Here is a 119806-nt window from a genome sequence, read left to right on the forward strand (position 1 = left end):
AAGTTGTTTTTATGATGCCTAACAATGTGTCTTAACTCCTACCTCAAAAGGGACACCAATGCAATATTTCTGCTTACCATACCAGCCTCTCGAGAAAGATTGCAACTATAGTAAGACATCAGATTTATTTCATTAAGTAGCATGAGAAAAAGTTGCCCTCTCCATCTGGGCTGGATTTGAACCCAAGCCCCAGATCCTAAAGAGTAGTGCATTAATACCTGCCCTTTTTAATTCCTGGTCATATTAACACCTGATGGCTGTCAAATAGAGATAGAAAAAATGTCACCAAAATACCAAGTTTAGCACGGAAAAAGCTGTAATATGTTTCACATTTCAATAGTTAAAATATTTCCAAGAGGTACTTTCAGACCCTCAATTTTACAAGACCATCAGTGACTAAAGAGACCAAATAAAAACAAGACTATCTCTTTAACCTCCAATGAGGGCCAGCTGTCCCTAGACATTTATAAACAGCCGTTTGTTTGGATGGACAGGATGAAAGCATTGCTCGTGTTTTTTTAATCCTCCAGTCTATATAAAGCCCAGCATGTTTGACATTTAGAAATAAAGTGATACATCTCGTAGGCAAGTAAAATCATACCGCTCAAGTTCATTCAAGTGGTCTGGAACCTTGCCACACAGAACAATTTCTTCCTCCCCATAGATGAGAACACAGGTAAGGCACTGAGATGTGATTTTGTGCATTTGCTTATTATGAATCTTTAAAAAAAATACCATCAACACCTGGAAACAGATACAAAGATAGAGATGAAAATCAGGAAAGGAAAATTTAAAGTTAGCAAAAGATAAGGGAAAAAAGGAAATAAATGGGGAAAAACTGAGGAAAGGAAAGGGAAGGAAACAATCAAGGGAAGAAGTCTTTTTAATTATCTTCAAGAAATATAATTTAAAAAGAGGATCGGACAGAAATCAGAACAGCAGCAGAAATGTAATTGTAGACCCAAAGAGCAGCAAAGAAAGCAGGGATGGAAAGAAAGTGAGAGACTGTCAGATGAAAATAAGAGTCAGAAAAAAAGACAACAGCACAGGGAGAGAGAGACTGGGAGATACACATAAGGAAGAAGGAAATATGTTGGTGTGATGACTTAATGAGTTGGGAGGATATCTCAGAGAAACTTGGGGAGTGATAGACACGGGATTGTAAAGGAAAGGTAAGAAATGTAGAATAACGCGAAATGCTCAAAGGAGTAGTGGGAGAGACTAATGTCTGATTTGTTGGAGAAGTTTTACTGGGGCAGGTGGTGGAAAGTATACCCAGGCAAGGAGGTTTCATTAAGGGGCATGTGCCACTGACTACTTCCTGGGGCATGGTTCAAAAGGCACCAGTTACCCCATAGGAATTCAAGTAGCCAGCCTTTATGTGAGAGCCTAGATAGTGACTGCCAATACTCACAGTGATACATTTCAAGCAGGGAAAGTATGGGTCACTGCAGAGCAATCAGCAATGCTCTTACCACCACCAAATCGTCTAATTTAACATCGTCCAGAAATGTAAATTAGGACCTCTCTGATCTGTATGCTTTAGCTACTCTATACCTAAGCCATCAGGGACCATGTGTATTTCTAATATGTATTTTCTTTCCTACTTATATTCCTGAGCAATGCATATAAATAAGAGGACAAGTTCAGATCTTGCAAATGTCACACTGCTTCACTAGTTTGGAATGTGTAAGTACAACTAGGTAGAGTGATTTCTCCCCCTCTTGCTGGTGAGAAGCCATGCCTGAACTCTATGATACCCCATGACTTTGCCAAAATCATCAACTTGCAGTTAGAGATTATAGGTATTATCAGTCAAGGTTGGTAATCAAACTTGTGTTCCCCAGTCAGTGCCCTGTACACCAATCATCTCACTATTTAGTTGAATTTTATCTTTGATCAACCCTTTAGTTACATGGAAAATTAAACATTTTTTTTAAAATAGGTTCAAGCTTCAAGAAAAAAATCTTTTGAAAAATCTGACAGCTGGAGTCAATTGGAACAATTAAGGACAACTTTATAAATAACACTGACAGAAATAACAAGAACGTTTGTTTTCTTAATATGAGCCAACTACGATCCCAAATATATCACAGTAGCTCCGAGGAGGACTGGAGAGCTGAGAGCTTTATTCATGATGATCTTTGGAAAGGAGAGTCTACTTTCCCAAAAGTCACCGATCGCAAGGGAGTTAAAGTGAAAAAAGTTGATTGGAAAAGATGCAAGAATCCTCTGCGCTCACTTTTCGATCAATCTGCCGTGAAGCCTTCTGAAACCACTCAACCCCAACTTTCTTCAGCTGAGGTGCTTCAAAATGAGAGGAGCCCAATGTTGAGCCTGAAACGATGTGCACTGAAAGTCAGATCTCTAGGCACCATAAACCCCATAGGAATGATTGGCATTTCAGAAAGAAAAATTCTTAACAGAGGTACTGAGAGTAAGGGAAGAATCAGACTTTTGGGAGAAGATCTTCAACAAAGACAAGTTATAAACATCCAAGCTTCAAAGCAACAGTTATGGACACACAAGGAAGGATTTGGACCCAATGTAAATAGACTCAGACACAGCAGTGACTGCATACCTCAAGGAAATGTGAAATCTTCTTTGCTACCTTGGAGTGATGTCAAATCTTTCGAGTCTGAGAAACTTTACAGAAAAATGGACGACTTATCCTTGAGAGATGGGTACAACAGAGAAAATGTTGCACATGATCTGAGTTTTAGGGGTACAGACATGAATGGCTCACAGATAAAACTTTTCAGAACGGATGAAATTGAAAAATCTGGGTGGGACTTCCCTTTAACTCTTAATAAAAAAAGCAACAATGGTCTGATGTTAGAAAACCAATCACACTTTACACATCTACAAAAAAAAATCAAGCGTTCCAGTGAACAAAATCAACTGACTTCTTCGCACAGGGTTTTCTTTAGAACCACATTGGATAATGTATCGGAAAGGCACCTCGAGCCCAGGATAGCAGGGACTCCATTACTTCATCACCCACAGAACCGCCCCTTACACATGGAGCAGCAAGCACGCCCCCATTTCCTGCCAGCTATCCCTCATAAATGGTCCAGGCTGACTGTACCAATAGTTATACCTGAAAACACCCCTCCACCATCTCCTCTTAAAAAGAATGCATTCAATGTCCCAGAAAATCTGACCATCACTGTTCCTTCACTAAAATCGAAGAAGCCAAGCAGCTTGAAATGAAACTCAGAATTAAATAATTCAGAAATTATTAGAAGAACACGTTATTTATACGCTAAAATACACAATGCACTTCACACAATGATTTACTTTCTGAAGTGTGGTTACTGTTATTATGTAGGCAAACACAGCAGCTATTTTGCACCAGCAACATCTCGCCACAATGAGATAAATGTGTCTAACTTTTTTTTGGTGGTGTTGACTAAAGGACAAATGTTGACCAGGACACTGGGAGTAGACCCTGCTTTTCTTCCAATAGCATGAGATCTTTATAGTAATCACCTGAGCACTGGATCGGAAGGCAGAGCCTTGGTTTCCTCTGTTATCTGGAAAGAATTTAAGAGATTCTAGCATGTAAACAAGCTAGGCATCATAACAAGAAAGGATTCAACATGTTTGTGACTGCAAAGATGGAGTAACGGGACTAAACTCTTTTAAAATCTTATTTCAAAGATAAATCTCAAATATATAAAAAGCAGACAAAATTCTCTATTATGCAGTGATCCATTTGCCAGGGTAATTAATGGAATTAAGTTTTATAGAACCATCGGGCTGCAGTGACAAATGATACAGGTCTGGTTATGTTAAATCTCTGCTATTTCCAGGCATTTGCACATTGACTTCTAAGGATGGAACATCCATCCATCCTTTACAGCGTTGGATTTTGCAAGGCAGCAGTTCCTGCTTCTGAGCCTGGAAGCGATCCAGTGTATTAGTGAAGCTCACAATGCCCAGTGGAGACAAACTGGCCTCCAAAAGGACGCAAGTTAGCCCCAACAGTGGGGTCCAGGCTTGGTAGCAATCGGGATCCACAAAAAGAAAGCAGTTTAAGAAAAATGGATGTGCCCCCTTCACTCAGGGTCAATCAGAGCACTACCAGACTCCGAGAGAGCAAGGCTGCAGTTTTCATTGACACAAGATGTGTCTGAAGTGATGCTTGTACACATCTGCCCCATCCAAATGAGGTAACCTCCCAGTGACCCCGCATATTCCAGCATAACTCCTGGGATTGGGACACAAGCAAATTTGGAGCCTCTACATCTAAATGTTTTAATATATTTGATGCAATCACCGTAACATAAAAAACTTAATTGCAAGGAATGTGTTTTTAAAAGAATACATGACACACCATGCATGTCTTCGTCAGCTCTGCATATCCTATTTCAGGACAAAACACTTGCATTTATCCCAGAAGGCAAGCTCCTTGGATTCTCTCCCATCAGGATCGATAGCTTCCAGAAATGGATGTCCTAGGTCTTTTGCCATACCTTCAAGTGCTGCTTACTCCATGGAACGCTCACTAAACTTTGATTGTTTCCATTACACATCTCCACTGAATGTTTTACATTGCCTCACTTTGCAATTTTTTCATTAAAATGTGGTTTTGCTCCTGAAATAGTGGTTTTCATCAAATCAATTTGTTCATAAACTTCAAAGAAAAAATGCTCGCTGTTTTCTTTTATTCTTTTTGTCAGCACTGGCAAAGCAATGAACTCCAGAAAAAACTTCACTTAGAATTTCAACTGCTGTGCATCACTTGTGGTGAGTGTATCTGGTGACCTTCAGGTCAACAATTTTTGTGTGGGGCAACCCTCTGCAAAGATTGGCACTTTTCCAGGGATCCCTGTGTGATGACCCGGAAAAAACTTGTCTTGCTTCAATTACTAGAGATTTTGTAGCCCAGATCTTCTGCTTCTGTGGGTTTGAAGCGTCTTCAGCAGAGTGGGATTCTGCCCTGACCCCAACTAATCTTAAGGCTTTGGGATCTGCCATGGAGTTAGTCAGTAGTGGGGAACGGACGCCGAGAGAGATTTGCCTGCTGCAGTGCAGTGTTGGTTGTGGTCTCTGAGCTGCCAGTAAAACGTTAATTGTTAAATTTACATTATGATAGTCTGTGTTGTTATGGGTCAAATGACAAATACATTGGATGCCATATGTCTATTATTTGAACATTATTTCAATAAGCCTCTCCCCGTCTCTCCCCCCTGCCTTATATATTCACAGATGTATTGGATAGCTGCAAAGTTCAAGCAGGTGTCAAAGTTATTGATCACTGAGTTATGTCTATCCATGGGCTTTGTGATTACCCCATCGGAGGAAAGCTATTACTTTCTGAGCAAGAGTTGCTTTGTTTCTTAAATGTAAACATATTAGCAAAATCTTCAGATTGTGCTTTTCAACCTTATTTGTGATTGAGTTTTAATTGTGAAAGATACCCTTTTAATCATCCTTTGTTCCAGCTCAGACTTCAAAGTAAAGCTTGTGCCCCAACTCTTTTACTCTAGAAAACCTTTTCAAAACCGATCTAACAAAGCATTTGGTTATCCCCTCCTGTTTTCTCCCTTCTGTTTTCTTTGTACCCAATTGAAATGCCATGGATTTTTCAATGTTAAAGGTGTTCTAAGTTAGTGGTTGCTGCCATTGTTGTAGACAGGAATTTTCCAACTAAAACAGGCTTTTCAAGATTAATAACTAATCATAATTGTACTGCATTGGGTCAAACCTGAGAAATAAGGAACTTACATTTATATGGCACCTTCCACATCCTCTAGAAATCTCAAAATATTTCATAGACAATTTTGAAGCATAGGGACTGTTGTTTTCTAAGGTTGAATATAACTGGGTACGATAATACTAGTTCTTTAGTTCCCTTTTCCCTATACTGCCACATGAGCAGATGCAAACAGAATGCTGAGTTTGCATTTCTCATATACAATTGTTTCATCAAGAACATAAGTTGTTTGAAGTACCACAGTTAATTATACAAATTAAGGTATTATAAACTAGTGAAATTAATGTTTGTCCTTATTTCTGTTTAATTTTACTTCTAATTAAACCTGATTTGTTAGACTGTACATCAGGCTACAAGCGGTTAGTGTTACTTACCTGTCAATCATAAATCAAAACAGAGGGAGGAATCTTTCATCCCATTTGAGTCAGGTTTGGACCCAGGTCCCAGTATCTATCCCGACTGGACCCAGGTCCCAGTATCTAACCCCACTGGACCCAGTATCTAACCCCACTGGACCCAGTATCTAACCCCACTGGACCCAGTATCTAACCCCACTGGACCCAGTATCTATCCCCACTGGACCCAGTATCTAACCCCACTGGACCCAGTATCTAACCCCACTGGACCCAGTATCTAACCCCACTGGACCCAGTATCTAACCCCACTGGACCCAGGTCCCAGTATCTAAAACCCCACTGGACCCAGGTCCCAGTATCTAAAACCCCACTGGACCCAGGTCCCAGTATCTATCCCCAGGTCCAAGTATCTATCGCCACTGGACCCAGGTCCCAGTCTCTAACCCCACTGGACCCAGGTCCCAGTATCTAACCCCACTGGACCCAGTATCTAACCCCACTGGACCCAGTATCTAACCCCACAGAACTATCAAGCCCCCATGGACACAGATTAAAATTACACTTTGTACACTTTGAAACTGAAATTTATTGAAGAAAATAACAAATATTCATTAAAAGGTTCGAGCACAGTTCACATCTGTTCATTATTTATAAAGCAGTTTTATTTTCAGCCTACAAAAAGGACACAAGTTTTTTTTTTGTTTAAACAGCCACAATGGGAAGAATTAACATTTTCTTCGGAGTAATATGAAGGAGGCTCTATCTATAAACCAAAGGAAATAGGTACACAATACTGTACTATGCACTGTCCGCATACCATCTTCACAGTGATTCCCGCTCAAGGGATATGGGGCCAGAGTTCAAAATAGGCTCTAGAAACAGCTCCAAATACGAGCAACCATCAAATCACCTCCCAGTTTCATGAACAGATTTTTAAAATCAAAATATCAGCCCACATGTAAGGATATTCAATGGTTATTGCTGCCACCTTAATGCCAGTGTTTTTGTTGAATGGGGAGTGGGTGGATTTCTGCATAACCGCTTTCTATAGTGTTTAAAAATAAATTAAATCCTAAAGCATGTCCTTTGATAAATGCAGCTTCTTGGGTAAGGGTATTATCAGAACACAAATTGCTAGAACTGGGTTCTACGCAGGTTTTCACTGATGTGTTAACTAACTTTTATTCTTTCAGATGTTGACAACATGCTGTGTATTTCCAGCATTTTGTTATTTTCATTTCAGAGTTTTAACAATCAACTTTGCTTTCTTTTTCCAATAAAGGACATGCATGTAGGACCGACTTTAACGGGTGGACTATGTAAATTTGAGTTCTGAAATCAAACCATGCTAAACCAACTCCCATTCTCCACCCTCTTAAAAAAAAAATGGCAGGGCTCAAAATAACATTTAACATTGATTTGCATCAATGCAATGCAGAAATTCATTAACATTACTACAATGCATAAGTAAGACCCATTAGACAGCTAACGGATTTTGATTTTTTAAATCTGTATAATTGGCCATCACCACTTTCAGGTATTCATTGTCGGTTGCACAGCACCGTCAGTGGTCCAAGCCAAAGTGCAATGGGAAGCCACAATGGGAAGAATTAACATTTTCTTCCAAGCAATATGAATGTATTACTTGGCGGGGGGGGGGGTGGGGGGGGTGGAGCGTGTATGCCCATTCTACAGTGCAATTTTGCCATGTTATGCCAGTTATTTTGAGCTCTGTAATTATGCTGTCATTTTAAAGCATGCTAAGTGACAGTTATAACCACTCACTGCTGTTCTTCACACATACTTTGACACTGTTTGGTGCTCGGTAACGCGAATCTCACCAATAGAAGTTCCTTAAGAATCCCGGGGATGCTCTCAAAAAGAAAATGCAGAAGGTATTTTGTAGAATTTTCCAACAGCTGTCCCAGATCTCCCATGCTCATGTTCATAGTGGCAAAAGGTGAAATGCCAATGCATGAGTGTTGGGCAGAGTCTGCAGTCCCCAACTATAGTGCTGCATGTCTGCAAATATCTCTCAATTCATTTACACTTTTTACGTATAAAGTTGTTGGTTGACACTGAGGAATGGAATTATTTTCCATTTTAAGCATTCAGTACCACCAGGTACTCCTAGGTCAGATATAGCACAGGTTAAATTAAAAGTAAAGCTACTTCGACACTGTCCTAACAATGTGCCTTAACCTTAATTTCAGAAAAATACCCCCTACTGCATTGCATTTTTTCATTTCCCACACCATACCACCTCAGTGAGATTGTCAACTTGGCTTGGTGACTGTGGATCCACAGCATAAAACAGCAATAAGAACTGGCTTCAGACTAGCTTAAATTCAATTCTGGTATGACAATTACAGCCGAGAGAGGAATCTTCAATGTGAACTGGAGTCAAACCCAAGTCCCAGCAGTGAAAAGTCAGTGTCTGTAAATAAAACTAGAAGATCCTACTGCGTCCCTGCAGGAACTACCTTCACACTTTTTATCACAAAGTTTAAAAGGACAGTCACTGGGAGCATAGCAGACTCTTAAAATAAGTTTTTTTCACTGAGCACTTTGCTCAGGACTAAAGCTGAGTGGCCATTGACTTGGTGTCCAACAGACCCACTTGGCATTTCTGCCTATTCCATTGCTCCAAAAACTATAATACGTCACATGGGATGACGGTTGGCAAATTAATAAAATAACATCTTCTGTAGGTAATTTAACATTTAATTTTTAGCCTTGTGTAGTGGCAGACACTAGGGGAAATGTAATTTTTGTCAGCCTTCCCTGGAGTTCCCTTCCATATGAACAAAGATGTCCTATCTCAGCAGCTCTGGACAGAGTGATGAAACACAGCTATGAGTGAAGAGGCTTTACTTCCCAGGCATTATTGGTTCATTTCATGGATGCTCTGTAGCTGTTTTTATTGTTTACAAAGGATTCACTCCAATAATACCAGCATTGTCACTGATAAATTCACGGCACAGCCCCAGCGCTCAGCTAATGTATTCTGGTCAACTCCTCAACTATTTTTATCAGATCATCTACAGTTGCTTCTCTTTTCATCCCACTTCCGTCATCAATCTGAAAATAAAAGCAGCCATGTAAGACTCCATTCCCAACACACCATGAACCACAATACTAAAGCAAAATACTGCAGATGATGAAATACTGAGCAGGTCAGACAGCATCAGTGGAGAAGCAGAGTTAACGTTTCAGTTCGACGACCCTTCATCAGAACTGGAAAAAGTTACTTTACTTTAAAGTTAATCCGGTCGCCTGTCACCCTCCGCTCCACTCCCATTCTGACCTCTCCGTCCTCGGTCTCCTACACTGTTCCAATGAAGCTCAACGCAAGCTCGAGGAACAGCACCTCATCTTTCGTTTAGGCACTTTATAGCCTTCTGGACTCAACATCGAGTTCAACAATTTCAGACCATAACCTCTGCCCCTGTTTTTTTTCCTCTTTCCCACGGCAGCTGTTGTTGATTCTGCCATTTACACCTTATCTAGACTCATCTTTTGTTTTGTTTTTAAAACTTGCCCCATTACCATCTCCTTTTGCCGTGCACCATCATCCCTTTTGTCTCTTCTGCATTCCATCCTATGACAGACCTTCCCTTTTGTTCTTTCCTCCCCTCCCCCCAACACTTGCTTAAAAAACTGTTACCACTCTAAGTTTTTCCAGTTCTGACGAAGGGTCATCAACCTGAAACGTTAACTCCGTTTCTCTTGCCACAGATGCTGCCTGACCTAGAGTATTTCCAGCATTTTCTGTTTTTATACCCCATGAACTATCCAAGCTTCACCCATGGTAAAAACTATAGAATAATCAAGAAAGTGCCAATTGCGGGGCAGAAGACCTGCCTGCTAGTTGCCAACTCTCAAAGTCACAAGCTCCTAATCAGCAAAAGACTCGAAACAGGTCCGCAGCAAACACAACAATGTCATGTTGCTGAAACTCCTTCAAAAAGGAATTAGCTAAATATTTGGCTGGGGATGGGATTGCTGGTTGGACACATAGGTACAGAATGAGAGTCAAATAATATACAGATATATTGGTTTCTGTACTATTGAGGATAGTTGTGTTATCTATGGAGGGAATTGTTGGTGCAAAGGAGGAGACACGGGGTTATTAATGGAAATAAGGGGACAGAGAATATTCTGAAGTTTTGCCTTATTATCTTTGGGAGTCAGGGAGTAACTGCAGTACCTTCGCTCGGGAAATTTAAAGGATGAGGCAAAAACCGTGATAAGTTTGACAATACATAGTCTGTTGAAAGAACAATCCCGATAAGCTAAATATCTTTTTCTTCTTCCCGGTTTATGCTCCCAATTTTCAGTTTATCATCAGACCATGATATTTCCACAGATGGTTTGCAGAGGAATATATGTGATGTGTTGCTCTTTGGGGTTCAGGATAAAATTACAAACTACAAGATCAAAGTCTAATCATTTTATAATTGTAGTCGAAACCATTAAATTGGTTGTCAGATTTTAAGTCACTGTCTAACATAAATTATTGCTTATAAAAGCCACGATTTCAATTCTATCTGTGGATAGATTGATGTGTCTATTCTTTCTTTGGTCAAATCTTATGACTATAACTGTCAATGTGCAATGTGCCCACGAAAAATCTATGTATTAATACATTAAATATCTTAAATCTGTGTGCACTTCCTGTCAACATTTTCTCATTATAAATTCTTATATTCACATTTGTAATTCAAACTGCCGATGTAAACTGGTCATGTTGTAATTACGCCCACCAACCAATGGAGGCGCTAAAGCACTACTGGTGCCAGGGAGGGTGTTATTACAGCACAAGAAGTTTACATAGATAATTTCCATTATAAATATGCAATAAATAATAAAGGATGAGCACCTTTTCCATTCTGGGAAAATGGAAGATGAACAGGTCATTCTGGAGACAGCCAGAATCAGTCTGCTACCCTCAGCAACCTGGTATAGAACAAGCATGTCCCATTATTACAATTTCTCTTGGCGTATTATGTTGCAGTTGTGTTTGTGCCATCACCCAGTAAATGGTACTCCTAGTGTATCCCGCATAGCTCCCTGCATGTTAATGTGCTGTGGGATAGTGCAGTAGTGATGTCTCCTCAGGCTAGGTGTGAGGAATTTCACATTACAGGCAGGTAGGTACTTTTGAAGATTAGATTTGAGAGAACTTTTCTATTTGGTTTTTGGAGTGAAGCTGGGTCTGAAGCACACGAGGAAGTGACAGCATGTTTTGGCCAATCGAGCAATTAAGAATGGGAGTATTAAAGCTGCTTTAAAAAAATTACCTCATCTGCAAAGACCTCATGTTTAATTAGTTACACAGTCACACATTACCTGTAAGCCTGCAGCCACCTCCTGCATTTTAGGTCGGCTGAGATCCAAGAAGCTCTCAATAAGGTCTCCATCTATGAATCCTGCAGCAGGTTCAGTCTTCCTCTCGGAGTGAAATGATCTCCAGGTAGAGAAAAGTCAAGGAAGAATTCTGTTGAACAGCAGTTAGCATAAAACAGCAAAGACAGGCCACATTAGATCTGCTTTACACAGAGAACATATAGGAGAAGGAAAACGAACAATCCCCACCTATCTCTAGTCACCGCATCCTTTAATCCTGACAACTTCTGGTGTACAATTTCACAGAGGCTCAGAGTATAGAGTAGTGAAAGTGCAAGAACCAAGACACTTTAAGTTACTGAGGTGACATTACCTTATATGGACGTCACAGGACAGTTCACGTTTTTCATAGGAAACTCATGTTTTATGAAGTGTTCACAGCCCGACAGCACTGTAACAAATCTGAAGTGGCCCCTCATGCTCAGAGTTTATGTGGAGCAAACTGTGGAATTTATATTCCAACTCTGTCCAAAAAGGTTTGAAGAAAAGCAGAAAGACCTTAGAGAGATTGCATTTAGAAAAACAATCGAAGTATTGCAATTTGTGCTAGTGCCCAATGGACTTTTCAAACAAGGCTTTCCAGTTAACAGTTAAGTCCTCGACCATACAGATGGTTAGGGCTGCACCCATACTTAATGACGTTACAATAACTTCCTTCAGCCTTTAAAAAAACTCAAGGAACAAGGAAAATATTTTTTCAAGCTACTCTCCTCGCCTACTGAAAAATATAACAATCTCAAAGTCTTGAAAGCTTTCTTTAACAAGGTTAAATTTTTACCTCTAACAGATTTGTGTCAGGTCAGGTCTTCTTACCGTTCAGCCACTATGGTGGTGACACCAGTAGTGAAGTGTCCTGTGTATCCTGAAGCAGATCCACAAAAACCTTACAGGTTCTATGATTTGAGAGCACCCTGTGAGTGAATCCAGAGCTGCTGACTGCCTGCCAGATTCTAGGAAGGAATGGGTAGCAGCTGGGTATGCATTACTTCCCCTTTAATAAAACCATCAATCCCATGTAAAGGGATGACTTCACAGAAAGGATATAATGAATGTTCAATCTTGCCCACGCTTTTGATAACTTTATTCAGTCGATTTTGGACTTCCAAAAGGAAGTTATACCAACTCTCAGACAATGAGGTAACCAAACCTGTAAAACAAAAGTCAATGAGATAACCAAACCTGTGAAACAATACTGAGTATATTAAGAGTTTTTCTAAAAAGCAATGAGGTTGCAGTATTGACCCTGTTGAGACGGAGAGGCATTATTCTTCACTGTCTTCTGATTTTTTTTTTGTCTGCTCCCTATTAGATTTTTAGGAGACTTTGTGCCGATTGTTTTGAAAATGCTTTTTTGCCCCTGCAGCTCTTATCGTAGAACAATGACTTTTCCATAGCCAAGTTTTTTGGAGAATACTTGCCAGCTTATTTTTTTTTTCGGTACACAAGGACTGTGCCTCCGAGCCATCCCATCAACAGCGGCAGAGGCTCACAAGTATGGGTCAGCTCCGTCACCTCCTTTCCAAAGAGCACAACCTTTCCCACACCCACTTAGACAGTATGATGTCCATTTTGTCAACCATGAAGGGTGCTGAACCACTCAAACCCTGAATGCATATTATGCCTCCATATTGGGTTGACTTACCAAAGGTCGTCATTAAAATCTGCCACCAAGCTCATGGTCTACAGGGCTGTAGTGATACCCGCCCTCCTATATGGCTCAGAGATGTGGACCATGTACAGTAGACATAGAAAATAAGTGCAGGAGTAGGCCATTTGGTCCTTCGAGCCTGCACCACCATTCAACATGATCATGGCTGATCATGCACTTCAGTACCCCATTCCTGCTTCAAAGTGATGTCTCCGCAAGATCCTGCAAATCCCCTGGGAGGACAGATGCACTAACGTTAGCGTCCTCGACCAGGCCAACATCCCCAGCATTGAAGCACTGACCACACTCGACCAGCTCCGCTGGGCAGGCCACACTGTCTGCATGCCTGACACAAGACTCCCAAAGCAAGCGCTCTACTCCGAACTCCTACACGGCAAGCGAGCCCAAGGTGGGCAGAGGAAACGTTTCAAGCCTCCTCTGTAAGCTCCTCCAGCACCACAACCCTGCAATTCTGGTCACTTGTGCTTCCCCTATTTTAATAGCTCCACCATTGGCTGCTGTGCTTTCAGCTGTCTTGGCCATAAACTCTGGAATTTCCTCCCTAAACCTCTCTGCCTCGCTACCTCTCTCTCCTCCTTTAAGACACTCCTTAAGACCTACCTCTTTTGGAAATCTGTCATATTTCCTTTTGTGGCTCGGTGTCAAATTTTGTTTGATTACGCTCTTGTGAAGCGCCTAGGGACATTTTAGTATGTTAAAAGGTGCTATGAATACAAGCGGTTATTGTTGTTGCAGGAATAAACATTCTATGGCAGCTTTTGTGCTGCTCACCTGACCTTCAACCTTCCTGTACAAACTCACCAATCATGCCGTTGACTGTGCCAAACAGCACCGAACCCAGTGTTGGTGTGGAGGTCTCACCAAGATTCTGCATCACCAGAGATCCATGACAGAACACATTGACGAACTCGCCGAGGTGGAACAGCCCCACTTCTTGGAGATGCTGCCTTTCCTCATCTGTAGTAGCCGCACTGAAAATAAAAAAGGACTGTTGCTGCAAATTCAATTTAAACGTGTTTGTTTCATTTTATGGGCAGAGGTGGTAGAGCTCACTGCAGATCCAGTATAAAACTTGCATTTCTACTGTGCTCCTCACAGAGACAGACATCTCAGAACACTTTACATGGTTAGGAAAACATTCAACACTCAGCAGAACACAAAAATTGAAAAGTTAAGGGAGGTGCCTAAAGCATGGTCGATGAGTATTTTTAGGTTTCTAGAAGAAGAGAGGAATGAAATTAGAGGAATTTATTGAAGGCTTGGATATAGTGGCAGAAGGAATAGTGACTGATGGTGGAATGGAGTGTAGGAGGAACAGAGGATCAATAGAAAAGGTCACAGAAATTTGGAAGCCAATTCACTGGGATATGGAAAGCCATAATGACAGGGGCAAGGGGATTCTAAATGAGCTGTAATTTGAGGAAGGTGAAGGTGGGAAGGTTGGTTGGGAAAATGTTTGAGAAGTTGCGTCACAAGATGATACAAGCACATATTACTGCAGAAGATAAAGGTACGCGGAGTCAGAGGAAATGTATTAGCATGGATAGAGAATTGGCTGGCGAACAGAAAGCAGAGAGTCGGAATAAATGGGTCCTTTTCCGGTTGGAAATCAGTGGTTAGTGGTGTGCCACAGGGATCAGTGCTGGGACCACAACTGTTTACAATATACATAGATGACCGAGAGGAGGGGACAGAGTGTAGTGCAACAAAATTTGCAGATGACGCCAAGATTAGTGGGAAAGCGGGTTGTGTAGAGGACTCAGAGAGGCTACAAGGAGATTTGGATAGGTTAAGCGAATGGGCTAAGGTTTGGCAGATGGAATACAATGTCGGAAAGTGTGAGGTCATCCACCTTGGGGAAAAAAAAAACAGTAAAAGGGAATATTATTTGAATGGGGAGAAATTATACATGCTGTGGTGCAGAGGAACCTGGGGGTCCTTGTGCATGAATCCCAACAGGTTAGTTTGCAGGTGGAGCAGGTAATCAGGAAGGCAAATGGAATGTTGGCCTTCATTGCGAAAGGGATGGAGTACAAAAGCAGGGAGGTGTTGCTGCAACTGTATAAGGTATTGGTAAGGCCGCACCTGGAGTACTGTGTGCAGTTTTGGTCACCTTACTTAAGGAAGGATATACTAGCTTTGGAAAGGGTACAGAGACGATTCACTAGGCTGATTCGAGAAATGAGGGGGTTACCTTATGATGATAGATTGAGTAGACTGGGTCTTTACTCGTTGGAGTTCAGAAGGATGAGGGGTGATCTTATAGAAACATTTAAAATCATGAAAGGGATAGACAAGATAGAGGCAGAGAGGTTGTTTCCATTGGTAGGGGAGACTAGAACTAGGGGGCACAGCCTCAAAATACGGAGGAGCCAATTTAAAACCGAGTTGAGAAAGAATTTCTTCTCCCAGAGGGTTGTGAATCTGTGGAATTCTCTGCCCAAGGAAGTAGTTGAGGCTGGCTCATTGAATGTTTTCAAGTCAAAGATAGATAGATTTTTAAGCAATAAGGGAATTAAAGGTTACGGGGAGAGGGCGGGTAAGTGGAGCTGAGTCCACGACCAGATCAGCCATGATCTTGTTGAATGGCGGAGCAGGCTCGAGGGGCTAGATGGCCTACTCCTGTTCCTAATTCTTATGTTCTTATAGTAAAGAGTTTTATCAGCATTGTGGGGAAACGGTGCAAATGGTGATCAGCGATGTTTGAAGTGGAATAACTGATCTTGGTAGCCAAATGGATGCGGCCGAGGAAGCTCACCTTGAAATTAAGCAGCACACCAAGTTTGTGCATCGCTAGTTTAGTGCCACCTGGGGGGAGGGACAGGGCAGATGTTCCTTCCACAGAATGATAGAATGTGAATTTGTATCTATAATCTCTCAAATAAAATCTTCATTCCCTGTGTAGAGGTACTGACAGCAGGCAAGAGGGTGAAAATACAAAAAGATATTGCAAAAACAAGAACAAAAATATGTAATTCAGAATAAAATGTATGAAATAAAAAATGCAGCCCATACTGATAGGATTTCAGCCCAGTGGCTAATCTTCTGGTTCCAAAGATAACTAGCAGAGCTTGTAGGTTCTACTAGCGACTGATTATCAAAACAACTATTTAATCTGCTGGATCCAGAACCCAGGTATTTTCTTTTAGAAACAGAATCAGAATGATGCTGGAGACAGGTAGACAGAGCTCAATGGTGGTGGAGGTGAGGAAGTGATCAGTAATGGCCTTGCTTATGTTATCCTTTGAAGTGGCAGGGTACCACTTGATGATAAGTCCGAGGATGAGTGAGGGCTGGAGAGTGGAAAATTGACAAGCATCGGTAGAATTCAAGCGTTGGTGTATTTAAGATATCATTGTGCACATTTGCAAAGTGTTCAGCTCCTGCATCCTGAACGTAAAATAAATCAGATCAACCATTTTTTAAATGAAGCAACTGGAACTGCATTTTTAGATTTGACTTTCAATTTTCAAAGTTGCCTGACATCGACACCCCAAAACTGGTCTGTCTGGTTCAAAACTAGCTGGGTATTCACTCTGCAAGAACATTCTTCCATATTTCATCTGATGACCCCAGGTCCAAGGCCAAAGTATACTTGCCATACAATGGGTTGAAAGCTTTAAAGGCGACACACAGAATACATACGGATGTCAGAACCTGCTCACCTGTCTTTCTGACAAACAAATAAGTTGAAGGAGTTTTCCGCACCCAGAAAATTATCGTCATCTAGTATCTCGACAGCACTCATCCAATTAGGGTTGAAGTCTCGGGCAATCTTGTGTAAAAATAAAGGAACAAAATCAGTTTTAAAGTCTCTATTTCATTAATATACCAGTACAAATATCAGACATATGTGTTTCTAGTACCATCAATGAGACATTACACCGAGGCACTACCCACTTGATGGCAATGCTTCCAATCTCCTGATCAACATTTATCTCTAAAGCACCAGCACAAAATCAGACATTAACTGGTCATTTACCTCAGTGCTATTTGTGGGACTTTCCTGTGCACAAATTGGCTGTCGCGTTTGCCGACAAAATAAATGTGACTACACTTCAAAAGTATTTCAAATTAACTGAAGTGTGTTGGGATATCTTGACGACATGAAAGGGGATATAAAATGTTTTTTTTGCAATGGTGAAGACAGGTTAGGGAGATTTCTTCTGGTTGAAAAAAGTGACAGGACTCTTAAAACAACCCTCTAACCACGATTTCGGCGCACTCTGGCCCAATGCTTACTTCATATGTCTCTGCTTTTAAGAGCAACATTTTGTTGTACAGCTGGAGTGTGGAGATGAAGGGATACGAACCACATACTTCTACACAGACACAAAGTGCTTGTTTGATCTTAGCCAAAGCATCATGATCATGAAGATTCAGTCAGTCATAGATTTTAGTGGAGTAATTGTGGGCGTGAAAATTCAAACAATCCACCATAATGGAGGGGACCCAACTACAGCAGACATTTGAAACTGGCAGAAAAGCAAGTGTACTCAAAATTTCCAGAATTACTCTGCCTTTTGTCACCCTGCTCAGCAACACTCATCTGTAATTCTACAAGCGCAATCAGCTGGCACTGCAACACCAGGCCTTACTGGCAACTCCAGTAGCCAAATCAAGCTGGCCAACTACAGTCCTTAGCTATCGGAGTGTATACTATAGACAGTCTGTACTCACCTATAAGCAATTACACCCTCTTTAAAATTAACCCAGAGTCTGCCTGAAGGATGCCAATGAAATCAGTGGAAGTTAGTACAAATTGACTATAGTGGAGGTGGGAGTAGGGGGGGGAGAAGAGAACTTTTGGCCAGCTCTTTCCAATCCCACCACGGCAACTAGGGGAATTTAAGTTCAGTTAATTAAATACATTTGGAATTAAAAAGCAAGCATCAGTAAAGGTCTCCATGAAACTACCGAATTGTTGGGATAAACCCAACTGGTTCACCAATGTCCTTTAGGGAAGGAAATCTGCTGTCCTTACCTGGTCTGGCCTATATGTGAATCCAGACTCTCAGCAATGTGGTTGATTCTTAACTGTCCTCTGAAGTGGCCTAGTACACCACTCAGTTGTAACAAACCGTTACCACAAGGACTGCAGCAGTTCAAGGCAGCAGCTCACCACCACCTTGTCAAGAGCAATTAGGGATGGGCAATAAATGCCGGCCTTGCAACGCCCACATCCCATGAACGAATAAATACAAACATTTTTTAAAAATCTGATCCACATCTGGGAGGGAAGTTGTGAGCCAAGAGAGCAGCTAATTAATCAGCTGTTGTAGCAGCGCTGTTCCCGCTGGCAGGAAGACCATGTTCTAAAACACAAAAAACACTTGCAGCCTGAAATTCCATGGGTCGCCCATTACCTACAATTATTTTTATGGATAGTTAAGAACACAGGTAATGCAAGTGTGAACACCTTTCCACTGTATATCCTCCTAAACTTTGAAAAAAATGCAGCTGTGCAATTAAATGTTCTGTCCTTCCAAACATGGGCTGTGCCTGGAGAGAGCATTTTGAGCTATATAACACCAAGGTGAATCAAAGATGGTTACAGGTTTGTTACTGGGAATATAAGTAGAGGGAGAAACATCAGATGATGAATTGAGAGCATCACCAGTTGTATTGGAAATAAAAACAGAAAATGCTGGAAATACTCAGCAGGACAGGCATCATGTGTGGAGAGAGAAAGAGTTAACGTTTCAGCTCGATGCACTTTCGAAAGGTTATCGCCCTGAAACATTAACTCTGCTCCTGTCTCCACAGATGCTGCCTGACTGCGGAGTATTTCCAGCATTTACTATTTTTATTTGAGATTTCCAGCATCCACAGTATTTTGCTTTTGTACCAATTGTATTGGTACCAATATGCTAATTAAGTTTTAGTAAAGATACTGTCTATCCACGAATTCATGCGCTCTGCTACGCAATCCCTAAATCCTTTTAACTCTGATGCTTTCCCGGCTAGCTATCTTGGGACTGAAAGACGACAGGAATGAAGAGAGCGCTAAAATGATTGGATGTCCCAACTCTCAAACCTCCATTTCAATGACGTAATATCAAAGCTGTGATCCCTCCCACCCTGCTGCCTGAAAAACAGCATCAAAGCACATATTCAAGACAGAAACATAGAAAATAGGTGCAGGAGTAGGTCATTCGGTCCTTCGAGCCTGCACCACCATTCAATATGATCACGGCTGATCATTCACCTCAGTACCCCTTTTCTGCTTTCTCTCCATACCCCTTGATCCCTTTAACCGTAAGGGCCACATCTAACTCCCTTTTGAATATATCTAATGAACTGGCCTCAACAACTCTGGTAGAGAATTCCACAGGTTCACAATTCTCTGAGTGAAGAAGTTTCTCCTCATCTCGGTCCTAAATGGCTTACCCCTTACCCCTTAGACTGTGACCCCTCGTTCTGGACTTCCCCAACATCGGGAACATTCTTCCTGCTTCTAACCTGTCCAGTCCCGACAGAATTTTATACGTTTCTATGAGATCCCCTCTCATTCTTCTAAATTCCAGTGAATATAAGCCTAGTCGATCCAGTCTTTCTTGATATGTCAGTACTGCCATCCCGGGAATCAGTCTGGTGAACCTTCGCTGCACTCCCTCAATAGCAAGAATGACTTCCTCAGATTAGGAGACCAAAACTGTACAGAATATTCAAGGTGTGGCCTCACCAAGGCCCTGTACAACTGCAGTAAGACCTCCCTGCTCCAATACTCAAATCCTCTCGCTATGAAGGCCAACATGCCATTTGCTTTCTTCACCGCCTGCTGTACCTCATTCATGCCAACTTTCAATGACTGATGTACCATGACACACAGGTCTCGTTGCACCTCCCCTTTTCCTAATCTGCCGCCATTCAGATAATATTCTGCCTTCGTGTTTTTGCCACCAAAGTGGATAACCTCACATTTATCTACATTATACTGCAACTGCCATGCATTTGCCCACTCACCTAACCTGTCCAAGTCACCCTGCAGCCTCTTGGCATCCTCCTCACAGCTCACACCGCCACCCAGCTTAGTGTCATCTGCAAACTTGGAGATATTACATTCAATTCCTTCGTCTAAATCATTAATGTATATTGTAAATAGTGCACGTCTGTGCAGACAATTTCTGTAAGGGTCGGCCCGAGTCAGATGTGCATACTTTGAGTGTTTCGCAGTAATGAGCAGTTTCAGTTTGAGATAAAGTAGACCAGATCTGAGACGACTGGGATCTCTGAAGCAAAAGTTTAAAAAAGTACATATCTCTGTTAGTGGCCAACATTACATGAAGCTGCCAGGTTTGACCTGCGAGGAGATCAGTTAGCTGGTCCAGATCAAGGCAACAGTTCGGGTGTCAAAACTGGTCTCAGCATCCCCAGGTTAGGGAAAGTGGGGGAAAATAAAGCAACCACGGTTCTCACCCCTCATCAGTGATCCTCGACTCAGAAATGTGCATGTAGACTTTGGGTGAGGATAGAACCAAACTCTGCTGTGATGTCCTCCATGGATGAACATCCTCCCGACACATATTTCTAGGCCCAACATGATGGACTAACAGGAGTTAGCTCTTTCAGAGCAGCAGGGAAAACGCAAAGAAAAATATGATGTAAACTCAAGTTGAATTATACCTCTTCAAAATTCCCTTCCATTGGTTTATATGCAAGCAGCAGCACTGAGCGCATCAAGTCTCCCACCAGGATAAAGTCTCCCTTTGTTTTCAGGTAGAGGGCCATGATATTATTATAATGGTTGCATTCTGTGCGTAGCTCTTTCTCAGCAGTCCATTCATATAATCGCACCTAGAGTGAAAATCATACTGTTACTTCATCATATCTAGTATAGATCAGAGTAAATATGCTGATGCACCTGATCAAAATAAACTCAAAGTGATGAGACAAATGAATAAGCAAGCTGCTATTAGGATTTCAGTTAAGTGTAATGTTAGATGTGTGAATTTTCATTCTATGAAGAACACACAGTGGTATAATTATATATTACATCTTTCCAAAATTGTAGTGTGTCTGGAGTGAACATTTTTGAACTGTATGATACTAGAGTGAAGTAATGGCGATTAAAAGTCTGCCACAGACTTGTGTGAAGTGATTCAAGATGTTTCAATGCGATAACGCGTTATAGAAACATAGAAAATAGGTGCAGGAGTAGGCCATTCGGCCCTTCTAGCCTGCACCGCCATTCAATGAGTTCATGGCTGAACATTCAACTTCAGTACCCCATTCCTGCTTTCTCGCCATACGCCTTGATCCCCCTAGTAGTAAGGACCTCATCTAACTCCTTTTTGAATATATTATATAAATGCAAGTATTATTTATTTGTATCACTCAAGGGAACGGAACTGTGTAATTCTCAATCTATATATCTGCAAGTATCATGTGCTTTTTAAGATACCGCCACAGAAAAAGCACACACATTTTATTTAACTAATTTTGAATAGTTGCAGCCCTAGATTTAACTGGTTAAATTAGTAATTGCATTCTCGTATTGTGAAATTTAACTGGAGACAAAACCTCGCGGAGTGGCGGAGCTGGTTTTGACTGCATAGCTCGCAGTCTGAAACCAAGTGGAACTGAGGTTTTAATTCTTCTTCCTCCACCCCAGGAAAGAAAACAAAAAAAATTAAAAATACACACAAGGTAACCCAAGCCACAGTTACACACCCTCTCGTGTCAAGTGAAAGCTTAGTGAGGGATTTTGTGCAGCAATAAGAGACCCATTAGAAGGGGAAGAGCAAAGTTAAATATATTAAACCACAAAACATGTCAATTTCTAATATTAATAGGGGGAAAAACTTCCACTCAGCCCAATTTTCATACAGAAACACAATAGCCAACACCACAGAATAATTTCCGCTCACCAAAAGACCATTCTAAACATGCAGACTCCCTGCCACTCCAGCAAAAAAAGATTATGAGGAATCTTAGACTTATGTACCGTGCTATTGATGCTTGCCAACAACTTGCCATTAAACTCTACCATGGAATATACGGCACCTTTTACTTCTTTTTCTGCTACTGTCTGAAGTTTACCTGTTGAATGAAACAATATGGTAGTTAATAGAATATAATTTCTGGTGTTTTAAAAACAGAATCCATTGATTCGGGTGTGATCCGGTGTACACAAAAACAGGTCTGAATCCTGTAACTGTATCTACACTTCTCTACTGGTACCAGATCTACTCCAACGATATTGCAGGAGAGGGAAGGACAAAGTCTATCTAAAATCTACTGCTATGTCTGGAACAGGGAACAACAAAGATGCAGTTCCAGACTGATTCTGGATCTATTCCCAAATCTGCAGTTGGAAGCATGGGTCATTACTTCGCATCAATAGGACAGAAATAACTCTACAAATCAGGGAACTCTTATGGGTCTGCACTACACAGCCATAGTACAGATGAAATTTGATGGTTCATTAACGCTCGGTAATTGTACAGGAGGAACTCTATGCATCAGGGGTGGTCAATGATGGTGCAGGAAGAACTTTGTGGGTTAGTACCAGTAGCATTGCATCTCAGGAGTAAGAGATCAACACCAGAGTCTGTATTTGTGGGCGGAATTGGGTTTGGGGACTGGAGGAAAACCAAACAAAAATGGATCAGTGTCTGGACTAGTCAGAAATGAGTTGACAATAAATATAAGCTGAACACTTGACCTACCGTCAGAATACTGGAACACAATAATTCGTCCTTGTTTTGGTTCTGCTTCTTCAGGATAAACCATTGCTGTGCCAACAATAAAATAAGTATTGGGATCTTTGCCCAACTTGCAGGACACAATACTTAGTGCATACTCATTCTGAAGGAACTGGTGAGCATGAAGAACTGAAAACGAAGATAAAGCCATTGTTAAAATCATAGGGCATCTGAACATATAACCTGGTTAAATAACAAGTCTGTACAGAATGAAATACCAAGAGATCCATAAAGGTGTTTGATCTCAACAAGGGCAGGAATCATGGTGCTACAATTGGCATTATTGCCACTGGAGACAGAAAACAAAAATCAGTTAACACTCATGCTCTTCTTGATCATATAGAAACATAGAAAATAGGTGCAGGAGTAGGCCATTCGGCCCTTCGAGCCTGCACCACCATTCAATAAGATCATGGCTGATCATTCCCTCAGTACCCCTTTCCTGCTTTCTCTCCATACCCCTTGATCCCTTTAGCTGTAAGGGCCATATCTAACTCCCTCCTGAATATATCCAATGAACTGGCATCAACAACTCTCTGCGGTAGGAAATTCCACAGGTTAACAACTCTGAGTGAAGAAGTTTCTCCTCATCTCAGTCCTAAATGGTTTACCCCTTATCCTAAGACTGTGTCCCCTGGTTCTGGACTTCCCCAACATCGGGAATATTCTTCCTGCATCTAACCTGTCCAGTCCTGTCAGAATCTTATACGTTTCTATGAGATCCCCTCTCATCCTTCTAAACTCCAGTGGATAAAGGCCCAGTTGATCCAGTCTCTCCTCATATCAGTCCAGCCATTCCTGGAATCAGTCTGGTGAACCTTCGCTGCACTCCCTCAATAGCAAGTATTCCATTGATTCCTGCTGGAAAGTATAAATGTAGATGAGGACAGAATCAGGCTCTGTTGTGCTAATCCTCATGATCATATAGCTCGTCAATGCTAACTGTCTCACTTCCAACATTTTTTTATTCATTCATGGGATGTAAGCATTACTGGCATACTGCCAATCCCAAATTGCCCGCGAGGTGGTGGTGGTGATGATGAGTCAACTTCTTGAACCACTGCAGTCCGGAGGTGAAAGCACTCCCATAGTGCGGTTAGGGAGGGAGTTCCAGGATTTTGACCCAGCGGTGATAAAGGAATGGCAATATATTTCCAAGTTAGGATGGTGTGTGACTTCGGGGGGGGGGGAGGGGGGGGGGGGGGGGGGAAAGAGAAGAGTGAACTTGCAAGTGCTGGTGTTCCCATGCGTCTGCTGCATTGTTCTTCTAGGTGGTAGAGTGTTCCCATGCGTCTGCTGCATTGTTCTTCTAGGTGGTAGAGGTCGCAGGTTTGGGAGCACTGTCGATGAAGCCTTGGTACGTTGCTGCAGTGCATCTTGTAGATGGTACATACTGCAGCCACGTGCGCCGGTGATGGAGGGAGTGAATGGGGTGCCAATCAAGTGGGCTGCTTTGTCCTGGATAGTGTCGAGCTTCTTGAGTGTTATTGGAGCTGCACTCATCCAGGCAAGTGGAAAGTATTCCATCACACTCCTGACATGCCTTGTAGATGGTGGAAAGTCTTCGGGGAGCAAGGAGGTGAGTCACTCGCTGCAGAATACCCAGCCTCTGACCTGCTCTTGTAGCTACAGTATTTATGTGGCTGGTCCAGTTAAGTTTCTGGTCAATGGTGACCCCCCCCAGGATGTTGATGGTGGGGGATTCAGCGATGGTAATCCCACTGAATGTCATGGGAGGTGGCTAGAATCTCTTTTGTTGGAGATGGCCATTGCTTGCCACTTGTGTAGCGTAAATATTACTTGCAACTTATCAGCCCAAGCCTGAATGCTGCCCAGGTCTTGCTGCATGCGGGCATGGCCTGCTTCATTATCTGAGGAGTTGCTAATGGAACTGAACACTGCAATCATCAGCGAACATCCCCACTTCTGACCTTATGATGGAGAGGAGGTCATTGATAAAGCAGCTGAAGATGGTTGGGCCTAGGACACTGTCCTGAGGAACTCCTGCAGCGATGTCCTGGGACTGGGATTTTTGTCTATCTCACCCTCACCCTCGATTCCCATTGACTTCAGTTTTACTGGGGCTTCTTGATGCCACACTCGGTCAATGTCAAGGGCAGTGACTATCACCTCACCTCTAGAATGCAGCTCTTTTGTCCATGTTTGGACCAAGACTGTAATGAGGTCTGGAACCGAGTGGCCCTGGCAAAAATCAAACAGCATTGGTGAGCAGTTAGTGGTGATTGAGTGCCATTTAATAACACTGTCAACAATGCCTTCCAGCACTTTTCTGATGATTGAGAGTAGGCTGATGGGGCGGTAGTTGGCCAGATTGGATTTGTCCTGCTTTTTGTGGACAGGACATACCTGGGCAATTTTCCACTTTGTCGGGTAGATGCCAGTGTTTTAGCTGTACTGGAACAACTTGGCTAGAGGCAGCTAGTTCTGGAACACAAGTCTTCAGTACTACAGTCGGGATGTTGTCGGGTGCATAGCCAGTGCAGTCAGCCATTTCTTGATATCACGAGAAGTGAATCGAATTGGCTGAAGACTGGCATTTGTGATGGTGGGTGCCTCAGGAGGTGGTCGAAATATCATCAGCTCGGCACTTTGGGCTGAAGATGGTTGTTAACGCTTCAGTCTTGTCTTTTGCACTCAAGTGCTGGGCTCCGTCATTATTGAGGATTGGGGATGTTCATGGAGCCTCCTCCTTCCATTAATTGTTTAACTGTCCACGACCATTCACTACTGGATGTGGCAGGACTGCAGCCTTTTGATCTGATCCATTGGTAGTGGGATCGCTTAGCTCTGTCTATAGCATGCTGCTTCCGCTGTTTAGGATGCATGTAGTACTGTGTTGTGGCTTCGCCAGGTTGGTACCTCAGTTTAAGGTATGCCTGGTGCTGCTCCTGGCATGCTCTTCTACACTCCTTATTGAACCAGGGTTGGCCCCCTGGCTTGATGGTAATGGTAGAGGGAGGGATCTGCCAGGCTATGAGCTGCTAGATCTGTTCTGAATCTATCCCAGTTAGCACAGTGGTAGTGGCACACTACGTCTCCACAAGGACTGTGCGGTGGTCACGACCACCAGTATGGCATGGGCAGATGCATCTGCGACAGGTAGATTGGTGAGGACGAGGTGTTAGTTCTCTCACCACCTGCCACAGGTCCAGTCTGGCAGCTATGTCCTTCAGGACTCGGCCAGCTCAGTCAGTAGTGGTGCTACCGAGCCACTCTTGGTGACTGACATTGAAGTCCCCACCCAGAGTACATTCTGTGCCCTTGCTACCCTCAGTGCTTCTTCCAAGTGATGTTCAACATGAAGGAGTACTGATTCATCAGCTGAGGGAGGGCAGAAGGTGGTAGTCAGCAGGAGGTTTCCTTGCCCATGTTTGACCTAATGCCATGAGGCTTCATGGGGTTCAGAGTCCATGTTGAGGCCACAATGGTGAAGGACCAGAGGTTGGCCAGCATCCCTGGAACCAATTCCTGCAAGAGTCAGCACATTCAGAAGGGGACAAAAAAGTACACACAATTCTCATTTTATTGTCCTCAGCCCCCAAAATAGAGTAGAACATTGCTTCGACAGTGGATTATTCAACCAGTGTAAATATATTAGAAAGGTGAATAGATGCAAGGGACTGTATAAAATTCCAACTAACAGTATCTGAAATTAATGAACAGATAATTGCACAGGGTGAATGAGAACATTTTCTCCACATGAAAAATTAGTTTGATCTCCTCACATCCGTCTATTTTTTTTCCATTCTCCTTTGGCCCTCCTGATTCATACACCATCTTGGTTAGAAGACAGGAAGGTGAGTTTCTATCTATTGCTCTAGCAATGACAAGGTGTACAGTGCAGCTTTCCTGATATCCTCTGCTTATTCAAGAAAGAAGCGATTCTTTGCTGCGTTTCCCAAAGGGTTGGTCAAAGTGAAGATTTTTTAAATTAAAAACAGGACCAATCACACCCTTTCAGATATTAGGGGAGAAAACTGGATGGATAACTAGGTTAAAAAAAACTACATTCAGTAGAGGGAACATTGAAAGGTATTCTTCTGATTGAGGTCACTCCAGAATGCCTGCTAAACACTAACTCCCTGAAATCATTATAGGGTTTCACTACAGAGCTAGTAGACAAAGAAATTTACAAAACATGAACAGCAAAACAAAAGATTCCAGCGAGGAACTCTGTGGATGAAGCCCCAGAGATGGTAGAGAGACAAGCTTTTCACACAAGTATGTAATGGTGATGGAATGGAGAGGGACAATGTATAAAAATACAAAATTAATTGGAGGAATTTTACAGCTTGGTAAATACTTACACCTAAATCATTTTTGAGAGGTGTAACTTACATGGCTGGAGCCCTGTAGCATTACAACACCGACTATACTTGAAAAGTTCTTTATTGGCTGTAAAGTGCTTTGGGACGACCTGATGTTGTGAAAAGTAGTAAACAAACAAACAGCAGAGTAACAGAAGACCAATAGGATTATCCTGAATCATATCTGGTCCTTCTCACCATGTTCATATGATCAGTCAGTTCAGTCAAATCATGGGTGCCTCTTGTTTCTCCTGACAAATACTACATGTTGCAAAGAGCGGAGGCGTGTAACACACGTAATAATTAGTTCTGTAAAATTTTATAATATGGCTAATAAAGAAAAATAATCCAGAACAAGGTCCTAAAATAGCTATATTCTCAAGTATTTGACAAACAACTATGCTTCTGTAAACAACTTTGAGAAAAACAAAATACAACAAGAGTGCTGACAGCACTGAATGGTTGGCTGAAATGGGAACATGCTGAAAGTTTGTTGAGATTGGTGAAACTGCAGACAAACTGCTGACTCTACACGAGAGATAACCTTTACCTTCAAATGTATGCTGATCAATGATTAGTAGATTGTGGACTTCCACTTCGTCCCCAAATGAGCTCTCATGCTGTGAAGTACTACTTGGGAAGAGTTTACTGGAGCTGACACTGGCAGAAAGAGCCTGAGGAGGAAACAAAGAATAGTTCAGTAAATCACGAATGAAGCAGCAACATGGGGCATTCCTAGCTAGCGACCTTTGCTAGCTTTAAGATATTATCAATGTTATATTGAATATTTTTGAACAGTGGTATTCATTACAGCCATGGCCCCTGGGACCATTGCAGATTGCCTCCCCAGCATCTGTGACCTTTGTCAGACTTGCTGCTAAACATGCCTCTGAACTCCATTCATGGCCAGCTGCAGGATTCTGAATGAGCTGCAATTCAGTGCCATTTCTTCACTTTTACTTGTCCTACAGTTAACGGCAGTAAGAAAACACTATTAAGAGATTATAGTTATCTGAGCTTCTATTAAGTGACAGAAAGTACCCTATTTAAATATAAATACATAATGCAACTATTGGTCCTATGTTTTTGTAACCCTGCTCCTTCAGGGAAGTAATGGTCTCCACTTGACAATGGTCACATGATTGAAATTAGGTGCTCTGAGTTTGGAGAACTATAGGAACACACCAGTGCCCCGTCACTCCTTGATGCAGCATTCCCAAAGTGGTCTTCGAACAAGATATTGATCGGGTTAGAGGCCTTGGGGAAAAAATATTAACGAGTATCAAAAAGTCACTTTGCATCCTTCACGAAAAGCGTGTAGCATTGCAGCACAGGCTCAAGTAATTATTTTTGTGAGAGCATGAGTACCGACAATTCAATCATATCCAGAGAATTTTTTTAAATTTTTTTTAATTGGTTTGTTTTAACGATGTTAAGAGGTTGAACACAAACCGCTCCATCTAGTTGGAAGCACACTGGCAGCTCATTGAAGCACCAAAATGTTCACAGAATCATAGAAACTTACAGCACTAAAGACCATTCGTCCCGTTGTTGCTGGTGCTGGCTCTATGAAAGAGTGCTCGTGTTTAGTCCCACACACTTGCTTTTTGTCTGTAACCCTAAGTTCCTCATCCTCAAGAACCTGTTCAACTCCCTTTTAAATTTATTTAGGGAATTGGCTTCCACCACCTTTTCAGGTAGAGTGTTTCAAATCCCGACCACTCAGTGAAAAACATTCTCATTTCCCCTCGAGCTCTTTCGTTAATGATTTTAAATCTATGACCTCTGGTTATTGACCCACTCGTCAGAGGGAACAGTCTTTCTCCATCGACTCTATCAAAACCTTTCATCATCTTGAAAACCTGTAATAGGTCACCTCAACCATCTCTGTTTCAAGGAGAACAGTCCTGATCTTTCCAACCTCTCATAACTGAAGTCCCTTATCCCTGGTAACATCCTGGTAAATGTCCTCTGCACCCCTTCTAACTAAGGCCTTTACATCTTTACTGAAGTCTGGAGCACAGAATTGTCCACAATACTCCAGCTGCGGCCTAACCATAGAATTACATAGAATATACAGCATAGAAACAGGCCATCTGGTCCAGTCAGTCCATGCCAGCATTAATGCATCACTTAAGCCTCCCCTTATCTGTCCTTTTCGAACTCTGTCAGCATAACCCTCGATTCCCTTCTCCCTCATATACTTATCTAGTTTCCCCTTAAACACATCGATACTATTCGCCTCAACTACACCCTGTGTTAGCAAGTTCCACATTCTCACCACTCTCTGGATAAAGAAGTTTCTTCTGAATTCCCTATTGGATTTCTTGGTGACTATCTTGTATTGATGGCCTCTAGTTTTGCTCTTCCCCACAAGTGGAAACACTCCCTCTGTCTACTCTATCAAAATCTTTCATCATTTTAAAGACCTCTATTAGATCACCCCTTTCAAGAGAAGAGACACACAACCGGTTTATCCTTTCCTGACAGCTATAACCTCGCAGTTCTGGTATCATCCTTGTAAATCTTTGTGACACCCTCTCCAGGCCTCTATATCCTTTTTGAAATATGGCAACAGGAACTGTACACAGTACTCCAGGTGTGGTCTAACCAAGGTTCAATATAAAAGTTTAGTATAATGTCTCTGCTCAATTCTATCCCTCTAGAAATAAGCCCCCGTGCTTGGGTTACATGTGTTACGGACTTATTGACCTGCGTCAGTGATTTGTGTATTTGTACTCCCAGAACCTTTTGCTCCTCTACCCCAGTTAGATTCTTATTTTCTAAGTAAAATATGACCTTATTCTTCTTAGCAAAATATAGTATCACACTTAACGATGTTGAAATGCAATTGCCAATTATATGCCCATTCTGTAAGTTTATTAATGCCTTCTTGTAATTTGTTGCAGTCCTCCTCAGTGTTGACCATCCTTCCCAATTTGGTGTCGTCTGCAAATTTAGAAATTTTGTTTCCAAAGTCTAAACTATTAATATAAATTGTGAACAACGGTGGTCCTAGCACTGATCCTGGGACGCCACTTCCCACTTTCTGCCACTCTGAATAATTACCCTTTATCCCTACTCTCTACTTTCTGTCTTGCAGACAGCTAGCGATCCATTCTGCTATTTGTCCCCTGACTCTGCAAGCTCTGACTTTATTTGTTAGTCTATTATGTGATATCTTATATAAGGCCTTTTGGAAATCTTGATATATTACATCTACTGCGTTACCCTTGTCTAATCTGTCCGTTACTTCATCAAAGAATTCAATGAGGTTGGTCAAGCAAGACTTTCCCTTTTGAAATTTTTGGTTTCTAGATTTTTTCTATTTTCTCCTTTAGTAGGGATTCCATTAATTTTCCTGCGACCAATGTTAAGCTGACTGGTCTACAGTTTCCTGGACATGTTCTATCTTCCTTGTTAACTATAGATATTATGTTAGCTATCCAACAGTCCTCTAGCACTACATCTATTTCGAACGACCAATTAAATATGCGTAATAGTGCCTCTACTATCTCTTCCCTAGATTCTTTTAAAAAGCGCAATTTATGAAGTTCTAGCATGATCACTTTGCTTTTATATTCTATGCCTCTATTTATAAACCCAAGTAACCCATATGCTTTTTTAAAGCCGTCTTATCAACTTGCCCTGCCACCTTTAAGGATCTATGTACATGGACACCAAGGTCTCTCTGCTGAAGGGAAAATGTGTTTTAAAAATCCCTAACAAGAACTATAACAATAGCTAAACCACATTCATCATCATAGGCAACCCCTCAAAATCGAGGAAGACTTGAGTCCACTCTAAAAGTGAGTTCTCAGGTGACTAAACAGTCCAATGCGGGAATTACAGTCTCTGTCACAGGTGGGGCAGACAGTGGTTGAAGGAAAGGGTGGGTGGGGAGCCTGGTTTGCCGCACGCTCCTTCCGCTGTCTGCGCTTGATTTCTGCATGCTCTCGGCGACGAGACTCGAGGTGCTCAGCGCCCTCCCGGATACTCTTCCTCCATTTTGGAGGACTTAGGCCAGGGACTCCCAGGTGCCGATGGGGATGTTGCACTTTATCAAAGAAGCTTTGAGGGCACATTGTCCGCATGCCCGACTCGGGACTCCCTAAGCAAGCGCTCCACACGGAACTCCTATACGGCAAGCGAGCCCCAGGTGGGCAGAGGAAACGTTTCAAACCACATTAACTGCAAGCTGAGAAACAGGCATATAGAGGAACATTAACAGACATTGTGTGTCAGATAAAGGAAGCTAGTAACAAAGGAGAAATCTTGGATTGCTGTGGAATCAGAAGAACTGACTGGTACAGTTTTGAGATAAGAAACCAAACACCATGCATTATGAGGTAACCCCACTAAAGTGTGAACCAATCATGAATAATAAGTGGTATAGGGATCCCTAAAGGAATCAATCATTGAGATGTGCATGTGAAAATCTCGAAGGAAGTGTGGATACAAAGAATATAAGAACTTGACATCTAACTACTGCACTTCAGTTGGCTGTGACAGATGGGTCCAAATCTAATGGAAACGGCATAGGTAGAAGTAGGAATGAGGTCCTGCTGAGAGAGTCTGAGGAGTTGGAGTCCAAATTAAAAAGCAAAACCTCAAAAGGTAATAATCTCAAGATTGTTACCTGAGCCACACGCCAATTGGCAAAGGGATAAGCAGATTAGAAGGTTAAATGCACGGCTCACAGAGTGGTGTGGGAGGCAGAGGTTTTGCTTCATGGGACACTGGCATCAGTACTGGGGAAAGAGGGAGCTGTTCCATTGGGACGGGCTACACTTGAACCGGGCTGCAACCAGTGTCCTGGCGATTGAATAACTAGAGTAGACAGGGCTTTAAACTAATGAAGAGGGATGGGGGAAGGATTCAGAAAAGAGTAAATTTAAAAGCAGCAAGATAAATGTCAATGCTCTCGAGCAGAGCAGAGTTTTGGGTGAAAATAAGGGAGGGACACAGAGAGAGTAACAAAAGGTAATAGGATATCAGTGACATAAGTACAAAAATAGCAGGAGTAGGCCATATGGCCCCTCGAGCCTGCCCCACCATAGCTGATCTGATCTTGGCCTCAAATCCACTTTCCTGCCTGTTCCCCATAACCCTTGACTCCCTATATTTCAAGAATCTGTCTATCTCAGCCTTTGAATATATTCAAAGACCCAGCCTCTAGGGTAGAGAATTCCAAAGATTCACAACCGTCTGGGAGAAGAAATTTCTCCTCATCTCCGTCTTAACTGGGCGACCCCTTATTCTGAAACTATGTCCCTTAGGTCGAGATTACCCCACGAGGTGAAACAGCCTCTCACGCATCTGTCAAGTCTCCTCAGAATCTTGCATGTTTCAATAAGATCACCTCTCATTCTTCTAACCTCCAATTTGCCCAACCTGCTCAACCCTTCCTCATAAGACAACCCCTTCATTCCAGGAATCAACCGAGTGAACCTTCTCTGAAATTCCTTCAATGCAAGTATATCCCTCCTTAAATAAGGAGACCAAAACTGTATGCAGCACTCCAGGTGTGGCCTCACCAATGCTCTATACAGTTTGCTACTTTTATACTCTATCCCTTTGCAATAAAGGCCAACATTCCATTTCCTTTCCTAATTGCTTGCTGTACCTGCATGCTAACCTTTTGTGTTTCATGTACAAGGACCCCCCAGATCCCTCTGCACCACAGCATTCTATAGTCTCTCCATTTAAATATTATGCTTTTCTATTCTTCCTCCCAAAGTGGATAACATCCCATTTTCCCACATTATATGCTCCATCTGCCAAATACTTGCCCACTCATTTAACATATCTATATCCCTTTGCAGACTCTGTGTCCTCCTCCCACCTATCTTTGTACCGTCAGAAAATTTGGCTACAGTACACTCGGTCCCTTCATCCAAATCATTAATATTGATCGCCAATAGTAGAAGCCCCAGTACTGATCCCTGTGGCACCCCACTAGTTACAGTTTGCCAACCTGAAAAAGACCCATTTATCCCGACCCTCTGTTTTCTGTTAGTTAGCCAATCCTCTATCCATGCTAACATATTACCCCCCATGAGCTCTTATCTTGTGTAGTAGCTTTTATGCAGCACCTTATCGAATGCCTTTTGGAAATCCAAATAAATACATCTACTGGTTCCCCTTTATCCACACTGCTCGATACATCCTCAAAGAACTCTAATAAATTGTCAAACACTATTTCCCATTCATAAAACCATGCTGACTCTGCTTAACTGTATTATGATTTTCTAAATGTCCTGCTACTACCACTACTTCTAAATGTCCTGCTACTCATGTGGACATCAAGGAAAATAGAAAAAAAGTCAAAGCTAAAGGCACTATATCTGAATGCGCAAAGCATTCACAGCAAAATAGATGAATTAATAGCGCAGATAGAAATTAATAGGTTTGATCAATTAGCCATTACAGAGATGGGGTTGCAAAGTGGCCAAGATTGGGAACTAAATATTCCAGGATACTTAACTTTTAGAAGAGATAGGAAAAATGGAAAAGAGGTTAGCCCTGATAATAAAGAATGGGATTAAAACAGTAGAAAGAAAGGATCTTCGTTCCGAAAAACAAATAGTAGATTCAGTTTGGGTGGAGCTAAGAAGCTGCAAGGATCAGAAAACATTGGTGGGAGTTGTTTATCGGCCCCCAAACTGTAGTTGTAATGTAGGGCACAATACAAATCAGGAAATTGGAGGTACATGTAACAAGGGTATTACAGTAATCATGGGGACGTTAATCTACATATAGACTGTGCAAACCAAATTTGCAGTAATAGTGTGGAGGAAAAATTTGTGGAATGTATACAAGATGTTTTTCCAGATCAGTATGTTGAGGAACCAACCAGGGAACGGGCTATTTTAGATCTAGTATTGTGCAATGAGAAAGGGTTAATTAAAAACCTTGCAGTAAAGAGGTCTTTAGGGAAGAGTAATCATAATATGATAGAATTTTATATTAAGTTTGAAAGTGATGTAGTTCAATACGAAACTAGGGTCTTAAATCTAAACAAAGCAAACCATGTAGGTATGAGGGGCGAGTTGGCTATGGTAGATTGGGAAACTACATTAAAAGGTATGACGGTAGATGAGCAATGGCTAGCATTTAAAGAATGAATACATCATTTATAACGAACATACATTCCTTTAAAGGCACAAAATCCCCACAGGAAAAGTGATCCAACCGTGGCTAAAAGACTAGTATTTATATAGCACCTTTCACGACCACCGGACATCTCAAAGCGCTTTACAGGTAAGGTGTGGTGTCTTAGGATTTTCAAAAGGCATTCCATAAGGTGATCACAAGAGGTTATTAAACAAAATTAGGGCTCACGGGATTGGGGGCAATATACGAGCATGGATTGAGGATTAGTTAACGGACAGAAAACAGACTAAGTGAGTGGGCAAGAACATAGCAAATAGAATATGTGGAGAATTGTGAAGTTATCAACTTTGGTAGAAATAATAGAAAAGCAGAGTATTTTTTAAATGGTGAGAGATTGGGAAATGTTGGTGTTCAGAGGGACCTGGGTGTCCTTGTACACGAATCACAAAGTTAACGTGCAGGTACAGCAAGCAATTACGAAAGCAAATGGTATGTTGGCCTTTATTACAAGAGGATTTGAGTATAAGAGTAAAGATGTCTTACTGCAATTATATAGGGCCCTGGTGAGACCACACCTGGAGTATTGTGTACAGTTTTAACATAAGAAATAGGAGCAGGAGTAGGCCATTAGGCCCCTCGAGCCTGCTCTGTCATTCAATAAGATCATGGCTGATCTGATCATGGACTCAACTCCACTTCCCTACCCGTTCCCCATAACTCTTGATTCCCTTGTCATTCAAAAATCTTCCATCTCCGCCTTAAATATTTTCAATGACCCAGCCTCCACAGCTCTCTGGGGAAGAGTTTTGGTCTCTTTACCCAAAGAAGGATATACTTGCCATAGAGTGCAACAAAGGTTCACCGGACTGATTTCTGGGATTGGGGGATTGTCCTATGAGGGGAGATTGAGTAGACTAAGCCTATATTCTCTAGAGTTTAGGAGATCGCATTGAAACATACAAAATTCTTACAGGGCTCGACAGGGTAGATGCATGGAGAACACTTCTAGCTGGGGTCACAGTCTCAGAATAAGAGGTCAGCCATTTAGGATTGAGGAGGAGAAATTTCTTCACTCAAAGGATGGTGAATCTTTGGAATTCTCTATCCCAGAGGGCTGTGGAGGTTCAGTCTTTTGAGTATATTCCAGACAGAGATTTAGGATATTAAGGGAATCAAGGGATATGGGGATAGTGCAGGAAAGGGGAGTGAGGTAGAAGATCAGCCATAATCTTACTGAATGGCAGAGCAGGCTTGAGGGGCCGAATGGCCTACTCCTGCTCCTATTTCTTATGTTCTTATGTGTTCTTATGTTCAAAACATCTTCACAGCACTGCTCCAATCAATGTCCTTGTCCCCACCAAGTCACTCACCACCTTCCAACCCTTGGTCGCCCTGGTACAGCTTTCACCTTTCCACACTTATATCAAAGGGTCATAGACCTAAGCCTATCTGGTGCACAAGTAGTCTAGCTGACCATTGCAAAATGTGGCTGTACCATGTATTAGCGCAATTCTGTTTCCATAGTCAAATCTGCTTCGTACTCCAGGATCACAGCGATGTACAAGGACAATACAATCATAGAATGGTGACAGCACAGGAGGCTGCTATTTGGCTCGTCGAGCCCGTGCCGGCTCTCTGCAAGAGCACTTCAGCTCGTCCCACTCCCGAACCCTTTCCCCGTAGCCCTCCACAATTTTTTCCTTTGGGTACTTATACAATTCCCTTTTGAAAGCCATCATCGAGTCTGCCTCCACCACTCTTTCAGGCAGTGCATTCCAGTTCCTAACCACTCACGTAAAAAAGTTTTTCTTCATGTCGCCTTTTGTTGTTTTGCCAATCACCTTAAATCTATGTCCTCTGGTTCTCGACCCTTCCGCCAATGGGAACAGTTTCTCTATCTACTCTGTCTCGACCCCTGATTTTGAACACCTCTCAACTCTTTTTTTTCTCTATAATCACCCACCTCCTGAAACTCTCTTCCAAGTGCAAACAGTTCAGATTTCTTTAACTCAAAGATTGAGACCATCTGTGCAGCTGCTTCAGATACCATCTCCCTCTCTTCCTGTCAACTACCTTTCCAACCCCAACCATCCATGACTTTGGAGCTTTTCATCCCGTCGCCTCCTGCTCTCTCTAAGCTGCTCTCTTTTTAAGACTCTCCTCTTGGCCCTTTGACCCCCTCCCCATCCTGGAAACTCAATTACCTTTCCTGGCCCCAGTGCTCACCGACATTGTAAATGTTCACTCGGTCTAGGGACCATCGCTCTTCCTTTCCAATCAACGCCACTCCTGCCACCAAAAGCTGCTTAAACATACCATCATCTCGAAGCTGTGTGATCACCTCTCCCACAACTCCCTTCAGCCTGATTTCGATTGCGCCCAAAGCACTGAGAACCGTTCTGATCAAATGCACCAATAAAATCCTTTGACTGTGACCATGATTCTTTAACCTTCATTGAACACTTCGCAACATTAATTCACTCGGTCGAATGCACTGTCCAACTCCACCTTTCCCCCATGGTCCACTGCAGTGAAATCCTTGTGGTCCCACTCCTACCCGTCACAACACTGCTAGTGCATTTCCAGCAATGGTTTCCCCTTGGTCACCTCCAGATCCATGATTGGTCCCTTCCTCCTTCTCAACTACATGCGGCTCTTCAGTGACACATCCATAGACTAAAGACCCATGGACCACCTCTCCCATGGACCACCTCCATGCTGTTGGACTGCCTCTCTGACACCAAGTTGTGGATCCTGCATAATTTCTAAATTGTGAACACTGGGAAGCCCAAAGTTTGTGTCAAAAAACTCCAAACCCTTGCCATTGCCTCTATCATCCTTCCTGGCTTGCATGCTCTGGCTGAATCAGATGCACATAAACTCAGCATTCCCTTTGACCTAGAGTTGAGCTTCAAACCCTATATCCTAGCCACTGCCAGCCCTGCAACATTATATAGCCCCAACCCCATCTCATCTTCATTACCACAGAAACCCTAATCTATACATTTTTCACCTCTAGACTTGATTTCTCCAATGTTTTTCCAATCTCCACAAACTACAAATCAGCCAAACTCTGCTGCCTGTAGTCTGTCCTGCACGAAGCCACAGTCATCCATCTTCCTAATCCTCGTTGACCGACATTAGCTCCCTGACCCCCAACAGATTAAACTTAAAATCTTGACCTTGTCCAAAAAAACCCTCTGTGGCCCCATTTCTGCAACTGCGCACTTTATGTCCCCCTCATAACTAAAGTCAGTGGACAGCTTCAAGTACCTTGGCAGCACCATATCAAGTGATGGGTCCTTGGACAAGAAGATTGATGCAAGGGTCTGTAAAGCCAGCCAGGCACTTGGTCGCTTGTGCACTAAGGTGTTGAGTCACCACCACATCCGACTGTCAACTAAACTGTTGGTGCATAGAGCAGTCGTTCTCTCATCTCTCCTTTATGGATGTGAGACCTGAACACCCTACAGGCATCACATCAAAAAGTTGGAAGCTTTCCATATGCGCAGTCTCAGATCTATACTCCACATACGCTGGCAAGTCCGGGTGTCAAACTTTTCAGGTTCTGGAGAGAGCACAATCAACTAACATCGAGGTGATGATCATGCAAGCCCAGTTCCGATGGGCTGGATATGTCATCCGCATGGATGAGTCAAGGATCCCTCGTCAGCTTCTTCACGGCGAGCTCTGTGAAGGTCAAAGACACCAGGGGCGCCCCCGCAAGCGCTACAAAGATTGCATCAAGGCTAACCTCCAGTACTGTGGCATCCGACCAAAGGATCTCGAGAATACAGCAGCTAATAAAATCCAGTGGCGAACCCTCACGAGGACTGCCTGCCAGACCTTCGAAGAAAGCCAATGTCAACGCCTGCGGGACACTAGAGATAGACTACATCAGGTGGCAGTAATGTCAGCATCAGGCACATCAAACTTCCCTTGTCCGCGTGCAAGAGACTATGTGCATCCAGAATTGACCTATCCAGCCACTTGAAGGCACATGCCATTGATGATTAGCACATCAACGTCTTTGTTGGATTCGACAGACTACCAAGAGAGATATCTTCCGGTCCACTGTGACTGGCTCCTTGTTCATCCTCCCCTCCACTTATGGTCAAAGCAGTTGAAGGCTCTTCCACCACATTATTTGGAACCCCCTCTCCCTACTCTCCCTCTCTACCTCCATCCCCACCTTTAGACTGTTACAAAGCTCATCTCTGCAATCAAGCTCTTGGTCACGTCTCCAGAATCTCTCACAAAGGCTTGATACTTGCTCCTTTTCTCCTGTGAACCACCTTGAGACATTTTTCGACATTAAAGATAATATAAAAATGCACAACATCTTTGTTTTAAAAAGGACTTTGGTGTATAAAAGCTTAAAGCATGCTTTTACCTGTGTGCTTGCACTTGGTCTCAGGACAGTGGTTCCTCCACTGGGATCCAACACTTCCACTCTGCTGCTTACCAGGCCAAAGCACTGCGATGCCTCTTGATAACAGATTCTCCTGCACAAGATTAGGAAAAGCTAAGACAAAGCACGAACTAAGGTAAAGCAAATGATACTGCAATCCTTATAAACAGTACATCATGCATAAGACATTGCCCTAAATTCAGTAAACAAAATATACTAGCAATGTGATGTCATTTTCATTGACTTTTTCTGTCAATCCTACCTTTACTATCCTTTGTTCAATATCACATTCTCCCCACTACACCCAATGCAGAATTAAAATTAAATTCAGTTCACTTTTTTTTAAAATAAATCAAAGGAACTAAAGATTAGACACCATGAAGCGTGGGCAATCTAAATGTAGTTGCCATTGGCAGCATAAATCTGCCCCGATTTAATATTAAAATGGTAATATGATTTAGAGACCACAGGTTGAACAAGCACATTGTTGGATTCGAGTAGAGGGAGTTTAATAAGTTGTACCTAACCTAGGAGTGCTTGATGTTAAGACTGTGCCTGAAATTGAAAGCATTCTATTCCATAGCACTAAAAACCCTCATGATGATGAGCACAAAAATTCACACTTAAGTCATTAAAACAAATTTTAAATTAAGTCCAGCAATGAGTTTACGATAGAAATGAAGCCTCACACTTATGGTTGCATTCATAACACACTTAAGTTTTGTTCTCATACATTATATAAGCGCTCAACTGAATTACTGCCTTGCAACTTGTTGCTAGCTACCCATTATCCTGTATCAACTCAAGCATCAAAACCTAGGAGCCACTGGATAGCGAACAGGAAATTGAACCCAGACTGAATTTTTTATCTTCCTAATCCAAGATGCTGAGGCCAACTGCAGCACGCTGAGGCTAACTGTAGTATCCCAAGTGCTGCTCAGCTGCAATCAGTTAACTTACCACAAACTTGGAATCTTAAGCTAAGACCTGCTGATCTGTATGGGTTAGCAACGAACAATGTGTTTGCACATTAAACTGTTATTTTAACGACTGCTTTCCTGGAAACACCTGGTGGAAACTCAGGTGCAGGTGGGTCTGATGAAAGGGTTAACCTTCGCTGAAAGAACTGCAGTCACCATCAAGTACTGGGTGAGATTTGTCATGCTAAATATTTTGTTATACTTCAATATGTATTTTATTTCTGAAAAGGAAAGTATTGACTTCTACAATGACGTGCTGATTTGCTGCTACGTGAAAGGCTTTTAATCTCTTCAAACCTGGGCCCATCTATTGAAGTAGCTGATTCAAAGTAAAGATCATCTTTGGTCCAACCATGGAATACACAGATAAAATAAAGGTCAGTTTCAAATACACTTTGATGACAGATTTGTGCATCTAAATGGTTTCAATATATAACTTCTGTCAAAAAAATACAGATCATATAATCTAAAATGGTTACACTTAGTGACAGATTGAATCGAAACACTTCAGGGTCTACTATGGGCATCATCTTATAACTAAATAACCAGTGCTTACTCTGGAGAGCAGGAGAATACCTTTTTAACAGATTGACAATAATAAGTAAGAGAACCATGTTCCCATATTTCTTTGGAAACCCAATGTGGCAATATGCATTCGTCACACTGCTGTCCAGATGCAAGCAAAGCTTCATTAGGAACATCCTAGATTAGCTTCCTGAGTGCAACCAGAGTAGACTAAATGAAATGTCAACTGCAATTAACCAACTAAATATTTAATTGGAACTGTCTGCAACCTTTAGATTTGTGCATTAAATGTGTAGCAAGGTCACTGGCAGTTTTGCATCAATACTCCGAGTCTCAAAAACAAATAGCTGAACAGAAAGGTATACTGCAAACAAGTATTTTACATGAATTTCATCCTTTTATTCACAATGTCCTGATGATACCATTGTGGGGATCTCAAAGCAGCAGGGAAATTTTGAATTAGTGGATGATCCTGTTAAAAACAGTATCTAGCCTCATCAACAAAGTTGCTGTGCACCATGAACTGCCACAGATATCATTACGCCCCAAACTCATAATCCATATTTTGATTAAAAAGCTACAAATGCTGGAAATCCAGTTTAACTTTGTTTTAAATGTTCACTTCCAAACCACAAATCATAGAATCAAAACGTCAAACTAGCTCTATAGAAAAAAAATAGTACATTTGGGGATTGTACTTTACTGCCTCATCTCTAATTAAACTATTCTCAAAGGTAGGGATTTTCAAAATGTGAAAAGTCACCATTTGAGAGCGAGAAGCTCCTCAAGCAGTTATGAGTACTCTGCATCGTCTAAATGGACCCATGATTAAAAGGGAACAATTTGTTTTTAAAAACAGTCTTCCACATGGTGCCACAAGCTGGCTAGCTCAAACAGGATTTATAGAGTTGCTACCTCCAATGCAGTCTGTACGGCAAGTCCCGTACATCTGCATAAGAGAAAATGAAAGCTTGGTGTACTTAAGCAGTTACAATATTTAATACTGTACACAAAGTCAACATCTTGAAACAATTTAATACTTGCTTCTAGTGATGAGGAATACTTACTTTGGAGACTCATTGAGGGGCACCGTCCGGATGTGCAGTTTCTGAATCTCATCAATGGTTCCTATGGTTAAAGTGCTGTTGTTGGCCAAGGCCAAGCTGTGAGACAGAGCAACAAGGCACAATCAGAAAGCAATCAGAGTGCTTAAAATAATGCTTAGGAGATGAACAGCAAGACTGCAGAGACTTTGGTTTCTTAGAATCACCTCTAACAAAGATTTCCTAATTTATTTATTGGGGTCTCATTATCTTCCTGAATTTCTGAGACACAAAACCTTGCGAGAAACATATTTTACTAACACTGATCAACCCCAAGAAAGTTTAACTTCAGTTTGTTATTTGTGCTGCAAATGTCTTTATTGCCACGTCAAGGTTATTGTTGTACCATGCATTTTTAAGACCAAAATAATAAAAGTATGGCTGTGATCTAGAATGCACAGCCTAAAAGGGTAGTGGAAGCAGATTCAATACTAACATTCAAAAAAGAATTGGATAAATACTTAAAGGGAAAAAAGGCATGATGGGCCAAATGGCCTCCTGTGCTGTATTTTATGAATGTATTATTCTAAAGCAAAGCGAAATTAGCAAGGTTAAGAGGAAGTATGAAATAAGACTGGCTGTCAACATAAAGGGAACTAGGAAGAGCTTTTATATGTTCAAGAGCAAAAGGATAGTCAAAGAAGAAACGTGGTCACTGAAGAGATGAAGGGGAGGGGCAGAACCTTGAGAGTGAAGAATTGGCAGACACACAAGTATTTTGCCTCAGTTTTCACATAGCAATGTGAAATTGGGACTGCAGGACTACCTAGATCTGGAAGAGCTACGACTGGAGATAAATATTCAGAAGGAATCTATTAAAAAGTCAATTAGCAGGCCCAGAAACGTAGGGGTAAATGGGTGCTTTTTAGATCGACAGGTTTTGGGTAGTGATGTGCCACAGGGACCTGGGCTTGGATCTCGTTAACATTTACATAAATGATTTGATCACAAGTGCAAATGAAATTATATTAAAGATTTGTGATAATACCAAAGGGGCAGAGCAAACTGAGAAAGCAAAAGATCACAGGTAGATTAGCAGATAGGTAGCAGATGCAAGAGTGTTTAACATACCATGAAATACTGAGATGTAGTGACGGTTATGAAGGGAAATAACAATTTGTGCACAGCACTTTTTTTTTTTAAGTGATGTTGACAAAGGGGAACGTTGGCCAGGACATCAGGAGAACGCCACTCTCTTTTTCAAATAGCATCATGGAATCTTTAACACCCACCTGGAATACTAACACCTCAGACAATAGAACTGAGCCTCAATGCTGCACTGAAGTGTCGTTCTGGATTATGTGCTCAGGCCCTTGAACCCACAACCTTCTCAGTTCAAATGGACAAAACTGATTAGCTGTGAAACCAACAAATAAGAATATTGAGCAGACCTGAAACTTAAAAACCTGCACCCGAGACATCCAACTAGAGTTGTGTGGTTGCATCTACTGGGAACAGAGTTAAGACTGACCCAATTCATTTCTTTTAAGTGTTGCAGTCATTGAGATTGATGATGATTTTTTTTCCCAATCAGTCGGGTTGGATTTGAGTCGAGGCTCCAGAACAGGTAAAGCACTCTTCAACTCCGTGTGGCACAAAATCCCAATTTATTTACAAGATCTGCACTCACTTAGCACCTTAAATTACTACTATATCCCAAGGAGCTTCACAAGGGGTAAGGGAAGGTGATTAACCACTTGGCTGGAAAGATAGGTCTTCAGAAGATTCAAGCTGTAGGGCTTTGGGAAGACAATTTCATGGTGTAATTTTTTGGAGGTGTGCAAGGCCCCTTTAAAACTGGCTGCGTGGCCCATTCAGATTTCCGCGCATACGAGTTTTTTTTACCATTTAAAAGCCACTGAGCGTACTGCACAGGACCTCCAGACTACTGCACGGCCATGCAGCTTAATGGGAACATTGGTGTAATGCCAGTAATAAAGCAGAGGGAGAAATGGGATGCAGAGTAAGCCAGAGGAACAGATGCTGTGGGCCAAGATATAGAACTGAAGGAGATCACGGAGTTAGGGTGAAATGAGGCTATGAAAAATGTTGCAAATGACAATGAGGATTTTGATGCCAATCTGTTCGAGGATGGGGAACCAATGGAGGTCAGTAAGGACAGGTGTTAAAGTGATCAGGGTATGATTCAGGCAATGGAGCTTTGGACAAGTTTGCGTTTGTGGAGTCTGTGCAGTGTGAAGTTGGGGAAGCTAGCGAGAAGAATATTGCAGAAGTCAAGATTGGAGGGGATAGAGCATGGATGAATTTTAGCAAGTACAAAATCAAGCCCAAATATAATACATAGAAATCCCCATGTACAATAATTAGGTTCAATGAAATCAGAAAATTGGCTTCAATAAAGGAATCAATTGTTTGAGTGTCTCCACCCTCCGGAGACCACTAACCTATCAGGGTATCCCTCGGAGTTAAGAGGACACATGTAGTTTACTTCTTTGAGGTTAACATTCGAGAAAACCAGCTTGTGATTGCTGCTGTAAATGACAGTGGGGCGGTCAGAACAGGCAAAGACATTTGTGGTGGACAAAGATCTGAAAGTTCGCAGCACTGTTGGCTGGGTTCCCAGTGTGACTTTCTTACGGTCTCTCAGCAAACCTAATTTAAAAAAAAACATAAAAACATTACTTTATTGCCACGAGCAACATATATAATTAGAATTAATTTCACTATTATTTCCCTGTTGCAATTTTCCCTCCTCTCCTGAAGGGCACGGCTCACGTTAGGGTACAGTTCCAAAGGTATCTGCTACCTTCTGGTGTCTTACACAAATGACAGGTGAACCAAGACAGCAAATGCCAGTAGACTGTTGACCAGGTGGGATAATGGCTGAGCTTGATCATGACCACATTTGAGCACTTTTCAGCAGAGGTTCCTGGATAGTGATCACAAGCAGGAAACCTGGGCAATTTTTCTCCACGGACACAAACAAATTTTAGCATCTTTTTAATGTTACCCCAACTCAGTTCAGCTAATTCAGCAGTGATCAGAAATAAAACCTTCCGATATGTATCGGTCAGTTCCACACAGTGCATTCAACCATTGAGTCCTTTACTATTTTTTTACTATAAGTTTATTTGTTTTAATAGTTCTAATGTTTAGACTCAAGGGAAAGGGAGGTCACTGCTCAGAATAGATCAGTTCAACTTTTGGCATGCAAAGTCAGCATCAAGCATTTCTGAGTTAGATCTCCCAACAGCCTCAACAATGTATCTTAACTGCCAATTACAAGAGCGTCCTTCTTTGGCTTGGTGTCAATTTTGTCTGATTATGCTTTTGTGATGCACCTTAGGACATTTTACTGCGTTGGGCACTATATAACTTCAAGTTGTTATAAAATTCCTTCACCTGTAAGGCATTTTTATCACTATGATGGGACAAAGAATCTGTGAGCTATCTTTTGTCGAGCAGCATTTTGAGTGTTTTCAATATATTACTAGTGGATTTTCCATGGCATGGCTTGCTGTAAGTCATGTGATATTGTGTTTGATGAGGCCGAGTGTTTTACTATGTAATGCAGAATATAAAGGAGCTGTGTCCCTTTGAAGCAACCAACTCTTTACTGTTAAGTAAACAGAAACTCAGGTTATTCAGAGTTTATTTCTTGGTCAGTCAGGGACCTTACAAATTAAGAGTTTTGGCTCCAGATTACTATCACCTAGCATTAAATAACCAACTTACAAAGCTTGTTTTGCATCTGCAATAAAGTGTGACATTTAGAGTGTGATATCAGACATGCTGACACACTTTTGTTTTAATAGATTTCCAGCAACACTATTCATGGTGACTCAAAGAATACATTGTTGTACAATAGAGGTATGTCATGTAGGACATATCAGGAACACTGACTTACAGTAATGACATAGCTCAATTTCACTTTTTATTATCTAGTATTCTAGGATTTTTGCCAGTGCCTAGGGGACAGGATTCCATATTAACCGATCTTCAATGGTGTATCACACACCATGAGTCGTCTCCAGTTGAAAGAGGACTAGAGACTAGAGGACAGTTGGACCAGCGCGCACAGACGTTATTCAGTCCCCAATTTAAAGTCATACAGGCTGTCCTTACTTTTATAATTCCATTAAAAATTCCTATGTCCTCATTTCTAATTGAAACTGTGAACTTGCCACACTCCAATTCTAACCGCCCACCAGTTAAGGGAGATCATGGGGCTTTACGTGGTGGGGGGGGGAGGGGGTGGAAAAGAGAGGAGAACCCAGATGGCTAGATACTGCTCAGTACTTCCAAAGGAATGCTGTATGGGGGCATGCAAGGGAAGCAACTCATGTGTTTAGGGGTGAGAGGTGGGAAGAGGAGAGCTGTGTGACTGGGGAAGAGTGGGGAGTGTGGACCCAGATGTACTACAGCGTGCCCAGGAACACACCCAATTATGCTGATGATTACTGCTGTTGATGTGGGAGAGTTGTGTTGTAGCTGTTGTATTACAAAAGCCACGTGCTTAGAAAGGGGTTAAAACAGAAGGCCATACACACAGGCCTTCATTGTTAGTGCTCTGGTGGAAAACTGGTACAATAGGTGAGTGGCTGGAAAACAGATTTGCAATCACGGGCCTTGCCTGGCAAATGGGCGGTAGCACTTGGGAGAGGTGATCACAGGGGCTAGCTGTGAGAGAAGCAACCAGAGTCAAGTGACGGGACTACTGACGGGTCCACCATGCCCACTGGATACCATTCAGGAAGAGAAGCTGAGTGTGTCATATCACAGAGTTGGGATTTAACTTGGAGTCAGTCATAGGGAGGCTGAAGGGCAACAAAAAATTCTAAAAAGCTCAATTTTTACTTACAAACTACTAAACAAACAGGGTACACCTACGTAGACCAACATGGCTGTGGTGATTAGTAATGAGATAAGTACATTTAAAATTTAAAAAGGAGATATATTAAATAAACTAATCAAACTCAAAGAGGATAAAACCCCTGGTCTGGATGGATTGCATCCATGTATTTTAAAAGAATCTAGGGAAGAGATAGCAGAGGCATTACTACACATATTTAATAATTTGTTAGAAAAAGGTGTAGTGCCAGAGGACTAGCATTGGGGGAATAGAACATGTCCAGGGAATGATAGACCAGTCAGCTTAACATCAGTGGTAGGAAAAATAATGGAATCCCTACTAAAGGAGAAAATAGAACATCTAGAAACCAAAAATAAAGTAATAAATAGTCAGCATGGATTTCATAAGAACATAAGAAATAGGAGCAGGAGTAGGCCATTTGGCTCCTCGAGCCTGCTCCGCCATTCAATAAGATCCTGGCTGATCTGATCATGGCCTCAGTTCCACTTCCCCACCCGCTCCCCATAACCCTTTACTCCCTTATCGCTCAAAAATCTGTCTATCTCCGCCTTAAATATTTTCAAAGACCCAGCCTCCACAGCTCTCTGAGGCAGAGAATTCCAGAGATTTACAACTCTTAGAGAAGAAATTCCTCCTCATCTCAATTTTAAATTTCAACAGGGAAAGTCTTGCTTGACTAACCTCATTGAATTTTTTGAACAGGTAACAGAGAGCAGACAATGGTAATGCAGTAATGTAATTTATCTAGATTTTCAAAAGGCCTTCATAATGGACTGATGAACAAAGTCAGAGAATGCAGAGTCGTGGGACAAGTAGCAGAATGGATCACGAGCTGGCTTCAAGACAGAAAGCAGAGAGTAGGGGCAAAAGGTAACTATTCACAGTAGCAGGTGGGTCGTGGTGTTCCACATGGATCAGTGCTGGGACCACTGTTGTTCACAATTCATATCAATAATTTAGACTTTGGAATCAAAAACACAATTTCTAAATTTGCAGATGACATCAAATTGGGGGGATAGTCAATACTGAGGACTGTGACAAATGAGGACATTAATAAACTTGCAGAATGGGCATATAATTGGCAGGTGAGGTTTAACACACATAAATGTGAGGTATTACATTTTGGTTGGAAGAACAGGGAGGTCACTTATTACTTGGAGGGTGTGTGTCTAGGTGTGGTAGAGGAACAAAGGGATCTCGGAGTACACATACACATCACAAAGTTGCGACACAGGTTAGCAAGGCCATAGAAAAAAGCAAACCAAGCACTCGGATTTATTTCCAGAGATATAGAATTGAAAAGTAGGGAAGTTATGCTAAACCTGTATCGAATCTTGGTTAGACCACACTTGGAGCACTGCGTACAGTTCTGGTCACCATATTATAAAAAGGACAAATAGGCACTGGAGAGGGTGCAAAGAAGATTTACAAGGATGATACGAGAAATGCGAGAATATATATATCAGGAAAGGATGGTCAGGCTGGGTCTCTTTTCTCTTGAAAAAAGGCTGAGGGGTGACCTAATAGAGGTCTTTAAAATGATGAAAGGTTTTGATAGAGTGGATACAGAGAGAATGTTTCCACTTGTGGGGAAGAGTATAACTAGAGGTCATCAATATAAGAAATCCACGAGAGAATTCAGAAGAAACGTCTTTATCCAAAGAGTGGTGAGAATGTGGAATTCACGAACACAGAGTGGTTGAAACGAATAGTATAGATGCTTTTAAGGGGAGGCTAGACAAGCATATGAGGGAGAAGGGAATAGAGGGTTATGCTGGGAGATTTAGATGAGGAAAGATGGCAGGAGGCTCGAGTGGAGCATAAATGCTGGCACTGGTTGGGCCGAATGGTTCTGTGTAAAGAGCTATCCAAATAACTCCCCCACTCATCCCCACCCCCGCTCTTTCCCCCAATGCCCTGAAAATGTCTATGCCCTCCTGAAGAATGTTACTATCCTCCTCACTGTTTACTACATTTCTGAGTTTCGTGTCATCTGGAAACTTTGAAGTTATGCCCTGTATACCCAAGTCCAGGCCATTCAGATACATCAAAAAGAGCAGTGGTCCCAATACTGACCCCTGGGGAACACCATTCCCTGCAGTCCGAACTGTTCATCACCAACTCTCTGCTTTCTGTCCCATAGCCAATTTCATATCCATGCAGCCACTGCCTCTTTAATCCCATGGGCTTCAACTTTTCTGCCAAGTCTTACAAGTTAAAAAAAAAAGCTCCTCAAGCCTGCATAATATTTCACTCCTTGCTGCCCGAGATCAGGATCCCACCATATAACGAAACCATAAATATTAACTTAAATCCTTTCTGAAATGACAAATATATTTATTTTTATAGCAATTTTATGCAGAATGACTATCTATAAAGGCAATGTCACTATGACGTTATATCCTGATGTAAAGATGTCAAATCCTATCCAGTAAATAATCAGCTTAAGGTGATGACATTAACTGATGCCTTGTACTGTTACTAGATAACATTTGCCTATGTATGGAGCTATTATTACTATACCTGTTTCTATTTCAAGTCCAAAGTAAAAGAGAGCACCATCACCCAGAGCGCACAGCAGGTAATGGCTGCCTTCAAATGTTGTCATCAAGATGGACCGTGGAATGATCTCTGCAAAAATAGGAACAGCACAAAATTGGGTAGGGAGGAAGTCACACTTCAGAGACAACCAACAGTATACTCGGACTATTTATAATTACACCAAACAGAAAAAGTGCATATTGACATTAAACCATGCTAAAACGTGGAGTGTTTTTTTTAAAAAAACAGATCTCAGACCTCCTCCAAAGTCTGCACTTTGTTAGCTGCTTATTTTTGACTCATTTCAATTTTGCAACAGCGGCATTCTGTGCATATGTGAAGGCTTTGTGTCTTAATGCAAGGAGTATCCGCAATAAGGTGGATGAATTAACTGTGCAAATAGATGTTAACAAATTTGATGTGATTGGGATTACGGAGACGTGGCTCCAGGATGATCAGGACTGGGAACTCAACATCCAGGGGTATTCAACATTCAGGAAGGATAGAATAAAAGGAAAAGGAGGTGGGGTAGCATTGCTGGTTAAGGAGGAGATTAAGGCAATAGTTAGGAAGGACATTAGCTTGGATGATGTGGAATCTATATGGGTAGAGCTGCAGAACACCAAAGGGCAAAAAACGTTAGTGGGAGTTGTGTACAGACCTCCAAACAGTAGTAGTGATGTTGGGGAGGGCATCAAACAGGAAATTAGGGGTGCATGCAATAAAGGTGCAGCAGTTATAATGGGTGACTTTAATATGCACATAGATTGGGCTAACCAAACTGGAAGCAATACGGTGGAGGAGGAGGATTTCCTGGAGTGCATAAGGGATGGTTTTTTAGACCAATATGTCGAGGAACCAACTAGGGGGGGGAGGCCATCTTAGACTGGGTGTTATGTAATGAGAGAGGATTAATTAGCAATCTCGTTGTGCGAGGCCCCTTGGGGAAGAGTGACCATAATATGGTGGAATTCTGCGTTAGGATGGAGAATGAAACAGTTAATTCAGAGACCATGGTCCAGAACTTAAAGGAGGCTAACTTTGAAGGTATGAGGCGTGAATTGGCTGGGATGGATTGGCGAATGATACTTAAGGGGTTGACTGTGGATGGGCAATGGCAGACATTTAGAGACCGTATGGATGAACTACAACAATTGTACATTCCTGTCTGGCATAAAAATAAAAAAGGGAAGGTGGCTCAACCGTGGCTATCAAGGGAAATCAGGGATAGTATTAAAGCCAAGCAAGTGGCATACAAATTGGCCAGAAATAGCAGCGAACCTGGGGACTGGGAGAAATTTAGAACTCAGCAGAGGAGGACAAAGGGTTTGAATAGGGCAGGGAAAATGGAGTATGAGAAGAAGCTTGCAGGGAACATTAAGACGGATTGCAAAAGTTTCTATAGATATGTAAAGAGAAAAAGGTTAGTAAAGACAAACGTAGGTCCCCTGCAGTCAGAATCAGGGGAAGTCATAACGGGGAACAAAGAAATGGCGGACCAATTGAACAAGTACTTTGGTTCGGTATTCACGAAGGAGGACACAAACAACCTTCCGGTTATAAAAGGGGTCGGGGGGTCTAGGAAGGAGGAGGAACTGAGGGAAATCCTTATTAGCCGGGAAATTGTGTTGGGGAAATTGATGGGATTGAAGGCCGATAAATTCCCAGGGCCTGATGGACTGCATCCCAGAGTACTTAAGGAGGTGGCCTTGGAAATAGTGGACGCATTGACAGTCATTTTCCAACATTCCATTGACTCTGGATCAGTTCCTATAGAGTGGAGGGTAGCCAATGTAACCCCACTTTTTAAAAAAGGAGGGAGAGAGAAAACAGGGAATTATAGACCGGTCAGCCTGACATCGGTAGTGGGTAAAATGATGGAATCAATTATTAAGGATGTCATAGCAGTGCATTTGGAAAGAGGTGACATGATAGGTCCAAGTCAGCATGGATTTGTGAAAGGGAAATCATGCTCGACAAATCTTCTGGAATTTTTTGAGGATGTTTCCAGTAGAGTGGACAAGGGAGAACCAGTTGATGTGGTATATTTGGACTTTCAGAAGGCGTTCGACAAGGTCCCACACAAGAGATTGATGTGCAAAGTTAGAGCACATGGGATTGGGGGTAGTGTGCTGACATGGATTGAGAACTGGTTGTCAGACAGGAAGCAAAGAGTAGGAGTAAATGGGTACTTTTCAGAATGGCAGGCAGTGACTAGTGGGGTACCGCAAGGTTCTGTGCTGGGGCCCCAGCTGTTTACACTGTACATTAATGATTTAGATGAGGGGATTAAATGTAGTATCTCCAAATTTGCGATGACACTAAGTTGGGTGGCAGTGTGAGCTGCGAGGAGGATGCTGTGAGGCTGCAGAGCGACTTGGATAGGTTAGGTGAGTGGGCAAATGCATGGCAGATGAAGTATAATGTGGATAAATGTGAGGTTATCCACTTTGGTGGTAAAAAGAGAGAGACAGACTATTATCTGAATGGTGACAGATTAGGAAAAGGGGAGCTGCAAAGAGATCTGGGTGTCATGGTACATCAGTCATTGAAGGTTGGCATGCAGGTGCAGCAGGCGGTTAAGAAAGCAAATGGCATGTTGGCCTTCATAGCGAGGGGATTTGAGTACAGGGGCAGGGAGGTGTTGCTACAGTTGTACAGGGCATTGGTGAGGCCACACCTGGAGTATTGTGTACAGTTTTGGTCTCCTAACCTGAGGAAGGACATTCTTGCTATTGAGGGAGTGCAGCGAAGGTTCACCAGACTGATTCCCGGGATGGCGGGACTGACCTATCAAGAAAGACTGGATCAACTGGGCTTGTATTCACTGGAGTTCAGAAGAACGAGAGGGGACCTCATAGAAACATTTAAAATTCTGACGGGGTTAGACAGGTTAGATGCAGGAAGAATGTTCCCAATGTTGGGGAAGTCCAGAACCAGAGGTCACAGTCTAAGGATAAGGGGTAAGCCATTTAGGACCGAGATGCGGAGGAACTTCTTCACCCAGAGAGTGGTGAACCTGTGGAATTCTCTACCACAGAAAGTTGTTGAGGCCAATTCACTAAATATATTCAAAAAGGAGTTAGATGAGGTCCTTACTACTAGGGGGTTCAAGGGGTATGGCGAGAAAGCAGGAATGGGGTACTGAAGTTGAATGTTCAGCCATGAACTCATTGAATGGCGGTGCAGGCTAGAAGGGCCGAATGGCCTACTCCTGCACCTATTTTCTATGTTTCTAACATGAAAGAATGCCGATTAACAGTATAGTGGAGTAATTATTGCCAGAGTTCTGGAATAGAAAGTGTGTTCTCATTCAATCCATCATCCCCAGTATATTTCTCTCACCTTATGTGCAAAGGTCAAGCCAAAAATACAAAATGTTATTTTGACTGCTCTCAAAGTCAGAAATCAAAGAATAAAACATCACTCGTGAACTAACATATTAGAAGATTTATCCACAGTGAAGATACTTTATTGCTCCAATTAATCTAAAACACAGGCACTTTAGCTCTCACAGGAAACCTTGTACTTCTCTTAAGCATGAAACTATGGTCATCATGCGCTCAGTAAAACGTAATGATGGGTGCTTGAAATTCTCTGAACAGTAGCAGATCTCTTGTGGCTTTGTTCATGGTGAGTGAGAAGTTATGCTGTTGTCTCCCAAGCTCTCACACTCTCATAATTAGGCACATGAATCAGCACTCTAATCGGAACTCCTTCACGGCAAACGAGCCAAAGGTGGGCAGAGGAAACGTTACAAGGATACCTTCAAAGCCTCCCCGATAAAGTGCAACATTCGCACTGACACCTGGGAGTCCCTGGCCAAAGACCGCCCTAAGTGAAGGAAGTGCATTTGGGAGGGTGTTGAGCACCTCGAGTCTCGTCGCCGAGAGCATGCAGAAATCAAGCGCAGGCAGCGGAAGGAGTGTGCGGCAAACCAGTCCCTTCCCTCAACGACTATCTGTCCCACCTGTGACAGGGACTGTAATTCCCGTATTGGACTGTTCAGCCACCTAAGGACTCATTTTAAGAGAGGAAGCAAGTTTTCCTCGATTCCGAGGGACTGCCTATGATGATGATGAAAACAAATACTTTTACTCAGCCAGAGATGGTTTCATCAAGACTAGCCCATTGTTGCCAAGTACAATACTATGTTGACAAAAAGTCAGGTATAATATAAAATTACATTTATCTGACTTGTAATGCACAAAAGATACGATTACTCATCTTTATTTTAAACAAGAGTTTTTCAAACCATAACTTTAAATATTAATATAAAATATTTAAAAAACCAAAGTAAAAGTTCAATCAATTCAACAATGCTGAAAGTTACACTGCCTCTCTCTTACCTCCCCCGAGCATCTCTTTGTGCAGGGTTTCAAATGATGGTAGTTTGAGGATCCGAGCTGAAATATCTGTCCATAGCCCCACAGAGCACAGGGGTGACATATTACTGCCCTCAGCCAATGGAGTGATATCTAGGCAGGCCACTTCATGCTCCATTTCTATAAAGCTGGTGGAATTTTAAAAAGGTAGTTGGTCAGTTTCCACTGATGCTCGTAAAAGACTGCTCGGAACTCATGATATATAGTCAGAAATATTATAAAGGGTTTTTTTTTTAATTTGAAAAGAAATGTTATGGTCGTAGGCTTTTTTTTGTCGTTAAGAATTCCCCTCCCACATCAGGAATTCATTTAGTTTGCCTCTCAGTAAATCTACCTTCTCTGACACTACCAGTCATCTGTGAAACAGCAAATTAGAATGTAAATCAGACCACCCAGCTTGCCCATATGCGCAACAATGGCCTTGGAGGGTAATGAATGCTACACCACTCAAACTTCCCTTTTAAATTATTAAAAAAATGTTATTTGCAACAGTTAACCCACATATATTTTGTTAAATCATATTATAAAGTTCTGCTTTCTTCTTTGAAGCCGTATGTTTAAGGTCATTGCAATTGTTCCTCTGATGTTATGAAGTGAAAAGTCATGTTACTGGGTTTGGCGGATGGGGGTGGAATTGGGCTGTGCAGAGGGAAACTGGCTTTCAAGCCGAGATGTGGATTGAAATACATCTTAGAATAATAGAATGCAATTCTGTGTTTATTGCAAGTGATCTATAGAAGAAACAAGTTTGCCCACTTCCCCTTTAGTCACTAAGTCTATGTACTTGGTCAGAAAGTCACGGGTTCAAGCTCCACTCAAAGCCTTGAGCACATAATTTAAGCCAACGTTTCAGTACAGTACTGAGGAAATGCTGTATTGTCACAGTGCTGACTTTCGGATGAGATATTTATCCAGGGTCCCGTCTGCCTGTTCAGGTAGATATAGAAGATCCGATAACACTACTTGGAGGAAGGGAGTCTCCAAGATCTCCTGGACAATATTTATCCCTCAATCAACTCCAAATCAGATTAAATTGGTCATTTTTTCTCCTTGTGTTTGTGGAACCTTGCTGTGTGAAAATTGGCTGCCATCTTTGCCTACTGTGACTAAACTTCACAAGTAATTAATTGGCTGCAAAGTGCTTTAGGATGTCCGGAGACCATGAAAGGTGCTACATAAATGCAAATTCTTTCTTTCTTTAATGTGTATAGGCCATAGCACAAAACTGCCCCCACCCTCTCCAATTTGGCACCAATTGGCAATTTTAAATTGAGGGCTCACAGGATGGCTGGTGTGAAATGGAGAAGGAAGTCAATGGTCACCATTACAATGGGTTGATTACCTGATCTGTTTCAGTTCTTTCGGGTGGATCTCCAGGTAATACAACACACGACCCACTGCCACCACCACCTGGCTGTTATTACAGGATGCGACACTGATATTCTTTCCATTTGGTTCCTTCCACTCACTAACCAGTGACTTGGGCTCTTGGCTGACCAGTCGCACCGAACCAGACGTTATCTGCATAGTGTAACAGTTATTAGCACATGGAGGGCACTAAACTCTACATAAATGTTACAACTGACTCTTGACATTGAACAATGGATTGTACATAGGGGATGCAAGCTGATTACTCAGTCTCACATTAAAACTAAGAATTTTTGGGAGGAGGGAAAGGCCAAAAGGCACAAATTTGGACACAAATTACTGAAGCATTGGAGTTGAGTAACATTTACATCATGCAAGATTTTAACTTCCCACGAGTTCAATGGTCCAATGGTGAACCCTCTAGTATTAAAGGTGTATCAGCTGAAAGATTTGTAGTCATTATAAATTACTGTTTTCTAACACTGCATTAAAATTAGGAGATTGAAGTAATTGCATACTTGATTTAATCTTTAGTAATGACCCCAATATCAAACCTCCATGTGAGAAAATACCTGGGCAACAGTGACCACAACATTAGATTCAACCTGATCAGTCGTACAAAATTGCCAAAAATGTAATGCTTTCACAAGGGCTAAATTTGCAAAAATGACAGGATTTAAATCAAGCCAATTGGACAACCCTATTAGGCGAGGTTAGTGATAATACCAATGGAAAATTAAATATCTTTCAAACCAATCGAATGCAAAAGGAAGCTACCTTAATCAGGCCTTGCAGCATGCGGGCACTGCTTCTTTAGGAGTGCATCCGAATGGAGCTGAACACTGTACAATTATCAGTAAATAGCTGCACTCCTAAACCTTATGATAGAGGAGTCATTGATGAAGCAGCTGCAGATAATTGGGCTTGAGGAACTCCTGCAGCGATGTCCTGGGACTGAGATGATTGGTCTCCAACAATCGCAACCATTTTCCCTTGTGCTAGGTATGACTCTAGCCATTGGAAAAGCTTTCCCCCTGATCACTATTGACTTCAGTTTTACTAGGGCGCCTTGGTACCACACATTGGTCAAATGTTGCCTTGATGTCAAGGGCAGTCACTCCTGCTTCATTGCTGGAATTCAGGTCCTATGTCCATTTTTGCACCAAGGCTGTAATGAAGTGTATAGCCGAGTAATCTTGGCGGAAAACAAACTGAGCATCAGTGAGCATATTATTGGTGACTAAGTGCATTTGATAGTGTTGTTGACGGTTCCTTCCATCACTTTGCTGATCATTGGGAGCAGGACAGTCACTTGCCAGTTTAGATTTGTCCTGCTTTTTCGGACAGGGCATACCTGGACAATTTTCCACATCATTGCATGTTCAGCCATTGAATGGCGGTGCAGGCTCGAAGGGCTTAATGGCCTACTCCTGCACCTATTTTCTATGTTTCTATTTCCCCTTTTTTTAGGAGGCAAACATATTCAGAGAAGGTTTTATACAAATAGCATTAAATAAATTAGAATAAGGAAGATAGGTGTTATGGAATGGTCATTATGCAGTGCTTTCTGCTTACAGAGAACCTTCAGGCATAGGGTTTCAAATTGGGCTCTTATGGGATCAAGTGGCATAGATTTCTATGTTTAACTGTATTTGTTTACTTATCACATTCTGCTGCTATATACTAATAAAAAAAAAAAAAATTTCTGCAATGATAGTACGGTTTCCTTTGGGTAACTGATACTGCCCATCAGAAGTTAGGAGAGGGGCCCCTAGATTTATAGGATCCTGGACAAAAACATGTTTGCACATGACAAATAAATGTTATACCCAGAGCCTCCCTTACCTGAATAAGCTGCTGATGGGCCACATTCCCACAGTAGAAGGTCTGTTGGTCGTCAACAAATCCTGGCATTTCAGTCTCCTCCACCTCCTCCCCATTAAGCATCAGCACACTGCAATGACAACACACATCAGTTAGCAAAAATTCATTCAGCTTCCAGTTAAATTCCCCCCTCCAAGTTCTCTCCTTTTAGACTACTCTACTACACTCAGACTCCTGGGTAGACTAGAGCCCATTTACTTAAGTGGAGTCCTCTGTTCAAGAAAACTACTCGATCTGCAAGTTATGGTTGGGGAGGATGGTAATGAGGGTGAGGAAGATGGAGATCCACCCGCCTAGTTAAAAAACAAAAATTTGATCACTGATCACACAAATGTAATGAGAATGCAAGGCATCAATAGAAAAAATTAACTTATTTGTATCAAACATGGTCCAAATCATTCACTGCCTAGCTCTGTGCTTATACAGTTAAGTTTCTGATCTCATCTGTATTGTCACAAGAAATTACTTGCACAGAGGAAGCTAGGCGAAGGGAAATAGGACAAAAAAGGAGTTAATCTGTTCTAGTCTTGCGTGCCTGTAACAACCAGTTAAAGTTTGCCTTCTGCAGAAGACTGCAAGACAGGTAAATTGCCTTTTTAACCACAGATCAAGAATGGTAAAAAAATAAGAAAATGGACAAAAGGAGGAATTAAATAACACAGTAATTATATATTCGACAACGCATGAAAATAAAGGCATGTCACGACAGAAAAACTTATTTGACTGTTCTCATCAATCTACCTACCGCAGATGCATCTGTCCCTGACAGTTGTGGTAGGAGTTACCACCGCAGTCTTTGTGGAGACGAAGTCCCGTCTTTACGCTGAGGCCACTCTCTATCGTGTTGTGTGACACTACCGTGCCAAATGGAATAGATTCAGATCCAGCAGCTCAAAACTGGGTATCCATGAGGCGCTGTGGGCCATCAGCAGCAGAATTGTATTCCACCACAATGTGTAACCTCATCGCCTGGTATATCGCTCACTATACCGTTGCCATCAAGCCAAGGGACCAACCATGGTTCAATGAAAAGTGTAGAAGAGCATGTCAGGACCAGTACCAGGCTTACCTAAAAATGAACCTGATGAAGCTACAACATAGGACTAACACCATACAAGCTAAGCAGCAGGAACAGCATGCTATTGACGAACCTAAGCAATTCCACAATCAACAGATCAGATCAAAGCTCTGCAGTCCTGCTACATTCAGTCATGAATGGTGGTGGACAATTAATCAGCTAATGGGAACTGGAGGCTCCATCAATATCCCTATCCTCAATGATGGCGGAGCTCAGCACGAGTGCAAAAGACAAGGCTGAAGCGTTTGCAACCATCTTCAGCCAGAAGTGCCAAGTGGATGATCCATATCGGCCTCCTCCTGAGGTCCCCATCACTGAAGCCAGTCTTCAGCCAATTCGATTCGCTCTACAGGATATCAAGAAACGGTTGAGCACACTGGATACAGCAAAGGCTATGGGTCCTGACAACATCCCAGCTGTCGTGCTGAAGACTTGTGCTCCAGAACTAGCCGTGCCTGTAGCCTAGCTGTTCCAGTATCGTTACAACACTGCCATCGACCTGACAATGTGGAAAATTGGCCAGACCACATTACAGCCTTGACTGCCCGACAAAAAGACAGCATTTGCCAGAGTGTGGCATCAAGAAGCCCTAGTAAAATTGAAGTCAATGGGAATCAAGGGAAAAACTCTCCACTGGCTGGGGTCATACCTAGCGCAAAGGAAGATGGTTGTGGTTGTTGGAGGCCAATCATCTCAGCCCCAAGACATCACTGCAGAGTTCCTCAGGGCATTGTCCTCGGCCCAACCATCTCAGTTGCTTCATCAATGACCATCCCTCCAACGTGGGGTCAGAAGTAGGGATGTTCGCTGATGATTGCAGTGCTCAGTTCCATTCGCAACTCCTCAGATAATGGAGCAGTCCATGCACGCATGCAACATGACCTGGACAACATTCAGGCTTGTACTGATAAGTGGCAAGTAACATTCATACCACTTAAGTATCGGGCAATGACTATCTCCAACAAAAGAGAGTCAAACCACCGCCACTTGAAATTAAACGGAATTACCATCGCCGAATCCCCCACCATGAACATCCTGGGGTTTACCATTGACCAGAAACTTAACTAAACCAGCCAGATAAATATTGTGGTTACAAGAGCGGGTCAGAGACCAGGTATTCTGAGGCGAGTGTCTCACCTCCAGACTCCCCAAAATCTTTCCACCATCTACAAGGCACAAGTCAGGAGTGTGATGTAATACTCTCCACTTGCCTGGACTGGTTGGGCCGAATGGTCCACGTACCAGCTCCAACAACACTCAAAAAGCTCAACACCATCCAGGACAAATCAGCCCGCTCATCCACCACCTTAAACATTCACTCCTTCCACCACCAGCGCTGCAGTGTGTACCATCCAAAAGAGGCACGGCAGCAACTTGCCAACTTCTTAGACAGTACTTCCCAAACCTGCGCCCTCTACCACCTAGAAGGACAATAGCAGCAGGTGCGTGGGAACACCACCTCCAAGTTACACACTGTCCTGACTTGGAAATATATTGCTGTTCCTTCATCGTCGCTGGATCAAAATCTTGGAACTCCCTCCCTAATAGCACTGTGAGAATACCTTCCCCACACGGACTGCAGTAGTTCAATAAGACAGCTCACCACCACCTTCTCAAGGGCAATTAGAGATGGGCAATAAATGTCAGCAATGCCCACATCCCATGAACGAATAAAAAAAATATCTGATTTGTTGGTGGAATTGTATCCATTTAATGGGTTCAATTTTTTCCCTCTCCTTCCCCCTCCCGTGGAACTGGATCTTCTGCCCTGATTCTCTTATCTGCGCTGATTTTGTTAACTGGTCAGAAGGTTTTTCCGAGGGATCACATACGGTGTCTTAAAAAAAAATCGCTTAAATGACCAAACTTGCTTAAATGGCCCGAGACCGTTCTGGATTCCAGGCTTTTCCGGACTTTCGATCGCCTTTCTGACGTCACGAATCCAGAAACACCCGAGCCCAGGTTCGGGTATTTCCTGATTTCGGAATGTCAGCAAAAGGCACGGGGGGGGGGGGGGAGGGAGAGGGTATTTGCCGAGGAGCCATCCAGGGCCGGCTGGCCTGGTCCCCGCCAAGGAAGAGGCCCCGAGGTGAGGTCAGGGCAGTGGCTGTGAGGCGATGCGAGCAGCGGCAAGGCCAGAGGTCGGCAGGGTCGTCGGGTCCAGATTCCGGAACATTTTATGAATTTCGGACAACCCTGCCACCGATCGTCCCGGATTCCGGAACTCCAGATTTTCAACGCTGCACCTGTATTATTCTAACTCTACATTTTAGTCTTGTTTTTTTTGCCATATCTATGGTGACTACATAAGAAAAACTCCAATAATCTTATGCTATCAAACTACCAAGAATGTCCATGCAAGGTGATGCTCTAATTAAAACTGGTGCCTGATTAATGTTCTTGGTGGTTGTCGCAAAGGGGAGGTGCTAAGTTTTAGATAGGATAGACAACACAGAAACAGGCCATTCGGCCCAACCAGTCCAACCAGTTGAGCCTCCTCCAGTCTTTCCTCATCTAAACCTATCGACATAACCCTCTATTCCCTTTTCTCTCATATACTTCTCTAGCCGCCCCTTAAATGCATCTATACTATTTGCTTCAACCACTCCGTGGTAGCAAGTTCCATATTCTCACCATTAGAAACATCGAAAATAGGTGCAGGAGTAGGCCACTGGGCCCATTGAGCCTGCACCACCATTCAATATGATCATGGCTGATCATGCATTTCAGTACCCCATTCCTGCTTTCTCTCCATACCCCTTGATCCCTTTAGCCATGAGGGCCACCTCTAACTCCCTTTTGAATATATCTAACGAACTGGCCTCAACAACTTTCTGTGGTAGAGAATTCCACATGCCCACATGAGTGAAGAAGTTTCTCCTCATCTCGGTCCTAAATGGCGTACTCCTTATCCTTAGACTGTGACCCCTGGTTCTAGACTTCCCCAACATCAGGAACATTCTTCCTGCATCTAACCTGTCCAATCCCGTCAGAATTTTATATGTTTCTATGAGATCCCCTAAATTCTTCTAAATTCCATTGAATACAAGCCTAGTCGATCCAGTCTTTCTTCATGTCAGTCCTGTCATCCCAGGAATCAGGCTGGTGAACCTTTGCTGCACTCCCTCAATAGCAAGAATGTCCTTCCTCAGATTAGGAGACCAAAACTGCACACAATACTCAAGGTGTGGTCTCATCAAGGTCCTGTACAACTGCAGTAAGACCTCCCTGCTCCGATACTCAAATTTCCTCGCTATGAAGGCCAGCATGCCATTAGCTTTCTTTATTGTCTGCTGTACCTGCATGCCTACCTTCAATGACTGATGTACCATGACACCCAGGTCTCGTTGTACCTCCCCCTTTACCAATCTGTCACCATTCAGATAATAATCAGCCCTCCTGTTTTTACCACCAAAGTGGATAACCTCACATTTATCCACATTATACCGCATCTGCCATGTATTTGCGCACTCACATAACCTGTCCAAGTCACCCTGCAGCTTCTTAGCATCCTCCTCACACTGCTTAGTGTCATCTGCAAACTTGGAGATATTACATTCAATTCCTTTGTCTAAATCATTAATGTATATTGTAAATAGCTGGGGTCCCAGCACTGAACCTTGCGGTACCCGACTAGTCACTGCCTGCCATTCTGAAAAGGACCCGTTTATTCCTACTCTCTGCTTCCTGTCTGTCAACCAGTTCTCTATTCTTTGGGTAAATAATTTTCTTCTGAATTCCCTATTGGATTTCTTGGTGACCATCTTATATTGATGGCCTCCAGTTATGCTCTTCCCCACAATGGAAATATTCTCTCTGTATACACTCTATCAAAGCCTTTCATAATTTTAAAGACCTCTATTAGTTCACCCTTAGCCTTTTTTCAAGGGAAAAAGGGAAAGAGACCCAGCCTGTCCATCCTTTCCACGTATATATATCATCTCATTTCTGGTATCATCCTTGTAAATCTTCTCTGCACCCTCTCCACTGCCTCTATATCCTTCTTATAATATAGCGACCAGAACTGTATGCAGTACTGTGTGGGGTCTAACCAAGCTTCGATACAGGTTCAGCATAACTTCCCTACTTTTCAATTCGATACCTCTGGAAATAAACACTCGTGCTTAGTTTGCTTTTTTAATGGCCTTGCTAACCCTATTCTTCCTGCAGTAAAAGTAGGCTATATATAGTATCATGTCATCATCATCATCATCATCATAGGCAGTCCCTCGAAACGAGGATGACTTACTTCCACACCAAAAATAAAGGATGAGTTCACAGGTGTTTCGAATGAAGAACCCGAACTACATCCTCAAGGGTGGAAGATGCCTGTGCACGGATTTTTTTTAACGTGTGGTGGCCATTGCACACCAGCCACCACACGGGCTCGACAGAGCTAGGTCTTGGTCCAGTGGCAAGGATTACCCAAAACAATTGGAGACCTGCTCTGCTGCACGGACCTAGTGCGCACACAGTGTGGGCTGGCCCGTGCTGCCCCTGGCCCCGAACTCACGCCTCTCCTGGGCCCCGATCACATCCCTCCACAGTCTCTCTCAGCTCCTTCGCCCCGACCTCGCAGCTCCTGCTGCATCTGTCCACGCTCCAATCACCGACCTGGAGCTTGCTGACGTCACATTCTTCGCTGCCGTTGTCCTCATGCACCAGCTTGCGCTGTACCTTGTAGTGGCATACCTCCACGCTGCTCCCAGGCTGCCGCTCGCCGCTCCTTTCATTGCCCCGACCTGCTGCTGATGGTTTCTCGCAGGTCGGGGCCTCCACGTTGCTCCCGGGCCACACGCGACTCCTTTTATGGCCCCGACCTGCCGCTGATGGGCATCATGTAACTATCCTCTCACTCACTACATTTTGCTGGAGAAATAACCTGTTTTTAATCAGGAGACACTGCTGTAGTTCGTAGAGACTTTTTAAATAGACTCATGAAATCGACTTTGTTCACTGTAAGATAGACTGTTTGCTGTAAGCCCTGCCCTGCCTCTGGCTCAATGGCTGACACAGTGCAACTTACTGGCTGACACAATGGTATCAATAGACTCTCTGTTAAAAGTATTCTGCCACGAGAAGGTGCAAGTGCCTTGGAAAATACAGTGACCATTTCTCATTTGTAACTGCCTGCTTGGAAGCCACAAAAGTGATAGTAACAGTTCAACTCCACTGTGGCACGACTTTCCTCACAAAACATTCAAAATGAAACCTCTTGTTCTACACTCATTACGAAATAAACTACAGGTTGGACCTCTCTGGTCCGGCACCCTTGGGACCTGACCGGTGACAGATCAGAGAATTTCCCATGGGAGGTCAACTGCTGACAACGACCCGGACACGTTCTGCACATGTGCTGCGCAGAAGCCCACTGTGCAGTGTTTAGTCGGCCAGAATCACTCCGTTTTTTTAAAATCCTCAGACCCAGCTTCGGCACCTCAGTCAGCCGCCTGCCCTTCCCTTCCCTTCCCTTCCTTTGTCCGCTTACCTCAATGAACACCAACACCTTAAAAAACCACATACATACAAAAAAAACTAGAGATCGGAGACAAAGTGGAGGATAAAGTCAAGGAGAGACACCGAACCTTACCCACGATCCTACTCCCGGCGCCAGTCCGTGTGTAAGCCGCGAGCAGAACCTGACTGGTGGAAGCGGCAGCCTCCTCGCACCGAGACACATACACAACAACCCCCACCCCACCCCATCACCCCCCCTCTCGAGACCGTGGCGACCCACGCACACACAACCCCCCGCCCGCCAGCAGAGCCCACACTGACTGATAGCCGCTCCAGCCAATCGCTGCACACACACACACCGCAGCAGCACCCCACAACAGCCCAGCCCGCTGCAACACTGCTTAAATGGGCAGTCCACGCCGGGCTGATGCCGGATCAGGGATGTTTCTGGACTAAAGAGTCCCGGACTGGAGAGGTACAACCTGTAGTCATTTTTCCAACTAACCATTGCCACAAGTTTGATAATGCTAGAAATATGAAAGCAGAAAATGTCCAAAGATAAGAAAATAAAACACAGATATAGTTATGAAACAACTCCTTACCGAGTCTGTCCAACAAATGAGAGTACCAACATATCATCTGTATCACGAGTGGAATCGGAACGCAGTGGCCACAGACCTGAGAAGGGACAGAACAATCAGGAGGTTAAAGATTTACATTATAAAGTACCGTATCATGTGTTTCATAAATGTCTCAAAGCGCTTCACAAATAATGAAGGCAAACAGAGAAGCTATTGTGCACGCAGCAAAATCCCACAAGCAGCAGAGAGATAAATTACTACTTAATCTGTTTTTTGGTGCTTTTGGTTCAGAGGAATGTTGACCAAGACATGAGGAGAGCTCCCTTCTCATCTTGAAAGAGTACAGGGTGAATCTCTCAAATCCAGCACCCTTGGGACCTGGCCTGTGCCGGATGAGAGAATTTGCCGGACGACGGAAGGTCATGCCGACCCTCGACTTACCGGGTCCTGATGACAGCAATCGTGCCCCTGACCGCCTCCGTCACGCTCAGACTCCAAAACTCCCGCCACACTCCTCCGCGCTGCTTTATTGAACGCTGCCTCACAAGATTGCGTCCCGACCCCGAAGCTGGTTTTATGCATGCGCTGTGCAGAAGGCTACTGCGCAGCATTTCAGGCCCAGCAACAGTTGGGGGGGGGGGGGGAGCACCGGAGAGAGGAGGAAAGATTTAAAGAACACAAAGCAGTTGCAGTATTAAACACATCAACAAATTAGAAATTCTGACCAGGTAATGCTGACTACGCGGAGGTCAACGACCTGGCCGTGTTCTGCGCATGCGCGCCCCCGCGCCCGGGAATTATGCCGGATAAATAGTGCCGGTTTTAAGAGGTTCCACCTGTACCACCGGATCTTTAATGTCCACCTGAATAACCAAAACAAGCAGACTAGGCTGCTATTCAACACCCAATCTGAAGGACAGCACCTCCAATAATGCAGCACTCCCTCAGTGATCCCTGGCACCATCAAAAAAAGTACCATTGTGCAGTATCAACTAATAGCATCTCACAGGACAAAAGTCGTTAAATCGACCTCTCGGTGACAGCAGCAAACCAAGCAATTTGAATGGTTCTCTCCAGGCAACAAGGCATCAAAGGCTGCACCGAATTCAAACATACCAGTATTGCCACCATTTTCACTACAGCAATATGCGTAGGAGAGTAAACAATCTCCAATGTCGACAAACCACTTGTAAAGTGGCCTGACCCACCGCTCCTTCCTAGTCAACATCCATCCATTCATCTCGGAGACTTTAATAGCCACCACACAATGTGGGGCTGTGCAAATGCCAGCTATAATGGAGAAGCAATTATACAGTGGGCTTCACTGGAGAATAAATTCTTCCTTTTTGATGCCAAAGATCAAGTTTTATTTCATTCGGTAGCTAAAAGAATATAACCCAGACCTACATTTCCTCTCTAATGACAGCAAAGGAAACCCAATCATCGCCTCCAGAACCATTCTTGACGACTTCCCCAACAGTCAACAGAGGGCCTCAATCATCAACGTCGGCATCGAAATTCTTGTCATGACATCAATACCGGAACCGCGATGGAACTTCAAAAAAGCACACTGGGAAACCTTCCAAAGGTCGGTTGACCCGAATATCAGGTGGATTCCACCAACGCCTTCAACAGATTTATAGGAATCATTAAAGTTGCTGCAAAACGCAGTATACCTCGGGGGTTTAGAACGACATATATTCCTTGTTGGATGGAAGAAAGAGAGGCTCTCCAATAGGAATATTCTCTGAACAAGAACCCAGCCACAACCACCGCAATACTAGAGTCCTTGAACTCGGTGAGATGTGAAAGGTGGAGGAGCTTTGTGGAGAAGACTAACTTCACTCACTCCAGCAGGAAAGCACGGGCGCTGCTCCGTCAACTGGGCGGGGCAAACCCCGTCTATAGACCCAGGACAACCTTCAGAGCAGCACCATTGCATCCCACTTGATACAAACGTAAAGGCCCCGGTGAACAAAGAATTTCAACGCCAGGTGAATGAAACGGCAGCTTTGACAAACTTGATGGCAGCACCAAGACAGTCAACTGTATCTGATCCATTCACTTTGGGCGAACTAAACACAGCCCTGTCTGGAAAAGCTGTTGGTCCAGATGGTGTTTATTCAGAATTCTTAAAAGCACTGGGACCCAAAGCAAAGAGATGGTTGACCTTCTTCTGAGGTACTGGCAACTGGTAAAATTCCAGGCAACTGGAGGGAGACTAAAATAATTGCCCTCCTGAAGCAGGGGAAGAATGCTTGTGAAGCCTCCAGCTACCACCCGATCTCCTTACTTTGCACTTGTAAAAACTGTACACCTTTTATTCAGTGATATTTATTTTTGGAATACATACCCTTAATACCAGGAAGATCAATGCTAGCATGTTCATGGATTCCAATTCCATTCCGGATTATTCTCAGTGAGCCTTCTTTAAAAGCTCCTGAACAAGTAACCAGCTGCATTAACAGAGAAAGATTACATGATCAGTCAAATGCACATACAACCTCCCCGCAAAGCCCAGAGTTGTTATGACCATGCTAACCAAAAAGGCCGGAACACCGTGTTTCAGGTGCATTCTCACTGCTTGAAGTCGGCAAGACTTTATGTCTTTCCTTTTACGAATTAAGAGCGAGCGATACATTTTTAAAACGAACAGTTTCAGTAATTTTCTCCCTTCTCGACTCTTGCTGCAGTGTAGTCCCAGAGGCACTTGCTGCATTCTTCATCAAAATGGCCGTTCTTTGAGTTTGAGCCTGGACAGTGAGCGCTGGTAAGCTATTTAATCATGGACTTCTTCACAAGCAAACCCAATCTCATCTTCATTCAACGTCCACCCACACATTTGCTTGCATGGGTAGTAAATATTGGCTGATTGTCTTTCAAACATTTAACTATATTTATTTATGCGTGTAACGAGCATCTTGCAAGTAACTTATTCTGAATGATCATTGTAGAAGCACGCCTCCCTTTGTAGTTTTCTTGAAGACTTAACTTTTTCTCTCCCTAGCCCAGGGATAATGAGGCCAATTGTTACTGCCTCCAACACCCCACTGGTTACCTTTCTCAATTGAGATCAGCGAGCTCACTGATAATATCTAACAGCAGCACACTCAGCCTCCAGCTGCAGGGATCAAATTATAACAACACTGAGTTGCACAGCAAAGGTTCTTCTCAGAACTCATTGTGTTCCAACACCATCAGGTCTTGAGCAGTAAATGAGTGAAACCAAACTCACAACACACTCCTGCAAAGGGAAGACAGACGAATCCAAGGAAGAAGACAGAAACATAGAAAATAGGTGCAAGAGTGGGCCATTCGGCCCTTCGAGCCTGCATCGCCATTCAATAAGTTCATGGCTGAACATGCAACTTCAGTACCCCATTCCTGCTTTCTCGCAAGAGCCCTTGATCCCCCGAGTAGTAAGGACTACATCTAACTCCTTTTTGAATATATTTAGTGAATTGGCCTCAACAACTTTCTGTGGTAGAGAATTCCACAGGTTCACCACTCTCTGGGTGAAGAAGTTTCTCCTCATCTCGGTCCTAAATGGCTTACCCCTTATCCTTAGACTGTGACCCCTGGTTCTGGACTTCCCCAACATAGGGAACATTCTTCCTGCATCTAACCTGTCTAAACCCGTCAGAATTTTAAACGTTTCCATTCTCCTCTCATTCTCCTGAACTCCAGTGAATACAAGCCCAGTTGATCCAATCTTTCTTGATATTTCAGTCCCGCCATCCCGGAAATCAGTCTGGTGGACCTTTGCTGCACTCCCTCAATAGTAAGAATGTCCTTCCTCAAGTTAGGAGACCAAAACTGTACACAATACTCCAGGTGTGTCCTCACCAAGGCCCTGTACAACTGTAGTAACACCTCCCTGCCCCTGTACTCAAATCCCCTCGCTATGAAGGCCAACATGCCATTTGCTTTCTTAATCGCCTGCTAACCTTCAATGAGTGATCTACTATGACACCCAGGTCTCGTTGCACCTCCCCTTTTCCTAATCTGTCACCATTCAGATAATAGTCTGTCTCTCTCTTTTTACCACCAAAGTGGATAACCTCACATTTGTCCACATTACACTTCATCTGCCAAGCATTTGCCCACTCACCTAACCTATCCAAGTCACTCTGCAGCCTCATAGCATCCTCCTCGCAGCTCACACTGCCACCCAACTTAGTGTCATCTGCAAATTTGGAGATACTACATTTAATCCCCTCGTCTAAATCATTAATGTACGATGTAAACAGCTGGGGCCCCAGAACAGAACCTTGCGGTACCCCACTAGTCACTGCCTGCCATTGTGAAAAGTACCCATTTACTCCTACTCTTTGCTTCTTGTCTGCCAACCAGTTCTCAATCCATGTCAGCACACTACCCCCAATCCCATGTGCTTTAACTTTGCACATTAATCTCTTGTGTGGGACCTTGTCTCAAGCCTTCTGAAAGTCCAAATACACCACATCAACTGGTTCTCCCTTGTCCACTCTACTGGAAACATCCTCAAAAAATTCCAGAAGATTTGTCAAGCATGATTTCCCTTTCACAAATCCATGCTGACTTGGACCTATCATGTCACCTCTTTCCAAATGCGCTGCTATGACATCCTTAATAATTGATTCCATCATTTTACCCACTACCGATGTCAGGCTGACCGGTCTGTAATTCCCTGTTTTCTCTCTCCCTCCTTTTTTAAAAAGTGGGGTTACATTGGCTACCCTCCACTCCATAGGAACTGTCCTGAGTCTATGGAATGTTGGAAAATGACTGTCAATGCAGCCGCTATTTCCAAGGCCACCTCCTTAAGTACCAACAGGCCCTGGGGATTTATCGGCCTTCAATCCCATCAATTTCCCCAACACAATTTCCCGACTAATAAGGATTTCCCTCAGTTCCTCCTTCTTACTAGACCCTCTGACCCTTTTTATGTCCGGAAGGTTGTTTGTGTCCTCCTTAGTGAATACCAAACCAAAGTACTTGTTCAATTGGTCTGCCATTTCTTTGTTCCCAGTTATTACTTCCCCTGATTCTGACTGCAGGGGACCTATGTTTGTCTTTATTAACCTTTTTCTCTTTACATATCTATCAAAGCTTTTGCAGTCCATTTTAATGTTCCCTGCAAGCTTCCTCTCATACTCTATTTTCCCTGCCCTAATCAAACTCTTTGTCCTCCTCTGCTGAGATCTAAATTTCTCCCAGTCCCCGGGTTCGCTGCTATTTCTGGCCAATTTGTATGCCACTTCCTTGGCTTTAATACTATCCCCGATTTCCCTTGATAGCCATGGTTCAGCCACCTTCCCTTTTTTATTTTTACGCCAGACAGGGATGTACAATTGTTGTAGTTCATCCATGCAGTCTCTAAATGTCTGCCATTGCCCATCCACTATTAACCCCTTAAGTATCATTCGCCAATCTATCCTAGCCAATTCACGCCTCATACCTTCAAAGTTACCCTTCTTTAAGTTCTGGACCATGGTCTCTGAATTAACTGTTTCATTCTCCATCCTAATGTAGAATTCCACCATATTATGGTCACTCTTCCCCAAGGGGCCTCGCACGAGATTGCTAATTAATCCTCTCTCATTACACAACATCCAGTCTAAGATGGCCTCCCCCCTAGTTGGTTCCTCGACATATTGGTCTAGAAAACCATCCGTTATGCACTCCAGGAAATCCTCCTCCATCGTATTGTTTCCAGTTTGGTTAGCCCAATCTATATGCATATTAAAGTCACCCATGATAACTGCTGCACCTTTATTGCATGCATCCCTAATTTCCTGTTTGATGCCCTCCCCAACATCACTACTACTGTTGAGGTCTGTACACAACTCCCACTAGCTTTTTCTGCCCTTTGGTATTCCGCAGCTCCACCCATACCGATTCCACATCATCCAAGCTAATGTCTTTCCTTACAATTGCATTAATTTCCTCTTTAACCAGCAATACCACCCCGCCTCCTTTTCCTTTCTGTCTATCCTTCCTAAATGTTGAATACCCTTGGATGTTGAGTTCCCAACCTTGGTCACCCTGGAGCCATGTCTCTGTGATGCCAACCAGATCGTATCCGTTAACTGCTATCTGCACAGCTAATTCGTCCACCTTATTCCGAATACTCCTCGCATTGAGGCACACAGCCTTCAAGCTTGCCTTTTTAACACACTTTGACCCTTTAGAATTTTGCTGCAAAGTGGCCCTTTTTGTTTTTTGCCTTGGGTTTCTCTGCCCTCCACTTTTCCTCATCTCCTTTCTGTCTTTTGCTTCTGTCTCCATTTTGTTTCCCTCTGTCTCCCTGCATTGGGTCCCATCCCCCTGCCATATTAGTTTAACTCCTCCCCACCAGCACTGGCAAACACTCCCCCTAGGACATTGGTTCCGGTCCTGCCCAGGTGCAGACCGTCCGGTTTGTACTGGTCCCACCTCCCCAAGAACCGGTTCCAATGTCCCAGGAATTTGAATCCCTTCCTGCTGCACCACTGCTCAAGCCACATATTCATCTGAGCTATTCTGCGATTCCTACTCTGACTAGCACGTGGCACTGGTAGCAATCCAGAGATTACTACTTTTGAGGTCCTACTTTTTAAATTTAGCTCCTAGCTCCTTAAATTCGTCTCATAGGACCTCATCCCGTTTTTTACCTATATCGTTGGTACCAATGTGCACCACGAAAAACATCACCACTTGCCTGTGGGTACAACTATAGGGATCCCATCAAACAGCCACCCCAGAAAAATTAGGATAATCTTCGGCACCTCTGACCAACTACTCCTCCATATCCCATGCCGATCCTGATCCTCAAGCTTGTAAAATTACCATACCAATACGCATAATCATACTGACAGACTCTTTGCATCAATGTACACGCCAGGTAAATGCCATGCAAAAAGCTTTACAACTGCACCACACTGTGAAAAAGTGTTTAATAATGAACAGAAAATCAGCTCACCCCACCCTCAAATCACAAAACAGTCAACCACAGACCTAAGAGCAGTAATGAATGGTAGACAGAAACGCTCCATCTTACCTGGCCCTGTCCTTGTCTTTCCAGATCCACTACACACATGTCCACAATAGGGCCTAAATTAGTGAAGGTTTCCATGCCAGCAACATAGGACCCCTGCTCATTGCTATCCACATTTAGCTGCAACAAAGACACCACAGATTTAAAACTGAACATTTTTTTGTTAAGCTGTTGTATGCCACTTTAATTTGTACGTTCAATATACTGAGCAAGTAAACTTAACATTGGCTTGTGGTTGTATTTCTGAAACTCTCTAGTTAAGGTGGAACAAATGAATTTTGTACAATCTCAAAAACCCCACTTACTCTTGTTTTAGTATCTGTTGAAGCTTCCCACATGGTCGGTCCACAACCACAAATCAGTTTAAAAGACTTCAATCCATTGCACCCTTGAAGCCATAGTGCTCCATAAACCAGGTGCGAAGCATTCCATAGCACTAAACTTAATGCTAAGAATTCTTGGATTCAGGTCTATGCCCAACATTTTCCACATAATGATGTCCCAATTTCAACTATCCGGCAGCAGGTACCAAAAACCCACCTAGTCATAAGGGGAAATGTTAAAATCAGAGGGCCAGTCATCCTGGGTCAATATCATGCATCTCTCAATAGCAGAGACCTGGGAGCCAGTGCTCTCAGCAGGGAGACTCAAAAGTGGACAGACATTTTTTTTAATTCTCATCAGGGAAACAAAATGCTGCACAGGAAAACTTAAGATGTCGAAAAATAACTCAAAATATATGCAACAAAACAACATATTGGTGTAATGTTGTAATTGAGTAATTGAGTAATGTTGCTGGTTGTGTGATTTTTTTTTTCCTCTTTCTATGTCACATCATTCCCAGAGAGTGGAGAGAAGCAACCTCACCCCAGGCCTCTTCCAATGTTTTACTTTTGGACTAGCTGCAGGGGAGATATGCAAATAGCAGCTCCTACTTCACCCCTACATCAGAGATGCAAGACCACAAACTCGCTACAATGGGGCATCCGCTCAATGCCAGTTATTAAAAAAAGGTAAGAAAAATGGAAAAGGTGGTGAGGTAACCCTGGAAATAAAGAGATAAAAGCAGCAGAGAGAAAGTATCTTAGCCCAGAAAAATCAGAATGTAGAATCAGTGGCCCCAAGTTTCCACACGCGGCAAAACAGGCGTCCCTCCGAGCTGGGCGCCCGTTTTTCGCGTCGAAAACGGCGCCTGAAAAAGAACGGGCTATTCTCGAGCGCTTTACAGCTCGATGTCTGCTTGGCGCGGCGCACAGGAGGCGGAGCCTACCACTCGCGCCGATTTTGTAAGTAGGAGGGGGCGGGTACAATTTAAATGATTTTTTTTTTGTGCCGGCAACTCTGCGCATGCGGTCGGGCCCGATGGCAAACGGCTGCCTAAAGTACTGAGGCTTCTTGCAGCTTTTTCCCTCCCTCCACCCTCCTGCTGTCGGTCGGTCCCGACGGCAAACTGCTGCCTGAAAGGCCTGCGTGAAGCACTTTCACACAGGTAGGAACATGGTTTATTTAATCTTTTCTTTGCTTATAAATTTTTATTCAGGTTGGATTTATTTGTATAATATTTGTATAAGTATAACTAAGGATTTATTGTAGAATTTAATGACTTCCATTCCCCCCCCTCCCACCTCGTTCCGGATGCCTAATTTGTAACCTGCGCCTGATTTTTTAATGTGTAGACAAGGTATTTTCAAGCCTACAAAAATCTTCACTTGCTCCATTCTAAGTTAGTTTGGAGTACGTTTTCACTGTGGAAACTTTCAAATCAGGTGTCAGTGGCCGGACACGCCGCCTTTTGAAAAAAAAATTCTGTTCAAAAGTGAAACTGTTCTACCGGACGAGAACTGCAGAACACTTAAATGTGGAGAATTCCGATTTCTAAGATACTCCGTTCTCCACCAGTTGCTCCTAAAAATCAGGAGCAAATCAATTGGAAACTTGGGGCCAGAATGAGTAGAGCTATGAAATAACAACAGGCAGAAAACACTGGTGGGAGTAGTTTATAAGCCCCTAACAATAATCATAATGTTGGAGTATAAATCAGGAAATTACAGGAGCATGTAACAAGGGTAATGCAATAATCCTGGGGATTTTAATCTTCATACAGGCTGCGCAAACCAAATTGGCAAAAGTAGCTTGGAGGATGAGTTCATGGAATGCATTCAAGACAGTTTTCTCGAACAATATGACGAGGAACTAGGGAACAGACTATTTTAGATTTAGTATTGTGCAATGACACAGAGTTAATTAGCAATCTTATAGGAAAGGGTCCTCTGGGGAAAGAGTGATAATATAATAGAATTTCATGTTAAGTTTGAGGGTGATATTGTTAAGTCGGGTCTTAAATTTAAACAAAGCCAATTACAGAGGTATGAGGGGCGAGTTGGCTGAGGTAGATTGGGACATTAGATTAAAAGATGTGACAGTAGATTAAAAGATGTGACAGTAGATAAGCAATGACAAACATTTAAAGGAATAATTCATAATTCTCAACGAATATACATTCCCTTGAGGAATAAAAATTCTACTGGAAAAGTGGTACAGCCATGGGTAACTAGGGAAGTTAATGAAAGTATTAGATTAAAAGCTTAATGTTGTCAAAAAGAATAGTAAGCCCGAGGTTTGGAATGTTTTTTTTTAAATCAGCAAAGGATGACCAAGAATTTGCTAAAGGGGGAGAAAATAGAATGAGAGAGTAAACTAGCAAGAAATATAACAGATTGTATAAGGAAGAGATTAGTGAAAATAAACATGGGTCCCTTAGAGGCAAAGTTAGGAGGAATTATAATGGTAAATAAGGAAATATCAGAGACTTTAAACAAATATTTTGTATCTGTCCTCACAGTAGAAGACACAAAGAACATACAAATTGTAGGGAACCAAGGGTATACAGAGAGTGAGGAATTTAAAATAATTATTAAGAAAAAGCACTGGAAAAATTAATGGGACTAATAGCTAACAAATCCCTGGTCCTGATTGCCTATACCCAAGGGTTTTCAAAGAGATGACTGCAGAGATAGTGGATGTTGTGGTTTTGATCTTCCAGAACGGTCCCCCATGGAAGGTAGCAAATGTAACCCCACTTTTCAAGAATGGAGGGAGAGATAAAACAGCTAACTATAGCCTAGTTAGCCTGAAATCAGTAGTAGGGAAAATTCTAGAATCTATTATTAAAGACGTGGTAACAGGGTATTTGGAAAATCACTATGATTAGGCAGAGTTTTTTTTTGAGGGTGTAACTAGCAGGGTAGATAACTAGTGGATGTAGTATATTTGAATTTTCAGAAGGCATCTGATAAGGTGCCTCACAAGAGGTTGTTACACAAGTTTAGGGCACTTGGATAGGGGTTAATATATTAGCATGGATTGAGGATTGGTTGACTTGACAGAAAACAGAGTCATTTTCAGGATGGCACGGTGTATAACTAGTGGGATGCCACAAGGATCAGTGCTTGGGCCTCAGCTATTTACAATCTATATTAATGATTTAAATGAGGTGACTGAGTGGAATATATTCAAGTTTTCTGATGATACAAAGTCAGGTGGAAAAGCAAGCTGTGAGGAGGATGCAAAGAGGCTGCAAAGGGATATAGACCAGTTAAGTGATTGGGCAAGGTGGCAGATGGAATATAATGCAGGGAAGTGTGAAATTATCCACTTTAGTAAGTAGAATGGAAAAGCAGGTTATTTTTTAAAAAGGTGTGAGACTAATAAATGGAGGTATTCAGAGGCATTTGGGTGTTGTACACAAATCACAGAAAGTTAACATGCAGGTATAAGCAAGCAATTAGGAAGGTACATTGCCTTTACTGCAAGGGGGTTGCAGTACAAGAGTAAGGATGTCTTGCTGCAATTATATAGGGCTTTGGCAAGACCACACCTAGAGTACTGTGTACAGTTTTGGTCTAAGGAAGAATATACTTGACTTCGAGGGGGTGCAACAAAGGCTCACGAGATTGATTCTTGGGATAAGGGGGCTGTCCTACGAGGAGAGATTGAGTAGAATGGGCCTATATTCCCTGGAGAAGAATCAGAGGTGATCTCATTGAAACATATAAAATTCTTCGAGGGCTTGACAGGGTAGATGGTGAGAGGCTGTTTCCTGTGACTGGAGAGTCTAGAACTAGAGGTATTGGTCTCAAGATAAGGGCTCAGACACTTAGGACTGAGATGAGGAGAAATTTTTTCACTCAGAGGGTTGTGAATCTTTGGACTTCTCTACCCCAGTGGGCTATGAATGCTCAGTCGATGAGTATATTCAAGACTGAGATTGATAGATTTTTGGGCACAAAGAGAATCAAGGGATATGGGTTAGGGCAGGAAAGTGGAATTGATATAGAAGTTTAGCCATGATCTTATCGAATGGTGGAGAAGGTCGATGGGCTGTATGGCCTACTCATGCGCCCAGAAGCATGTTGTGCCATCCCGCTGCAGTAAGATCTCTTATGTGTAAAATAAATGCAACTGTGACAGGCTATAGTGATTAAATTACTTACTTTGACAAGTTGCGAATCTCCAAGACGAGCCCCAACAAATACGACTCCATTATCCAAGTATGTCAAACATTCTGCAATAGACGTCTGTGAAGGACAGGTGAGATTTAGGACATTAGAACGAGGTTAAAATCAAACAGTGAACTTAAGCTATTCATTCTAAATTCATGTAGTGCTCCCGAGAATAGAACTACCCAGAAGGATAAAAAGCTTTGTATGTTGCAGCCTAACAAACCCATAAAGTTATTGGTGGGTGTGATGGCCATCAGATCTGGATTCATAGATACCTATAGCTGCAGTCAATTAAAAAAAAACTTTGTTGTAACAGTATGATTAGCATAAGGACTAGGATCTACTGATTTCCCAGAAAATATTTAAGCCTATAAATTACTGTTGGCAAGTATTAGTAGATGAATGCTCAATATGTTCATTCGACATTTTGTCATCAGATATTTTAATGCAGGTACTAACCCATTTATTTTAATGCTGTTAGTCTTTGCTAAAATAACAGTAATTTCATATGAGCATGTTAAATTGCAAATAGCACCAACAGCAATTTATAGGCTTTTGTATTGGACAAATAGTCACACGCCTACACAAGTTTATTAAAGTTGTAGTGCTACGGTGCTGACCTCTCCTAGTAGTTCTACACGGAGGTCTTTGACAGTGATGTTCCCATCCATTTGTTCCTCCCTCTCCAGTAACAGCATAAACAGACGTCCCTCCATATCTCCCAGCAGGTACCGCGAACCATTGGGATCCACGCGGTTGTGGCAAACAATTGTGCTTTGCTGACAGGATGTGGGGAAAAAAATGACCATTAGAATCTATTCACATTCAAAATAACAAACACAACACTTTATCGGCTAGACCCTTCCTAAACAAACCAGAGATTTGTCAGCAACAATTCATTTCCACTTATATCTCACCAGCCAGCTACTTCAGTGAATGGGAATTAGTGAGGAACTATGATATTGTTCTCAGTGTATGGGTTAATTAAAACATCAAATTCACAGTATAGTTCGCTACTTATATACCTTTTTCTTATTACATGACAATCAACAAGTCTTTAATTACATGGTTATACCAAAAGTTAAAAACAACTCCCCAAGAATAAACTAATATCTTTTCAATAACTGTCAATGAGCTGAATTTCTCACTAACAAGGTCCTTTTCTTTTGCAAACAAAATCAGTATCCCTGTACTTCCTTATTTTTGTTTTCTTTCATGCATTTCTTTCCTGTTGCATTTAATTGCTATTCAACCGTGTGAATCTGTTAACCATAGCATGTCTTTGATTCTGCACCCCTCAGCACTGACCTCACTACATACACTTAAATGTTTTACACAGATGGTCTCTTCTGCAGGACTAAATAGCATCCTTGTAATCCATATCAATGATTACAGTTTCCTCACACTTGGGAATAGCACACATTGGCATGTCTTCAAGTAACTTACCCCATTAAGACACATTCTCGATGAGGTGATTACTTCACACAAGCATATTAAAGCTGTGGGTGCAAGACTGAGGGACTGCTGCACTGTCTGAGGTGCCATCGTTCATTTGAGATGTTAAACTGAGATTCTCTGCCCTCAGGTGAACGTAAAAGATTCCACGGCACTATTCGAAGAAGAGCGGCGAAGTTCTCCCAGTGTTCTGGCCAATAATTAGCCCTCATCCAACATCACTAAAACAGATTATCTGGTCATTTATCTCATTGCTGTTTGTGGGACCTTGCTGTGTGCAAATAACAACAGTGACTACACTTCACACTCAACTGGCTGTAAAGCACTTTGGGAAGTCTCGAGGTTGTGAAATGTGCGATATAAATACAATGCATTCTTTATTTCTTTAAGTAATACATTTTTGCTTCCAATTTTCTCTCCTTCACCTGATCTATGGTGGGGTACTGGCTCCATCAGACTTCCAATACAACACTCAAGTGGCCATTTTTATGAGTAACTTGGTGAGTGCTGACAGGCAGGGTAACACCACAGTGATCAGAAAATGGAACTGCAGCTGATTTTTTTCCTTCATACATCAGAGCAATGAGATCAACTGTCACGGCCTTAGCCTAGATCAGTTACATCATTACAAAATCTGGAGCCCTCTCGTCTCTATGGCTTAGTTCTGCATACCATGCAATGCCTTTATCCAGTAAATATCAGGAGAGCAAAGTAACACGTTGATCAGCAAACTTAGCACATTGATAAAATTGGTTTCACAAAGTAATTATTAAATGCAAGGTTTAGAATCAAATAAAGAGCCAAGTTCCATGAGGAAAATATTTTACGTTCCTACGTGATTTGCCTAATCCAGCCCATTGCCATTACCATCAAGCCAGGGGACCCAACCCTGGTTCAATGAGGAGTGCAGAAGAGCATGCCAAGAACAGCACCAGGCATACCTAAAAATTAAGTTCCAACCTGGGGAAGCTGCAACACAGGACTACATGCATGCTAAGCAGCAGACGCAGCATGCTATAGACAGGGCTAAGCGATCCACAATCTATGGATCAGATCAAAGCTCTGCAGTCCTGCCACATCCAGTCATGAATGATGGTGGACAATTAAACAACGAACAGAAGGAAGAGGCTCCATGAATATCCCCATCCTCAATGATTGCGGAGCCCAGCACGTGAGTGCAAAAGACAAGGCTGAAACATTTGTAACCATCTATATCCAGAAGTACCAAGTGGATGATCTGTATCGGCCTCCTCCTGAGATCCCCACCATCACAGAAGCCAGTCTTCAGCCAATTCAATTCACTTCACATGAGATCAAGAAACGGCTGAGCGTACTGGATACAGAAAAGGCTACGGGGCCCCGACAACATCTCGGCTGTCGTGTTGAAGACTTGTGCTCCAGAACTAGCCGTGCCTCTAGCCAAGCTATTCCAGTACTGATACAACACTGGCATCTATCCGACAATGTGGAAAACTGCCCAGGTATGTCCTCTCCACGAAAAACCGGACAAATCCAATACGGCCAATTACCGCCCCATCGGTCTACTCTCAATCATCAGCAAAGTAATGGAAGATGTCGCCGACTGTGCTATCAAGCGGCACTTGACCGGGTGTGGTATCAAGGAGCCCGAGTAAAACTGAAGTCAATGGGAATCAGTGGGAAAACTCTCCACTAGCTGGAGTCAAACCTTGCACAAAGGAAGATGATTTGTGGTGGCTGGAGGTCAATTATCACAGTCCCAGGACATCGCTGCAGGAGTTCCTCAGGGCAGTGTCCTCGGCCTAACCATCTTCAGCTGCTTCATCAATGACCTTCCCTCCATCATAAGGTCAGAAGTGGGACTTTTCGTTGATGACTGCTCAGTGTTCAGTGCCATTCGCAACTCCTCAGATAATGAAGCAGTCCATGCCCACATGCAGCAAGACCTGGATGACATTCAGACTTGGGCTGATAAGTGGCAAGTAACATTCGCGCCAAACAAGCTCCAGGCAATGACCATCTCGAACAAGCGAGAGTCAAACTACCGCCACTTGACATTCAACGCCAAATCCCCTACCATCAACATCCTGGGAGTCATCATTGACGAGAAACTTAACTGGACCAGCCACATGAATACTGTGGCTACAAGAGCAGGTCAGAGACTGGGTATTCTGCAGTGAGTGTCTCACCTCCTGACTCTCCAAAGCCTTTCCACCATCTATAAGGCACAAGTCAAGAGTGCAATGGAATCGTCTCCAGTTGCCTGGATGAGTGCAGCTCCAATAACACTCAAGAAGCTCGGCACCATCCAGGACAAAGCAGCCCACTTGATTGGCACCCCATCCATTACCTTAAACATTCACTCCCTCCACCACCGGCGCAACGTGGCTGCAGTGCGTACCATCTACAAGATGCACTGCAGCAGCTCACCAAGGCTTCTTCGGCAGCACCTCCCAAACCCGCGACCTCTATCACCGAGAAGGACAAGTACAACAGGCACAAGGGAACACCACCATCGCCTCATTCCCCTCCAAGTCACACACCATCCTGACTTAAAAGTATATCGTTGTTCCTTCATCGTTGCTGGGTCAAATTCCTGGAACTCCTTCCCTAATAGCACTGTGGGAGTACCTTCAGCACATGGACTGCAGCAGTTCAAGAAAGCGGGTCACCAGCATCTTCTCAAAGGCAATTAGGGATGGGCAATAAATGCTGGCCTTGCCAGTGACGCCCACATCCCATGAACAAATTTAAGAAGTTCCCTCAGTAATAACTAGAAATAAGGGGCCATTCGAGTATGCAACTTATTCAACTGTGGTCTAAGGAGCAATATATAGGGCTCCATTTATTCCCACCAGCACTCTTGTCATTAGTGAAAGTTAGTATATTGGTCCCAATACAATATAGATAGATCAAGTGTAAACCAATACATTTTAATATTGTGAATTTTGCTTTTTCTGTCGACCCAACACCTCAAATCGCTCTTAACACTACCATCAGTGACATTCCTGTAGCCAACAGTACTTCACCCTAGTATTAGAGTTCAAAATGCTCTCTCCTACATAAGAACGTAAGAAATAGGAGCAGGTATAGGCCACCTGGCCCTTTGAGCCTGCTCCGTCATTTAATAAGATCATGGCTGATCTGATCATGGACTCAGCTCCACTTCCCTGCCCTCTCCCCATAACCCTTTATTCCCTTATTGCTCAAAATTCTGTCTATCTCCGCCTTAAATATATTCAAAGATCCAGCCTCCACAACTCTCTGAGGCAGACAATTCCATATTTACAACCCTCAGAAAAGAAATTCCTCCTCATCTCAGTTTTAAATGGGCGGCCCCTTATTCTAAGACTACGTCCCCTAGTTTTAGTTTCCCCTATGAATGGAAATATTCTCTCTGCATCCACCCTAGTCAAGCCCCCTCATTATCTTGTATGTTTCGATAAGATCACGTCTCATTCTTCTGAACTCCAATGAGTATAGGCCCAACCTATCTTCATAAGTCAACCCCCTCATCTCCGGAATCAACCTAGTGAACCTTCTCTGAATAGCCTCCAATGCAATTATATCATTCCTTAAATACGGAAACCAAAACTGTACTCTAGGTGTGGCCTCACCAATACCCTGTACAGTTGAAGCAGGACTTCTCTGTTTTTATACTCTATCCCCCTTTGCAATAAAGGCCAACATTCCATTTGACTTCCTGATCACTTGCTGTACCTGCATGCTAACTTTTTGTGTTTCATGCACAAGGACCCCCAGATTCCTCTGTACTGCAGCACTTTGCAATTTTTCTCCATTTAAATTATAATTTGCTTTTTTATTTTTTCTGCCAAACCACATTTGGAAAGGCAGAATCTCAAACTGTACCACTGGGGGCTTTCCACAGTTCAAACAGACTTGGTAAAAGAATTTTACACACCACTGTGAGAACTTATTGCACCTGCATGTATCTTAAGTATTTTTTTCCCCAAAGGACAAACATTCAGCTAACATCCAACAATGACAGCACAGTATTATGGCTCACAGTTTTTAAAACCTTGCAAGTTGTGGGGTCTGTAAGTGACACCCACTCTGCTAGATGCAATGAAACAGTTAGAAAATACAAATGCACAGGGTACTTGAGCTATGTTTAGACCATGCTCCTAATCCCACATTATATACTGACTCAGGCAGTAATGCTCAAATACCCAGTCTCCACTACAGCTGAAGGTGGCACAAGGCTACTGTGTGAAGTCCCTTGACACCTTGACAAAGTGCTTAATAATGTTTTTTAATAACGGCCTTTGCTATCAACTGGATTTCCATTTTAGCCAAAAACCAACTGCTATTCCCAAAACTCGATTCCACGTAGCAAGAACAGAACTTGCATTTATATAGCACCTTTCTTATCCTCAGAACGTCCCAGTGTTTCACAGTCAATGAATACCTTTTATAGTGTGGTCAGTTATTATGTAGGCAAGTGTGGCAGCCAATTTGTGCACAGAAGTTTCATAAACACAATGAGATAAATGATGGGTTAATCGGTTTCAGTGGTGCTGGTGAAGCATAAATGGCGACCAGGACATGGAGAACATCCTGTTCTTCTCCGAATATCATGGGTTCTTCTATGTCCACCTGAACAGACAAGAGTCTCGGCTTAACATTTCATCTAAAAGATGGCACCTCGAACAATGCAGAACACCCTTAATACTGCACGAAAATATTAGCCCAGATTATGTGCTCAAATTTTGTCTATGGGGCATGAACCCACAACCTTCTGACTCAGAGGCAACAGTGCTACCATTGAACTAAAATGATAGTTTAACTTGAGAGGCAATGAAGAGTGACAAAGCCTTGAAAAGCTCCTCATCAGCAAGTGTATGCAGTATCACCAAGCCAGGGTTTTTTTTTGTGGGGTGGCAGGAGAAAGAGAGAATGAGCGAGGGGTAAGAGAAGTCCGGTGCTTTTGGATCACCTTCCCCCTCAGTTCAACTCCTGGAAGCATTTGGTCTTTCTCCATTATATGGGCCATGGAAGGGCTGAATTTAGAGGTGAAGATACAACATGGCAGATCTCTGCAAGACTGTTGTGAGGATGTATTCTGACAGGTAACAAACAAATATTGCTGCTGTACTTTTCGAAGTATAGGGCAGTACTTTTGTCTACATTGCCACAATAAAAAGTCAGCCAGAAACATTGCCCTACTTCCTGTTGTCAACTGTTTTTATATGAAGAGACCTAAATGAATGGCGAAGGTCCATAGTGCAGTGCACAACTAAGACTGAAAACAAGAGAGTAAACAAGATAAATCAAGTCATGCTCAAGTGACTGAGGAATCTGAACACATTACCAACTAAATTTTCAAAAGGTTTTCCATTATTTCGCACTAAACCCTGCTGATGTTGCCTACCTTGATAGCCGGCGGTGCAATTGCCAGGTACTTGTCGCCATTGTGGTACGTAATAGACTCTTGGCCTATGATTAGTGCTCCTCCAAATGGTTCTGGAACTGAACAGAAAACGAATTTACATCAACTATTACTGCAATACAACTATTAACAAGGTTAATCAACTATTAAAGAAAATTAAACAGCACGGTGGTAATATTTTGTTACCTTGTCAGCACAGTGACTATACAAAGGAGTATTAGGTACCAACTAGTGAAATACAGAGAAGCTCTATGATAAAAGAGTCAGAAAACTTTATGAATACTGTACTTAAGCAGTTGGTCAAAAGAGCTACCAGAGGCCTCGTGGTTAAATGCAATGTCTGATTTGATACTTAGCCAAATGGACCTGGACGATCTCATGTTCGATTCCTGATCTCAAGTGAGTTAGCTGATCTCAGCCTGGCAATAAGAGGGGTGCTTCAACTGGCTAATGAAGGGAAAATGAAAATCAACCAGGATTGCCATTCCTGATTGCTATTTGGGGACCCGTGCAAAAAAGTGCAGGAGCATGCACATCAGTTGAGATGAGGATCAGGCTTTGTTGTGATGCCTTTCATGGTTGACTGGGCTCACAAAACTATTTGTTGAGACTCCGACATGAAGAATGGTCACTTGCCTTAGATATCTGATAACTGCCTGCACCTTGGAACCAAACACCAGAATAAGTCAGTCTTCACAAAAAGAGATCAAGAGGTAGGAACATAACTAACGTTTTAGTAATGGAAGTGTTAAGTTGGGCAGTGCATCCTTTTAACATTTTGTCCTCTATTATTGTAATTTGGGAGAAAGGACTAGTACCTCAGCCACATTGCTTTTTACTTCACAAACCTGTTGGGCATAAATGATTGAAGTAGAATATTCCTGAGCACTTTTTAAAAAAAATACAAAAGGAGATACACCAACCTGCAATGACCATTGATGCCTCGGCCTCCACATTTTCCTGCTTCCAGGGTCCCTTGTTGAATTCTTTCTCTCTCAAAGACACTTCGTAGGTCTTTACATGACGGCCCTGGGGATCCTAAAAGGGAGAGAGTGTCGAAAGCTTAAAAAGGAAGTTTAAAGTGGATTAATAAGTTGGCAAGTCCCCTTGAAACAAATTCCTGACCTTGGTCATACTGTCAGGGGAGGAGCCAAGCGAAAGCAAAGCACCTATCCAGCTCCAGAAAGGGATAGAAAGAAAAAACAAGGATCCACTGCTTTTCTGCACATTCTTGCAGTGAGTTCTGGAGCACCACAGCCTTAGGATGAGGTCCCCTACTTGCCTCACCACTGTTGCATGGCAATCTTAAAAAGTGTGTGCAGGGAGGAAGGAAACTCAGTAAATAAAACAGAACTTAAAGGGCTAGGGTACCATTAGGACCAAATGGATGAGAATGTTATGTGTTTTCCAACTTACGATAGGATGCTGGACCAAAAACAGTCAGTAAAATTTTTTAAATTACAATAATGTGAAAAACAAGTTATTGCAAACCTCACCATTTTATAATTTTTTTTTTAGTAAATATCATGCTCATCAAGGTGTCTATTTCAGCAAAGTATTCTTAATGTCACAATCTAGACACAAAAGACATCAAGGGATATGGGGAAAAAGCGGGAATATGGTGTTGAGATGGAGGATCAACCATGATCATACTGAATGGCGGTGCAGGTTCGAAGGGCCGAATGGCCTACTACTGCTCCTATTTTCTATGTTCATATGTCATGTACAGCACAGGTTAGATGCAAAGCAAAGTTCCGTTTCCTCTGCTACAACAACTTGCTTTACCCCAACCTCGGGACAGTATCTCCAGCTGCACTAATTCATTTCCCAACCAATGCATCTCTGAGTAATACTGCCAACTAGTGTTGAATTAAGGTCAGTCCTATGCAAGGTTCCTTCTAATTTTCTTTTTGGGTGCTCGGTCCCTGTAAATTAGCTGCGTTGTATCTTTTCCAGTGGCACCAGCTGGCGAGCAGCTTGCGCGGGACCGCCTAATTGATGCGCAGCTTAGGGGGAAAATTGATCCTGCGCTGTGGCCCCTACCTGACTATCCTCTTACTATAGGGTGACCATATTTTCCAAACCAAATCCGGAGACACAGGCAATGTTCCCCCGCAATCTTTTTTCCGGGTGCGCAGCCCATTCAAAGTTTCGGGCATGCACGAAATGTCACATTGGAAAAGCCGGTCCTGGGTTGTGCAGGACCGGTAGACAGTTGCGGGATTGCGCCGCTTAGATACACCGAGTCACGAATCTTGCATGTGTTCTGGCAATAGTGCTGTACCATCTACTTGTCCCCGAAAAACTTAGTTTAATTTCTCAATTTTAAATCTGTTCCCAACAGACTGAGATTTTCCATGACTTTGTCTCAGAAGGTTTCAAATTAATATAGAATTTAGAGCTTTCCTTCTCTTACTCAATTAAAAAAAAAACAAGATGTACCATACAAATAAACTGGTAAAATAAATCAAATCCATTCACCCACCCACCAGCTCTCACCACTCCCTTGGCTTCTCTTGTGCATTTGAAAGTCCTTCCCTCCGGCCAATCACCACTGGATGAAATACTGATCAGTTGGCTCAAACTGCAGCCAGAGCTATGGACAGGGCCTTTTCTCATCTGCACTGCATTGTAAGAAGGCGGGGTCATGATTGATGCCTCCATTCAGCCCGTTCCAGGACTCAAACAGGCCGGGAATCTCTGAGAAACAGGTTTCTATGCATTAGCATTGAAACAAATCAAAGACTCAATATCAGGGACAAGATTTCTAAACTAGGGACTCTTCCAGGGACATTGTTTGCTCAGGGACACATTCCCAAATCCGGGGACTGCCCTGAAAAACGGGGACGTCTGGTCAGTTTATCTTATTACTCATGTGCCTATAGAAAGCCTTTTATTGCACTTGATTTTTCTTGCTAATTCCTTTTTGTAGCTTTCCTATATCTTGTATATTAAAATTTTTACATCTACATGTGATCCTGTTATGTTACACTTGCTTTCTGGAATAGAGGCAAAAGGCTAAACGCCTAACCCACAGCATTTCCTAGTCCTCTCCAAACTTGGACTTCTTACCTGATAGACAAAGCAAATGGTTGGGACCTGACAGCCATACAGAAATTTCACATCAATGACATGCAGCTCTTCCAGACGGATGTTGAACGCCTTCAACTCTTTATTGTCTCTGTCCAGTGGGATCACTTTAAAGAGACCATCATACAGCCTGAGACCTATCATGCGACACTCAGGGTCCACAATACCTATGATTCCAGTCTCAGAGGGACGGCCAATACGATCCTGAAAGGAACATCAAAGGGATATTAGCATAATTTGTAGAATGACAACCAAGTGTTAGAGAATGTACAGGAAGCTGAAGAGGATGACCATTATTAAAATGTCTCGCATAGATGATACAGTAAGTTCTGATGAAAGGTCATCGACCTGAAACGTTTACTCTGTTTCTCTATCCACAGATGCTCTCTGATCTGCTGAGTGTTTTCCAATTTTCATTTGTAGTATTTATGAGAGAGAAGAACATTACATAGGATAGCCTTTTACAAGGGCATAGGTGGAAGTCTATGACGTATACTCACGTGATCTTCCTTTATTTTAAAAGGCAGTGGAATATACACGTCACTTGATTGTGGGTTAGGTTATAACTGCCAAACAAATTTATTGAAGAATAAATGGATAAGTGAACAGCAGCAATAACTTACTGTGAATTGTACAGTAGTTTTATGCTTAGTTCTCCTTGAGCTGTTAAAAAAAAATCATGTCTGCGGTGCCAAACTGCAAATATTAACTTTGCATGGCAGTTAATTTTGCTGACTGTCCACTGAATGTTTCTGGCCTATTTATCTCTAATAGCTTCAAACTGACTACTTAATTTTACAATATAGGCTGAGAAATACTTTTCAATAAAGCACATTTGAATATGTGGGTTGGAAACTCAGCTCAGGGTTGAACAGTATCCCAAGGTTATGTACCACTGATTCAGTATGAGCAAATAGGCAGGGATATTGATCGAATCAGCACCAGATGCATGCGGGTATCAGAAAATCCAAACAGGATGGCCTCAGTTTTGCTGGCATTCAGCTGTAAGAAATGTTAACTCATCCAGAACTTCTTATCAGACAGGCAGTCAAATAGTATAAGCACAGCCCCGGAATCAATGGCAGTTGATAAGACACAGTTGGGTGTCATTACATGTAGAAGCTGACCTGTACTTGCAGATGATGTTACAGAAGGGTAACATATCGAGGAAGAATAAAGGGGAACAAAGATGGAGGACTGGGATAAACAAGAATTAAATTTGTACTCTTTTGAAAACTACAGACATGAACCCTCACCCAACCACTCCATGATACATCCACTGGACCTGCTGTGCTGATCCTGCATTAACTTTAAATGCCAAAACAAATCCCAATCCCACCAAGGGGCATTTAAGAAGTTTTTTTTTTAAATTATTCCAGTACACCCAAGTTCATCTTGTCCTTTAAAGATATAGAAATAAACGCTTATTTTACCTGTACATTTCCATGGGCCCGTGTGATGATATCGATGTTTTCTCCATTCTGTTTATACTCCAGAATGCAGGCATTGTATTTTGCAGTCAGAATGAAAAGCAGGTCCTTACCTTCCCCCTGTTTGAATACAGATACAAAATGGATAAAACTTGTCAACCCCCGTCCCAGAAACAACGGTCCATTTTTAGTTCTTTTGAAATTATGTACCATTAAACTCAACACAGCACAGGAAGACCTATTTGCCGTCCCTCCATTAACCATCAAACACAATAGAGATCCATGCTGTGCCATGAAGAAGGGAGCAGAACATTTGTTAAAGCATAGCTCAGATGTCACCTAAACTTTTGTACTTGAAGTACCAAGTACTAGGACACATAGTAAGGAGGAAGAAACTGCACACATAAACAAAAACTTATATAATACAACCGACTCCATCCATTTAACAGCGCGCAAGGGTCTGGAGTTGTGCCCATGGACTGGAGTGAGACACACACTGCGCTAACATCTTACAATTACTTAATAGTTCATTTTGCTTCCAATAAGTTTGTCAAACTGATTTGAGAATCTTTTTTTCTACTCTGCACATCCCCCCAGTTTACCAAGTGGCTCTGTGTAGTCAAGACAATACAGAACATACTGACTCCGCAAATAAACTATTTCATAGATTTACACTTTGCTCACTGTTTCCAATCAAGACCAACTTAATTTGCATTCCACAGATTTGGCTTCCTTAGTTACCCTCAAAGTGGGAGCTGGTTGATCTTCAGAGTCTGGTCACCTTATTTTTTTTTTCAGACTTGCTCACCAGTCCATTGGAAAAAAATTATATTCACATTTTCTCTCCTCTTGTAAAGGTACTGACTCTTGCTGGGGTATGGTTCCACAGGCACTGGCCACAATACAGGACAAAGTACAAGAGAGTGAATACTCCTGGAAGTCAGGAAAAAAATTACAACAATTGAAAAAGATAAAAAATGAATACACCACCTGGTGTCACGCATGTATGAAAGGCACATGCTCCAATCAAACTGAACATTATGTCTGATACGCGATGAAATATTTTCCTACACCCTCTTCCCTCAGCTCAAACAAAAATCTGACTTAAAAGAACTGGGACTCCCCTTTAACTCATACAGATCAGAGATCAATTCCATGCCTGTGCCGAATTAGTTGAACAGGGGAATTAATGGGGCACTGCAAGTAGCTGTAGTAGCGCAAGCTTGTGGAGATGGGGAGGAAGGAAAATCAGCCAGTGCTTCCCAGCCCTGATCACTATTCACTGACTCTAGCTAGAGGTGTGCATATAGTATCAGTGCATATCAGTAAGGATAGGATTGGACTGGGTTGTGATGTCCACCAACCTTCACTGTCCAGTCCAGATTCTCATGAAAAATGCTGAATTGAGCAAGATACCAGAGGGTGACCAGCGCTTTCAGAAAGGAAGGGGCAGAAGGGGAAAGAATATATAGGAAAAAAACTTGTTTCACACATCTCAGCAAATGACTGCTGAAGCCTTACACATCATTCATTGCACATCTTACCTTCGGTCGGAAGAGCTCCATTACAGCTATCTTGCCATACATGCCCACTTCCTTGACAGGACGCAAACCCTCCGGAGTCACCACATAAATCTCCAACCTGGTGTTCTTGGCAATCAGCAGATTCAGATCATCTGCTGAGGTGAAGTGACCTAGGGCAAAAAGGCACAAATTTAAACCAATTTATTCAGTCATGGCATCACACCCTGTGAACCCGATAATGGGAAAGCCACGGCAGGTACCAATATAATTTATTTTCAGATGGAATGATGAGCAAGACCGAAAATAATTAAGGTGACCAGACCAATCATACTTTTTTTTTTAAATCTTCCCCATTTATAATCCATGCAAAAATAAAATGAAAAAAAGCATTAGAAAAAATAATTATTTCCTTTGTATCATATTTATCAGATTTGAAGTATAAATTGAACTCAGAAGGAAGGTTATGAAGATAAGAGTTGATTCAGTGAGTGGACCTACATAACTAAAAAAGCACTGGGGATGGTAAAGACCGAACAAAAAATCAACCAGTGAAATTTTCAAAACCACGAGAAGAACCTCCACAACAAAAATGCTGCTCATCACAAATTCCAGGAGACTTGCTGGCTTAATGAGTAAATGCACTGTCCAGTGTGCATGAGCCACAGTTTCTCTACAAAAGAGAAGACAGAGATCTTTAAAACTATGAAGGGGTTTGATTGGATATATGTAGAGATGTTTCCACTTGTGGGGAGTCTAAAACTAGGGGCCATAAAGATAGTCACTAATAAATCCAATAAGGAACTCATGAGAAACTTCTGAGTGCAGAACTCACTACTACATGGAATTGTTGAGGCGATTACATCGAGTCTGCAGCACAGAAACAGACCATTCGGCCCAACTGGTCTATGCCGGCATTTATGCTCCACTCGCGCCTCCTCCCACCCTTCAAGCATACCCTTCTATTCCTTTCTCCCTCATGTACTTATCTAACTTACCATTAAATACATCTATGCTATCTGCTTCAACTACTCCTTGTGATAGCGATTTCACATTCTTACCACTCTGGATAACAAAGTTTCTCCTGGATTCCCTGTTGGATTTATTCGGGTCTATTTATGACCTCTAGTTTTGGTCTCCCCCATAACTGGAAATATTTTCTCCACTTCTACCCTATCAAACCCTTTCATTATCTTAAAGACCTCCATCAGGTCACCCCTCAGCCTTCACTTTTCCAATGAAAAGAGGCCCAGCCTGTTTAGTCTTTCGTGATAGTTACAACGGGCTACAGTTTCCCTAACTTGTTTTTCTGGCGCCCTCACCTGAGGTGCGCCGATTTTGTCTGCCTCCAAACGCGCCAAAAAAAAGCGTCCGTACTCTGGCCGCTCCCCAACCTCTTCTCCGTTATGGCGCAGCGTGGCCCAATGGATTGGGGACTGAGCCAGGTCCCGGCGCTGAAAACAGTGCAGCGACCTCTGCACATGCACGCTAGACTCTGCGCGCATGTGCAGTAAGCTCCTGGCAGGCCGTTTCTGCAAACGTGCGCTGCAGGCTGTGTGGGAGGGGCCCGAAGCACGCCATCCCTAGCCCTGGCCGAATGGGCTCCCTCAGCGGTGGCCCACAGCATTCCCTAAGGTAGGACGTCTATTTTTTATTTGTTATTTACTGATTGATTTTGGTGCTTTAGGTACAGGGTTCCTTCTATTTTTTTAATGTTATTTATTGATTGCTTATTACTTTGGTCTTGATGATGGATGATGATGATTACTTTGGTCTTGGTGCTTTAGGTGCAGGGTTCCTTATTTTTTATTTGTTAATTAATTGCTTATTACTTTTTGTCCTTTGTTTGGTGCTTGGTGGTGCTTTAAATGTAATTACTTGCGCCGATTCCTTAACTCTAGGTAAGGTTTTTCTGTGCAGACAGAAGTGGCAACATACGCTGGCCTAAGTTAAATTGGAGCAACTATTTGCTGGCCAAACGCCTAAAATAGGGGTAAGTGGCTGGGAACGCCCCATTTTGAAAAAAAAACAGAACTAAAAAAAACCTAACTAACTCACTTACACTGGCGCAAATTAAATGGCCAGAATTGCAACTAAAAAGATAGTCCAGAAAAATTGAGTTGCTCCAAAAAAAGAGCAACTCCTGGGGAAACTTGGGCCCATTTTCTGCATTCTGGTATCACCCTTGTGAATCTTTTTTATGTCTTCTCCAATGCCTCTATATACTTTTTATAATATGCAGACCAGAACTGTGTAGTTTCAATTCTAACCCTCTAGAAATGAATCACAATGCCTGGTATATTATTTTAATGGCTTTCTTAACCCGCTTTTAGTGATGTGTATATGTACCCCTAGATGCCTTTGCTCCTCTACCCCATTTATGCACCACTACACACTTATCTATATCGAATCAAGTTTATCTATACTGAAATAACTTAACTGAATAATTGAAAAAGACTTGTATTTATATAGTGCCTTTCACGACCACCGGACATCTTAAAGCACTTTACAGCCAATGAAGTACTATTGGAGTATAGTCTCTGTTGTAATGTGGGAAACGCGGCAGCCAACTTGCGCATAGCAAGCTCCCACAAACAGTAATGTGATAATGACCAGATAATCTGTTTTTGTTATGTTGATTGAGGGAGAAATATTGGCCAGGACACGTGGATAACTCCCGTTCTTCTTCGAAAGTGTGCCATGGGATCTTTTACATCCACCCAAGAGGGCAGACGGGTCCTCGGTTTAACATCTCATTCGAAACTGAGTTGCATAATGTCTCCCAATGCCAGATAAAATAGCCCATCTAATTAAATTTTCTTATAAGCATAAACTGTGTATTTGGATAACACGATTGCCACTAATTGATTACAACATAGTTGTTTTCAAATGCAATCAGTCGTAAATAAAGAACTTGCATTTATATAGCGCATTTTACAACCTCGGGGTCCCAAAGCGCTTCACAGCCAATGAAGTACTTTGAAATTGCGGTCACTGTTACAATGTAGGAAAGTGTACTCTAATCCAACCAATAATCAAACTCCCCACTGGCCTCAGATCAGTTGTCAAAGACATGATGATTGTGATAAAAATGTCAAGTGGGTGGAGACACTAGAAGTGTCCTCAGGACCCAATGACAGGGATGGGGAACGGACGTGGGGGGAAAAAAAAAAATCAGGCACGTTTCATTCCTGACCTCATGCTGGAAAGTGTGCATGCGAGAACAGGATAGAGATGAGACTCAACCATGATGCACCTCGCCCACCCGGTAAAATAGCCTGCCAACATTTAATGCGGATGAGGTTCTAGAGGGCTGCTGTCAGCTGTAGAACTGTACCCCAGCATCATGTAGTGCTTTCAGAAGAGGGGAGAAAATTAGTAAAATACATTTCCTACTGTTCTCTCTGCAAAGTTGGATTAGCAATAAAACACTTCTGAAAGAACTCTTCTGCGAATCATACTTGCTCTCGCGCTCTGTAACCAGGATGATTTTTTTTTAATTAATTCTCGGGAAGTGGGCATTACTAGCAAGGCCAACATTTATTGCCCATCCCTAATAGCCCTCAAGTGGTGTTGGGCCTTCTTGAAGTCCATGTGGTGAAGGTAACTTCCACAGTGCTGTTAAGTAGGAAGCAATGTACCCGCTAAGGTGCATGCTCAGCCACGCAGCAATTTGAAACGTCCCATGCAGGCTGCTCACCGTAAATACCACATGCACAGAAATTTAAAGGGATCACGCATTAAAAGAAACAGGACATGCAGAACAAAGCGCAGGTTACATGGAACATTGGTAGGGAATTCCAGGATTTTGACCCAGCGACAATTGTGTATGTATGCCATTCCTCCAAACTAAAACAGGCTTGTTTTAGATTCTCATGAGAATACTGCCCTTTAGATGAACCAGTTTGACACACACATCTCATTAATTCTGCGTTACTTTCCATTATGAAATGCTCTGCTGCTCCACAGTTGAGCAGGATTCTTTTTTTTTTTAAAACCTCAAGGTGAGTGAAGTCACTCTGGGTGAAGAATGGTATGTATTACAAATCAGGAATTGAGTGTAATATCTCCAAGTTTGCAGATGACACTAAACTGGGTGGCGTTGTGAACTGTGAGGAGGATGCTAAGAGGCTGCATGGTGATTTGGACAGGTTAGGTGAGTGGGCAAATGCATGGCAAATGCAGTATAATGTGGAAAAATGTGAGGTTATCCACTTTGGTGGCAAAAACAGGAAGACAGAATATTATCTGAATGGCGGCAGATTAGGAAAAGGGGAGGTACAACGAAACCTGGGTGTCATGGTTCATCAGTCATTGAAAGTTGGCATGCAGGTACAAGAGGCAGTGAAGTAGGCAAATGGCATGTTGGCCTTCATAGCGAGGGGACTTGAGTATAGGAGGAGGGAGGTCTTACTGCAATTGTACAGGACCTTGGTGAGGCCTCACCTGGAATATTGTGTTCCGTTTTGGTCTCCTAATCTGAGGAAGGACGTTCTTGCTATTGAGGGAGTGCAGCGAAGGTTCACCAGACTGATTCCAGGGATGGCTGGACTGACATATGTGGAGAGATTGGATCAACTGGGCCTTTATACACTGGAGTTTAGAAGGAAGAGAGGGGATCTCATAGAAACACTAAGATTCTAACGAGACGGGACAGATTAGATGTGGGAAGAATGTTCCTGATGTTGGGGAAGTCCAGAACCAGGGGACAGAGTCTTAGGATAAGAGGTAGACCATTTAGGACTGAGATGAGGAGAAACTTCTTCACTCAGAGAGTTGTTAACCTGTGGAATTCCCTACCGCAGAGAGTTGTAGATGCCAGTTCATTGGATATATTTAAGAGGGAGTTAGATATGGCCCTTACGGCTAAAGGGATCAAGGGGTATGGAGAGAAAGCAGGAAAGGGTTACTGAGGTGAATGATCAGCCATGATCTTATTGAATGATGGTGCAGGCTCGAAGGGCCGAATGGCCTATTCCTGCACCTATTTTCTATGTTTCTCTTCATGGATGAACTTCAACAATTGTACAACCCTGTCTGGAGTAAAAATAAAACAGGGAAGGTGGCTCAACCGTGGCTAGCAAGAGAAATTAAGGATAGTGTTAAATCCAAGGAAGAGGCATATAAATTGGCCAGAAAAAGCAGCAAACCTGAGGACTGGGAGAAATTTAGAATTCAGCAGAGGTGTGGAAATTTACTTTTAAAGTTACATTTTCTATTAAATGTACCCTTTTGTAATAAAACAAAATGGAGTCTCAGTTCTCCCAGAAGCCCATGCAGCAGACAGCTTGTTTCTGAATAAACACATTAACCTTGACTGATATGCCAACTAATTTAGAAAAGCAGAAGCCATCTCTGTGAGCGAGGGAATCTTGAATTTACCCTCCTTGTCTTGTTTGAACTATACTCTCTGCTAAATAATTGTCGCTGTGCTAAATCTTAGAAGTTTGATAAAGGCTGTATAGCTAAGTAGGAAATTAAAACAAGGATGTAATGTTAATTAAGTGACTGAAGAACTCCTTATCTGTATTTGCTAACCGCAAGGGCAGAACTGATACACGTGATGGAATCATCATTTCTTTGTTTGTTCTTCTGTATAAAGATAATGTGATTTTGAACCCCTGTAGAAGTCTTTGCTGAGCCTTTGACTTAGCAGGACTTTTCCTCGCAGCAAGTAAATCTATTAAAAGGACATCTACCGAGCTGTTTATGTCAGAGTTACATTTTTTCTAGTTAAATTGAGAGTCGAGATTTCGACAGTTTCTTGGAAGTCCCACCGAGATCGCTTACCCTCTATTCTGTGAGTAAACGGATGCGGACATAGTGCCTCTTCAGTGAAGGGCTTAACTGGCCAGAATAAGGTGAGCCTTTTGCTCGTAAAGAGTCTCTTTACTGTTGAATCGCATATGTAATCTGTTGTCCACAGTGGAGGTACTGCGATCTACGAGACTCGACATTTAAGAGCTAAAGTTATTTTTTAATCATTTCCTTCTCGGCTTGAAGGCAGAAGGGATCTGATCCTGAAAATATCCAATCTGGAAACAACCCGGGGAGATCTTTATTAGTTTACGGTAAAAGAGCGCTGTCGATCGAAAGAGGTGATCCTTGAAAGAGAGGATCAGAGTCCTTGAAAGAGAGGATCTTAATCCTTGAAAGAGAGGATCAGAGTCCTTGAAGGAGAGGATCAGAGTCCTTGAAGGAGAGGACCAGATATTGACCCGAAGCGTGGCAGTACGAGTGTACGGCGCCGAGGGAAGACATATTTTAGATAAGTTAAGGGCTCAGTCTGTAGTGGCGTAAAACGCAGACTGAGAATTGACTATGTTTAGATAGAGTTTAAGGTTATGATTTGTATACCCGTGTGGATGTCATTTGTCTCAATTGGTCTTGTTATACTGTTGTGTTCAGTACTTTTGTGCGATATTGCAATTAACGAAACGGGAAGAGTCACTAGGGAAAATTGTGATTCAGAAAAACAAGGATTGATTGAGAAAGGAAACAGTGACTGATTGAGATATTTTGTCACGAACCAACCATAGTTAATCAAACACCCAGACTGAGCCCGAATTAAGAGCCTTTTGAGGCCACGTGACGGCCAGGAGAAGTGGGCGTAGAGAACTCGTTGACCGAAAGGATTGAGAGATCAGAAACTGTGGAAAAAATCTTAATCATCCAGAATGGGTGCAGGAGCAAGTAAAATACCACCAAAGGGCACACCAGCCTATTTTATGCTCCAGAATTGTGGTCAGTCTTCAACTGACCACCTAAAAATTGGGTAAAGTGGACTAAGGGTGAAAACAGGCCATTTCCACCCGAAGGTTCAGTAATAAAAAAAAGGCCTGGGTTCCGATTCTTCGAGCCCACGTAAAAATAACAGAGGAAGTAAATCAATATGTAAGAAAAGAAAAAAAAAGAAAACCGTGGTAGTGATGTATAGATCTAAAAATAGAGTCGGCCAAACAATAAGCTTTGTCGAGTGGCGAGAGAGACTTTTGTGAATGTCTGTCTTTGAGTGAGAGTGCTTGTGTAAAATTTTTTTTGACTGCGGAATGAATGAAAGCCTGTTTGGGAAATTGCTGGAGTTGTCTGCTGTATTAGCTCCACCCACTTTATCAAACAGAGTGAAAGTTTTTTTTAACCCTTTGTAGTGTTGTCCTGTATGTAGGAAGTTTTAAGTTTAAAAAAAATGCAGGTGTGGATTTATTCGGATGATAAGTTACGGAGCTAGGAAATGCCCAAAGGATATAGGTTTGTTGAGCAAAAGATTTTTTTAAAATGCATGGTCCTGGCGGTTTAAAAAAAAGAGAATTTATTTGACACGCTCACTTACTTGTCGAAAGAAAACATGCAATCATTAATTACATTGGGTTGAAAGACATAAATTTAGTCCAGGAGTGAGATAAAGAACGGGGATGGGAAGTTGTAATGCCTTTAAAATAAAAGCCTGTGTGGGTCTCTCAAGGCTGCAGGCTGGGGAAGTACGCTCCCATTTTCTTTTGTGTAAAACCTTGATGCGAAAGCTTCTAGCTCAGTAAAAAGATTTTTAAATAAAAGATTGGCAGTACAATATTTGAATTGGGATTTTGAGATATTTCAGGTGATTCTCTTTGATAAACATTTTGGGTGTATTAAAAAAAAATCTTGGGTTTGGAAGCCTTTTAATAAAATTACACAATTGGTGTGCCAGAAGCTATAGCTTAAAAGGTTGTAATTTATGAGACACTATCATAAAATTGAAGTTACAAAGCAAAAGATTGGAGTTTTTGATGTTCAGCTTCTAAACCAGAAGTTAGGCACACAATTATAAAACAAGTACTTTGCATTCTGTGATCTGTGAATCACTAAGCATAAATGAGAAGTCCGATTTTAAAAAAACACAATATTACCATATTTGACATTTTGTAATCCAACAATAAATACAAATACTACAAAAGGGGGGTGGCAGATTATATTTTGGCAACTTGGTATGCACCAGGTATTTCGGCAATTGCAAAACAAATCTGTGAAAATTGTGTCACCTGTCAGACAATAAATCCAGGTAAAACAGAAAAAGTAGAATCTGCTTCCCACCCAAATTCAATGGGGCCTTTTGTACATTTACAAATGGATTTTATTGAATTACCTGTGTGTATGGGATTTAAGTATGTATTAGTTGTTATAGATGTGTTCTCTAGATGGATTGAAGCCTTTCCATGTAAAAAGGCCAATGCCACTACTGTTGCTAAATTTTTGTTAAATCGTACCGCGCTTCTGAATCCCTGCTAAGCTTTCCAGTGATAATGGGCCACATTTTACAGGAACCGTTATAAAAGAAATGTGTAAAGCATTACAGATCAACCAATGTTTTCATTGCAGTTATCATCCACAATCAGCCGGACTTGTTGAAAGATATAATGGAATGCTTAAAAATAAGCTGGCGAAATTATGCAATGACACTGGACTAAAATGGGTAGAACTGCTGCCCTTAGCCTTGATGATAATGCAATCTGCAACTAACAGAACAGGCCTGTCACCGCATGAGATAGTTATGGGATGTCCCCAACGACTACATTTTACTGCACCGTTTACGGCAAAACAAATGGACATCCATAGAATGGAAGACAATATGTTGAATTATTGTATTGCACTAACCAAATGTATTTCCAGCTTTCATTCACAGGTAAAAGAAGCCCAAGTCGAACCAGCAGAAGGAAAGTGTCATAATCTGGAGCCTGGACATTTCATTTACATCAAAAATTTCAAAAGAAAAAGCAGCCTACAACCAAGATTTGAAGGACCATACCAGGTCTTGCTGACAGCTAATACTGCAATCAAGATAAAAGACCAACATGGATCCATGCGTCCCATTGCAAAAGGGCACCCGACAAGGAGGAATGAATAAGGAACTGTATGGACTATGGGGACTGATAGTGCTGTGCTCAACAGGGTTGTGCCTTGTGTCATTGACAGAACCAGGGGTACAGAAACACGAACAAAGGGAACTACAGGAAAATGTATTTATGGCACTGAGTCAAAATTATGCTCAAGAAAGGAACTTGTCTGACTGTTGGATATGTTCCCATGGACCTGTCCACTCCGAAGGGGGTATTCCCCGAAGATCCGTCCCCTTTAATGAATCAGAAATGGCAGAATGGTTAATAGTGCAAAATAGGACAAACTTAACTAAGGTGTCAGAAACAAAGGATCTAACAGAATGGAGGTCAGCAGGATATAATCTTACAACCTTCCAGGGATGGTACCAGCCAAATTATAGTAATAGCCGTCAGCCATCCTTCCTAAGTATTACACCCGGGAATGGAAATCCTGAAGGTATAATATGCTTAGTAAGTGATGAAACTAAAGGACCAGAAGTGGGGCGCAGCAAGTGTCCCCAAATGAGTAAATGTCAAGCCACGACAAATCACACTGACGGGAGAAAGATAGCAATCTTTAACTGAACTATGGTCCTTATTAAAACCTCAGGCAAAAGGTGGGACGGGGAGAGCACTCGAGTATGGATGGCACGAAAGGACCAGAGACTGACATCCTATAATTGCATTTACTTTATTTGTGGCCATAAAGCCTACCCATGGTTACCAGCCAACTGGACGGGGTCCTGTTATTTAGGATATGTGATATCCTTTATTAGGACAACAAAGACTCTAAGGGATGCTGATGGAAGTCATAGACCTAAACGGGATTTGACATGGTTAAATGAAATAGTCGAGGTAATGATACCATCCTACGGAATAGCATTGTACGAATGGCAATTATGGGAACTGGCTAATTTAGTAGAATCAGTAGCCAACACAACTTCCCAGGCCTTCGAAAGGGTAAATGACAAAATGGTAGCCATTCGAACGGTGGCTCTCCAAAATCGTATGGCCCTAGATTATCTCCTAGCCAAAGAGGGAGGGACATGCGCATTAATTGGTGAAGAATGCTGTACGTACATTCCGGATAATTCAGAAGAGATCAGCAATCTAGCTGAATATATTAGGAAGAGGGCGATAGAGTACAAACAAACTATTGGCCAGGGAAGTACCACCTTGTGGAATTGGTTATTCGGATGGCTGGGATCCCTGGGAAAATCCTTGGTACAGGGTTTGATCATGTTCTTGCTGATAATCTTTGCCTTATACCTTTTGTTTGTATTAGTTAAGTGCTGCTGCGCCACGTTGGGAGAAACAATATTACCAAACGAGACCACTGCTAGGGTTATGGTAACAACAACTACTGAAGGTTCTTGTGTGGAAGTGGAAATGGAAATAGAAAGACTGTGCAAGATTAGAATGGATTAAGTTGTCCTTATAAAGGACAAAAGGGGGAAATGTGGAAATTTACTTTTAAAGTTACATTTTCTGTTAAATGTACCCTTTTGTAATAAAACAAAATGGAGTCTCAGTTCTTCCAGAAGCCCATGCAGCAAACATCCTGTTTCTGCATAAACACATTAACCTTGACTGATAAGCCAACTAATTTAAAAAAGCAGAAGCCATCTCTGTGAGCGAGGGAACCTTGAATTTACCCTCCTTGTCTTGTTAGAACTATACTCCCTGCTAAATAACTGTCGCTGTGCTAAATCTTAGAAGTTTGATAAAGGCTGTATAGATAAGTAGGAAATTAAAACAAGGATGTAATGTTAATTAAGTGACTGAAGAACTCCTTATCTGTATTTGCTGACCGCAAGGGCAGAACTGATAGACGTGATGGAACCATCATTTCTTTGTTTGTTCTTCTGTATAAAGATAATGTGATTTTGAACCCCTGTCGAAGTCTTTGCTGAGCCTTTGACTTAGCAGGACCTTTCGTTGCAGCAAGTAAATCTATTAAAGGGACATCTACCGAGTTGTTTATGTCAGAGTTTCATTTTTTCTAGTTAAATTGAAAGTCGAGATTTCGACAGAGGACAAAGGGTTTAATTAGGAGGGGGAAAATAGAGTACGAGAAGCTGCTTGACGGGAATATAAAAACTGACTGCAAAAGCTACTATAGATATGTGAAGAGAAAAAGATTAGTGAAGACAAACATAGGTCCCTTGCAGTCAGATTCAGGTGAATTTATAATGGGGAACAAAGAAATGGCAGACCAGTTGAACAAATACTTTGGTTCTGTCTTCACGAAATAACCTTCCGGAAGTACTAGACAGTGGGTCTAGTGAGGAGGAGGAACTGAAAGATATCCTTATTAGGCGGAAAATTGTGTTAGGGAAATTGATGGGATTGAAGGCTGATAAATCCCTGGTGCCTGATCGTCTGCATCCCAGAGTACTTAAGGAAGTGGCCATAGAAATAGTAGATGCATTGGTCATCATTTTCAAACAGTCTATCAACTCTGGATCAGTTCCTATGGACTGAAGGGTAGCTAATGCAACACCACTTTTTTAAAAATGGAGAGAGAAAACAGGTAATTATAGACCGGTTAACCTGACATCAGTAGTGGGGAAAATGTTGGAATCAATTATTAAAGATGAAATATCAGCACATTTGGAAAGCAGTGACAATATCGGTCCAAGTCAGCACGAATTTATAAAAGGGAAATCATGCTTGACAAATCTTCTGGAATTTTTTGAGGATGTAACTAGTAGAGTGGACAAGGGAGAACCAGTGGATGTAGTGTATTTGGACTTTCAAAAGGCTTTTGACAAGGTCCCACACAAGAGATTGGTGTGCAAAATCAAAGCACATGGGGAGTAATGTACTGACGTGGATAGAGAACTGGTTGGCAGACAGGAAGCAGAGAGTCGGGATAAACGGGTCCTTTTCAGAATGGCAGGCAGTGACTAATGGGATGCCGCAGGGCTCAGTGTTGGGACCCCAGCTATTTACAATATACATTAATGATTTAGATGAAGGAATTGAGTGTAATATCTCCAAGTTTCTAATCTGAGGAAGGACATTCTTGTTATTGAGGGAGTGCAGCGAAGGTTCACCAGACTGATTCCCGGGATGGCTGGACTGACATATGAGGAGAGACTGGATCGACTGGGCGTTTATACACTGGAGTTTAGAAGGATGAGAGGGGATTTCATAGAAACATAAAAGATTCTGACGGGACTTTACAGATTAGATGCGGGAAGAATGTTCCCGATGTTGGGGAAGTCCAGAACCAGGGGACACAGTCTAAGGATAAGAGTAGGCCATTTAGGATTGAGATGAGGAGAAACTTCTTCACTCGGAATTGTTAACCTGTGGAATTCCCTACCACAGAGAGTTGTTGATGCCAGTTCATTGGATATATTCAAGAGGGAGTTTGATATGGCCCTTACGGCTAAAGGGATCAAGGGGTATGGAGAGAAAGCAGGAAAGGGGTACTGAGGGAATGATCAGCCATGATCTTATTGAATGGTGGTGCAGGCTCGAAGGGCCGAATGGCCTACTCCTGCACCTATTTTCTATGTTTTACCTGGCTCCAGTTGCAGCTTCCTTAAAAGCAATGTTTTTAAGGAATGACTTACTTTGAGTAAGAGGTTCCAAATAAAAGCAGTGTGGATTTGAGGCTGTGCTTTTTCTTTCGAGGTGAAGGGAGTATAATGGATGAAATAAAGGAATGAAGAGTGGCCTGGAAGGTTCAGCGGATGTGCTACTATCCTTTTCTCTCTGGGATTTTGGGTTCAAACCCAGACTGAATCTCACCCAAAGCTGCCCCCAAAATCTGGCACTAAATTGGAAATTTCACTCAAATAAGTCAGTGGGTAACTGCTGCAGGAAAGAAATTGGGTGTTACAGTAGAGGATGCTCCTGAGGTTTGGGTTGAGGTATATTGTTGGAGCAGAGTACAGAGAGCTTTGCACTACATCTAAACCATACCTGACCTGGGAAACCTAAATACCAATAATGAGGGCCCAAAATAGACAACACAATCCATTCCCTAATGCGGAGATCCCTCATTATTAAGTTTAAAAAAAATGGGATCCTGGTCACAACTGTGGAGGAGGAGCGCATCTCATAATGGAAAATAACAATTAGCATGAGACGTGAGCCAAACTGGTTGATCCAAAGGGCAGCATCCTCATGAAAATCTTTCAACAAACCTTTTTAATTTGGAGGAATGTCAAAAGACATAGAAAGCCATGAATCATTTTTGGGAGCTTAGCATTATTCACAAGAGGCTCTTCAACAAGCTGCTCATTACATCATGTATTTGCAAATAAATGATTAAGAAGTTGCCAAACAAATTTATTGAAGATTGCTTTAATAAAACAAAGTATTACAATTCGATTTCTGGTGGCTCTGTAGCTAAATGGTGATATGGGGATGGAGGCAGAAGCAAAAGATAGAAAGAAGAAAAGTAAAAGTGGAGGGCAGAGAAACCCAAGGCAAAAAGCAAAAAGGGCCACATTGCAGAAAAATTCTAAAGGGGCAAAGTGTGTTAAAAAGACAAGCCTGAAGGCTCTGTGCCTCAATGCGAGGAGTATTCAGAATAAGGTGGACGAATTAACTGTGCAGATAGCAGTTAATGGGTATGATGTAATTGGCATCACGAAGACATGGCTCCAGGGTGACCAAGGCTGGGAACTCAACATCCAGGGGTATTCAATATTCTGTGTATTTATCCATAGAACAACCTATATTTACAGAGCACCTTCAACGTAAATAAGAAGTCCCGAAGCACCTCATAGGTGAAGATAATCAATGGAGGAATAAATAAAGGATCAGCACCTAAAGCTAAAGTAAAACATCTGTCAAGGTTCCCACTTTCCAGCACTACACAAAGATCCCCTGCTTGAAAGTGCACATGTGCAGGTGATGAACTATTTGGTGAGCACAGGATTTGATTTGGCAGTGATGAAACGTCAGTGTGATAGCCTGCTGACACGACTGTATAGGCTCACAGACAGTGATGATACCCATGAGGGCTACTGGCATCCATACAGCAGTACCCAGCCATTGTCAGGAGTTAAATTAAAAAGTAGGACCTCAAAAGTAATAATCTCGGGATTGCTACCAGTGCCACGTGCTAGTCAGAGTAGGAATCGCAGGATAGCACAGATGAATACGTGGCTTAAGCAGTGGTGCAGCAGGGAGGGATTCAAATTCGTGGGGCATTGGAACAGGTTCTGGGGGAGGTGGGACCAGTACAAACCGGACGGTCTGCACTTGGGCAGCAATGGAACCAATGTCCTAGGGGGAGTGTTTGCTAGTGCTGTTGGTGAGGAGTTAAACTAATATGGCAGGGGGATGGGAACCAAGGGAGACAGAGGGAAATAAAAAGGAGACAAAAACAAAAAACAGAAAAGAGATGAGTAAAAATGGAGGGCAGAGAAACCAAAGGCAAGAAACAAAAAGGGCTACTGAATATAAAAGGGCTGCAGGAGGGGTAAAAACTAAAAGTCATGGTTTAAAAACGAGGATGAAAACACTCTACCTAAATGCACGCAGCATTCGAAATAAAGTAAATGAGTTGACGGCACAAATCATTACAAATGGGTATGATTTGGTGGCCATTACAGAAACATAGTTGCAAGGTGGCCAAGACTGGGAATTAAACATACAGGGGTATCTGACGATTCAGAAAGATAGGCAAGAAGGGAAAGGAGGTGGGGTAGCTCTGTTAATAAAGGATGATATCAGGGCAGTTGTGAGGGATGATATTGGCTCCAATGAACAAAATGTTGAATCATTGTGGGTGGAGATGAGAGATAGTAAGGGGAAAAAGTCACTGGTCGGCGTAGTTTATAGACCCCCAAATAATAACTTCACGGTGGGGCGGGCAATAATCAAGGGAATAATGGAGGCATGTGAAAAAGGAACGACAGTAGTCATGGGGGATTTTAACCTACATATCGACTGGTCAAATCAAATCGCAGGGGGTAGCCTGGAGGAGGAATTCATAGAATGCATACGGGACTGTTTCTTAGAACAGTATGTAACAGAGCCTACAAGGGAGCAAGCCATCTTGGATCTGGTCCTGTGTAATGAGACAGGAAAAATAAACGATCTCCTCGTAAAAGATCCTCTCGGAATGAGTGATCACAATATGGTTGAATTTGCAATACAGATTGAGGATGAGGAAGTTGTATCAGAAACAAGGGTACTATGCTTAAACAAAGGGGACTACAGTGGGATGAGGGCAGAGTTGGCTAAAGTAGACTGGAAACAAGGACTAAACGGTGGCACAATTGAGGAACAGTGGAAGACTTTTAAGGAGCTCTTTCATAGTGCTCAACAAAAATATATTCCAGTGAAAAAGAAGGGCGGCAAGAGAAGTGATAACCAGCTGTGGATAACCAAGGAAATAAAGGAGAGTATCAAATTAAAAACCAATGCGTATAAGGTGGCCAAGGTTAGTGGGAAACTAGAAGATTGGGAAAATTTTAAACGACAGCAAAGAATGACTAAGAAAGCAATAAAGAAAGGAAAGATAGATTACGAAAGTAAACTGCCGCAAAACATAAAAACAGATAGTAAAAGCTTTTACCGATAGAAAAAACGGAAGAGAGTGACTAAAGTAAATGTTGGTCCCTTAGAAGATGAGAAGGGAGATTTAATAATGGGAAATGTGGAAATGGCTGAGACCTTCAACAATTATTTTGCTTCCGTCTTCACAGTGGAAAACACAAAAACAATGCCAAAATTTGCAGGCCACAGGAATGTGGGAAGGGAGGACCTTGAGACAATCACTATCACTAGGGGAGTAGTGCTGGACAGGCTAATGGGACTGAAGGTAGACAAGTCCCCTGGTCCTGATGAAATACATCCCAGGGTATTAAAAGAGATAGCTGAAGTTATAGCAGATGCACGCACTCGTTATAATCTACCAAAATTCTCTGGACTCTGGGGAGGTACCAGCGGATTCGAGAGCAGCTAATGTAACGCCTCTGTTTAAAAAAGGGGGCAGGCAAAAGGCAGGTAACTATAGGCCGGTTAGTTTAACATCTGTAGTGGGGAAAATGTTTGAAGCTATCATTAAGGAAGAAATAGCGGGACATCTGGATAGGAATAGTGCAATCAAGCAGACACAGCATGGATTCATGAAAGGGAAATCATGTTTAACTAACTTACTGGAATTCTTTGAGGATATAACGAGCATGGTGGATAGAGGTGTACCGATGGATGTGGTGTATTTAGATTTCCAAAAGGCATTCGATAAGGTGCCACACAAAAGGTTACTACAGAAGATAAAGGTACGCGGAGTCAGAGGAAATGTATTAGCATGGATAGAGAATTGGCTGGCGAACAGAAAGCAGAGAGTCGGGATAAATGGGTCCTTTTCGGGTTGGAAATCAGTGGTTAGTGGTGTGCCACAGGGATCAGTGCTGGGACCACAACTGTTTACAATATACATAGATGACCTAGAAGAGAGGACAGAGTGTAGTGCAACAAAATTTGCAGATGACACTAAAATTAGTGGGAAAGCGGGTTGTGTAGAGGACTGAGAGAGACTGCAAGGAGATTTGGATAGGTTAAGCGAATGGGCTAAGGTTTGGCAGATGGAATACAATGTCGGAAAGTGTGAGGTCATCCACGTTGGGGAAAAAAAACAGTAAAAGGGAATATTATTTGAATGGGAGAAATTACAACATGCTGTGGTGCAAAGGGACCTGGGGGTCCTTGTGCATGAAACTCTTTTGCATGAAACTCTTTTAGAGTTTATCTGTAAAACAAAACATTAAACCGTGCCACCCGACCTGGATGACACACCAGACATTTACAAGGCCCTTTTTTTTCTTTCCTTTTTTTTTGTGTTTTTCTTTTTTTTTGGGTTTTTTTTGGGCACTAAAATCACATTTTTTCCCCAGTGCCCCCTATAAAAGGGAAGGGGGACACTAAAAGCACCGGCAATTAAAACAAATTAAACTTTAAAACGTAAAATCAAATTAAAATTTGGTTGCCGGGTGTGATGATGCACTCCAGTCCCTCCGTTGCCCACCTCTCGCGGAAGGCCGCGAGCGTACCGGTGGACACCGCGTGCTCCATCTCCAAGGACACCCTGGACCGGATGTAAGAGCGGAAGAGAGGCAGGCAGTCAGGTTGAACGACCCCCTCGACCGGCTGATGGCACCCTTGGCCGTGCCCAGGAGCAGTCCTACGAGGAGGCCTTCGGACCTACCCGCTCCCCTCCGCACAGGGTACCCAAAGATCAGGAGAGTGGGACTGAAGTGCAGCCAGAATTTCAGGAGCAGCCCCTTCAAATAATGGAACAGGGGCTGCAACCTCGTGCACTCAATAAAAATATGGAACACGGACTCCTCCAGACCGCAGAAATTGCAGGCGGCCTGGGAGTCCGTGAACCGGCTTAAAGATTTGTTGCACGGCACTGCTCCGTGCACCACCCTCTAGGCCAAGTCCCCGATGAATAGTGGGAGGACCCCTGCGTAGAGTGCCCTCCATCGGGGACCCCCGCCTCCTCCGGACGGCAAGATGGTACGCCATGGCGTGTCCGGACGGCCGGCGAGGATGGCAAAGTTGAGAGTGTGCAGGAGCAGCCCGTACAGGAAACCCCTCCGCGCGGAACTGAAAGGCACGGAGGGGATTTCCCCGAGGCGGCTCAAGTTGTGAGGCGCCGGCCCCCGAGGGAGGTTCCGGGGTTTGGCGCCAATGAGGAATTCCGTCCGGACGGGGGTCAGTTCGGACAGGATCTCCCCACGTGCTTAAGCCTCCTCGATGCACCTAACAGAGTCAGGGCCCAAAGCTGTTTTTAGCGACTCGATGTCTTCGGCCGCATGGCGGACGTTGGCTGAATTTAGGCGCCGCGCCAGCATGCCTGGCGCCATCCAGCCCGCTCCTCCGCCATCGAGCAGGTCCCTGACCCTGGTCACCTCACCAGCCACAGCCCTCTCTTCCGACCGCCACATAAAACCTCGGTCGTGGTTCTTTTGCATGAAACTCTTTTTGGAGTTTACCTGCAAAACATAAACATTAAAACCATGCCACCCGCCTGGGTGACACAGCAGACATTTTCAAGGCCCCTTTTTTTTTCTGGTTTTTTTTTTGGGGCGCTAAAATCAAATTTTTCCACTGCCCCCTATAAAAGGGGAGGGGAACACTAAAAGTGCCGGCAATGAAAACAAATTAAACTTTAAAACGTAAAATCAAATTAAAATTTGGTTGCCGGGCGTGATGATGCACTCCAGTCCCTCCGGTGCCCACCTCTCGCGGAAGGCCGCGAGCGTACCGGTGGACACCGCGTGCTCCATCTCCAAGGACACCCTGGACCGGATGTAAGAGCGGAAGAGAGGCAGGCAGTCAGGTTGAACGACCCCCTCGACCGCCCGCTGCCTGGACCGGCTGATGGCACCCTTGGCCGTGCCCAGGAGCAGTCCTACGAGGAGGCCTTCGGACCTACCCGCTCCCCTCCGCACAGGGTGCCCAAAGATCAGGAGAGTGGGACTGAAGTGCAGCCAGAATTTCAGGAGCAGCCCCTTCAAATAATGGAACAGGGGCTGCAACCTCGTGCACTCAATAAAAATATGGAACACGGACTCCTCCAGACCGCAGAAATTGCAGGCGGCCTGGGAGTCCGTGAACCGGCTTAAAAATTTGTTGCACGGCACTGCTCCATGCACCACCCTCTAGGCCAAGTCCCCGATGAATAGTGGGAGGACCCCTGCGTAGAGTGCCCTCCATCGGGGACCCCCGCCTCCTCCGGACGGCAAGATGGTACGCCATGGCGTGTCCGGACGGCCGGCGAGGATGGCAAAGTTGAGGGTGTGCAGGAGCAGCCCGTACAGGAAACCCCTCCGCGCGGAACTGAAAGGCACGGAGGGGATTTCCCCGAGGCGGCTCAAGTTGTGAGGCGCCGGCCCCCGAGGGAGGTTCCGGGGTTTGGCACCGATGAGGAATTCCGTCCGGACGGGGGTCAGTTCGGACGGGATCTCCCCACGTGCTTGAGCCTCCTCGATGCACCTAACGGAGTCAGGGCCCAGAGCTGTTTTTAGCGACTCAATGGCATCGGCCGCGTGGCGGACGTTGGCAGAATTTAGGCGCCGCGCCAGCGTGTCTGGCGCCATCCAGCCCGCTCCTCCGCCATCGAGCAGGTCCCTGACCCTGGTCACCTCACCAGCCACAGCCCTCTCTTCCAACCGCCACATAAAACCTCGGTCGTGGAGGTACGGATTACTCTTTTGCATGAAACTCTTTTGAGTTAACCTGCAAAACATAAAACATGTATCCGTGCCACCCGACCTGGATGTGACACACAAGACATTTACAAGGCCCTTTTTTGTTTTTTTGGGGGGTTTTTTTGTGGTTTTTTTATTTGGGCACTAAAAACAAATTTTTCCTTTTTCCAGTGCCCCCTATAAAAGGAGAGGGGCTACTCTTTTGCATGAAATCCCAACAGGTTAGTTTGCAGGTAATCAGGAAGGCAAATGGAATATTGGCCTTCATTGCGAAAGGGATGGAGTACAAAAGCAGGGAGGTCTTACTGCAACTGTATAAGGTATTGGTAAGGCCGCACCTGGAGTACTGCCTGCAGTTTTGGTCACCTTACTTAAGGAAGGATATACTAGCTTTGGAAGGGGTACAGAGACGATTCACTAGGCTGATTCGAGAAATGAGGGGGTTACCTTATGATGATAGATTGAGTAGACTGGGTCTTTACTCCTTGGAGTTCAGAAGGATGAGGGGTGATCTTATAGAAACATTTAAAATCATGAAAGGGATAGACAAGATAGAGGCAGAGAGGTTGTTTCCATTGGTGGGGGAAACTAGAACTAGGGGGCACAGCCTCAAAATACGGAGGAGCCAATTTAAAATCGAGTTGAGAAAAAATTTCTTCTCCCAGAGGGTTGTGAATCTGTGGAATTCTCTGCCCAAGGAAGCAGTTGAGGCTAGCTCATTGAATGTTTTCAAGTCAAAGATAGATAGATTTTTAACCAATAAGGGAATTAAGGGTTACGGGGAGAGGGCGGGTAAGTGGAGCCGAGTCCACGACCAGATCAGCCATGATCTTATTGAATGGCCTACTCCTGTTCCTAATTCTTATATTCTTATGTCAGCACATTCAGGAGGGAAGAAAATTGGGAACCAAATTGTCAGTATGATTTCAGCGTCTCGCTGCCCTGTTCTTATTACAATTACCTGTTACAACTGTGTGCACAATATTTTGAGTTTTTGAAAGTGTCTTGAGAAAAATAACAGGAAGCTGCCTCTACTAATAATTTATTTAATTTGCTTTCAGGCAAGGAATAATAAAGGAAGCACTATCTTCAAGAAGCGCTATTTGGCCCTTTTTACCTTTTGTCTGTGGACGATTTTGTCACAACAGTTTTACATGCCAAAGATTTCTTTCCAACATAATTTACTTCATTGGAAGTTATTTATAAACAAGTAATAAACAACGGTTTCACTACTTTTTGATGAAATGAATGCTTCTTTCGCATTAACATATTACTGTAATTAACATTAAGCCTCACAAATATGCAGTGCTGAATCAATTAACTGAAAGTTGTGCAGAACTGCTGCAAAGGTTGCTGCAGTGTCTGGGTGCTGAAAGTGTGTTGAATGTTATGACTAGGCCTCACTTGAGGCCTGACCCTGCCAGCCACAAACCACCGCTCTCCAGTTCCCAAAAGCCAAGCTTCTTTGCCGGGCGAGCAGAAGAGCGAGCGAACGGGCGCCGTTTCTTTTCAGGTTGAGAATATTTACCGGTAATGCAGGCGTTGACCGCGGTCGGTTTCTGCGCTGTCACGACATAGTTGTAGGACATGGTGGCGGTCTGTGCAGCGAGGCGACAGCAGCTCCGCTCGCTCGCTCGCTCGCGCTTCCTCCACCTCGCGCTCCCTCCCGCCCGCGTCACGTGGCGAGGGCCGCGCCTCGGCGGCCTCACTCCCCGCCGGCCATCTTTGATCAGGGCAAATGCAGACACAGTGTGACAGACTGGCACCTGGCCAGGCCAATAGTTTGAGGCGCATTGGTTGGTAGTCTAAACTGTGACTCGGTGCTCCAGGAGAGACTGAACAACTTGTTTCAACATATCTCTTTCATCATCATCATAGGCAATCCCTCGGAATCGAAGAAGACTTGCTTCCACTCGTAAAATGAGTCCTTAGGTGGCTGAACAGTCCAATACAGGAATTACAGTCCCTGTTACAGGTGGGACAGACAGTCGTTGAGGGAAAGGGAGGGTGGGATAGATTTGCCGCACGCTCTTTCCGCTGCCTGCGCTTGGTTTCAGCATGCTCTCGCCGATGAGACTCGAGGTGCTCAGTGCTCTCCCGGATGCACATAGAAACATAGAAACATAGAAAATAGGTGCAGGAGTAGGCCATTTGGCCCTTCGAGCCTGCACCACCATTCAATAAGATCATGGCTGAACATTCCCTCAGTATCCCTTTCCTGCTTTCTCTCCATACCCATTGATCCCCTTAGCCGTAAGGGCCATATCAAACTCTCTCTTGAATATATCCAATTAACTGGCATCAACAACTCTCTGCGGCAGGGAATTCCACATGTTAACAACTCTCTGAGTGAAAAAGTTTCTCCTCATCTCAGTCCTAAATGGCCTACCCCTTATCGTAAGACTGTGTCCCCCGGTTCTGGACTTCCCCAACATCGGGAACAATCTACCCGCATTTAACCTGTCCCGTCCTGTCAGAATCTTGTATGTTTCTGTGAGATCCCTCTCATCCTTCTAAACTCCAATGTATAGAGGCCCAGTTGATCCAGTCTCTCCTCTTATGTCAGTCCAGCCATACTGGGAATCAGTCTAGTGAACCTTCGCTGCACTCCCTCAATAGCAAGAATGTCCTTCTTCAGATTAGGAGACCAAAACTGAACACAATATTCCGGGTGAAGCCTCACCAAGGCCCTGTACAACTGCAGTAAGACCTCCCTGCTCCTATACTCAAATCCCCTAGCTATGAATGCCAACATACCATTTGCCTTCTTCACTGCCTGCTGTACCTGTATGCCAACTTTCAATGACTGATGAACCATGACACCCAGATCTCCATTGCGTCTCCCCTTTTCCTAATCTGCCACCATTCAAATAATATTTTGTCTTTGCGTTTTTGCCCCCAAAGTGGATAACCTCACATTTATCCACATTATACTACATCTGCCATGCATTTGCCCACTCACCTAACCTGTCCAAGTCACCCTGCAGCCTTTTAGAGACCCCCTCACAGCTCACACCGCCACCCAGTTTAGTGTCATCTGCAAACTTGGAGACATTACACTCAATTCCTTCATCCAAATCATTTATGTATTTAGTAAAGAGCTTGGGTCCCAGCACTGAGCCCTGCGGCACTCCACTAGTCACTGCCTGCCATTCTGAAAAGGACCCATTTATCCCGACTCTCTGCTTCCTGTCTGCCAACCAGTTCTCTATCTACGTCAGTATATTACCTGCAATACCATGTGCTTTGATTTTGCACACCAATCTCTTGTGTGGGACCTTGTCAAAAGCCTTTTGAAAGTCCAAATACACCACATCCACTGGTTCTCCCTTGTCCACTCTACTAGTTACAACCTCAAAAAATTCTAGAAGATTTGTCAAGCATGATTTCCCCTTCATAAATCCATGCTGACTTGGTCCGATCCTGTCACTGCTTTCCAAATGCGCTGCTATTTCATCCTTAATAATTGATTCCAACATTTTCCCCACCACTGATGTCAGGTCTATAATTACCCGCTTTCTCTCTCCCTTTTTAAAAAGTGGTGTTACATTAGCTACCCTCCAGTCCATAGGGACTGATCCCGAGTCGATAGACTATTGGAAAATGATGACCAATGCATCCACTATTTCTAGGGCCACTTCCTTAAGTACTCTGGGATGCAGACTATCAGGTCCCGGGGATTTATCAAGCTTCAATCCCATCAATTTCCCTAACACAATTTCCCGCCTAATCAGGATATCCTTCAGTTCCTCCTTCTCACTAGACCCTCGGTCCCCTAGTACTTCCGGAAGGTTATTTGTGTCTTCCTTCGTGAAGACAGAACCAAAGTATTTGTTCAATTGGTCTGCCATTTCTTTGTTCCCCATTATAAATTCACCTGAATCGACTGCATGGGTCCTACATTTGTCTTCACTAATCTTTTTCTCTTCACATATCTATAGAAGCTATTGCAGTCAGTTTTTATGTTCCCGGCAAGCTTCTTCTCGTAATCTATTTTCCCCCTCTTAATTAAACCCTTTGTCCTCCTCTGCTGAATTCTAAATTTCTCCCAGTCCTCAGGTTTGCTGCTTTTTCTGGCCAATTTATATGCCTCTTCCTTGGATATAACACTATCCTTAATTTCCCTTGTTAGCCACGGTTGAGCCACCTTCTCCGTTTTATTTTTACTCCAGACAGGGATGTACAATTGCTGAAATTCATCCATGTGATCTTTAAATGTTTGCTATTGCCTATCCACCGTCAACCCTTTCAGAATCATTTGCCAGTCTATTCTAGCCAATTCACGCCTCAAACCATCAAACATACCTTTCCTTAAGTTCAGTACCCTTGTTTCTGAATTAACTGTGTCACTCTCCATTCTAATAAAGAATTCTACCATATTATGGTCACTCTTCCCCAAGGGGCCTCGCACAACATGATTGCTAATTAGTCCTTTCTCATTACACATCACCCAGTCTATGATGGCCAGCCTCCTGGTTGGTTCCTCGACATCATTGTCTAGAAAACCATCCTAATACACTCCAGGAAATCTTCCTCCACCGCATTGCTATCAGTTTGGTAAGCCCAATCAATATGTAGATTAAAGTCACCCATGATAACTGCTGTACCTTTATTGCATGCATCCCTAATTTCTTATTTGATGCTGTCCCCAACCTTACTACTACTGTTTGGTGGTCTGTACACAACTCCACTTGGAGCAGTTTTTGGTCAGGGATTCCCAGGTGTCGGTGAGGATGTTGCACTTTATCAAGGGAGGCTTTGAGGGTGTCCTTGTAACGTTTCCACTGCCCATCTTTGGCTCATTAGCCGTGAAGGAGTTCCAAGTAGAGCGCTTGCTTTGGGAGTTTCATGTCTGGCATGCGGACAATGTGGCCTGCCCAGCGGAGCTGATCAAGTGTGGTCAGTGCTTCAATTTTGGGGATGTTGGCCTGGTCGAGAACGCTAACGTTGGTATGTCTGTCCTCCCAGGGGGTTTGTAGGATCTTGCGGAGACATCATTGGTGGTATTTCTCCAGCGACTTGAGGTATCTACTGTACATGGTCCATATCTATTTACCGTAAATGCCGGTCTCCAGAACTCCAGTGACACTCCTACTGAACCTCTAATCATACAGCTACCAAAAACTTCAGCTCCTTCAAAACTCATTAGCCAGTATCTTATACCAACTGCACCATCCTGCTGCCCCATGGCCCCCCTTCTTCACTGCGCTGCATTGGCTCCTGACCGCCCAACGCCGCAAATTTAGAACTTGTCGTCTTTGTGTTTATATCCCTCCATAGCTTTGCCCCTTTCCAGCGATGCAACCTCATCCAGATCTCTGCTCCTCCGAATCCCCGCTTCCCTTCATCCCACCAGTGGTGGCTGTGCTTTCACCACTTAACCAACAAGCCATGGGGCGGGGAGAAAGGTTGTAGTCATAGGGGATTCAATAATTAGGGAGATAGATTAGTTCCTCTGCAATCATGACTGAGAGTCCAGAAGAGTATGTTGCCTCCCTGGTGCAAAAGTAAAGGATATCTCGGAGAAACCTGGAAAAGGAGGGGGAAGATTCAGTTGTCGTGGTCCATGTTGGGACCAATGACATACGGAAGAAAGGAAGGAGGCCCTTCTGAGGAAATAAAGAAGTTAGGAACTAAATTGAAATACAGGACCTCACGAGTGGTAATCATGGGATTACTACCAAGCCACGTGCTAATTGGCATAGGGATAGGCAGATCAGAAAGGTAAATGCATGGCTGAAGGACAGGTGTGGGAAGCAGGAATTCCATTTCATGCGGCACAGGCACCAATACTGGGACAGGAAGGAGCTGGGACGGGCTCCACCTCAACAGAAGTCGAACCCATGTCTGAGGAGAAAGGATAAATACGGCTGTCAATAGGACTCTAAACTAATAAGATGGGGGAAAGGATCTGGTGAAAATAACATAAGACTGAAGATAAACAAACAGGAGATGAAAGTAAAGGTCAAACCAAGGTAATGAACACAACAGTCAACAAATACTGTTATAAAACAGAAAAATAAAAGGACTATTAAAAACAAAGTAAAAGCAACAACTATTAAAGACAAATTAAACTGCCTGTACAACAATGTACACAACATCCAAAATAAAATGGGGTAATTGAGGACAGTAATCCATAGTGAGGAACCATCATCATAGGCAGTCCCTCGAAATCGAGGAAGACTTGCTTCCACTCAAAAAATGAGTTCTTAGGTGACTGAACAGTCCAATACATGAATTACAGTCTCTGTCACAGGTGGGACAGACAGTGGTAGAAGGAAAGGGAAAAGAAAAGGAACCGGATGTACTTGGAATAACATAGACTACATGAAGAACAGAACCGGCAACTCAAATGTGACGTTTATAGTGCAGGTTATAACATAATCAGAAAGGATAGGAAAGGAAGAAAGTTGGCTAAACTAATTAGAGACAACATAATGGCTGCAGAAAAAGAGACACAACTAATAGAAGGTTAGAAACATAATCTATATGGATTGAAATAAAAGATAAGAAGGGGTCAATCACACTTATCGGGGTATACTACAGACCACCTAATAGTGGAAAGGAGGTGGAGGAATAAGTATGTAAGCAAATATGTGAAATGAGTAAAGAACAGAGATAATAATCATGGAAGATTATAACTGCCTCCATAAGAGATAGCAAAAGGGATATAAGGAATAGAGTTTTTACAACGTGTGCAAGACTTTTCTTACTCAGTATGTAGAAAGTCCAATGAGAGGGAGCACTGCTAGATCTGGAAATAGGAAATGAATCGGGACAGGTAAGAGAAGTAATCATCGGGGAACATCTAGGCAATAGCAATCACAATGTAATAAAAGAAAATCTTGGATTTATATAGCGCCTTTCACGACCACCGGATGTCTCAAAACGCTTTACAGCCAATGAAGTACTTTTGGAGTGTAGTCACTGTTGTAATATAAGAAACGCAGCAGCCAATTTCTGCACACGCACGCTCCCACAAACAGCAATGTGATAATGACCAGATGATTTGTTTTTGTTATGTTGAGAAGGACATATGTAAGACAAAGACCAAATTGGGAAAAAAAGATGATTTTAAGGGGATGTGAATGGAAATAAGGAAAATAAACTGGAAATTATTACTGATAAAGAAATATAACAGTCGTGTGAAACATTTAAAATGGTGATTAATAAAGTTCAGGAGAAATAAATCCCACTAAAAAGCAAGAACAAACTAACTAGTAATGTCACATAAAGAAGCAAGGGTGAAATTGAAACTAAAGAAAAAGGCATACACTAAGCACATAGACAACAAAGGAGAGGATGATAAAAGGGAATATAAAAAGGTTAGAAAAGAAGTCAAAAAAACATTTAGGAAGGCAAAGAGAAACTCCAACATTTAAATTTCAAGGAATATAAAAAGAAATAGTAAAGTATTCTATAGACACATAAATAACAAAAGAAAAATCATGATCGGGATGGGACCACAAAGGGGTACACACAATAAACGCACAGGTAATGACAGCAAAATGGCAGAAATATTAAATAATTACTTTGTCTCGGTATTCACCAGGGTGACTAACATGGTGAGTATGACTTTAGAAGAGATCAAAAAAGATATTTAAAAATTTAAGATAGAAAGTGGGGAGTTAATTGATAAACTAATTAAACTTAGAGAGGATAAAACCCATAGTCCAGATGGAGTGCATCCACGCATATTAAAGTTAGGGAATACATATATAAAAATTCAAGGATATTCTTCTGAACAGCTAATATAGGCCTAAGTGGTTATACTGAACTATTGGAGACAGACCTGAGTGTGCTTGGAACCATTGTAGGCAGTGTAGATGGAAGCATAACATTACAAAGGGATATTGATAGCTTAAGTGAATGGGCAAAACTGTGGCAAATTGATTTCAATGTAAGCAAATGAGAGGTCATCCACTTTGGACCTAAAAAACATATAACAGATACTTTCTAAATGGTGAAAAGCTAAAAACAGTGGACATCCAAAGAAACTTGGTGGTCCAGGTACATCGATCGTTAAAATGTCATAAACGGGTACAGAAAATAATCAAAAAGGTTAATGGCATGCTGGCCTTTATATCTAGAGGAATAGAGTACAAGGAGGTAGAAGTTATGTACAAAACTTTGATCAGACCGCACCTGGAGCACTGTGAGCAGTTCTGGGCACCACACCTTAGGGAGGATATATTGGCCTTGGAGGTTTACCAGAATGATATCCAGACTTCAAGGGTTAAGTTACGAGGAGAGATTACAAAAATTAGGGTTGTATTCACTGGAATTTAAAAGGTTAAGGGGTGATCTAATCAAAGTTTTCAGGATATTAAGGGGAACAGAGGGTAGATAGAGAAAAACTATTTTCACTGGTTGGGGATTTTAGGACTAGAGGGCATAGTCTAGAAATTAGAGCCAGACCTTTCAGGTGTGAAATTAGGAAACACTTCTACACACAAAGTGTGGTAGAAGTTTGGAATTCTCTTCCACAAATGGCAATTGATGCTCGATCAATTGTTAATTTTAAATCGGAGATTGATAGCTTTTTGTTAACCTTTTGGGCAAAGGTGGGTATATGGAGTTAGATCACAGATCAGCCATGATCTCATTGATGGTGGAACAGACTCGAGGGGCTGAATGGCCTACTCCTGTTTCTATATTCCTACAACTGATCCACAATTACAGTAGAATTAAGGTATAGGGTAGCAGTCATAGGCAGTCCCTCAAAATGAGGATGACTTGCTTCCACGCCAAAAAAGGATGAGTTCACAGGTGTTTCAATGAAGGATCTAATATTCCAGATCCCGAACTACATGTTGAAGGTTGGAAGATGCCTGTGCATGGATTTTTTTAATGTGTGGTGGCCGTTGCACACCAGCCAGCACATGGGCTTGACAGAGCTAGGTCTTGGTCCAGTGACAAGGATTAACCACGATGACTGGAGACCAGCTCTGCTGCACGGACCTAGTGCGCACACATATCGCAATGTGGGCTGGCCCGTGCTGCCCCCTGGCCCTGAACTCACACCTCTCCTGTAGACGTCCCTCTACAGTCTCTCACCGCTCCTTCGCCCCGATCTCGCCGCTCCATCGCCCTGACCTCGCTGCTCCTGCTGTATCTGCCCACGCTCCAATCACCGACCTGGACCTTGATGATGTCACTCTTCACTGCCGTCGCCCTCCTGCACCAGCTCGCGCTGCTCCCTGAAGTAGTACGCCTCCACGCTGCTCCTGAGGCTGCTCATCACTCCTTTTATGGCCCCGACCTGCCGCTGGTGTTCTGACGCAGGTCGGGGTATAGGGTCTACGATGCACTTGAATGCTTTGTTACCTTTATATAAAATTAAACTGGCATAAAGGCAAAAGGGGAGAAATCAGTGACATGTCACTCAAGTGTTGTCCTGGAGTGATTGTCTACGTTTTTGTTTGGATTTTCTGATGATTTTCAGTTTTAATCATTCGGGCAACAAAAAGTACAGGCTAGATTTACTCTTTTTATCTAGATGTCAGATTTACGTTGTTCACCTTAACATCGGTAATGTAATCTTGCATAATAATGATGGATATGAAGTCTGTTCCCCAAAGTAAACTGCCTCTGTGATGTCAGACTGACATCCAGTCTTCGATGAGCTATAATTTCCTCCAAATAATCATTGAGAAGTCTGTGGTGTATGTAGGCACCTTTAGTAATGGCTTCACGAGGCAGGGTATGATACTTAAACTGTGTAGACCTGTAGTCCTTTATTTGCAGCTGCTGAGTGCCGACAACAAGCTATGAGGTCCCTTTTATACTGGGTTACCTGCCGTGTGCAGGCAACCCCTAGGTCTCCAGCAGCAGCACCCTCTGGTGTACCGGTAAGGTGTGTGCAGTATTAGAGTACATTAGGGTACATTCAATGTGGCATAACAGTGTTACAAACATCACACAGTAAACAGGCATGCATACACAACAATACTCCCCCCTGAGCATTTTTCATGTCCTTATTGTCATGACCAGGGGAGGTGATCAGTGGTGGGCAATGGGGGGGTTGTGGTGAGGGTTGTGTGGGTGCCAGGTGTGACCCCTGTGTTTGAGGCTGGCCTCGTATGTTTCCCCTCCCTCACACACAAACCAAGTGGGTGTCACTGTTGTGGGATCCCTCGGGGAGGTAGCCATGGCAGCAGTGGGTGGTGTGTATACACAGTGATGTGGGTAGTTGTGGGGTGGTGGGCAGGGCCACAAGACTGGGTGGGCTCCTTGTCCACCAATTGGGATGAGGGTCAGGTCATCCCAGAGTTTGCCAGAGAAGTTGGAGGGTATTGGCCTCATGCTCCTGGTGTTGGCCCTGGTGGCTAGGGACTGTAGGGCTGGTCTGGTGCAGGTTGCCATTGGTGGTGGCTGGGCTGCCCATTGACCACTATCCCTGTAGTGGGTCTGCTCCCACTGCCTGTGTGTGTGTCCTGTAAGGGGTATCACATTCGTTCCAAAGGTCCAGGCTACATGGTCAGGTAGCCTGCTGGACCTGATGGTCTCCCACAGGGGGATTCCATTGGCATCAGCATGGTCCCTGTAGAACCCAATGTCCTTTGGCAGTGTCCTACCGGTATACATGACAACTTGGCTCTGATCACACATAGTCGAGCCTGCATTATACATTCTAGCATTTGCATCACTTTTGGGTGTCCTGGTATCAACAGACATGGTTACATTAGGCATTTCATAATCTCTATCATTACTGTTAAGCATAATAAACTTGTTCTTAACCTTACTGACACCTGCATTCATATCATTAGTCACATTAGTTAAGCCAGCATCACAACTCATTGTTACATTGCATACATTTTCATACTTGCACCCTATAATCGCATCTTTAGTTTTAAAGTCCATTTACTCAAATAGTTGAAACTTCTCCTTTAAATTTCTTTGGTTACCGGTCTCCTTTAAGGGAGCCTTCAAATCCGATTGGCCGCTCGGTGTCATGTGATGCTCCTCCATGCTCACTGGTGGCATGGCGGCGGCCATTTTGATTACAAGTGTTTCTCCTTGTGCTGCTGGTGCTGCAGCCATTTCCTGGCTTTCCTGCAGGAGGGCTGTGGTGGTATTTTCTTCCACAGGGCCATTTCGCCTGATTTGGACCCGGTTCATCCAATTCCTGCCCAGCAGCGTGGGACCGTCGCCGGCTACAATCCACAGGGGGAGTTTGTTCAACACGCCGCCCTGGGAATCCTGGACGTCTACACTGCCAATGATTTGGATTTTTCCTTTGGTATAGGTGAGCAGCTTTGCCGAGACAGGAGACAGTTTTGGTCGACTGGCAGCATTCATCCACATTTTTCCAAAGGTCATTTGGCTCATCACAGACTGGCTCGCCCCTGTGTCGATCTCCATGGAGACTGGGACCCCATCGATGTCCACTTCCATCATCCAAGGAGAACTTCCGGTGGAGCAGGTAAAGATTCCATACTCTTCTTCCAGGGTGTGAGCAGCTTCACCTTCATCTGTGTCAGAGCCCTGGTGATCAGCCAACTCATCAGAGATGCGGTGAGTACAGCCTTTTCTGCACATTCTCTGAAGGTGCCCTTTCTCTTTGCAGCCTTTGCATGCATAGTCTTTGTAGCGGCACTGGTGGGCCCTATGGTTTCCTCCACAGCGCCAGCAGTGGGCCATCCGGTTTGCCCCATGTGGCGGACTCAGGGTTGCGGGACTCGGGGCAGCATTTCTGCCTTTAGAAGTATCCATGCGGTGCACTGCGCTCGCCGGTTTAGAGTCCTGGGTCAGTATTCGCCTGGAGTCGCTGGCCGAAACCATGTAGGCCTGGCTCACTTGAATTGCTTTCTGCAGGGTGACCGTGATGTCAGCCGAGAGCAATTTGTGTAGGAGGCTTTCGTGGCCGATTCCGATGACAAATATGTCCCTTAGTGCTTCATTAAGGTGGTCGCCAAAATCACACGGTGCAGCTAGTCTTCTTAAGCAAAGAGTAGGAGTAAATGGGTACTTTTCAGAATGGCAGGCAGTGACTAGTGGGGTACCGCAAGGTTCTGTGCTGGGGCCCCGGCTGTTTACATTGTACATTAATGATTTAGACGAGGGGATTAAATGTAGTATCTCCAAATTTGCGGATGACACTAAGTTGGGTGGCAGTGTGAGCTACGAGGAGGATGCTATGAGGCTGCAGAGTGACTTGGATAGGTTAGGTGAGTGGGCAAATGCGTGGCAGATGAAGTATAATGTGGATAAATGTGAGGTTATCCACTTTGGTGGTAAAAACAGAGAGACAGACTATTATCTGAATGATGACAGATTAGGAAAAGGGGAGGTGCAACGAGACCTGGGTGTCATGGTACATCAGTCATTGAAGGTTGGCATGCAGGTACAGCAGGCGGTTAAGAAAGCAAATGGCATGTTGGCCTTCATAGCGAGGGGATTTGAGTACAGGGGCAGGGAGATGTTGCTACAGTTGTACAGGGCCTTGGTGAGGCCACACCTGGAGTATTGTGTACAGTTTTGGTCTCCTAACTTGAGGAAGGACATTCTTGCTATTGAGAGAGTGCAGCGAAGATTCACCAGACTGATTCCCGGGATGGTGGGACTGACCTATCAAGAAAGACTGGATCAACTGGGCTTGTATTCACTGGAGTTCAGAAGAATGAGAGGGGACCTCATAGAAACGTTTAAAATTCTGACGGGCTTAGACAGGTTAGATGCAGGAAGAATGTTCCCAATGTTGGGGAAGTCCAGAACCAGGGGTCACAGTCTAAGGATAAGGGGTAAGCCATTTAGGACCGAGATGAGGAGAAACTTCTTCACCCAGAGAGTGGTGAACCTGTGGAATTCTCTACCACAGAAAGTAGTTGAGGCCAATTCACTAAATATATTCAAAAGGGAGTTAGATGAAGTCCTTACTACTCGGGGGATCAAGGGGTATGGCGA

General features: G+C 43.0%; 1 protein-coding gene across 1 annotated transcript; it reads right to left on the reverse strand.

Moving 5' to 3' along the window:
• Positions 1 to 6718: 6718 nt before the first annotated feature.
• Positions 6719 to 108610, reverse strand: ddb1 (damage-specific DNA binding protein 1). The gene is made up of 27 exons (XM_070899793.1): positions 108429 to 108610; positions 87883 to 88031; positions 86342 to 86458; positions 84891 to 85112; positions 82742 to 82856; positions 81801 to 81898; positions 75595 to 75753; positions 74966 to 75049; positions 70476 to 70592; positions 65808 to 65910; positions 63476 to 63551; positions 56300 to 56408; positions 54429 to 54607; positions 53051 to 53214; positions 48684 to 48791; positions 43732 to 43939; positions 41291 to 41386; positions 38701 to 38812; positions 27742 to 27865; positions 22828 to 22992; positions 22104 to 22198; positions 20783 to 20953; positions 16822 to 16931; positions 13958 to 14127; positions 12532 to 12634; positions 11431 to 11554; positions 6719 to 9159 (listed from the first exon to the last, which is right to left on the reverse strand). The coding sequence occupies exons 1-27, from the start codon at positions 108487 to 108489 to the stop codon at positions 9076 to 9078; spliced, it is 3423 nt and encodes a 1140-aa protein (XP_070755894.1). The 5' UTR covers positions 108490 to 108610; the 3' UTR covers positions 6719 to 9075.
• Positions 108611 to 119806: the final 11196 nt, after the last annotated feature.

This window comes from Pristiophorus japonicus, chromosome 14 (assembly GCF_044704955.1).
Source record: "Pristiophorus japonicus isolate sPriJap1 chromosome 14, sPriJap1.hap1, whole genome shotgun sequence".
Lineage (NCBI taxonomy): Eukaryota > Metazoa > Chordata > Chondrichthyes > Pristiophoridae > Pristiophorus > Pristiophorus japonicus.

Coding starts and splice junctions, on each gene's coding strand:
- ddb1 (XM_070899793.1), bottom strand. CDS start 108,489: ATGTCCTACAACTATGTCGTGACAGCGCAGAAACCGACCGCGGTCAAC. Junction 48,792..53,050: donor CAAAGAGATGCTCGGGGGAG/GTAAGAGAGAGG, acceptor CTATTTTTGCAG/AGATCATTCCACGGTCCATC. Junction 12,635..13,957: donor CACAGTCAACGGCATGATTG/GTGAGTTTGTAC, acceptor TTTGTTTTACAG/GTTTGGTTACCTCATTGTCT.